The following is a 121,896-nucleotide window of genomic DNA, read 5'->3' on the forward strand; positions in this document are numbered from 1 at the left end:
CAGTGCCAGGGCTGCCCTCTGCAGAGCCCCGTGCCCACAGGGCAGCCCAGCACTGACAGGAGCTGGGTCCCACCAGGGCATGGCACTGCCCCCAGACCACACACCCCACAGGAGCCCCAGCCTCCCCTGATCCTGTAACACAAAAATCAATATTGGTCCTTTAGCTTTGAAACACCTGTATGGCCCTCGCTGTAAGAGAGAATTTGCAATTTGAAGTGCTAGTGATTTACTTTGCTAACATTAATTCAGCAATTTTCCATAAATTATATGCAGCTCAATAATAAAAAATATTTCTGCATTTGGAAGCTTTCCATTACTGGTCCTGCTCCTCTGCAGAATAAAATCACTTTTCAGAAACAGAACTATCTGAAAGTATTTTCTAAGAAGTGATATTGAATTGATACATTAGAGGAGAAAGTTGGGCTCCTTTTGTAAGAATCATACATTTCACAATAGTCTGAACAAAGGAAGTTGTCTCTGAATGCCGTAATTTAGTCCTGAAAAAGTGACAAACAAATAATTCCAACTAAACTAGAGAAAGAAAAGTAGTGACTTTTAATTATATAATCATTTTTGATGAATTTATTTCTGACAGTTTTATAGGCTGACAAGAGAAAGTGTTTTATATGCAAAAAACATTATTCACTCTCAGCTGTTAAAGCATAAAAATTGTCAAATGATTTTAATACAGTTTTAAGTTTAATGTTTCTTGTCAGAAAAAAAGTCCACAGCAATTACTGAGTCACGTGGCCCTTAATTCTTTGTTTCTGACAGCAAAAACAATAAAATATGGTTTTGCCTAAACATTTTACTGTACAGATTTATGAGGTTTAAAAGACAGCTGTTTTTCTTATTTCTTTGCATTTAAGGAACTAGACTTCAGGCATGTCCAGCATGAGAGATGCCCCTGAGCCTGAGCAGGTTCTCCCAGAGGGGGTTACACCTGTGTGGGCACACCTGGGCACACCCTGCCCCTCCACGGATGGTGGCACCTGGGAGTCCCTGGAGAAGGAGAAGCTGCTGCATCCCCACGAGGAGCAGCCCTCACTTCCCCCAAATCTGTGCCTGCAACAGAGAATGGAAATCCAACTCTGTCCCCAGTCCTCTGGGAATTCAGGTACTTTCCAAGGACACCATTACAATCTCTCATCCCTCCTTTGCCAGGGGTGAGGAGCTCTGGCGTTTATCGGGCTCCGAGGTGCTCTCTGCAGCTGCAGAGCTGGAATGCAGAGGAGAGGCAGAAATGGGCCCAGCAGCTCCGTTCCCCTGCCCCTGGAGCACTGTCATGGAGTGCCTCGCCCTGGGCTGCAGCTGGACAGGGCAGAGCCATGGCCAAGGTGCCCCCGGCGCTTTCCCACTGCCCCCTGTCCCCGGGCATCCCAAAAGGCACTCACGGCCTGGCAGGGCTGGGGTTGCTGCATAACTGATGATTTCTAATATCAGAATAATGAAACCGAGCTGAGAAATATTAATCTTTTTAAAAATGTACAGAACCGGGGCTCTGTTTCCATGGCAAACCACATCCTGCACATTATCTATCACCTGGGGATTACGGTGGCATGGTAAATAGAGGGGTAAATACAGGAGAGAGGAGAGGCACTGCTCTGCTCTCGGCAGATCCAAGCCGTGCTGCCAGCACAAATGCATCATCCAGGCATTTTCCAGATCAGCCTCCTCAAAGCATCCACGTTTCTGTGCTTTTTCCTGCACTTTCCATGCAGGTTTCCCCTGCCCCTTGGCTGTGCCTCCAGCCCCAGGCACCCCTAAATGCCCTGGTCCCTCCAGACCCAGCGTCCCTCTGCAGCAAGCAGGCTGCTCCACCCCAGGCACTGGTTTGTGTCAGCAGCACAGGTTGTTTAGATTGGTTTTTCATGTCCTCATACCCTCCCTATCCAAGCAGAAAGCAAAAATCCTACCCAAACCCCTCCCAACTTCCAGGAGTTTGCAAACCCCTGCTATAAATAGACCTCTAATAGGAGCTGTAATAGGATACAATTTATTTCCAGATCTGATGGGCTGACCTTCATCATCACTCGAGGCTCTACTTGTCATGAATTATGGGCAATTCACTCACTAGTGGAAATAAATTGTATTACCAGTGCTCAGTATCATGTCCTCCACACAGCACACGGGGGTGGCAGCTCCTCCCTGGGCTGCTGGGACCAGCTCCCCCCGAGGCCTCCCTGGGGACCCCCGGGCTGCTGGGGCTGGCAGGAACCTGGGGCTGGGCAGGAACCTGGGGTTGGGCAGGAACCTGGGGCTGGGCAGGAACCCCGGGCTGGGGGAACTTGGGGAGGGTCCTGAGCAGTCGTGCTGCCTGTGCCACCAGCCAGGGACATCCCTATGTCACCAGCCAGGGACACACCCATGCCACCAACCAGGGACTCTGCCCGTGCCACCAACCAGGGACATCCCTATGTCACCATCCAAGGACACACACGTGTCACCAGCCAGGGACACTGCCTGTGTCACCAGCCAGGGACTCTGCCCGTGTCACCAACCAGGGACACGCCACCACTGCCCGTGCCAGCCCCTGTGCCAGCCCGTGCCCCCAGGCACCCCTTGCACATCTGCTCACTCTGCCAGGCCCCGGCTGGCGGGCACACAGGTGTGCAGAGCCATTCCACCAGCACCCAGCGCTGAGCCCAGGCAGGCCTGTGGGGAACCAGCCTGAGCTGCTGCAGGCCGGGCTGTGCAGAGCCCTCCTGAGCTGCCCAGCTCCCAGGCTGTGCTGGGATCCCCTGGACACCCGTGCTGTGGGCAGGGGGACACAGGGGACACTGCAGGCAGACTCATTTCCAGTGTTCCATGTTCTCCTAGGAGCTGGCGTGGCCATGCTGGGTGATAGTGCCCCTGTTCCCGTGCCAAACAGGCAAGACCCCCAGGTCTTTGTGGCAAAAATCTCCATTTGTTTGAAATTATTTAAATAGAGTAAAAAGAATAGTTTATTTTTAATAACAGATGATTATTGTTCATAAATCAGAAATATATCACAATTATTTTTACAGAAAGCTCCTTATCCAATATGTGTTTTTCAAACAGGACGATAGTACCAGGGCATTTTTTTTATTTCTCCTGTTTTCCCAGCTGCAGATGCACAGTGAATCCTAATTAAAACCTTTAAGTCTTATTCCATTTACAACAAGGAGTGTATAATTTTTCTTTTAGCTTTTTTTAATACAGGGTCTCAATGCCCATTACAAAAATTCCAATGCATCTTTGAAGTTAGCAGCTAATTATATTTCTCCAAGTTATATATCTGGAGTTCTAGATGGGGAAAAGGCAATTACTTTTTCTCTCATTTAGCATAACAATCTCTGAAGCTTTACTGGCGCTCCAGTGAGTCATGCTATAGATCAGAGCCCGGGCTGAAAGAGGAGGCATTTGGGGGGCAGGCAGGATGCGTGCTCAGCTCTCGGGGCTGTTTCCCTCCTTAGGGGCTCCCCACCGGGACACCCGCTCGCTGTTGTCACCCCGCAGTTCCACCGCAGCAGCGCCCGCGGTGTTCCAGAGTTCGTGCCCTGGCTGCAGGTGTTGCTGTGGAGCCGAGAGTCGCTGCCGCATTTCTCCCAGGCAGAAAGCGGCTGGTTCAGCCCGTTCGCTGCCGTGGGGCTTTGCCCAGGCGCTGCTGGCACCTGCGAGCCCTGCCCGCCCGGCCGCGGGGCGCTGGCACGGGATGGCTCTGCGCTCTGAGAGGAGAAATTCATTCCCTGTGGCTCTGCTGCCATCCCGGCTCCGTGCTCTGCGAGGAGAAACTGCCCCGCTCGCGTCCCTGCCCCTCTCATGTCCCTGCCCCTCTCATGTCCCTGCCCCGGCACGGCTGTCCCTGCCCCTCTCCTGTCCCTGCCCTGGCACTGCTGTCCCTGCCCTGGCACTGCTGTCCCTGCCTGGCACTGCTGTCCCTGCCCCGGCACTGCTGTCCCTGCCTGGCACTGCTGTCCCTGCCCCTCTCGTGTCCCTGCCCCGGCACTGCTGTCCCTGCCCCGGCACTGCTGTCCCTGCCTGGCACTGCTGTCCCTGCCCTGGCACTGCTGTCCCTGCCCCGGCACTGCTGTCCCTGCCTGGCACTGCTGTCCCTGCCCTGGCACTGCTGTCCCTGCCCCTCTCGTGTCCCTGCCCCGGCACTGCTGTCCCTGCCCCGGCACTGCTGTCCCTGCCTGGCACTGCTGTCCCTGCCCTGGCACTGCTGTCCCTGCCCCTCTCGTGTCCCTGCCCCGGCACTGCTGTCCCTGCCCCGGCACTGCTGTCCCTGCCCCGGCACTGCTGTCCCTGCCCTGGCACTGCTGTCCCTGCCCCTCTCGTGTCCCTGCCCCGGCACTGCTGTCCCTGCCCCGGCACTGCTGTCCCTGCCCCGGCACTGCTGTCCCTGCCTGGCACTGCTGTCCCTGCCCTGGCACTGCTGTCCCTGCCCCTCTCGTGTCCCTGCCCCGGCACTGCTGTCCCTGCCCCGGCACTGCTGTCCCTGCCCTGGCACTGCTGTCCCTGCCCCGGCACTGCTGTCCCTGCCCTGTCAGGGCTGTCCCTGCCGCTCTGTGCCCGGCCCAGCTGTGGCCGTGCAGGGACCCGTGCGTGTCTCCTCGGCACCGGGGCCAGGCACGGCCAGCCCTGCGGGGACCCAGCCCTGCTGCAGTCAGCCGGGACGGGCAGCCCGTGCCCCCGGCACCCCCAGCCCAGCAGGGGCACCCGGGGCAGGCCGGGAGCTGGAGCTGTCGGAGCACTCGGGCCGCGGACCGAGACGCTGCTGCCGGGAACCTGTGCGAAATTAAATTCTCCACTTGGCTGGTCCGGGGGACTTGGCTTTGCTCTGCTGACTTGTTCCTTCATTATTTTTTTGGCCGATAACTGACTGCAAGCTTGTCTTGTCTGTTTAATACCAGCACAGCAGCTCCAGGAGAGGCTCGAGCTTGTCAGTCTCGGCCAGCGCGCACTGTATTGCTCTCCCCACTTCATTTACTCCATGGACAGGAGGGGAAAAGCCTCGAGGCGCTGCCGAGCTTGGCAGCTGGGATGGAGGGTTCCTCTGCAGGCTGGGTGCAGCCCCTAGAGAGCCCTGGGCAGGGCAGGCCGGGGCACAGGGAGATCTGCATCTTTCCAGGGGAGACCGGCGCCTGGATGGGGCCAGGCAAGCTAAGGACAGTAATTATTAAGATTAATCTCTCCCTCGCACCTTGGAGCATGCTGAGGGAATCTCCAGGCAGCCTTGCAGCCAGGTTTGCCATGGACTTGGCTGTTTTGCTCCGTGCACCTGTGGCTGCACTGGGAGGTGGCTGCAGGGGCTGGCGTTTCCTCTGCAGGCAGAGGAGATTCTGCCCTTCCCAAAGGAGCCTCTCCGTGTGCCTGCACTGTCCTGCACAGACACTGCATTCAGGGGACACAAGGGCCCTGAGCCACGCCCAGGCAGGTGCAGCCACACCTGTCCTGGTGTTTCTGCAGGGGGACAGAAGAGGGATCACCGCAGTTCCCCCGGAGAGCTGTGCCTGGAGGACAGACTGCCTGCTCTCACTGCAGAGCCAGGGCAGCTGGGCCCTTGGAGTCAGCCTTAGCAAACACAGTTAGGTTTTGTTTAATTAACAGCAAGCAGAGAATTTAAAGACTGGGTTTTCTCCAACCTGTGATAAATTAACCTCCTCCTTGCTCAGGAGGACAGGAATGCTCCAGATCAATGATCTTACTGACGCCTGGCTTCTCCTCCTTCAGAGGGAGAAAGGGACAGAGAGCATCAGCCCCTGCCCCTGCCGCTGCCTTTGGGGCATCGAGTGGAGAGACTGTGGGTAATGATGATGAATGGCATGATTAAAGCTGGAACTCAGACCTACAGCTGGAATTGCAGACCCTATTCACAGAACCATCCAGCTCCTGCTGTGCAATTTGGGGGCACTTAGACTGCAGCTGGAGACAGTGGGGTGGTCCAGGCAAACCCTCACCAGACAGACAGACAGACAGACAGACAGACACCTCTGACTCAGGCTGTGTCAAGGGGCCAGAGGGCTCCTGTCCCCATGTCAGGGCCGATGCAGAGCTACTCCCAGTGAGGCTGTGGCCATGCCAGGGGGTGCCAGCATCCTGTAACAGCCAGCAGAGGATATGTGGGCACCCACGGGTGGCATGTCCCAGACTAGGGACCGCTGGATTGTGGCTTTTGTCCCTATGGATCCTGGACAGAAAATGAGTTCTCAATTTTTTTAAAATTTTGTGCATTTAATAAAAACTGGTGGATCTATAAATTTCTCAGAAATCACACAGATAGACACAACATCTGCAGCTCTGCCTGAGCAATGCTGGGCCTTGGCTGCAGGTTTTGCTTCTCTAAACTCCTTCTTTAAATGTATTTTTATACAGCAGTGTTGACCTTTTCTGCCAGCCCCTGTGGAGCGAGGTTGTATCTTGTGTAAAAGTCATATCAAATGGGCCACAAAAAATCACTCTTGCCTGATTAAAATGAATAGTCTAGACAACGTGTGCATTTTCCTTCTGTGTCGTTAGCTTTGTGTGAGAGCTTGCAGCAATCAGGGTTTCATGGGAGCAGCACAGCTACAGGTACAGCGAGCTGCCTTAGCGGATACTAATTACAATCCCTGTAAGGATTGATTTGCAAAGAAAATTTCTATTGCCTCAAGGACAAACGTTTGTGCAAATCATATTATTGCATGTAACACTTTATGAAATGGTTCGTTTATAAATACTTTACTATTTATTAAATTAAATGGTCTTATAACAATCCTTTTGCTAAGTTAAAATATCGTAAGTGTTCTGGTTTTGCATTATTTCTGTGCTATAAAGCTGGCTGTTAGGCCTTGGTTGGCATCTCCTGTTAAGAGAATTGCTGCTGCAGTTTGTAGCATCCCATGCCTGACACTGTGGTGCCCACACCCAGTGCTGGTGTCAGAGCAGCAGCTCCCCTGAGCATCTCCTCTCCCCTTCTTCATTTGGACCTGAAATTCTAGAACAGCATCATTTTGAAGTTGCCTGTTTCCTCGAGTGTGGAGTTTGACTGTGGCAAATAACACAAACTGTCCTCGTTGCACGTTTGGCTCATCCAGCACGGCTCATGGCACAAAGGTGGGTGCCCAGCCCTACCTGTGGTACCTGCAGATCCCTGATCCACCTGGAGGAGATGCAGCTGCTGCCTGGAGGAGGCTGAGTCTGCCCTGCATCCCCAGATCTGGGCATTTCCAGAGCAGGTGGGAAGCATTCTGTGCAGCCTCCAAAGCACCGGGCCCTCTCAGACATGGTTCTATGGACAATCCAGCTGTGTCCCAGGGCCAGGGCGCTGCACCTCGCTCCTGGGTCAGTCTCCAAGGACACAGTGGGTCAAGAGCTGTTTTCCCATTTTCCTGGAGCACTGTTTGCAGTCCCAGGGCGACCAGTGCCGTATCCAGGCTGCCCACGCTTCCAACGCGGCAATTGCTCCATCCTGCTTTGCATTTTCTCTGGAGGAATCAGGAGAGGAAGAAGCGTTGCCGTGCCCATGAGGTGTGTGAGGTGGCAGTGCTCGCCCTGGGTGGTGTGTGCAGCCGGGGAGATGGACAGGAGCAGCGGCCACACCTGTCAGTAATCCAATTCCTGTGGGTCCTGCACGGCCCTGGTGCTGCGCCCGCACTCCCAGGCTGACCAGGTCCATTCCTGCTTTGAGAAGTTGCCCTTGCCTTCCAAAATTCTTGTTTGCTCTGGAAAACAAGCAGACAAGACATCTGTACCGAGCAAGGAATTTCTCCTGAATGTCCTGCCTGTAATTTATGTTCCCTCTCCCTCCAGTGCCTGCAGCTCAGCCCATTAATGGTGGCAGTTGTGACACAGCTGAAGGCTCCTCTCGGGGGCAGCTCTCCGCTGCCGTTTGCTGCCGTGGTGAGGCTCAGCTCCCCCTCTGTCCCCCAGGCTCCAGAGCCTAATCCTTCCTTTGGCTGCCTCTGCTGCTGCTGCTGTGGCAATATTTTCTCCCCCATCGTGGTAATCACGCAATGGTCCCTGAGAACAGCAGGAGAAGCTGTGCCTGGTAGATGCATAAAAGGTAAGATGAACTACATGTCATAAAACTTTTAAAAGTTCCTTTTTTGTGTTTGTGCGGGGGTTATTTTATATGGCTTTTGATATGAAGCTAAAATTGCACATCAAAAAGGATAATGCATCTTTAAGCTGTTACAATGACTTCTAAATTTTTCATTTAATGTCAGTGAGGAAAAAACCCCTCAGTTGGCTGAGTTACGTTGGTGAGATGGCTGTTTCATTCCATAAAGTGTCTGCAGTGGATTTGAACAGTAGGAAATCCAAGGGTGATAAATAGCTATTTCTAAGTAAATTTCATGCAATTGCCCTTTGGTTAAAGTCTTTCCTCTCAGCACTTTCCTGTGCACATAGCCCAACTAATAATATTCAGGAGCAAGTGCTTTCCAGTGTGACAACTGATTGCACTTTGAAGCAGTAAATGGCTGATTTCATAATTGGTATAATTTTTCACAAGTACCTGAATGTCATATACAGAAAGAATAAGCAACCTGGACTTAATACGGGAGCTTTTTCAATTCTCCTAAAAATCAATAATGTATTAAACCCCTCTAACTGATTAAAATAATGTGAACCCTGAGTAGGTTTTGTGAGGAAGGCAGGTTTCTTCAAGGGTGGCAGATTTATGGCAAAAGGGTTAATACATGGGGAGAACAGGGATACGTTACAGATGGAGTCCGTTTTCCTAATTAAACTTTTATCAAGATTTTCCCGGTTTGAATTGTTTCACTTAGCATGATGGGAAGGAGCATTTCCTCTGGTGTTCAGGGCAGCTACCGCAGCAGCACCAGGATCCCTGTCCTCATGGGAGGGGTGAGGATTGGGAGCAGAAGAGGAATGGGATCCATTCTGAGAGGAGCAGGGCTCGGGAGGGCCCTGCCGCAGGACAGGGGTGGATTTTGGGGTGAGCTGCCCTGGTGCCAGCGCCAGGACCCGAGCCTGGGGCACGGGGCAGGGCCAGCCTGGGGAGGAGGCTGCTGTGGGGCTGTCCCGGGTGTGGGGGCACCTTCATGCCCAGGGGCCTCTCTGCATGCAGGAGTTCAGTTAGCATCACAGAGAGAGGAATGATGTGGCTGCAGAGACACAGAACACGGAGCCTCTCAGCAGGATGCCAGCAGGAGGGACTTTTTCCCCAGATCTCATGATTTCTGGCAATCTTTTCATGCTATTGTGGAAAAACATCTGAGGATCTTTTGAGAGAGTATTTATAAAGCTAAAGCAAAGGTGCAGCCTGATGGCAGAGATGTGAAGGTGGCCCGGGCACAGGGGGGACAGGTGAGGGCACCTGGCACCTGGGTGGGTGAACTGGGGGCAGCAGGGGCCAGCAGCCCTTGCTGGCAGCACTGGTGTGAGTGTGGCCAGTGCTGGGGGCTCAGAGCAGGGGATGTGCATGAACCCTGAGGGAAGATGGAGAAAGAATCGTGTTGAACACTCACGTTAAAGGCTGGGAGCCCATGGGATGGTGTCAGTCCCCAGCACTGTGGGCATCCCCCGGCCTGGCCAGGTGGCACCGAGGCCCCTCTGCCACGGCCCCACTTGCTCCCACCCTGGGGGCAGTGCACATCACTGACCTGGCATTCTCCCCAGGAGGGGTGCACTCCCTCCCAGGGGATCACAGGCAGGTGGATTGAGGAATCTATTTAAACTTCTCTCCTCAAGATCATGATCAGACATCTTAAGCTCTGCATTATTCACGTTTGTCTGTTGTTTCTAACTCATTTCCTATTTTCCAGCTGAGGGACTCTGCCAGAAGCACTCTTTGCCAGAGATTAAAACAATTTAGGAAGCAGACACCCAATTCCTTTCTTTGGATAGTAGGCAAATTGGATATCTGTGAGAAGCAAGCAAATTTTATTATCAACAGATAGTTTGCTACTTAACTACCCTTAAGAATCCCCCAGTATTTGCAGGTGTTTGTTAGCTGAGCCAAAAGGCACACGTGGCACAAGCCCAGCCTGTGCCTGGCCCTGCAGGACACTGGCAGCCCAGGGCAGCAGGTATCAGTGGCAGCAAGGGGCTGGAAAGCAAAGGCAGCTGTGCAGGAGGAACAGCCCGACACAGCGAGCTCTGGGAGCTCTGGCTCCATGGACTGTGCTCTGCCCATCTCCAGGGCTTATACTGAGGCCATGGGACACAGGAAATCACACTGATGTCATTAGCCATGGCTCTCCTTGGTTTGTATCAAAATAGCTGCTTTAAATGTAATTATCACTAATTTGGGAAAATGTGCCATTAGAAATGTAAATTTATTGGCTAATGGATGCACACGGCAGATCACAGAGGCTGGGATGTGGGATAACCAAATTGGAACCATTTCTCAGCTTGCTAAGCAGGTTCCCAGGGGTGGGTTTCTGTGTCTGGCAGTCTCTCAGGTGCTTTCCCTATGGGCCACCTGGGACCTGGGGCTGCCTCCCGTGGAAGGTGCACATCCTGCCTTCCCCAGTGTATTTGGGGTGGTGCAGGAAGTTCTGCAGGAGGCCAGGGAGACAAAGGGGATGGCTCTTAAAATTATGCAAGGATTCAAAAAAAAATCATGGAGTCATTCATCAGGATTGCTGTAGTTCTTGACCACATAGTCAATGATTTATTTAATCTTAATATATTCCACAAAGAGTCCCCATATTTCCATAAATATGTCATATCTACCTAATACATAGTAATGAACCTGCTCCAAGGGTAAATAAATAAGATCTAAGCTCAGAAAGCCAATGTTTATCAAAGGGAGATATAGAGATATTGAGTCCTTTAAAGTACCATTCTTCACAGCAATCACAACCAAGTTTGGCAATTTATAAGGTGTCGAGTCAATTAGAAAGCCCAGGGGGCTCAGGGTGTGCAGCAGGGCTGTGACACACGAGGGGGCCCCAGGTGGGTGTCACAGCTGCAGGGAGCCCCCAGCACTGCCCTCCCCGGGCACCACGAGCTGCCAGCAGCTCTGCAGGGCCCATCCACAGAGACATGGAAGCACTGAGGCTGGAAAAACCCTCCAGGATCACCCAGTCCAACCCAGTGCTGCCAAGGCCACCACATCTGCGCGTCCCCAGGTGCCACATCTGCACCTCCCCAGGTGCCACATCTGCACATCCCCAGGTGCCACATCTGCACGTCCCCAGGTGCCACATCTGCACGGCTTTTAAATCCCCCAGGGAAGGCGACTCCCCCCTGCCCTGGGCAGCCTCTGTTGATGCCTGACCATCCTTTCCCTGAAGAAAAGGTTCCAAATCTCCCATCCAAACCTCCCCGGCACAATTTGTGGCCGTTTCCCTTGTCCTGCCCCTTGTTCCCAGGGAGCAGAGCCCAACCCCTCCCCTGGCAGGAGCTGTGCAGAGCCAGAAGGGCCCCCCTGAGCCTCCTTTTCTCCAGGTGAGCCCCTCCCCAGCCCCACTGCCTGGCTCTGGACACACACACACAGTCTTGTTTGCAGCTGCTGCTCCCAGGTAGGGGTTTCACAAGAGGGACTTTTAGATTTCACATACAGAAGAATTTGCTGATTGTTGTTTTGAGAATTGTCTGTTACGAAAAAAAAAGAAGTAATAGTTTTAAGCAGAAAATTTGACTTGTACTGTTTTAATTTATCTTATTCCCTTTTTCCATGTAGTTACATACAGCTGTGCATAACATGATGTAAAAATATGCAAATGTAAATATTTTCATAAAAATGCATTAAAAATACCTAAAAATGTGACTGCAAAGGAAAATAACTAATTTTTGTAGGTTGCACCTTCTAAATCTTATTTTCTTCAGCAAAGTATTTCATGCCTTTTTTATAATTAGTTTGATGAAGTCAATAATAATAGAATATTCTGATTATGTCAATATGACATGTAATATTATGCACTTCTCTACTATTATGCATATTATGACATGACTTGACATGATATGACAGGTCACATTATGCACTACTACTGATGTCATAAAATAATGTAAAAGTAATGAAAACAAATTTTGAAATGAAAAAAACGTAAAAGGAATTAATGACTTTTCCTAAGAGAAATTCCAAAGCAAATCTTTTTTCCTTCACATTTTTAAGTTTGCTTCATGGGGTTACTCCACTCTTCCCCAGGTAAAACCTCTCACTGCTCATCCTCAGCTTTGCGGCCTCTTGTTGCTTTGTTCCCCCACAGCAGCTGGGCTTTCCAAGCCTGCCAGGAGCAGCGTGGCAGGAGCACAGAAGCCTGGGGATGAGTCCTGGCAGGAGACAGCCCGGGTGACAAGGACACTGGCTGGCACGGGGCTGGCACGGGGCTGGCACGGGGCTGGCACGGGACTGGCGCGGGCACGGGACTGGCGCTGGGAAGGACACAGCGCGCTGACCTGCTCTGTACCCGTCGGTACCGGGATAATTCCCAGAAACCCAGAGCAGTTTGGAAAGCATTCACAGCAGGCTGCTGGGCATCTGGGCGCTTGTGAGCCTGAGCCTGCCCCGTGCCTGCGGCCGGTGCCACCGCAAAGGTGCGGATTGCCCGTGCCCATCACCGAGAGAACGGGGCAGCATCGCGGCAGGCGGGAGCTCCAGCGGCCTGCAGGCTGAGGCAGGAATCCGACACGGGCACCAGGGACAGCAGGCTGTGCTCGGTGTTCTCCCACAACGGCTGGGATTCGGATTCATTTTTAATGAAACGCTTTTTGCTACAATCCTACAGCAGCCCCAAATGGTGGCAGGCAAGAGGACGCCAGGTGGAAGATGTGCTCCCTGCTCGCCTGCTCCCCGAGTCCCTGTGGAGGGAAAGCGGCGGGGACACGGCGGGGACACGGCGGGGACACCGGGCGGGGGCGAGGGCAGGCGGCCGGGGGTGGCCCGGGGGACAGAGCCAGAGCGGGCAGGTGAGGGTGGGCAGGGGCAGGGCAGGTGAGGGTGGGCAGGGACAGGGCAGGTGAGGATGGGCAGGGGCAGGGCAGGTGAGGATGGGCAGGGACAGAGCCAGAGCTGGCAGGTGAGGGTGGGCAGGGACAGGGCAGGTGAGGATGGGCAGGGACAGGGCAGGTGAGGATGGGCAGGGACAGGGCAGGTGAGGATGGGCAGGGGCAGAGCTGGCAGGTGAGGGTGGGCAGGGACAGGGCAGGTGAGGATGGGAAGGGACAGGGACAGGGACAGGGCAGGTGTGGGTGGGCAGGGGCAGGGCAGGTGAGGGTGAGCCGGGACAGGGCAGGTGAGGGTGAGCCGGGGCAGGGCAGTGCCCGAACGCGTGCTGCTGCTGACAGGTGCCTTCCCAGGTGAGACACCTGGTGACACCGGCAAGGTCACCCAGGGACCCCAGCAGTGCCATCCTCCAACGGAAGGAGTTTTTAAATTGTTTTTGCCGTTTTTTCCTGTTGGGAGCCGTCAGAGGGCTCAGAGCGAAGGCAGCCGGGGCTGCAGCTCGGACAGTGCCCCCGGCCCCCAGCCCGGGCCCGCACTTGGGGGCTCGGAGCCCCTCCCCGAGGCGGGTGCGGGGTGGGAGCCCCAGCTCCAGGGCTCGGGGGGCTGCCGTGGGTCGGTGCCGAGCGCTGCCCCTCGCCAGCCCCACCCGCCCGGGGACCCTGCAGGAGGGACGGGGCCTGCAGGGACCCCCCAGCCGGGAGCGAGGGGTGGGGCTCAGCTCTGCCCCCGGCCCCTCCGGCCCCGGGGGAGGTCACCGGTGTTCCGCGGATGCAAATGAACGGGGTTCGGTCCAAATTGCATTTCCTCTCCTGGTATGGAGTATGACGGCACATTAAAGCCTATAATATTCCGCTGCTGCTCTTTTGCATGATTTTTTAATTAAAAAACTATGGAGTAAACAAACATTCTGCTCTGGAGTAGCCCTTCAGAGACCCATCCACAGGCACATTCACAGCCCTCCACTTTTTCAAAAAAGTTTATATCTTAACAAAAAAAAAATAATAATAATATCACCCACCCTAACAGTTAGTATTGGGTAAAAGTTTGAAGTGAAAGGCAGCTGGCAACCTTCTCCAGCCCGTGAAATGATATTAACATTTTATTATTCTAAGGTGAGCTTTTTGAAACGGAATTTTAAATGTTACCCTGCTGTTCCAGAACACAAAAACCTTTAATTTTATGCAAATGAACAGCGAGGAGCTGAGCGCTTAATGTAAACGAACACTTTCTTTGTAGGAGAGGTTGGAAGGGAAAAAAAAAAATTCCCAGGGATTCTTTAATTGCTGTCTGAAATTATGTAAATCCCAGCGCTAGGCAGAACGCAATTATCCCGTGCCCCTCTCTGCCAGCATTGCTAATGTCTAACAAAATATCGGTGGGTGACATTTAGTCGAGGTAATGCAAATGAGAATTAATTTTTTTTCCGAGACAAAGGGCAGCTAAAAGATCACCTCGCTGCTGCGCGGAGGGGGCAGAGCGGGCCCGGGGGCAGCGGACCCAGCCCCGCCGCTGCGCCTTCATTTCCTGCCGGGATGGAGCCCGGGCAGCCAGGCGGTGGTGGCGGGGGAAGGATGATTGTTTGTTTTTCTTTTTAATTCATGGTCATCCCAGCCCGAGGGCAGGGTGGGAACCGTGATTGAAACCCACTAATGGCTCTGGCTGGTGGTGGGCAAAGGCGGCAGTGATTTATCACCTCCCCGTGCTGATAACTAGCAATAATTCTATTAAATATTCAGAGTGAGGCTTTTGCAACACAATTATCAAACGGGTTTGTTAGTGCAGAAATGCTCCTCGAGCACAAAAAGCGGCTGTGGGTGCGGGGAAGGGGCTCCTGTGCCAAGGGCAAACTCTGCCCCCCGTGTCACCCCGGGCTGGGGGACAGCTTACCCTGCTCAGGCGCTGGGGTGGCCCAGTTCCTGCAGGATAAATCAGGGAAGTCATCAGGGGATTTTCCTCCTTTTCTCTTTTTGTTTTTCTTTTGGTTCTTGCACCTCAGAGCTCCCTTTGCTTCAAAGGCCGTAAGAGCCTGTGACTCCACCGAGCTTTTAAATGGAAAAGGGAACCCCGGTGGAAGCTGTGCTGAGGCAGGGCGGGGCTGTGTGAAGAGGGATGAAGGACAAGGTGCTCAGAAGGCTCCAGATCAGGGTAAGAAGTGCTCGTGGAATTATCCTTTGAAATGTACACTTTGCAGGAAGGCCCCAGGGATCATCAAACTGAGGAGCTGGGCTGAGTTGCACCATCTGCTTGGGATTTAGGACAGGCAGAGCTGTGAAAATATGGATTAAAAGTACAGAGTAGCAGGAAATAGTTTCTCCTTGCCCCATCTTTTGGAAATTGTACCCAGCAAAGCTGGGTGGCTGGCGGCACTCCCATGCTGTGGTGTTCAGGGCTGGGTCACTGGGGCCCAGCTGGGACCTCTACCGTGGGCACCAGCCCCACCTGAGCAAGGCTGCTCTGGCAAAGCTCGGGCACAGCCCCAGCTTTTGTGTTCAGTTCTTGCTGTATCAGCTCTCTCTGGTGTGGCTGCAGCAGGCAAGGGGCTGATCCCCACGTGAAGCCCTGCACCCGTGGGCTCTGCTGGTCACCCGTGGGCTCTGCTGGTCACCCGTGGGCTCTGCTGGTCACTCATGGGCTCTGCTGGTCACCTGTGGGCTCTGCTGGTCACCCACGGGCTCTGCTGGTCACCCATGGGCTCTGCTGCTCACCTATGGGCTCTGCTGGTCGCCCGTGGGCTCTGCTGGTCACCCACGGGCTCTGCTGGTCACCCACGGGCTCTGCTGGTCACTCACAGACTCTGCTGGTCACCCGTGGGCTCTGCTGCTCACCAGCTGCCTGCTACTCGCTCCACAGTCCTGGTCATGAGTTTAGGAGCTCCAGGAATGGATAAATCATCTGTTCCTCATTGCATTCCCTTTCCTCTGAGCTGCTGAAGCCGATGTGCTGAGGAATGCCTTCCTTGACACCACACCATGAGCGCCAGCCTGCCCAGCCCCTCCTCAGCCATGCCAGGCGCCCAGAGGGGCAGCACACTGGGGCAGTCCTGCCACCAGGCACCTGCCAGGGGAGGAAGGTGAGGGCAGCTGCAGGCAGGACCTGTCCTTCACCTGCAGGACCCTGCTGCCATCCAGACAGAGGCTGTCCTTGTCCTCTGAAAATTTATAATCTTTATAATCCAAGATTTAGACTCTTCAAAGCTTTATGCCTGTCTTTAACCTGTAGCATATGCATAGTCCCAATGGGATTTCTCATCTGCTAAGAGTTAAGCACGTCCATAAATCTCTGCAGGCTGGGGCCCAAGGCATTCCCACGCACAGCATTCCTGCACTCACGCGTCATGGAACAGCCCCGGCCCACTGCGGGCTGGTGTCAGCACGGGGGCACACGGGGCCGGCTGCTGCCAGCCTCCTCAGCATTCCCGCATTTTGTGGGGGTGCCGAACTTCTGACACCACCTTTGGCAAACGCAGAGTCTGTGCCAGCATCCCCAGGAGGCAGGAGGGGAGCCGGGCGGGGAGCAGCGTGCACAGGCGCAGGCAGCGCTGCAGTCAGAGCTGGGGAAGGCTCTGCCATGCCGTGCCAGCTGCCTGGCGTGGACAGGGAAGAAGGCCGAGGGCTCATGGTGCAGCAAGGCTCTGCCCTGCCTCCCTCCCCATGGACTGCCTGCTCACAGGTGTGGCCAGGGCAGCGTGCGAGGACCCGGAGCAGCGTCTGCAGCTGCTCCACCCCAGCCCAGCTCCTCCAGTGCAGCCTCCTCTGCTCAGACACTCCCATGTGGATTTGTCACCAGGTGCTATCGGATCTGCTCCATTTTCACCACTGCAAGCTGGTCCAGGGTGACCCGGAGTTAAGCTGATGGAAGAAGCCACCAGGTTTTTTGCAGACTGTTAGAACTGGTAAAGTGCACGCCAACCACAGACATCCTCCTGACAGACTGTGCCTATGGGGTGATCGAATGTAGCAGCACAGTTTTTTCAGGGCCTGGGCTATTAGATTCACTGTATGAATCTCCAAGCTTTCATTTCCATGTTGTAATTTCTGCCATCAAATGACAAAAAAAGAGGGAATGCACTTCACATTTTACATCATGACGGTGAAGCCCTTTTTTCCTCCCTATGTAATGATGTTTTAAGTCAGGTGATGTGACCTTCCACTAAACTCTTTCCACTTCATATCCAGTGTTTTCAATGGGAACAGATAAGACCTCTTTAATTTAGGGTTAGAAAATCCAGGCAAAGCCATCAAGTGGGAAGCAGCATTTCATAAATGTCTTGCGTTCTGCAGCATTCACTTGTTTGAGGGCAGAATGCCTTGATTTCCCTAAAGCCTCACCTGCCCAGCCAGGCAGTGCCATCAGCAGTGGGGCTGGCAGGGCTGCAGCGCTCAGCTCAGCTGCCGTTTGTCACAGCAGCCCCCGGCACAGCGCTGGGCACAGCACCTCGCAACTGGCTCGGGCACTCAGCCTTTCTGAGGAATATTTATGGAAAGGTCAGCAAATGCTTTGTGACAGGACGCTGGCATGTCCCTAACCCTCTGCTCTCCCACTGCCTGCCTTGCCCACGTGCCAGGCGGGAGCAACCCAGGGCCGGAGCTCCTCGCGTGGCATTCGCTCCTCCGATCACAGGAATGTCCCTGTGCTCCTGTCTGTTTGCAGGGGGTGCTCCTGCATCCCCAGGTGATTTCCTTTGTGCACCCACACCAGCAGGGCTGTGCTGTGGGAAGCAAAGCCCCTGTCACTGTGCTGGCCTGGCCTGGCTGCAGCCTCTGATGCCCAGTCCCCATCTCTGGCCAGTCCCCATCTCTGTGTCACCACCTCCCTCTGGCCAGTCCCCATCTCTGTGTCACCACCTCCCTCTGGCCAGTCCCCATCTCTGTGTCACACCTTCCTCGCAGTTGGGGTTTGGGAGCCGTGGCTGGGCGGGGATGAGCAGAACCTGTTCCTGCAGCACGGAGGCAGCATGGTGTGGGTGACAGCAGGATGGCTCCGTGCACTGACCGTAGCAGCACCAGCTGCCTCTTCCTGATGGCACCAGGTACCTCAGGCTCCAGAGCCAGCTGCATTCCCCCATCCTATTGCCAGTGGTTTCTGGATAAATGTGCTTTTGCTGTGACAATGCCCAGGCATTGCTGGTGGTTCCATCTCTGCCTCCCATCCCACTGCCAGCAGTGCCAACAGCCCAACCTGGCAGCTCCTGCCTGTGAGGAAGCAGACAGACAGACAGACAGACAGAGCAGCAGCAGGAACCAGTCACTCTAAACAGATTTACCAGCTAGAAAGTTTCTTGTGAGAAAATAGAGCAGTGAGGAGCACATGGTCCTGAGAAGGAAACAGGCTTACACGCTGAGCCCTCCTGCCCTGGAATGGCCTGGGCTGCTAAGCAGATCAGAGCAAAAACCTCCTGTAGCTGGGTAATTCCGCCTCTTTCTGATAATCCCGTAACGCCATTAATGGGGAGTCTGGCAGGAGGGAGCTGTGATGGGAAAGCACTGCACCTCCACACACATGGCAGATTAAAAAGGACTTAATCACAGAGCAGCCACAATGTGCACTATGTGACATTATTCCTCAGAAATAAAATTTTACGTACAGCCTATCTGAGAGCAGCACAAAATAAATACTTTAAAAATCTATGATTACTGTAGGGTTTTTTTTTTTTAATTTTATATTGGTGGCTGAGTTCTGCTCTTGCTCCAAAGGATTAGAGGGATAATTCCATTACAATTTAGTAACAAGATTAAAAGAGCCAGTTATCCATTTATGGGGGTCTATGGAAACGAGCAGTGGCTTCAGGAGGTCTCGGGCTCTGGGTAGGTGTATCACTCACATCACAGACACATCCAAATCAGGTTAAGGCACAGGCAGGACAAACCCGAGGTGAAAAGGTCTCTGGGGCCACCTGTCCTGGCTTTACTGGGACAAGTGTTCAGGGGTTCCCAGGGTGAAAGGACACAGATGGGGAGATGTCCTAGTGTGAAAGGTCACGGAGCAAAGGAGAAAGGCAGGAAGAACAAGGAGTGCTCTAGAGACAGAATCCTTAGAGCAACGTCTGGCACACCATGGCTTTGGCATCTGTCCTATTGCCACAGCTGGGAGAAGAATTTGAGACAGCTTCCAGGGCAAATTTAGTTTCATCCTTTTCAGGAGCAAATTCCAAAATTCTTCAACACTTTTTTCTCCAAATTCTCTGTGATTTTCTCTCTGAAAATGAGTATGGTAGAATGTGCAAACACAGGAGATGTGGAGGAAGGAGGCTCTTTAGCTGTGTTTGTGAGTGCCTGTGGGAATGCCCTGGTAGTGCTGGCCCAGCTCTGCCCCACAGCTTGGAAATCCCAGCCTGAAACCCCCTTGCAAGAAGATAACAATTCTGTCAAGCTGCATATGTGGGACCAGCATGAAACATGCAGGGTTAGAAACTGGCCATCATAGCCTCGTTGTCTGTATCCTCTGTACTGATTAACTGATTAATTGATATTTAATTGATTGCACTGTCAGAGCAGGACTTTAGCACGTGCTGATTGTCTCACTGGCTGTTGCTAACAAGGCTGAAGAGCATTTAGTATAAATCCATAGGATTCGTGCTTGCAAAAGATGCAGGAACTGCTTTGGAGGCAACAAAGACCTGAGTGCATGGTTCACAAAGTGCAGTGATCAGTCACGCTCAGCAAGGTCCTTCTCCTTGCTTTTAAAGTAATTGTTGAGAAAAATTTAAATTTAGCTGGTAACTGGGGGTGTCTTCATTTGCCTTTCCGAGCTTGGCACTGGACTGGCCGCTCTTGGAGCTCCTCTGGAGCACTGGTGCCCTGTTTGCCCCGTCCTGGCAGTCCCCAGGACATGAATGATCCACTGCGTTGGTGCAGACAGAGGACCCATCCCTGTGTCCCGGGCGGAGGAGGCGGGTCAGGGGCAGCAGCCAGAGGAACACAGCCCCTGATGGGTGGGTGTTCGATCTCCGCGAGGAATTTGAAAGGATGTGGAGGTTTCCAGAAGAGCCACCAGACAGTCATAACCGCGTTGTCTCTCTGGATTAGTTTAACGTCCACTTGAATCACTGACCTTACGGTCTGAAAAGGACCAAACCTGGGAACGGAAGGTTTTTGCTATGCGACGTGACAGCGGGGGTGGGGCCCGCAGTGAAACACAGGTTTAGGTTCACTTACGGAAATGCGATTTTAGGAGCACTTATCGAAATGCTTTGGGAAAGAAACCAATGGCTGGGCCCCGGCACGGGCAAAACCCGGGCGTTGCCAGGGGACGCAGCAGGAGCGAGGGGAACGGAGCTGCGGGGAAAGGGCAGAGCGACAGAGAAGGACAACTGGCGGCGGGACCCGGCGTGCGGGGCAGCGGGAGGAGCCGCGGGGGCAGCGGGAGGAGCCGCGGTGCCGGGGCAGCGGCACGAATGGGAGGAGCGGGGCGGCGGGAGGAGCCGCGGTGCCGGGGCAGCGGGAGGAGCCGCCGTGCCGTGCCGTGCCGAGCAGCGGGGCCCGCGGGCCGATGCTACCCCCTGGTGACCGGCGCGGCGGCTCCGCTCGGCTCGGGCCGGGCACGGAGCCCCGGGGCCGGGGCAGCCGCCGGGGCAGCGCCGAGGCGCCCCCGGGCAGCCCGCGGCACACAGAGCCCATGGCACACAGAGCCCATGGCACACAGGGCACACAGAGCCCATGGCACACAGAGCCCATGGCACACTGAGCCCAGGGCACACAGAGCCCATGGCACACAGAGCCCATGGCACACAGAGCCCATGGCACACAGGGCACACAGAGCCCATGGCACACAGAGCCCATGGCACACTGAGCCCATGGCACACAGAACCCAGGGCACACAGGGCACACAGAGCCCGTGGCACACAGAACCCAGGGCACACAGAGCCCGTGGCACACAGAGCCCGTGGCACACAGAGCCCATGGCACACAGGGCACACAGAGCCCATGGCACACAGAGCCCATGGCACACAGAGCCCAAGGCACACAGAGCCCGCGGCACGCAGAGCCCGTGGCACACACAGCCCGCGGCACACAGAGCCCGTGGTACACAGAGCCCGTGGCACACAGGGCACACAGAGCACACAGAGCCCATGGCACACTGAGCCCGTGGCACACAGAGCCCGTGGCACACAGAGCCCAGGGCACACAGAGCCCGTGGCACACAGGGCACACAGAGCACACAGAGCCCATGGCACACAGAGCCCATGGCACACTGAGCCCGTGGCACACAGAGCCCATGGCACACAGAGCCCATGGCACACAGAGCCCGCGGCACACAGAGCCCGTGGCACACAGAGCCCGTGGCACACAGGGCACACAGAGCCCATGGCACACAGAGCCCATGGCACACAGAGCCCGCGGCACGCAGAGCCCATGGCACACAGAGCCCGCGGCACACAGAGCCCATGGCACACAGAGCCCGTGGCACACATGGCACACAGAGCCCGTGGCACACAGAGCCCATGGCACACAGAGCCCATGGCACACAGAGCCCGTGGCACACAGAGCCCATGGCACACAGAGCCCATGGCACACAGAGCCCGTGGCACACAGAGCCCATGGCACACAGAGCCCGTGGCACACACAGCCCGCGGCACACAGAGCTCATGGCACACAGAGCCCGTGGCACACACAGCCCGTGGCACACACAGCCCGTGGCACACAGAGCCCGTGGCACACACAGCCCGCGGCCGGCACCGGCAGGGCCGCGGGGAGGGCGCCCCTTGGCTACGGGCCGGGGCTGGGGCTGCCCCCGGCTCCCCGCACCCGCTCGGAGCGGGACTCGGGCGGGACAGCCCCGCTCCTGCGCGGCGCTGCCTTACACGGCTCACTCTGTGCATCTTGTTAATGAAAAGCATGGATGTAATTTCAATTAAAGATAATTACATATTTAAACTTAACATTAAATTCTGCACTAAAACAAAATTACATGAAATCTCAGTGTGCAGCAGTGCTGCACGGCAGTGGGCGAGGGAGCGGAGGAATGAAATGCTATTACGCAGAGCGAGCTGATCCTTTCCGCAGGATCTGCTGCTTGCACGATGTTCCCTGTGCTCAAGTTAAATCCAGTCTGTTCCCACATTTCAGCTCCAGAGGCAGCTGCTCTCTCCTGCCTGTGCTAGGCAGGCCCACATGTGCTCCACCCTTGCTGCCTGTGCCATGCACAAACCCATCTCACAAACACACTGCACAAACCCATCACACAAACACACTGCACAAACCTGTGGCACAAACCCATCTCACAAACACACTGCACAAACCCATCACACAAACCCACTGCACAAACCCATGGCACAAACCTGTGGCACAAACCCATGGCACAAACCCATGGCATAAACCCATCACACAAACCCATGGCACAAGCCCATCACAGCCCGAGTGAGCCTGTCCCTTCGCAGGGCTGGCATGGGCCACACTGGCCCTGCTGTTTAGCAGCAGGCACTGCCTCAGCCCTGCAGCCAGGCCCCCACATCCACGGGAGGCTGCTGAGAGATGCTGCAGTTGGATAAACTCTAGTGTTAATCCTGGCTCAGGATCCTGAGAAAAGTCTGGAAAGTGTTTTGAATTAGTGATGAAAAACAAGTTCCCAGACTACTGATTGGTTTGTTTCTTTTTCATGAAATACATGTTGGCCTGAAAAGCAATTTTTTGAAAATTGAAAACCTTTTGATTATTTTTTATCATTTTTCCCCAAATCCCAAACATGGCATTGTTCCAAAGGCAAAAGCTTTTATTTTCTGTCCTGAAACACATTTGCAGAGCTCTGTGCTTCCCTCCTTGGGCAGTTATTTTCCGGCTCTAGAAGATGCCTGTTCCTCAGTGCACACCAGGAGGGGATGGTTTGCCACTGGGAGAGAGGGAGCTGCAGGATTTGCTTGTTTCTGTGTGGCCATGGCAAGCAGCACTGCAGAGGGCAGCACAGCGGGCATGGCGGGCACCACGCATGGCACAGCCATGCTCCAGCACTGGAGCTTCTCCTCCTCTGTTGAATGATTGCAGTTATCAAGCACTGACAAGTGCCATTAAAATTTATTAGCCAGCATAAAGTTTTATTTAAGGGATGCCTGGAGATTTAGTGGGCTCTGCAAGTCCTTCCTCAGGCCAGCCGTGTCACCTTTCATACCTGCCTGCAGGCTGTGTGAGACTGGGGGCGGCCCTGGATGTCCCTGCTCCTGCTCTCCGGCCCTGGCACCCCCTCTGCAGGCCCCCCAGGGCACTCAAGCTCCAGTGGCCCCACATCCCAGCACTGCCAGTCTGGCCTTTGCGATCCTGCCAAGGGCACCCAGTGTTGTCAAAGCAGCTCCTCTGGCAATGCTGCCATTAATCAGTTTGGCAATCGTGAAATACACGACATGCGTACTGGAGTTTAAATCCCAGCCTCACTAATGGTTTACTACCCACTAAATCCCCCTTCATGTTATTTAACTTTTAAACCCAAGGAATATTCCAAATCAAAGAGGCTCTGTGTCACGCTTAGTCCATCTCAAAGAGCCTGGAATTAACATCCCTTCATGGCTCGACAGTGCCTGCCACACAGAGCCACCACTTGCTCCTTATTAATATTTATGATGGCAAGAGAAAGTTGCATAAATCTTGGTTGATACTTAATTAAACCCCACTTCTTATGATTTCTTCTCTCTCAGCTTCACTTAGTGCAGCCAGTGCAGCCATCAGATGCTCATCCCACCCGGCCCAGCCTGGCATGGGTGGTGGAACCCACAGGCCAAGTGGGGTTTAGTGCCTGTGGCTCCCCCACTCCGTGTGTCAGTGCCACCAGCCACCTTTGCCACCAGGCCTGGCCAGTGGCTGCAGCACAGCCTGCCAAGGCCCCACAGGGCTGGCACGGCACGGCACAGAGCAGCACGGCACAGCCTGGCCCCAGCCCTTCTGCCTTGGCTTATCTGCATCTCGTGTGTGATCTGAGCAGGAGTCACAAGAAAACAGTTAACACGCGGCTGACATATCAGTGATACGACCATCATAGCAAGGAAGCAGCTTGACCCCCAAAGGCTCCTGTGAACAGGCAGGATTGACACTTTACATTGACTTTGCTTCAGGCTTATCAACAAATCTCAGCCAGTTTTATTAAAGAGCCGCGTGTGGGACACGCCAGGCTCAGACAACTTCATTCGCCACGGCTCGGGCACCAGCAAGTGCTCAGCTCACTGCTCCCGTTTATGCTCTACTGTTTATGTGCTCCCTTTGCTGCTGAATTTAACTTTACAAAAACCACTGGTGGTTTCAGTTAAAGCCCATAGAGTTTCCTGGCCCTTTCGTGAGGAGGAGAAGAGCAGGTCAGGGCTGTGGCACCCAGGGACGGTGGTGAGTGCTGGCAGCAGGGCAGGGACACCCCGGCATTCCTGAGGGCCACAGCCCCATGGCCCCCAGCTGCTGGATAATGCCCTTTTGTCTCTGCAGATCTCTGAAACCTGTCCTGAATTACATCCCCAGGAAAAGCTGAATCCTAAAATCTCACTCAAAACTCAGCCAAAGCTTCTCAGGCAGCACTGATTTTTCTAAACTGTTTTCCTTGTTTAAGGCTCTATTTTTTTAGCTCAGGTAAATGTGTATGTCATATTTTTAGCAGAACAAGAGGACTGGGGCAGGGTCCACTGGATGAGAATCAGGGCAGCAAGCAGCCAGCAGGATACACTGCTCTAAGGCATCATTTGGTAATTATGTCTCTTTTTACTCATGCAAATTTTATCAATATTATTTATATATTCAAAGCCATTTATAAATAATATATACATTTATGCTAAGGTAATTGCCTCAACTAGATTATTTGTCCCAGTTTTTATTGTCTATCCAGATGCTGAATATTAAAAGTATGTTTTCTGGTCTGCGTTGGTGGCTCAGCACTGGCTGTCTCCCCATGGGAACAGAACCTGTGCATTGGTGGGTCTGGTGGGAGGAAAAGGCAGAGGATGGAGAACAGAGAAAGGGCTGGGAGAGGGGGAGGATGGCAGGGAGCAGGGAGGGGAGCTGGGAGATGGCCCCAGCCCCTCTGCCTGGGTGCTGCAGCCACCCCAAGGCCCCTCAGCAGGGCAGCAGCCAGGGATGGGCTCCTGTCAGGAGGGACAGGGCTCCAGGAGTGCCTCAGGAAACTGGTCCCAATATTGCTTACATCCCATCCCACCTTCCACCTCTTCACTTACCAAAACTTGACATTGCAATGAAAAAAGATTAGGAGCATTGACAGGCCTGCAAAGGTGACAGCTACAGAGAAATATGGAGCAATCACGTTGTCAGAGTGCCTATTAGGAACCCAAAAACCTCAGCTCTCCTGCATAAGCACAAGTGATTTATTGCCCAGCACAGTTCATGAACTCATCAGTGGTTTTGCATGGAGAAGAGATGGATTTTCTTTCAGCTGTTTATGGTGTGAGTAGACTGTCCTGGAAGTTATTGTTTGATTTTATCAGCCAGCAGTGCTTGCTGGGTGAGCTGAGAGCAGAGCTGGCTCCCCAGCAAGCAGCCAGAACTCTCCAGAGGACTGAAGAAGTGCTGCACAGGCACTTCCTGGAAATTCCTGGCATGGCCTTGCTGAAGGGAGCAGTGCTCACTGCAGCCTGGGCTGCAGCTTCTCCGAAGCAAGGATCCTGTTCCCATACAGCCCAGAGAGATCCTGTTCCCATACAGCCCAGCAAGGATCCTGTTCCTATCCAGCCCAGCAAGGATCCTGCTCCCATACAGCCCAGCAAGGATCCTGTTCCTATCCAGCCCAGCAAGGATCCTGTTCCTATCCAGCCCAGCAAGGATCCTGCTCCCATACAGCCCAGCAAGGATCCTGCTCCCATACAGCCCAGAAAGATCCTGTTCCCATACAGCCCAGAGAGATCCTGTTCCCATACAGCCCAGCAAGGATCCTGCTCCCATACAGCCCAGCAAGGATCCTGCTCCCATACAGCCCAGAAAGATCCTGCTCCCATACAGCCCAGCAAGGATCCTGCTCCCATACAGCCCAGCAAGCCAACTGGTGCAGCATTTCCTGGCTGCAGAAGGCAGCAGCACACGTCTGCCTGATCATGGGTGCTGGGTGCCACTTTTGACCGCCTGGAGCAGGAAAGGATTTGAAGGCACAGATGCAGCCTCAACTTTCTGACAGCCCTGTGCTTGTGTTGCACATTTGAATGTATCTTCTCCCCTGGGATTGTGCCTTAGATGCCCTGGGAACAGCTGTGGTTTATGTGGATTTTAAAGGTGAACTTTCATGCTCAGTGAAATTTTAAAAGCAGCTGATTTACTCATGAATCCACTTCGGGTGAGTGTCGATGTAGCTGTTTTCCTTCCTTAATGGTTTGTGACCGGGCGCTGGGCTGTAAACAGGAGGCTGCTGCAGAGGGCAGCCCTGTCCTACCCGCCCCGGCCAGAACCCGCTGCCTGCTCCCACCTTGCTGCAGGGCCGGCAGGGAGGGGGCATCCTGCAGAACTGCCATAGCACACGAGCAGTGCCCGGTGAGCACTGGTGGGGCACAGTGCCCGCGGGCTGCCCAAGGCACTGGCACATCACCTGCCCTCTGCCCCGTGCCAGCATCCCGCTCATGCCGAGCTCTGCGCTCACCCACCCACCACACCTGCAATCCCAGACAAACCCGCACCCGGGTCCCCGAGCCCTCTCCAGCCCTGACCCTTTAAAGACACTTGCTCTTTTTCCTTTAAAAACACAAACTTTAAATGGCTCTGAATAAAATAAAAGAGAGTAACTGAGCTGTGAAGGGTGATGATTGTATTTCTTTCACTTGTAAGAGAGACCTTTATAACTCTCTGGGGAGGAAAAAACAATAATGGTCCTTCATGGATGAAGTGTTCTAAATATGGTGTATATTTTTTAAAATACCAGTTCTACAGTTATTGAAACAAATTATTGTTAAATGCATTTGCAGCATAATAACTGTGCTAATTTGCTGATAAAAAGCATCCAGCGTTAAACCCCCCATACATTATTTTGTCATTAGCATTTGTTAGCTCCTCGTAGGTATTTTCAGACAGAAGGCTTTGTTCTGTATTTAGCACAAGGGCCCCGCTTCCGCTCTCCCCTCCCGCTGGGAATTGCATGTGCGCAGAATTGCAGCTCTTTTTTAAAACTTCACGTTTAAAAATGGAAAATTTATTTCATTTCATTAATGGGTGAGGGAGGAAGGGAGAGGAGGAATGAGGGTGCGTGATTTAGTGATCACCGTGTCAGGGTGGTGTCAGCACCCACAGCAGCGGGCCCAGGGCCCAAGGGGGGCACAGGCCCTGGCAGCGCCCACAGCAGCAGGGCCAGAGGGGGGCACAGGCCCTGGCAGCACCCACAGCAGCAGGGCCAGGGACAGAACAGGGCACAGGCCCTGGCAGCGCCCACAGGAGCAGCCCCAGGCCCAGAGGGGGCACAGGCCCTGGCAGCACGCACAGCAGCAGGGACAGAGCAGGGCACAGGCCCTGGCAGCACGCACAGCAGCAGGGACAGAGGGGGGCACAGGCCCTGGCAGTGCCCACAGCAGCAGGGACAGAGCAGGGCACAGGCCCTGGCAGCGCCCACAGCAGCAGGGCCAGGGACAGAGGGGCACAGGCCCTGGCAGCGCTTGGCCACGCGCTGAACCCTCTGCCACAGTAGGGCTGGTGGTCCTGGCCAGCTCCCAACACGGTCAGGGCCACTAGGGCACCCTGTGGGCACCTGGCTGCTGGTGGTTGCCGATGGGGGACTCAGCAAAGCTGGACCTCGAGGAGTGGGAAAGGGTGAGAGAATCGCTGTGCCCAGAGGGCAGTTCTGGGGCAGGTGGGAAGGGCCCAACACAAGGCTGCACTGAGGGACCTGGCCCATGCCAGTATGGCTGCCTGGTGCCCTTGGCACCCCTGGGGGCCAGCAGGGCCTGGGCTGGTGGCAGTGGACAGGGCAGTGGTGTAGGGCAGGGTGTGAGCGTGAGACAGGAGGCACACAGGGGATGGAGCAGGGGTGCAGCATGGGGCGGGCTGTGGGATGGACTGGTGGGCCGGGGGTCAGGTGGTGGGCATGGGAGGGTGGGTGTGGGCAGGGGAGGGTGGTGGGTGGGCAGGGAGGGGTGGTGGGTGGGCACATCATGGCTTGGGAGCAGCCACAGCGGTCGGGGGGGTTTCTAGAGCCACTGTTGCCATAGCAACCCTGCTCCGATCATATCATCGTCAGGAAAAAAGCAGCTTTATTATCAACACAGATCTTCCCAAATTAACCCTTGTGTGCCCACTTGGCTCCAAGCTGGTGCTGGCCCAGCTAGGTGCTGCCAACCACCCTTGCCTGGCTTGGTTGGCATGGGCTGCAGTGGGGCTGGGCTGGGCTCCCCGTTCTGCACGCACGGAATTGCACCCTCCCACCACCGTGGGAGTGCTGGAGCATCCCCAGGGGCCTTTCCAATCACAAACATTTATTGTTGCCCACGAGAGTATCAGAACTTGAGGGCATCCATCTCAGCAGAGTGGATGCAGCGCTGGCGGTGTGGGAGCAGTGACAGATGGAGCAGGTGGAGGGAGGAGCTCGGCTCCCAGCCCACTTACCCCACCGAGCTCTGCATAAAGCAGGAGATATATATTTCTCCCCTGAAAAATTACTGCTAATTCTCTGTACAAATGTTCCCTGACCCTTCCTGTGGCCTCCAGATGCATCCATGAGAGATAAATAATGGTAATGAGCAGCAGGGAGGGGGTCAGAGTATGGCACTGCAGGCACCACAGGAGGAGTGTGATGGAGGTGTTTGCAAGGGGCCTGGAGCTGCCCCTCACCTCGTGGGGACCTCATGCCTGCTCCCCAACTGCACACACAGCCTGACCCTCCTGATCACTGATGGCTGCAGACGGAGAGCCTTGGACAAATCAATTAGATTGCTACTGTATATTGATTATAATACCCATGGCTATAAAAATATAATGGATTGCCTGAAGAAGAGCAGAGGTAATGTAGAGACCAGACAGAAAACCTGCCTGAAGAGTGATCAATACTTGCATTCAGGAAACTCACCCAGGATTATAATTGGACAAAGCAGAACTTGGGCCAAACCAAGCACCAGGAAAATGATTTTCTAACAACCAGACACCAGGAAGGTTGCAGGACTGGCTGCATCACTCCTGGGAGAGCTACAGCCATGCCAGATCCAGTAACATGTTCCATTTTCATGTCTTTTGGGGAAGGATGCAAAGCTGCAAAACTTTGTTTTCTCAACCAGCCTGAATGCTGCCACTGGACTGAGCACCATCCTAGTCAGGACAGCCCCAGGACTCCTCCAGAACAAACAATCCCAGGGAGGTTTCCCAGCTGCTTCTGAGTCTTGGCAATGTTTCCCTGCCAACAGGGATGCTCTGAGCTGGCCTGCCCGGACCAAGCTGGTTGTTTGCTGTGGGAAGAACTGTCCAACCTGCTGCCAGGTGCACCCCAGCCTCACAGAGGGCAGTGTGGTTAGCAAAGGCACACGGCCAGATTACAAAATGCAATGAAATACTTAAAAGCTGCCCTCCAGACTAAAGTAAATCAGACATGACTTTGACAAGGTGAAACCAAAGTGATGAAACCAATCCATTGTGCTTGGGGAATCGATCTCCCCGGCAGGGAGTAGAGAGGCCATCGATTCACAGCCTCAGCAGTCAGGAATGTCAAGCTGCCTGATCTAAATTTCTATATGCATCACTCCAGATTAAATGATGGAGGAACACGTGTGCAGACATCCCCTTGCCCAGCCTAACCTCGCCAAGTGGCACCAGCAGGGACCTGCCAGGCCAGGGCACAGCCACCTCTCACCACTGCCTCACCTGGCGTGGCTGGCTGCTCTTGGACCTCCACAGTGCAGCCCCCAAAGAGCACAGCGAGCCACAGGGGCTGCCTGTGAGGGGAGCCCCCTCTGCAGTGGGGCCAGGCGGTTGCAAAGACCCCGACTGCTGCACTTGCCCGAGTGTGGGGACGCTGCCTTACAGTCTCACTGTGCAAGCCAGTGCAGTAATTAAGATTTCATTCTTAAAAATTAAATATTTATCTGCAAACACGATCTCTGTCTGCGAGGAGCCTGGGCCTGTGTCAGCACGGGAGGCTGAGAGCTGTCCCCAGAGCGGGACGGGGGTCCGGCCCGTCACGCGTGACACCGCGCTGGTGGGGCTGACGCACTGGCCGCTCTGTCACTGTCACACCAGCCAGGCCATTAGTTTTGTCAGTGTGAGAATAAAGAGCAGTCTCTGGGGAGAGATGGAAAAACTCGATCCAGCTCCCAGCAGCCCTGAGGGGGTTGTGTTTTACCATTTCTTTATGACTTACCAGCTGGAACATGAGCAGGCTGAGCCGACGCGAGTGGCAGGACCATTTTCTGCTTCCAGCTCCCACCGGGAGCCTGTGACAGAACATCAGGGACCAGTGCGGGAAGCTGAGAAGCTGAGGAACAGATTGAGGGAGGGAGGGAGGGAGGGAGGGAGGGAGGGAGGGAGGGAGGGAAGGGAGGGAACTTGGTGGTGTTCCATCGTGCCAGATCCAAAACACTTCTGGCACGTGCCTGGCCCATCCTACCCCCACCCCACCGTGTGGGGGCTGCTCTGTGCCCCCAGCCTGGGCTGGGACAGGCTCTGCAGGAAAAGGGACACTCATGGAGAAGGTCCCTCTGCTTGGGGTGCCCTGCAGCCACCTTTGGGTGGGATCACCTCTCCAGGTACTGGCTCTTGAGCTGGTGTTGGACCAGTCCAGTAAGGGGTGGCAAACTGCTTCTAGCACCCAGCGGGATGGCTGTGCTCATGTAATGCATGCGAATCTGTATGCACCTAGGTCCTGTCTCTGGACTCAGAAAAGCACCAGGACTCATCAGAATAAATATGGCTTGCCTCAACCACCTTTTTTTCACCCACCCAAGGAGTGAATTGCTATTTTGCAGCAGTTATGGCTCATGACGTATTTAACCCTTTCAGTAAAAGGACTCCACTGTGTACAGATGATGAGCTGCAGCTCAGCATTGCTGGGACCCTTGTCCCTAATGAACCAAGCTGCAGGCAACCCCAGCCCTTCTCCATGCCACCAAACCTCCTTTTCTTTATTTCCATCATTTTGCCTGCTGTAACACACAGCTGTGACACGGCTCTCAGAACTCCTGTGTGCATGAGGAGCTGGCCACTCTCTCCCAGGATGGTGCCACCTGGTTCTGGGAGACATTCCCAGGGCTGAGCCAGGCACTGGGGGTTGTATTCCTGCCTCTGGGCTCAGCCTCTGGGAGGCTCTGCAGAAGTAGAGGCTCTGCAGGGCAGCTGTTTCCTGAGGACGTGTCCTTTTGGGGCCCTTTCTTACAAGAAGCTGGGGAGGAATGGAGTGGCCAGGAGCAGCAGGCGTCTGCCTGAGGTGGGGCTAGAAAGCCACTTACGGAGTCTGAAACTCTTGGAGGGGAAACTGTGTGTGATGGACTAGGAAAGCAGGCTGCTATCAGTCAAATAATCCCTCTCATTAGTCTTCTGTAAAGCAGGAGATAAGGCAGTGAAAGGGACAGCTGCTCCTGTGCCGGGCGGTGGGTAGGGGCTTCCTGCAGCAGATCTGTCAGTGCCACAGGCCTGACAGTGCCCACGCTCCATCGCCCTGCCCGTGCACTGGGGAGCTGCCCAGGGTGCCCAGAGCACTGACAGTGCCCACCACTCACCCCCTGTGCCCTGCCCGTGCACTGGGGAGCTGCCCAGGGTGCCCAGAGCCCGGGGCTGTGCCCACCACTCACCCCCTGTGCCCTGCCCGTGCACTGGGGAGCTGCCCAGGGTGCCCACAGCACTGACAGTGCCCACGCTCCATCGCCCTGCCCGTGCACTGGGGAGCTGCCCAGGGTGCCCAGAGCACTGACAGTGCCCACCACTCACCCCCTGTGCCCTGCCTGCCCAAGAGCCCAGCCCTGCCAGGGTCAGGCCTGGGGAACATGTTAAGCTGGTTCTACAGAAACAAGGCTTGTATAAATAACGAGTTCCCAGGTTGGTAAGAGCTTCTAAATTATTTGCTTCTTTTCAACCTCACAAAATCCATTTGCAGTTATTTGCAGCAATTCCGAGCAAAACACACACTCCAAACACTCCGGAAAAAGGAAGTAAGCCTGGCACATGGTAATTGTTCATGCAAAATAAACCTTCACTGCCAATGATTGGCAACAGGATGCATCATTGTCAACCTCATTTTAGCAATGTTCCATTTTCTGTATGAATTACTGTATTTGCAGTTATAAGAGAGCAAATACCACCCATCACCCATACCAGCTCCAGCTTCCCACTCCCCCACATCACAAGCTTTTTGAACTACATGAAAGCTAGTCTCAAAATTTCATGTTCATAGTTACAGATTAAATAATATTAAACAGCATTACACTGGAAAGATTTGTTTCCAAGTAGCAAACAGATTCCCCATATTATTCTTTACTGTAAGTAGTTGTTGTTATATCTTATTCATCTGGAAAATAATTTCAAACAGCCATGAAAATAGCAGATTTCTCTCTGTTAAAATGATAGTCAGAGCCTGGGCTGCTGACATATAGTAACATGATTCACTTGGACAGTTACTGACTGCACATCCAATTCATTTCTTCTGTAGAGCACCAAGTTATTATCTGAAATGCACAAGGTGTCTAGGGGTAACATATGATCAGCCAGGGACGCTTTTGACGGCTTGAAGAGCAATCAATAAAAATTGTCTCCAGCAGTTTTGTAGAGTATGGAAGTTGGTGGTGAAATGAAGTGATGGAGATTAACTGGTGGAAGTCAATGCCCCGGTGCTGTGAACCCTGTTTTTTAATTAAAGATCCAAAGCTGCTTTTCCCTGGAATGGGGTGTTTTCCCTGCCTGCCAGGGCCTGTGCTGAGGGCTGACATCCCTTCCCTCTGTGTGGGGACGGGTGTGTGCCATGGGGCTTGGTGCCAGCCCTGGGCAGTGTCCTGGCAGGGACAGTGGCATCACTGGTGGCACCGGCCTGGCCCAGCCCTCAGTGGCCCCTTGCTGCTGCACTGGGCAGTCGCAGCTGCCTACTCTTTGGAAATACGTTTTAAGGATAATCTTGATCATCATATTGACCAAATTAATATTCTCCATAACACAGCTACACTCTTCATTGGCAGCTGTTATTTCACCCCCAAAAAAGGTCCTGTGAGCTGCCAGTCCCATGTGACACTCATTTCATCTGGGTATCATTTTTGGGGCTGCCTGAGCTCTCATGGAGACTGAGGTAAGTCTTTCAATTAACATTAACAGTGTGTAGCTGGACTCTGCTCTCGCTGCAAGACGTGACATTTGGGTTGTGAGGACAATGCAGTGAAGGGGGTTTGCCTCACCAGAATGGAGGTTGTGGCAATGTCTAGGGGGGCACCTGATAGTTCCAGGGACAGCCCCAGCCTGTGTGCCCTGGGAAATCCATTTACATTTCTATGTGGAGTGGGTTTCAAAACACTGTTAATTTTCTTCCATTAAACACAGTACAAAGCTGTATGGCTTTGATGGTGACATAGTAATAAACACTCAAACACTTGTTTACAAAGAAATAGTTATTGTCTGCTAAGTAGTTTTAATGGAAAGCTCCCTGCTGGGGTTTGGGGGGAGCTGTAGATGCGGGGGGGCAGGCTCTGAGCAGTGCTCCCTGCTCCCCCCATACCCATTGCTTAAGTGCAGAGAAGGTTTTGTAAGAGCTCTAGAGCACGCAGATGAGATGATTACATGCTTTAGAGCAAATCTGTCCTCCTTCCTAGTCAAGTTCTTTCCTACCAGTGCCACGTTTAGTACTGGGATTTCTGTGGATGGCCTCTTTCGAGCACGCCAGGTGAGGCTGCCCTCCTCCTCACGGAGTGTGTGCCCAGCTGCTGCCAAAGCAGAGGCTGCTGGAGGGATGCAGCCTTTGGCACAGACTGCCAGGGGCAGCGCTGCCTGCTCCCGGTGCCGGTGTCACAGCCCAGCCCTGCCAGCCCCGCGGTGCCAGCGCTGGTTCCTGTGCCACAGCCCAGCCCTGCCAGCCCCGCGGTGCCAGTGTCAGTGCCAGTGCTCGTTCTGGTGCCACAGCCCAGCCCTGCCAGCCCCATGGTGCCAGTGTCAGTGCTGGTTCCGGTGCCACAGCCCAGCCCTGCCAGCCCCATGGTGCCAGTGTCAGTGCTGGTTCCGGTGCCACAGCCCAGCCCTGCCAGCCCCGCGGTGCCAGTGCCAGTGTTGGTTCCAGTGTCACAGCCCAGCCCTGCCAGCCCCATGGTGCCAGTGTCAGTGTCACAGCCCAGCCCTGCCAGCCCCATGGTGCCAGTGCTGGTTCCTGTGTCACAGCCCAGCCCTGCCAGCCCCATGGTGCCAGTGCCAGTGCTGGTTCCTGTGTCACAGCCCAGCCCTGCCAGCCCCATGGTGCCAGTGTCAGTGTCACAGCCCAGCCCTGCCAGCCCCATGGTGCCAGTGCTGGTTCCTGTGTCACAGCCCAGCCCTGCCAGCCCCATGGTGCCAGTGTCAGTGTCACAGCCCAGCCCTGCCAGCCCCGCAGTGCCAGTGCTCATTCCGGTGCCACAGCCCAGCCCTGCCAGCTGCATTCCCGTCCAGCTCACACCACTGAGATCCGGCAGCGAGGGCCGGGCGGCTGCATGGGCATGAACTGCACCACTTGGCTTAATAAGAAATGTATAAAAATAATAAAAATGGAAACGCATGGATATTATTTGTCAAGCGTGTGCCTAGCAACTCCCTGTTATTTCACATATTGTTCTAGTGGGAACATAAGTAAAACACATTAGCAGTAATTTAAAGTTGCTATGTGCATTGGTTATTTATACCCTTACATAAAACCCCAGCCTCTGTGTGCAGCACACCAGCCTTGATAAACTGTGTATGTTAAATCACAATCTCCGAATATGTGGACAGAATCTCCAGGCGAATATTGTAGGTTTTTTTAATATATATAGAGAGGGATAGATCCACTCTTTGGTAGTGACTTGCTTGGTTCAAGTGCATCTCTAAATCACACTATACATATAAATAATAAATAAGGGAGGCTCATATCCTTAATATTATTCTCATGTCTTATTAAACTAATATTTCAAAAAACTTTTATTTTTCTTTTAGTTGCAGGTCACTGTTAAAGTTTAAAAAAAATATTACAATCCAGCTCTGATGCTTCACGGGAAGAATGTGAGAGTCCCTGTAAAGCACAGGCATGAATGATTATTCTAATTGCCTGGAGATGCCTTCTGAGAGATAGAATAATTAAGCAGTGGGATGATTGAGACCTTCAGCACCTTTGTCTGTGTTCCCTTCTGGACCCCCTCCCCCGCCAGCGGCAAAGAAAAGGACCGTTTTCTTAAACCATGTTTTATTTTTCACTTCATCACTATGAAGATTTTATTTGGTTTCTTGCCCTGAAGATCTTTCACTGCAGCCAGGCGGTTCCTTAACGGCCTTTACATGCGGCTTTCCTGGCGGAGAGAGAAGGCTGAGGGCCTGGGCCAGGCCAGGGTGTGGGGCAGGCAGCGAGGGGTCAGTCTGCCAGCACGTCCAGGGGGGCCAGGCTGGCTGCAGGGCTGTGCTCGCCCGTGCCCACCCGCCCGTGCCCACCCAGCTGTGCCTGCCCGTGCCCACCTGCCCGTGCCCACCCACCTGTGCCCACCTGCCCATGCCCACCCACCTGTGCCCACCCAGCTGTGCCCACCCAGCTGTGCCTGCCCGTGCCCACCTGCCCGTGCCCAGCCAGCTGTGCCCACCTGCCCGTGCCCACCAGGGCTGCCTGCTGGCACTCACAGGGCCCTGCACCCAGACCCGCTGCATACCCCATGTCTTGCAGCACGGGCCCCACCGGTGCTGCCAGGGCCCTGCAGACGTGGCTGAGCACTCCTGCAGCGAGGGCCCGGCCGCTGGTCCTGTCCCGAGGCAGCAGGAGAGCCCCGGGTGCTCGGGCTCAGGTTATTGATGGCTGTTGATGGCTGGCTGCTTGCACGGCACCGGGACTCACTGCTGTGGCACCGTGCAGGGGCTGAGGGCACCGCTGGGGAGCCCGAGAGGCTCATGCTGGCTCAGGGAACCCAAGAGGCTCATGCTGGCTCAGGGAACCCGAGAGGCTCATCCTGGCTCAGGGAACCCGAGAGGCTCATGCTGGCTCAGGGAACCCGAGGCTCATCCTGGCTCAGGGAACCCGAGAGGCTCATGCTGGCTCAGGGAACCCGAGAGGCTCATCCTGGCTCAGGGAACCCGAGAGGCTCATGCTGGCTCAGGGAACCCGAGGCTCATGCTGGCTCAGGGAACCCGAGAGGCTCATGCTGGCTCAGGGAACCCAAGAGGCTCATCCTGGCTCAGGGAACCCGAGAGGCTCATGCTGGCTCGAGGGCACAGGGAGGTGCTGGCACTGCTCAGCTGCAGGGTGCAGTGGGAGGTGGTGCAGGAGGGTGCCCGCAGGCACGGGCATGGCTCTGCCCGTCAGACCAGCAGTAAACACCATGCATCAAAATGTACTGGGAATGAGCATCCCAAGCATCGGCTGGAGCAGGTTTGACAGGTGCCTGTCCCAGGGAGCCCGTGGCAGAGGAGCCCAGCGTGGCCGTGGGTGAGGCAGAGCCCACGCTCCGGCTGTGGCATCCCCTCCAGCCTGCTGCAGGGCGGGGAACCACGCTGTAGGTACACAACTTCAAGCAAGTTACTTTAATTAATGCAAGCAGTTCTGAGGGAAAAGCAAACAGCACTTGGCAGCGAGAACTTTTAATGAGAATGTCATTAAGAAATTCAGATGGTGAACACAGAGTGATGCCCGGTGCACCCACCTGACTTCTCTGCCTTCCCAGTTCTTCCTGTCCACTAAACATAAAAATGTCATTTGTTTTTATAACCCCAGAATCCAGGCTTTCTTTCTCCTTTTATTAACCAATTTATTAGCAGGACATGAGCAGCCAGCTGGAGTCAGAGGGTAGAGCCCTCTGATCCCTTTTCTTACGATCGCCTAATTATTTATTGCTATCAGACATCAGAGTTTCTATAAATTAAACCTGTTCCTCCAAAAGTTGCCCCTGGGTTTAAATCAATACTGGGCATCTCACACAATATGTGATTATTAATAAGTGATGTTTGAGACCGTTCCACAGAACATCCTGAGTCTGGGGGGGCTGGACTGGGGAGGCAGGATGGGGGCAGAGCACATCGGTGGGGATGTGCCACCGCCCGGGGCCAGGCTGGCCTCGGGAACCATGTCAGCCTAAAACCACAGTGAAACCCATGGTTTGGAATGGCCAGTGCTCCAGGTCCATGGGACACACCAGCACCACGACATCCATTCTCCTCTACATTGGAACAAATCTTTAATATATACCATACAGGAAAAAACCAAGCAAACTTTAATTTGGAAGCATGTAACCTTCCTTCTTGATATGATCAAATTTTTGTGTATAAAAATATATTATGAAATACAACATAATATAGATTATAATGTGAAATATTTAATATTACACACAATTTAAGAAAAAGCAATTAAAGCAAGAACAGTGGCTGTATTTATATTGAATATTTCACCGTATCAACCAAATATTAAAGGGAAAAAAGTGATTTAATCTTTCTCCCATCAAAGGTGTCATTGAAGCTGACACCCGCCAGTGATCCCATTCCAATGGAAACGCTTCCCTCCACGGAAAACTGATTCTTGGAGGAAAAGAAATAAAAGAAGAGTTCTGGTGCTCCGGCGCCGCGGGGCTCAGGGGCTGCGGGCTGCGGGCTGCGGGCAGGGGCTCCGGGCTCCGGGCAGGGGCTCCGGGTTGCGGGCTGCGGGCAGGGGCTCCGGGCTCCAGGCTGCGGGCTGCGGGCAGGGGCTCCGGGCAGGGGCTGCGGGCTCCGGGCTCCGGGCAGGGGCTGCGGGCTCCGGGCTCCGGGCTCCGCTCCCCGGCGGTGCCGCGGTCCCGGCCCGGGCCCGTCCCGGGGCTCCGGGGGCCTCCGACAGCGCCACCTGGTGGACAACGAGCGGCACACGCGGCGCGGAACCACGGGGGGACACGGGGGACACGGGGGACACGGGGGGACACGGGGGACACGGAGGGCAGAGGGGGACACGGGGGGACACGGGGCAGGGAGACACCATGGAGACAAGAGGCACCAGGGACCCCAGGGCGCGGTGAGCACCAAGAGGACACGGGGCAGGGAGGGAAAAGCAGGGATGCGGTAGGAGCACCGGAGGCACTGGGGACATGGGGGGAACAGGGCCACACTAGGCTGGGAGGCACCTGGGACAGGAGAGGGACCTCAGAGGGAACTTGTACACAGGTCTGCAGGGCGCAGGGAGAGGCCACATCGGGACAGAGAGAGGCCAAAGCCGTGAGACAAGGCTCATGTGGTTGGGATGTGCTGCAGGGTGGCATTGCCCTTTCACCCCTCTTTTCAGGCCCCCTCCTGCCCTGCCCTCTCCCCAGGGTCACCCTGCAGTGGCTCTGCAGGCTGAGGCTCTGCCTGGCACCCCCAGTGCCCAGCCTGCTCCACCCTGAACAGCAGCCAGGACCGGGCAGCCCAGCACCACTCTGGACCTGGGAAGATGCCATCCCACGATGGCAGCAGGGTCTGCTCGAGAGCAGCCTCACAGTGGCAAATATCAGCACAAACAAGACACGCAGATGGGGACAGAGTTACCACAGCCCAGCATGCTGCAGGATCACTGTTTGGGAACAGCCCCACAATCATAAAGCAGCCAAAAAAACAACTTTTTCTTGTTGAAAATAATTATATCTTGTCAAGTTTGGTGGCATCTGCAAAATATCTGTTAATCTAAATTATATGATACCTAAAGAGCAGAACTGGGAGCTGTGCTAATGGTGGTTGTTTCCTCAGACTTTTAGAAATAGAATTAATATGTTGACGCAGTTGGTACTCCCTTACCAAGGAGCTGCCAGAGCTGGAGGAGCCTGCATATCCTGGAGGCTGGCACCTGCCCCTGTCCCTGGGTGACACCCATCCGCTCAAAGCACCACCCCTAAGAGTCCTGTTCCTGCTGCACAGATGGGGCTGGGCCCCTAGCTGTGGCCTTTGCAGAATGTCCCCCCAGCTGTCCCCCTGTCCCTCCCGCCCACGCTCTCTGCTCAGGGCTGTGCAGGAATCCTTGCAGGTATGGCAACAAAACACCAACCCATGATCCCAAAGTGTCCCTTGCTGCCAGGCTGGCAGGGCTCTATGGGATCATCCTTGACAGACTCAGGAGGTTAAACAGGAATATTCTGGTTTTGCTGGCCAAGAAACCATAGGCAATGGCTGAATGAATTCCTTCTCCTTTCTGCCATGAAGTAAATACTGTTCCCTGTCCAGCAGCACTGCCTGTGCCTCTGCTGAGGAATATCTAAATATTAAGGAGGACTCCAGATATGAGGAGAATCCTTTGGGGAGCCCTGGCTCTCTCCCCTTCTGCCTCTGCTGACTGGGGAGAGCCTCTGTACTTGTGAAGTCACGTTCCTGAAAGAACAGGCTATGGTGATAGCTGGGAAGGATGAAAATACCTGGTGCTGCATCATGAGTCCTAATAAGCTTGTGCCCACGTGCCTGGGAAGCAGAGACTGGGAAGGGCCAGACAGGAATGTGGCAACAAGCGGATTAAAGGCACAAAGCCGCCTGAGCTGAGCTGTGCAGAGCAGCTCTGCTGCCCTGAGCAGGCTGGGGCTGATCCCCTGACCTGTCCCAGGCCACCTCTGCTGCAGCTCAACGAGCCCTGGCACAGCCACCAGGCTGCTGGCAGCTCTGCTCTCCAGCCCTGTCTGCGCTGGCACATCTGTGCCAACACTGCTGGTGCCAGCCTGGGGACAGCCAGCCCTGCAGCAGCAGCAGCAGCCGCTGCCCTCCCGGCCCCTGCGAGGCACAGCACTCACAACACTCTGCTTGGCAGCTGAGGCCAGGAGCTTTTGCTGCTCCAAGAGGAAGGGAGAGCTTTTGGGGTGCACATGCCTGGCCGTGCCCCTTCCCTGTGCTGTGGCAGCCGTGGGCAGCGAGGTGGGCAGGGGGAGAGGGGCTTTGGCCCAGCTGTGCTACTCATTACCAGCAGCAGGGAGACATTTGCTCCTCTTAGCTCTGCTGGGCAGTTGTGGGGGCTGGCCTGAGGGCCTGGGGCTGGGGCTGCTCTGACCCCCACAATGCTGGCACTGGTGCCTGAAACTGAGCTGTTTTCAGGCCCCACCAAACTGCACCTCAAACTGCAAATCCCAGCACCACTGAGAGAGGAATGACCAGCAGCAATCCCCTCATCTGTGACAGCTGGGGCCGTGCAGGGTCAGAGGGAAGCACAGAGGAATGGGCAGCAAAGGCATCTGGCATCTTTGGGCAGCAAAGGGGATGGGACATCATCCATGGGCTCCACAGGCAGTCCCAGTGCCGTGGAACACTCCTGCCAAGCAGGGCTGCCCAAACCATCACCTGCACGTGGCTGCCCAAGGGGAGGAGAAACACAGTGCCCCCAAGGAATGAGCACCAAGGCTTCAGCTGCAGCAGTGCAGAGCTGGGCTCTGCTGAGCTGGGCTCTGCTGAGCTGCACCCAGAGCAGCAGCAGCAGCAGCAGCAGCTGCCCCTCGGCCGCAGTGAGTGACAGCAAACACCAGCACCGCAGCGGAGGCAGAGCGGGCTGTGACAAACACTCACTGGAAAATAATAAAGTGGCAAAATAATTCTGCATCGGACACACTTACCAGAGCATAAAGAGTCTGAAAAGGAGACAACATCTTGTATCATCTATCTTCCTTAAATACCCAAGCTGTGACAAAGTGGAAAGCAAAATTATGATGAATGATCGGACATATTTAGTCTGTACCTGTGCTCTTTAACTAGGCCTGGTGAAATGGGCGCTAATGAAAAGCAGAACACCTACCAAAAAGAGGAGATTTCATTGAAAACAAGTCTTTATTACAAATTGGCACTTCGTTTTCATAAAGTGCATAATGAAGGTGCATATTGTGACATAAATTAAAACAGGCAAGTGATGGGTCAGCACTGCAAAACATTATACAAAGACAAATCACCAGTGAGCCCTCGACAATGGCTGTATCTCATTTACAATTTTTCGAGTACATTTTCAGATTGTGAGGGAACATGGCGAGGTTTTGTTCATAAACGGCATGCCATCATTTATTTTACTGCCTCATTTGAATATGATGAATACTGTAGCCCTTTATTTGTTCACAACAACCAAATAATTGTAGATCCGTGGGTTTCTGGGCAATTAATCACTTTTTTTTCCTCCAACAATCCACTATAAACATGACATTGAACAATAAAGTACATTAACCTCTGCTTTGCACAAAAACTTTGCTTATTTAAACACTGCAAGGGTACCAGCTCCCGTTCTCCTTCCAAATGGATCCTGACGTGCAGCCGGACGCCGTGCCCTGGTGGCCCCCAGGATCTGGTGAAGGGATGAGCCTGTGCCAGCTCCCCGGGATGGCAGCCCCGGAGCCAGGCTGTGTGACAGCACTGTCACAGCCGTGCCCTGACGTTGTGCACGGGCATGGCAGCCCGTGGGATGGCAGCCCCGGAGCCAGGCTGTGTGACAGCGCTGTCACAGCCGTGCCCTGACGTTGTGTGCGCCCAGGTGACGCCGCCAAGGCACAGGGTGGGCTCTGTGCCGGGTGCGGGCAGGGCTGGCGCAGAGCCGCAGCTCCTGGGGCACACCGGGCACTGCTGGCCCCTGCCGGGCCGTGGGCACCCGGGGCTGGCAGCTGGGGCAGCTCAGCACGCTCAGGAGCCACCTCCTGCTGCTCCTTCCCGCGGTGGGCACGGATGGCCATGGCAAAGCCGCCACCAGCCGGCATCGCTGCGCTTTCCTGGAGCGGGACAGGGCATGCCTGTGTGAGCCTCCTCTGCTTGTGTGATCATGGCGCTTCCCTCGGGTCCAGCTAGCTATGAGCAGGATCATTGCAGTGAATTTCAGTGAATTACCTGACTCCAAAGAAACTGGCAAGATGTTTGTCAGTGATTCAAGACTCCTCTTTTTACAAAGAATTTCCAAATTGTCCTGAAAGGAGAAGGCCTTGGGGAACAGCTGAGCCAGGGTGAGCCTGAGCAGCCCTGCCCATGGAGCCCATCTCATCCCAGAGTGATCCACTGGGGCCACTCTCAGCGCAGCTGCTGCCCTGTCTGTACCTCCAGGCATCCCTCAGTTCTGCTGGATTTTGGCCGACCCTCATCACACTCCAGCAGTGTCATGAGAGGCTCACCATGAGGGGAATGCCTGACATCCATCCACTCCAACATGTTAAACCAAAATATATTTTTCTTCCACATTACTCTGTTTTCCACATTTTAAAAAATCCTGTTTATGGTTTGTGTTTTTTCTATTTTTTTTTTTTAATCTACCACTGGGGATAGATCCTGCCTGAAAAAAAATGGGTGTGCAGCCACTGTTAAGCCATGAAAAGCAGCACTGGACTGTTATCTAACACTGTTGTAAGGTTACTATTTATCTAGAGCAACTGAAGTTGGCACTCACATCTGGCGCCTGGTACTTAGTGCAATTATTTATGATTTCCACCAAGATTTAAAAGCTCATCGCCGGCCTTGTAATGCAGTAACTGATTGCACTGCTAATGTAATTAAGAAAAGATTATGATGTCCACGTGGCACACCAGATGGTGGCATTCATAGCAATCGGCACACACAACTGGCAGACAACTGCACAAGGGCAGTGAGGCACAGGCAGCTGGAGCTGCCATGCCCCCTGTGAATCCAAGTTGTGCACAGGGGCTGCCCCGCTCACCCCACAAACAGCACACGGCTGGATGGGGCAGCCCATGTGCAGTGAGTTCCCTCTTGGTGGGTGGATGCATCCTCAGGCATCCCCACTAAACCTGGGAACCCACTTGGTGGAAGCATCTTCAGTTTGCCACTCGTCGTTTCCATCAAACTCTCTTGGGAACTGGTGGAAGAGGTGGTTTGGTCCTGCAACTCCAGAGCTCAGTGCTGTGCCAGCTGGGACTGGCCCAGCTCCAATGCACTGCAACAGATCTGGGTCGAATCCACCGTTTGTCCTGCCCAAATACTCGGTCAGCGGGAAGGGATCCACAGCCTTGGATCTAAGCAAGACAGTTTGAAATTTGCTCCCCCATTTTGTCAGATGATCATGGGTTTATGGAAAATTTTGCTTTCACATAAATGGAAGGTTTCTGGCTAATCATGGGAGTCTGGTCACTGAGGGAATTGTACCTCTGCACATTTTGGGGTGCAGGGAAAGCCCTGCTGCTCTGTGCACTGCTGCCCCAGCTTGTGGGACTCCAAACGGGGTGGCAACTGCAGGTGCTCTTCAAGAAGCAGGTTCAGAAACTGGCAGGGAGCAGCAGGGTCCTGCAGAAGCCGTTCCTCCCGCCCATCCTCCTCTCCTGGGACAGGGGCTCTTCTCCCACCATGGAGCAGAATTTAACTCTTGTAAGGGACAGTTCTTCTCCACTGCTCCAAATGCTGTTGTGGCCAGGGCCCTCCTGCCTTCTCCAGGGTTCTGCATTCTCCAGGAACAGGAGAAGCCTGTCCCTGACACCCTGGATCTGTTATTCAGGACCAATGCCCGTTTGCTCTTGCACCTTCTGTCATGGAAACGGCGTCCCAGCCTCGACTGGGTTCCAGCAGGGTAACAGTGAGAGCAGAGTCAATGCAGAGCCAGAGCAGGGAGAGCTGTCTCTTGGAATCAGTAATGTGTGCAAGGAGCTGGTCACCCAAAGCCCATTCAACACCCTGCTCCCCTCTTTGCCATTGCCTGTGAATTGAATAAAGTGGCTGTGACTCATCTGCTCGTGGTGCTGGAGCTGACACATGCCAACGTGCAGGTTGTAACCTCACCGGAGGTTTTTATACCATCTGTATTTGCAACATGAATATTTCAGCCAGTGTGACATTTTGGAGCCTGGTGTGTTGCAGTTTAGTGCTGGCAGTGTGTGGGTCAGGAGTGCTGCAGCTCCAGCTGCAGAGCCCTGTCAGTAATTTGCTGCTCGGCGCTAAGCAGCACGGCCGCAGGGTTTGCTGGCTCATTGAGCCCACACGGCTCCGAAGCAACAGAAAAACAGCTTTTGATCTCTTGCTGCTGGCCTCTGCCAGAAAAGCATAAAGCAGGAGGCAAAACCACGGCAGCTTTTCTGCCAGTGTCACTGCGATATGGGTGGTGTTTACTGTCACTTAGGAGATGAAGAGAGCAATAGGTGGGGCTGGATGGGACGAGGCATTTCTCCTTCAGTGTACTGCCCCAGCAATGCTCTCTGTCCTGCTGAGAACAGGCACATCATCACATCTGTGGGACATGCAGAGCTTCTGGGAAGCTGTAGCCAGAACCAAAGGCAATACCTGTCCTAATGGCTGTGCCAACCTCACACTCAGAGCTGCTCTGCAGCTGGGGCTTCTGCATGAACAGTTGGCCATGGTGGATTTAGGTTTTCCCATGAAGACCCCATTTCTGAGCTCGTACCCCCATCTCTGGCCAGAAGAAATTGAAATTTCTCAGCTGTAGGATTAATTGGGCTGGTTTCTGCCCTTGCCCAAGGGTGTTGTGATGCCCTTGGGTCAGTGGCCTTCTGTTTGGGGACAGCCAGATGAGAATGGGGAACATGTTGCTGTTCCTGAGGACCCTTCATTAAGGATGTTGGGATTGCAGTTTTTCTGATGATACAGTAATTGTTCAGTTATGACCGACTTTGGCATCGTTATCCACACCAGGTCCTGTCAGATGGATGGGAAGCTTGCTGGGGTGCTAATATGCACAAGCTGCAGTAGCCAAGGAGCCAAACAGCAGTGTCTAAAGATGCCAGCTGGCCTGGGAATTGCCATGGAAGGAGTCAATGTGCTCTTGAAGGAGGGGATGGGGCCCCTGGCATTCCCTGGTGCTGCTGCACAGGGGGACAGCTTGGGGCTAGACAGGGGTGCAAAATCCCTGGCTGCTGCAGTTTAACCAGTGTGTGAATTACTTCTTTCAGTTTAAGAGGAACAAGGGGTGCTGCCTGTGGCCCTGCTTTCAGGAGCTGGAAGACCAGAGCTGAGGTCCTGCATAGCTAAATGGAGAAGGGGCTGCACCCAAACAAAGTCTTAGAGAGGCAGCTGAACTGTGACAAACTTCCCAGTACCGCTGCCAAATGGTCACCTATTAACTGAGTCCCTGGCATTCCTTTGTGCAAACACCCAGCACTGGAATGCTGTCTGCTGCCAGCCTGTTCCTGGGTCAGCAGCTTTGCAGCCCTAACAGGCACATCCATGGATTTCCCCTGCACATTTCCACAGGGCAGGCCATGGACAGGCAGGAAGCATGGCTGGCTGGGCACTGTGGGGGCAGCACCCACCCCAGTGAGAAAGCAAAGCAAGCAGTAGCATTTCATCAGAGGAGGCCTGCAAAGAAAACATTATTTCCTCAAATGTGTTCATCATTCAAAATTGTTCAAGCAAAGGTTTCCATCGTGCTGTGGCCATTACTCATAATCTGAGGATCTGGATGTGTGGCTCTCCTTGGTAATTAGCTGCACAGTGTTCTCTCTGCCCTCCATTTGGTGGAACAGCAGTTGTGCTTTGGTCCCAGGGTGTCTCCACAGAACAAACAGGGCTGGTCCTGGCTGTGGGGCCTAGAAACAGGACTCAGGAGGCCAGATTGCATCCCTGTACCCTAAACAGTGCCAGTGCCTGTGCACCCTGGGCCAGGGGCTCCCTGTGACCCTGGCAGTCATGGGATGCTTTGGGCCCTGCTTGCCTTGTTGTGGGGGCAGCTGGTGACAGTCTCTCCTCCTGGACCACCCCTTCAGGTGAGGGATGCCCTGAACCTCTTTAGGGGCTGAGTCCCTGTCCTGGCTAAAGCCACCACTGGGTGCTACATAAATCAGTTATCTCTGGTAGGATTGCTGTACATCACAACTGAAATACATATGTGACAACTTGTCTAATGCTTAATAACAACCATGGGATAGGAAAGTTAATGGGAAATAAATCAAGAAACTGCTTTTTCAAAATTGCTTCCTCTGTTTCAGAGTGGGTGTCTGAGTTAAAGGAGATTAGGACCTCCTCACTTTTTTTAGAATAATCAAGCTGTAAACTAGAAATATAGAAGGGAAGTTCTAACTGCAAAGACATATTTTGGTGCACCAAATTAGAGGCAGCAGGTTAAACCTACCTTTAAGAAACCTTAAAACCAGGCAGCAGCTGAGCTGTGACCTGCAGCAACTCCTGCATGAAATGAAACCCCGGGCTGATTTTCCTTCAAAGACAAGCATGGAAAACATGGAATGTGCAGCACTATTTCACTACTATGCAAAATGTGGCTATGGAGAGATTAATTCCTGCAGCACAAAGGATTTTAAAAGACTTTAGCATCCAGGCAGGATGTGGATGCAGGATCCTTTACAGCTTGTTTCCCCCTGAAAACGGGGATCCTTTTTGATGGTGAGGTCTGACCAGGGTCTGCTGGGAGTTCCTGCTGCCCTTGGGAGAAGCCTGTGCAGCAGCACGGGTCAGTGTCCTTGTGCTAGCCACAGGACTCTGTGTATTGTCTGTTCTCAGCTGAAGGTGCAAAACCTGTGCACTGTTATTCTTTAGAGACGGTGTCTGGGCATGGGCAGATTTTGCTGTTATAAAATGCTTGAAATCTTTACAAAACGTGAAGAGGGTGGTGGGGATCGACCACTGTCTTCTGTCTTGGTCCAGCCCCTGAGTGAGGAGCAGATGTGTCTGCTTAGCTGAGGTGCTCTGGGGCTGGAGAAGCCGGGACAGGGCCCTGCCCTCCTGCGTGGCCAGACACAGCCCCTTCCTTGCTGGCTTTCCCCATGGAGAGGGGGAGCTGCAGGGTGGTGGGCAGCACCGCGCCACAGCCAGCACTGCAGCAGTCTCTGGCCCCAGCCCTGAGCTCCCTCTGGCATGGCTGTGACTGGCTCCCAGGCACCTTCTCCACCCCACAGACGCTGCCAGCAAGCCACGGTGAGGTGCAAAGCTGCGCTGTGGCCAGCACTAAGCCCTGAGGAGTGGCACCAGCAGTCGCCCCCCTCCCAGCCACACCGTGCTGGGTGGCACAAACGGAGCACGTCCCACACAGCTGACAGACCCAGGCTGCAGCACCGCTCTTTGGAACAGTGATCTGGAAACCTGAGCTCTGGCAGCCATCCACCCAGGGATAAGCAAGCCATGCTTGCTCAGCCACAGCAACAGTACCAGAGCCAGGACTGACCAAAATTCCCCCTATCGGGTGTCCTGAAAAGACAACACTGGTATGAGCTGGACAGCACATACGGGACTGCAGAACTCCTGAGAAAAGACATGTTCTGAAATAAAGAGGAGTAAATAAATGGATCTTGAAAAAGATGGATGTAAAATATTCATAGGAAAGCATTATACTTGCAAATATTTATGCTTTTGAGTAACTTTACACAGATAGATTAACCAACTCCAGTGTAGCTATGATTCATGTGCCCAACACGCGGCATTTGCTGATTCAGAGCCCGTGCAGTGCCCGTGGAAGAGAACAATGGGGCTTTTCCCAGCCGCCCAGCCTGCCCAGGTTTAGAGGTGCCTGCGGGCAGAGGTGCCAGCACTGCCCTGGGCTGTGCTGCAGCCACTCCGAGGGCAGCAGCCAAACCCTCTGGAAGTGACTCTCTCTGGAAAACATGTTATTGCAGATCATGCCACAGACACATTGGGATATATGCTTGCAGTGAATCTTTGAATATTTTGTGGATACTAAGCAGCAATTAGAGTCTTCCTTTGGAATCAATTCATTTCCTACCACCATGGTAGCAGGGAGGATCTTATTGAAACTCTCGGATTTTTAATATTATTACACTAAAGACTCTCTCAGTATCAGCATCTCCACGGGGGAGCATTAGCACACTGTAATGTGTAACAACTTCTCCAGTTCAGGAAATCTTCTTGTATTTGTAATAGGACATTTGGGGCATATATTATGTATGGGACATATATTTCTCATTTCCACCAGGCATCATCTTTTCTTCTCTCTAAATTACTCTCCAAATCAAAAAAATGCATTGTATTCCTTATCGCTCAAAAAAAAAATAAATTAATCTTTGGATGCAGAAGCCACTAACAGCCATCAGAGCTGTGTCAGTAAGAGCCAGAGAGCCTTGGTCAAACAGGGAGGGAACTGAGTCACTGTTCAAAACCCCCATTACCATGGTTCAGCAAGCTCCAGTCTAAAATGCTTTACTGGAGAGAAGCAGCAGTCAGGACAGGAGGAAGGCTTGGTCCCAGCCCAGGACTGTGTCCAGGATGAAGCAGGGCTCCCGTTTCTGTAGTTTGCTTTATGGACGGGAACACAAAACCACTAATGTGTACATTGCCTTCCAGACAAACCTCTCAAACACTGGCTAATCACAGCTCACAGCGTTTTGCTTGGTGGGAAGTCTGACCACAGCAGGATGAAGAGCAAGGAGCCGAAGCAGGCCTGAGGATCAAACCCAAGAGCTGCCCTGCTCCTCGGCCCTGCAGGCACATCAGCACCCACAGCCCAGTCAAGGCTGGGCCACTGGGCAGCGCTGGGCAGCCGAGCTCCTGCCCACCTCGAGAGAGCCAGACAGGGCCAAACCGGCCCGGAGACACCCACGGGAGCAAAGAGAAGGGCTGCTGGCTCAGCCACTGCTGCTCGCTCGGCTCAGACTGCCTCAAGCAATGTAGAGACCGTCCAAACAGGATGGAAGGCACAAACCATTATCTAGGTCGGAAAAGAACAGGCTGAACAGAACTCCTCAAAAGATGGTCACATCAAGCAAAAAGACAATGGGGGAGGAAAAAAAAAGAAAAAAAAAAGAGATCCTTCTCCTCAGTCACAAAGACAGGTTCCCCACACAAAGAAAACCCTGGAGTCATGGGAAATAGAGTAAACCAGCTCTACAAAGGACGGGGGAGACCATCTGCTCCGAGGGAATGACTGAATAATGTCTGATAAGAGCTTTCAGGATGGCTTGTGACTTGACCATTAACAAAAATTCTCCAAGCTGTTCTTAACTCTTTTGTATTGTAGTTTTCACCGTTAACTTTACAGAATCTCTTGCTGCACTTCACACACATCACTTCTCAGCTTTTCACAAAGGAGAACAGGGTTCTGCCCTACTTTCTAATTCACATACACATTAACGTGTTGCCTTCCCTCCCTTATTTTGTTCTTCACCCCAGGATTTTTTTCTTTTGCTTTAGATTATCAGCTCCTACTCTCTGTCTTGCGCCGGAGGCCGCTGATGTCAGCCCCCACACCCATCTCGCTGCTCTCCCGCCGATTGTTGTTGACCTTGCCTCAGGTAAGGCGCTCAAAAGGCAGTGCAGGACAGCTGCAGGACTGGTTTATGTAGTGAGGGCTATAGACCATGCTGCTGTGCCACGACCTGCTGCAATTCACATCATCTGCCCATTCAATGCGTGTGGTGTCACTTTCAACGCTGGCACGTGTTAAGGCTGAGCAGAACCAGACCTTTGCAGACCCTCTGTTCAGGATGTTTTCTGTGCCGTGAGCGGACCCGAAGGCTGGACACCCAGCCAGCCGGGCAAACCCCGACTACTTTGGACCATATCTTTGTTTTCCAGGCCACGGTGAGACAGAGCATCAAATATCTTAATGAATTGAAGGTAGGTGCTGAAACCGCTCATCGCTCCCAACCCCGGGGACTTCTTGAGAAGATAACCAGCTTCTTTGACACCATTTGCCCTTCTCAGCCCACGGCAGCTGCTGCCCATCTCCTGGATGCAGCCCGTTTCAGAAGGAAGAAGGAGGTTACATTGTCCAAATCACAACTATTCAGCCATTTCCACCGAGCACCTCCCGTCTGTCCGGGTCAGGGAGGCTGTTCGGAGCTGGGCCGGGCACTGCCCTGCTCCCGAGGAAGCGGGGTTCTGGCGAGGTGTGGCCGCGGGGCCGTGCCGGGGCCGAGCGCGGTGCCCGGGCGGGGCCGGGCCGGGCCAGGCGGAGCGGCGGCGGCAGCGGCGCGGCAGCGGCGGTGAGTGTCCCGGGGGACGGGCCGGGCCGGGCCGCGGGGCTCGGGCGGGGGGCGCGGGGCGGCGCGGGGGCCGGGCCGGGCGGGGCGGGATCCGGGCCCTGCGCGCCGCGGTCCGGCCGCGGTGGGCGCGGAGCGGCGGCGGCGGCGGAGCCCGAGCCCGGGCCTGGGCCTGCCCGGCGTCCGCTCCGCTCCGCTCCCCGCCCCGCGCCGCTCCGCCCGGGCCCGCAGGCCGCTCCCCCGCCGCCGCTCCTCCCGCCGGGCCGCGCCGCGCCGGCTCCGCCGGGCGATGAGGAGCTGCTTCTGCCTGCGCCGGGGGAGCCGCGACCCGCCGCCCGCCGCACGGGCAACAGTTAAGTGTCCCTGCAGCCGCCGCGGCCGGGCCGGGCCGGGCCTCGCGGTCCCTGCGGGGCGGCCCGGCGGAGCCAGCCCGGCCCGGCGGGAGGAGGCGGGGGCGCTCGCACGGCCGCGGCGCCGGGCGGGGCGGGCGGGCTGAGCCCCGGGCCGGGGCCTGCCGGGGGCTCTCGGGGCCGGTTGTCGCGGGGACCTCGCTCCTGGGCCGGGGCCGGAGCGCCCCGGGGCTCCCTGAGACCCGGCGGTTCCTCCGAGGCTGGGCTAGCTGCAGGAGCGGCCTCGGGTACCAGCCGTGAGCTACAGCCCCGGTGACCTTGACCTGCTCCGGCATTTACTGTAAATTCTTCTTGATGACGGGTAGAGGAAATAACAAATCCCCCCCCGTTTCATGTGGTCTTTTGCTGCGTTTGTAGCACGGGCCTACCTGAGTGCCCGTATCCTACCTGTGCTCAGTGCATGGCTGGAGGTGTGGCACTGGCTGGCTTCTTACAGCCTGGCTGGAGCAGCGACACAGAGCTGCCTGTGTCTTAAGTACTCGTGCCTTGCATCGCGGAGGTTTGCAAGCTTTCTCTGCGGTTTCTGGAGCTATTTTCGAAGGTCCACCACTCTTCAGTGTTGTCTGCAGGTTCCCAGAGCTGGGTCATTCTCAGCTTGGTCACAGTAACACTGAAACCAGACAGGCCGGGTATCAGCAGGTGTGTAGCTGCTCAGGCTAAAGCTTGGGTTTCTCCATTTTGTATTTTATTTTAACTGAGTGAGAACGTGCTCATCTTTTCTTCAAGGGAGCCTGTGTGTTGTGCAGCAGGTTGGCAGTGTCATCCCTATAATTTTTAGCTGAGATGGCCTTCCCTTCTGGACAAAGGCATAGCTTGACTTCTGGAGGCGTGAGATGAAACAGACAACATCTCACTCTTGTACCACGTGCATCGCTGACAAAGCGAATCCCAGGCTTAAGGGTGCCAGTAGCCCCCAGAGACATGTTCATACCTCTGCCAAGAGAGAAATAACTGAACCGAATGTCATTTCAGTTTTGCTGCCCTGGTGCAAGGTCATCCGTGTATGGAAACCTATTTTGATTCGAAACAGGACACTTCAGAAATGTGTGTCCATAGTTAGAAGTGCTGTGAAGCAAACAGGGTCTCGATTTTGCTCATTCTGTCACTTAAGTTCCTGTTTCCATCACATTCAGTCACAAAGTGTGGGTTTTGCAGCTGGTGCAGGGCAACTGTCTCCCGAGGGAGCCTGTGTGCAGGGGTGATTCCAGGCGTGCCTTCAATGGTGGTGAAATGTGAAACTGAAATCCTTCCTGTTTGTGACGGTGGCCTCCAAGGCCCGCTGCTGATGGCCACTGTGGGTTCCTGTTTTTCCGATGGAGACGATGCCGTGTTCCTGTTTTTCCGATGGAGACGATGCCGTGTTCCATGAGCAGAAATAGAAGGCTGGCTGGGGCCGTGTGCTGAGCTGTCATGTGGGTGAGCTGTGGCAGCGTGGCAGCTGTGCCTTCCTGCAGGGATGGAGGACAGCCTTAGAGAGAAGGCTGCTTGGTTTATGGGACCATTTCCCACAGACTACTGCAGGGATGCAGTGAGGTAGTTGGTTTTTTTTCCAGTTTTGCCTTAGCTCATACTTTTCTGCCTGTGGGAAGAGCAAGCCGGTGTCAAAGTGCAGGGCTTGTAGTTGGAGGAAGAAACAATAACACCATTCTCCTTCTAAGTCCCTGGCTATTTAACTTCAGAGCTTGACCCACTTTGTTGGCAGCATGATGTTTCTGTAGCAAACACATTGAAAGGCCTGATCTGGTCATGTACCCACCAGCTCTTGAACTTGCTGAACTTGTTGAAAAGGAACACTGAGAGCAGAAAATGGTCTAGAAACTCACAATAACACATTCATTTCTGAAAGCGGGTTCTTCTGCTGTGTATGTGTCCCAGCCAGAGCCCAGCAGTCTGTGTGGTCAGTCACCTCAGTGGAGCCAGCAGAAAAGTATGCCTAGGATAAACTAATAAAGGCGGATGACATAACAAGGAAATGGGAGAGAACAAGCAAAAAGGCTATAAAGAGCCAAACTTGGCAGTGCTGGCAGACAGGGAGGTGTGTGTGACTGTGGGCATGGGCTGTGGGAAGAAGGCTGTGCCAGAAGCAGTGGAGTCCCAGAAGGCCTCTGCTACAGCTGGGCATCAAGATCCCAGGGGCACTGTGCCTCCTGCCTTGAGGCACGTCTGCTTCGAGGGCTGGGAAGCATTCGGGATAGAGCCAGCAGCATGGTGGCTGCGTGTCCAAGAGTGCATCCTGTCCATCTTGTCCATCCCACCCTCCTTTTGTGCTGCTTGAAGCTGGTGCTGCCAGGATGCACAAGGACTTTCTCCTTAGAGACACTTTCTTTCTCCGCTGGCTTTGTCTGGGCAGCCGCACAGTGTTCTGAAGCTTTTTCCTGCCCCAGAGCTCACATCTGACTTCCTTTGGCTGCTGGGCTGTGCTGGGGACTGGATGTGGCCCCACAGCTGAGAAAACTTCCAGGGAGCATGCTCCCAGCTAATGGGAAAAATGTTCTTCTCATTGTTTTGGCCTGTTCCCGGAATAGCCCTGCAGGGAGCGGGTGGGCACAGGCAGCTTGCTGCAGGGTGCTGAGAGCCATATCCTGGCTGAGTGCTCAGCCACTGTGATGGGAGCTGGGCATGCAGGTCAAACTCACATTGCTAAAGAGAATTGAAGTAACAAGCTGCCGAATAGAGGTATTTATAGAATCCTGCTCCTTAATTTAATCTCCTCTTTGACTGTTTATTTTTCCATTTTTAAATTAGAAGGTTCGATAGAAGAGAAACCAAACTTTGTTGATGCTCTCACAGAGAAGTGCAGTGTAACTAATGATCTGCGTGATTGCCCAGCCAGAGACTCCCCTCTGACCTGTGCAGAGTTCACAAAAACGTTTATTCCAGGGTGCAACTGACTTCTGCTGCTCCATATCTGTTCCAGACGCATCCTCAGTCGTTCTGCCCAGTGACTGCCTGGTGTGGCAGAGCCTGGCCGTGCTGCAGTGGCCACAGCAGGTTTGCTTGCTGGGCAGGAGCTGTGCCTCCATCCCTGTCGGCTGCAGGCACGGGGCATGGAAGGTGCTGGGCTCTCTGGGCAGGGACAGCTTGGTGCCCTTGCTGCATCAGGTGCTGCTCGGGCCCTGTGCCGGTGCTGTGCCATGTTACCCATGTGCCGGTGCTGTGCCACGTTACCCTGTGGTGCCGGTGCTGTGCCATGTTACCCATGTGCCGGTGCTGTGCCACGTTACCCTGTGTGCCAGTGCTGTGCCACGTTACCCCGTGTGCCGGTGCTGTGCCTCGTTACCCCGTGTGCCGGTGCTGTGCCACGTTACCCGTGTGCCGGTGCTGTGCCATGTTACCCATGTGCCGGTGCTGTGCCACGTTACCCCGTGTGCCGGTGCTGTGCCTCGTTACCCCGTGTGCCGGTGCTGTGCCACGTTACCCGTGTGCCGGTGCTGTGCCATGTTACCCATGTGCCGGTGCTGTGCCATGTTACCCATGTGCCGGTGCTGTGCCACGTTACCCTGTGTGCCAGTGCTGTGCCACGTTACCCATGTGCCGGTGCTGTGCCTCGTTACCCCGTGTGCCGGTGCTGTGCCACGTTACCCTGTGTGCCGGTGCTGTGCCACGTTACCCTGTGGTGCCAGTGCTGTACCACGTTACCCGTGTGCCAGTGCTGTGCCATGTTACCCCATGTGCCGGTGCTGTGCCACGTTACCCGTGTGCCGGTGCTGTGCCTCGTTACCCCGTGTGCCGGTGCTGTGCCACGTTACCCCGTGTGCCAGTGCTGTGCCACGTTACCCGTGTGCCGGTGCTGTGCCATGTTACCCGTGTGCCGGTGCTGTGCCGTGTCACGGCCAGGCAGACAGCCCCACAGCCCCACGCCCGGCTCTGCTGCCGCCATAGAGGGGCTTTGTGTGAGCCGGCACAAAGTGAGGATTGATGCTGGTTCCCCTCCCCCTGCCCTGCGAGCAGGGCTGCAAATGGCTCCCACAAAGGTGTCCTTCTTCCCTTGCTGCGGACAGGGAGCCAGTGGGCTGAGGGGGAGGCACCACGCTCTGGGTTGGAGCACCCACCCCACCCCTCCTTTTGTGCTGGTGCCGGGGACCCCCTCGTCCTCAGGCTTGCCCAGGCTGAGCTGGCAGCTGCTCAGGTTCCTGCTGGGGCAGCTGGGCCTCCCTCCACAGGCCCCAGCACGGTGAGACGCGGCCTGGGCAGCGCTCAGCAGCAGGCACTTCACCAGGGTGTGTTTGGTGGGGGCCAGAGGCACCCTGTGAGCAGAGCTGCTTCCCTGCAGTGCCGCTGCAGCTGGGCGGGAGCCTGCCATGGGGTGTTCTTAACACGCTGGGGAATATCATCGTTTACCTGGACTGCAGTTCAAAATGGCCTAAGAGAAGCTTACGTCAGCATTCATTACCTCCCAGCTCCTCCCAATATGTAGTAAGAAGTCACCAGACTATTGAGTGACTTGAAGTTTCAGAAAACATTCATGAAGAACAGATTGTAAGCTCTTTGTTAAATTCATGTTATGTTTCTTCCATGCTGTATGTTTGAGGTTCTGTGTTATTTGCGAGGTCTTTGGATGAGCTGTGGGGTGGCACACGCATTGGAACAGGTCTGCCATGGCTGTGCCAGTGCCTCCAGCATTCCTGCAGCAGGGTCCTGTGCTCCTCGCCCACCCTGAGGACAGGGAGCCTGCTGGGAGAGGAGGGGGAGCCCCTGGGGCTCAGGCTGCACTTGCCATCATGCTCGAAGGTTTGAGCTGCTTTGGGAGTGGAGAGGGTTTGCTTTGCTCTGTGTGCTGGATGCGTGTTCAGCACACTGGTGCTAAAGCAGAGCTCTCTCCTGTTTGGTTCATCAGCAGTAGTGTTTGCACCACTACTGGTCACTAGCACCTGTTTTGGACTCCTCAAGTAGTCTGGCTGTTCATGTGACATTATTATTATTTACTTAGGGCCCAGACTTGCTCTTTTTTATTGCCTGCAGCACGATGTTTGTTCAGACTGGGCATTGTGAAGTGTAAACCCAATTCCACTGGCACCAGTACTCACCTCTGCCTTTTCTAGAAGCAGTAAGTAACCAGCCATCTAAATGGCCTAGAAATGCTGGGGTTTGATTGCTCTGAGGAGGGAATTGAATTAGGCAGCTCTGGTTCACGGCTTGTCTGGCTGTGCAGCAGTGATGCTTGTTTCCACAAAGCACTGCCCTTTGTCTTGGGGTGCGTGGGGCGGTTTCCTGGGGCATTCCTGCCTGAAAGCCAGAGAAGACTTGCTTTGACTGGCTGCCTCTGCAGGAGGCCACATGCTGAGGCAGTGGCACCTTTCCCCATCCTTTACCTCGGTTGTTTCAGCGCCTTTCTTGTGCTCTCCTCCTGCTTCCTGCAGCAGCATCCCTCCAAAATTAGTTGGTCTTACCTGCTTCTGTCCTTTTTGCATATCTCCCTCCCTTGACGTCCTCAGTGATGTGTCTCTTTTGGAAGATGCTCGGGCCTCCTCAAGGCCTCTCTGCTTTGTGCCAGCCCACCCTGTGCTTCCTCTGTGTTCCTGGTGTTGGGGCTCCCTGCAGCCAGTGTGGTTCTGCATCCAGCGCCAGAGACATCTGTGCTGCTCCTTGAAATCAGCCTGGCTGACTGGCGTGTGATGGGACTGAGGACTCAAGGGGAACCCCCAGCATGTCTTAACACCCATAGTGGATGGGGAACCTCCCTCTAAAGCCATTAGGAGCAGATTTCTTGCTGTTTAAAACGACAGAGCTGCTTCAACCAGCCTGGCTTGGGGATGAAATTTGTTTTTGGAAGAGAAGGGATTTTTTTCTCTCATTGCTAGATGGAGACCAGCCCATGGAAGCAACAAAATGAGTCTCAGAGGCTGCCAGCCCAAATTTCAAACCTATTTGGCATTGCAAAGTAGTGCCCACAAGTATACTCTCTTATCAAAAGCAAATGAAAGTGCAGAAGGTGTGTCTGGCCTAATCCTGTGTTTACCTTGGCCGTCTGTGGTGTGTCAGCACAGGCACTGTGGCATGCATGTGTGCTCTTGGTTCTCTGGCTTCTGCTGGGGTGTGGTGCCCAGCAGGCAGCCCTTTAATTCTGCTCCTTCCTTCCAGGAGCAGTCCATGATGCCTGAGGTGCGAGACCTCTCGGATGCCTTGCCCGAGCTGCCGATGGACCCCATCACCGGCGTCGGCGTGCTGGCCTCCCGCAGCCGAGCACCCACTGGATATGATGTTGTAAGTAGAGCTCTCTGAGCTGCTGCACTTAATACTTTGGTTCTGCACTAATGAGCCTTTACTGTGCTGGAGCACAGAGAGAACATGCCTCACTCTTCCAGAGAGAACATGCCTTTGAACTGTGCTGAGAGGAGTCATTTGGTAGTCAGCTGCTCACCTTTCAGCCCACAGCGCTTGGTGCTTTCCTTCAGCAGAGGGTGGTGGGTGTAAATTTGCCTCTTCATCTTTGCCACTCCAGAGGAGCTTAATTTCCTGGAGGAGGGGTTTACTGAAACAGCTGGCCACAATGGCAAGCAAATTTAATAATCCTAGTAACATTCATCCTGAAGGAGTCCTAAGTATTGTACAAATTCTATCTCTAAATAAATGGATCCCGCATCAGCTGTTTAATCCCACATATCAGCATTGCACAATGATGATGAGAAACTCCAGAAAGGGAATCAAAGAATTTTGCATCCAGCTGAAATGGCAAGGATGATTTTGACAGGCAGAATGCAAACCTCTAAACTAAGGTTTGGCAGAAGACTGGCAGCAGGAAAAGGCAGCTGGATACAGGGTGGATGAATGTGTGAACAGATAAAGGGAGGTTGCTGTTCAACAGCTGCTTGTTCCTTGAATTAGTTGCTGTGTAACCAACAGCAGGATGTTTCTACTCATAGATCAGTGTCCCAAACCGTGGAATATAAAATACTGACTTTGCAGAGATCTATAGAGAAAGATTTGGTCTGTAGTTCACCTGCTTGCCTTTCTATGTGTTGTGCTCCAACTGTGTTATATCACACCTTGGGTTTCCAGAGCCTCACAGCTTGTATGGTAGGAGTGGAAGCCAGCTGACTTGAGCTTTGCTCACACCTCTTCAGCTCTGGATGATTTCATACCTTGTTCAGTCTGAAGAAACAAAATGGATCAGGCTGAAGTAAGGACACAAGGGGAGCATTGTGAAAAAGCTCCTTAAAGACCTGGGAGGTTTTTACCTTTACTGTGTTTTTCCAAGTGCTCATTACCTGTGTGAGCCAGGCTGTGTAATTAGCTGCTTGCCCTGATAAAGAAGCACGGGACAGTGTGAGACTTCTGATAACAGAATTGCATTTTGCCTAAATGGCTGGGCAGAGAGCAGCTCACCCCAGATAGCCTGCCTGTGGCTTAATGGGGAGTTGCAGCGCTAACGCAGTTTAAACTAAACAAGATAAAAGAGTCTTCCTGTGGCATAATCCAATTATGGTGGTGGTGTAATGCTGGTGAATGTGGGTCGCTGTCTCCTCAGGGCACAGCGAGGAGCTGCCTTTGCTCTGGCTCTGCTGCCTCCCTGTCTGCTCACAAGGAGCACTGTCTGCCCTTGGAGCGGGCGTGGGCAGTGCCTGCTGTGTGCTGTCCTTCCCCCAGCACGGCTGCCACGTCACTTTACGTGTCAGCTTGCCACCCCAGCAGTGTGCCTGGGCGCTGCAGCCACCCTGGGTGTCCTGTCCCCTGTGCAGCACCTGTGTCAAGGGGCCATGCTGGGTGCCACGCTGATGTGACGGGGCAGTGGCATGCACGAGTGTGCTGCTCTTGCCTGGGTGTTTGTGAGGGTGGCTGGTCTGTGAGTCAGTGCACTGGAGCATTGTGTGGTGTGCCAGTTTGCCACTTCTCCATGACCTCTCTGGAAGCTGTTCTGGCCCCCCAAAAGTGTGAAGCTGAATGCACAAACGCAGTGCTCAGCACAGCAGAGAAATCGTGTTCTGAGACATGGGCAATGTGCAGAGCTGGGTGGTCTTGGGAGCTGTGTTTCTGCAGGTATGCAATTTCCCTAATGAGGCACTGGGAGCTGATTGCTGTAAAGCCTTGAGGAAGGCAGCTCTGGCAGCTCATCCCACAAGTGTGCTCCCTAGAGCCCTCCTAGTAAGAGGCGCACACTGCACCCTGGAAAGGAGAGCCACACTCATCTTTTGGGAAGCATTCACAGCAGTGTTTCTTGGATGTTGTAGTCCCCTTAGGGATCCAGTGGCTTTGTGTGTCACTGCTGCATCTTGCAGCATTCAGTTCTCCAGGTGGATTCAGAGTTGCATGGGGAAGTATTTTCTCATGTCATTTCACTGATGGTTTCAAGTTTTGCAATGAAGTAACCAGCTCTTTCTGAGACACCTTTGTTATTTATAGGCTTTACCAGTTTCCCTTTCATTGAAATGCCTATAGATGTCCAGGTCCATTTCCCAGGTTCACATGGAGCCCCAGGGCTCAGCCTACTGCCCAGCTGGAGATGGCAGGCGACAGTGCCTGGGGGGATGTCCTGGCAAATGGGACAGAGGCCTTTTTTCCTCTGTAGTACTTTAGTTACTCCATAATCTCTATTGCCTTTGTGTCTGCTTAGAAAACAAATGCACTGTTGGCATTTGGAATAACTGGCCAGGCCTTTTCACAGCTAAAGCACCAAAGACTTGATTTTGCCAAAATATGCAGAGTGTCTGAACTTAGATTCCTGAAAATCCAACCAAACAGGCAAGACTGAGTGTCTGGGTGGGGAGGAGAGGGGGAGGCAGGAGCCTGGGACAGGAGGGAGGTGTGGTTCCTGTGCAGCTGTGTTCTTTGCTGCAGGCTGAACACCAGCTCCGTGGTGGGGTTTGCTCTGGGGCAGTGCCTGAGCAAGCTGCAGACCCAGCAGGAGCAGCCCTGACTTTGCCAGAGGGGCAGATCACCTTGTGGGGCAGGAGGTTTAGAGGACCCGCTTGCCAAAGGCCTGACTGTGGTGCAGTAACCCTACCCTGAGGGCTGTGCAGCAGGTAGATCACCCTGCATTACTGGGGGCTCACACCATGTCACTCTGTCAAGTCCATCTGTTTGTAGCTCACAGTGAGGAGTGTCTCCCCCAGCCGCATGAGGAGCAGGACCATTCCTTGTGCCCGGTGCCAGATCCTCTGTCTCGCACGTTCCCTGCCTCTCAGCCAAGAAAGCCTGGGCAAGCTGGGGCTCTGCAGGGCCTGTCCTGCTGGCCTGGTCTGCTGGGGACTTGGCTCCTGTCCTGAGGGCATGCTGGTCAGGCACAGCTCTGCTTGAGATTTGCTGGGGCTTCTCCTTGCTTGCAGGAGCCCAGCAGGTGATGCAAGAAGTTTCCTGTTTATATGGCTCTGTTTTCTTTCCCCATGAGTTTTCTGACAAGTTCATTCATGCTTGCATTCTTCTGGCTTGGAGTTCAAGCTAACCATCCCTATATGCCAGCAGTTTTCCCAAACAGACTGTTTCCTGAATATCTTTTCACTAGGACTCACTTACCCATCACAGAGGAAGATGCCTGTAGATTTTATATATTCCTAAACTATCAGTTTAGGAAAGATTTGAATTCAAAGAATTCAAATAAGCAAAAAATTTTGCCCAAATCCTATTGTAAAATGTGGCTGTTTAAAAATCAGGCATGTTTCTTTGCAGAGCCTGAACACAAAAGCTGTGTGTGCTGTACAATGGCTTGGCCTGAGCCGGGCTCCTTGTGAGCAGCAGTTGCCAAGCTTCAGGGAGCAGTCAGTGCACTTTGCTGCTTTGATCAGACTGTCCCTTGTCTGTCTGCTGCACTCGGGGGAATGGGAGGCCTTGTCAGCACACAGCTCTGGCTTCCTGTGCCCAGCGCAGTCCCTGCTCAGCTAAACACGGGTGCAAAGGTGACAAGTGTCAGCTCTTTGTTACCAGGCCGCTCTGGGGCCAAGGGCTGGCTCGGTGTGATTACAAGAGCTGCTGTGGAGCAGTTTGCCCCCTCTGAGAGGCGTTAGGCAGAAGTTCAGCTTCTGTGGAGCTTCAGAGCATGCTAGAGTCTCCTGTTGGAAATGCCAGCTGGGTGTTAGTCTGATGGGGTAATGTTGTTCTTCTACCCTTCTCCTTGTGTTTGCCTTCTTGCCTCCTCTCTTACAACAAACATTTTGGGGCCAGGGTTCTTACCAGCTTGCTCTGTGAGTGGTGAGTGCTCAGCTGCTGAGAGCAGAGCCCTTCCCCAGTGCATGGTGCTGCCTCCTGCCCACTCCTTGCATCAGCTAGCAGTGAGATTTTCTCCTGCACATCATGCTGTGTCTCCTGTGGAGGGTCCAGGGTCTGTTTCCTTACCAGCACCATCATGTGCTATCAGTTTGGCTGGATGTGGGGCTGCATTGGAGAGGGACATTTGCGGGCTGTGTCTTGCATGCAGCCCTGCTGCTAAAACCCACCAGAGACCAGGGATTCCCCAGCCTGCTTGGAAGCAGCTTTTTGACCTGGGAGCCAGAATTCCTTGGCTTTCCGTGAAAATAGTCCTGGGATGGGTCAGTTTCTGTGCTCTGTCTCCACGGACCCTCGCAGCACGCCCAGTGTGTGTGCCCTTGTGTGTAGAGTGGTAATGAATGCCTCAATGTGCTGACTTTCCCAAACTATTGTTTGGAGACTGTAACTGAAGTTGCAGTTTCCTCATTAGAGTAGCCTTTGTCAGAGCATCTTTAATCAAGGGTCTCCTGAGAGACAGCATTTTTAGAACTTCTTTTTGTACCTCCTCTTGGAAGTTCTTTGCACTGCACCTTGCGAAGAAACTAATGAGATGCTGTGAAAGTTTGGGCTGCTGTTAATTAGGAGAGGTCTGAGGAAGAAGTACTGCACATGTATTAACTTTATCTTGGCTCACATGTCTCCTCTCTCCCTCTGTCTCTTCTTTGCAGGTTGCACAAACAGCAGATGGCTTGGATGCTGACCTGTGGAAAGATGGCTTGTTTAAATCCAAGGTCACACGGTACCTGTGCTTCACCAGATCATTTTCGAAAGAGAATGTAAGTCCATTTGTTGACTGTCTGTGTGATTTGCATCTGTGCCTGGTATGTGCTTACCCATACGATGATTCATTTTATGGAGCCAATTATAATTCAAGCAGGCATTCTGCTGAGTTGGGGTGAGTAAGGAGGCAAAGTGCAATGGCAGAATATTTGCATTTTGTGTGTGTTTCTCATGGAAAGAAATTGCTGACAAAATCTTCTGCAATAAAAGAAGCACAAAAGGGAACGTTTGCATTTTAGCAGCCTCTCACCCTCATTACCTGCTGCAGCAATGAGTGCTGCACACTCATGGTCCTGATTGATGTGTAACCCAAATTCCTCAAGAAACAGAAATGTAGGTAGTGGTGGTGAAGAAAATGTTGGTTTCTGAATCCAGGGGCATCACAGTATGTTATTGAAGGATCAGCTTGCTTGCTTTGTTGGTTTTTGGTGCTGATTCTTGAAAATGTGCCCACGTTGTGCATATGCTACCACATTCTTGTAATCTGTTCTGACTATTAAGTATGAGTTACTTCGTGATTAGCAGCAGTTGTCTGCCCACACTTTCTGTGGAGGAGAGGAGACCGTGTGCAGCAAGAGCTTCATGCATTCTGCTGTGTTTTTGGTTGAGGCTACTGTGAAAACTTTCTTTTTTTCTGGAGGAACTGTTGACTTCTGCAATGAATGCACTCCATCTAGTGGGTAATCCTGCTTTTGGTCGTGCTTTGGATATTCTCGGCCACTCAGCTGGCAGTGTCTGGAAGTACCATTTTGTACTTGTGCTTTCACTGTGACAGAACAGAAAAGTGATGGCAGCTTCAGGGGCTGCTCACGGGTCCTGGCAGTAGAGCTGAGGGCTGCCAGTTCCCACCATTTGACCTTTACTCCATCTGCTTCCCTGCCTACGTCTTGATTAAAGTAAAGCTCCAGAGCTATGGGAAATACAACTTTGGGAGTGGATGGACAATAATTGTGCTGTTCATCCTGAAGTATGTGCAGTTGCAGGAATAGCAGCCCTGGAGTAGGCAGGAAGGCTTTAAAGAGGTTTGTGCTGATTTGAGTATTAGGTTTATCGGTCGCTACCTAAAATGTGAAGTTGTCAGAAATAATTACAGGACAAGAGTAGCTGCTGGCTGCAGAGATGGTGTAAATACCCTCAGGTGGTGCCTGTTGGACTTTTGGCAGGAACCCTGCCATGGGGTCACCATGATTTGGGAGTACTTTCTTCGTATTGATGAGGCATAAATTAAAGCAAAAGTTTCCCCTTCCCTCAGTCCTCTTGACCACATGGGATAAATGATGTGCTTCCCTGCTGGGGGCATCTGGGGGCTAAGGGGCCTCAGTTCCCCCATCTGGGAGGAAAGGAGGTGGGAGGCTTCTCTCCCTCTGATGTGTTGCTCTTTGGGTTGGGAGTTTTACCATTCAGGGGTTCCTTTTGTGTTTGTCAAAATGCTGGGAACTCTTTTCTCCTAAAGAACAATGTTGTAGTTAGTAGAGTTAATGCACTTCAGGCATCTAGGTTAGAGCAGAGTCAGTCTGCAGTGCCTGTTTAGCAGAATCATCCTTCTCAGCAGTTTATAGCATCTGGCATTGCTGTGTCAGAGTGTGGGGAGGCCCTGGATGGTGGCTCTGACAGCTTTGCCCCCTTTTCTGCTGTGCACCTGGCAGAGCTGACTCCTGGGGTTCCAGCAGCTGATGAGCTCATTGGAGACACCTCTCTACCTGTCTGCTGCTGATTGAACAGGGCTTGGTGGTTCAGCAGAAAGTTGCCGCTGATGTAACACAGACAGCTTAAATAAATAAAACATGAAAGATGAATCAGCAGCAACTGCTTCGTCTGCTGTTTGCTGTGCCAGGACCACGTTAAGTGACACATTCAGGCTTGGCAGCATGCAGCACAGCTTGCTCCAAGATGCCCTGGACACGATGGGCATGTGGGGGCTCATGGCTTTGGCCCCCTCACGTGAGCAGAGATGTGTGCCACACTTGTGTCTGGTGGGACAGGGCTGCAGGTCTGCCTACCCTTCTGGTCAGGAGCTGACCATAGAATGCAGGACCTCCCAAAAATGAACTCACTCCTGACCTCCCCTTATTTCAGAGCCTGCAAATTTAAGCGTTTTGTAAGAATTTCAGTGAAAGAATCAGTACAGTTTTGTCTGAAAAATTCTTACCAGATAAAAACTAAAGGAGGTACTTTGCAACCGGTAACAGTAAAACTCAATGACACAGTTGGATAACTTGGAATTAAATTTTAATTGTGCCCTGTTGTGTTTCTGTTTATAAAGGCTGTGCAGTACCTGAAATTTGTTCTTTCATATGCGACCCCAGATTATTGGCAGCGGTGCTGGTTTTATCAAAAACCGCAAAGAAAATCTGGTCTCTAAACCATTGTGGAGGCTGTCACTCTGAATTGGGCTCTGAGCTCTTCAAGCCTTGATTAATAGGACAAGGCATGAGTTCAGAATTCATATGGACTCTAAATGAAGTTTGTTGTTCCAAATGGCCTGTTCTTCTGGAGTGTGCTGCATTTGGAGCTAGAACCCTGTCTATTCAGTACTAATTAGCTAATGCATGTAATAACTTTGGCTCTGTGTGCATAAGCCATCATCCTGTAATGCTTTTCACTGTTACTGTCATGGAAATGTCATGTTGCTCTTGTAAATGTAGAGTGTGTAAGAACTGAGGCGACCTGCTCAGTGGATGGCTTGGTGAAAGTAGCACTTCAAGCTGCTGTGCCTACAAAAGGAAGAATTTGGCTGTGCTTCCAAAGATCTGGAAGTATGGCAGTGGATGAGGTGTTAGAATTTTGAATGCTGAAAGTTGTCTGGTATTTCCTAGTCAGTCATTGTTCGGTTCCTGCCAAGGGGACACGTGCAAGGGTTGCCTTGGTATGTTCCTACCATTTCTAAAGCTGTGGTCAGATACAATGAAGGCATCTCAGGCTTCAGCAGGTGGGAAGATCTGGGGTTTAATTTAATGACATTGTCATAATCAACTGTTTCTTTTCTCTCTCCAAAGAGTCATTTAGGCAACGTCTTGGTGGACATGAAGCTCATTGATATCAAGGACACTTTACCTGTAGGCTTCATGCCCATCCAGGAGACCATTGATACACGTAAGTTGACACCTGTTCCTCAGTCCCACTCTGCCAGTGCTTGTGTGGTCAGGCAGAGGAGAGCTGTGTCCCAGGCAGAGGGATGCTCCCAGCACTTCTGCTCTCTGGGGTGGCAAGTGCACATTTAGGGGCAGCTCTGGGCTGCAATAAAACAGCCTTTGGTTTTCTTGTCCTCCTCAGGCTGGTTAATGGGGCTGCCTGTCTGTCCTCACTCACCTGCTAGAGTCCCATGTCTCTGGGGCAGGAAGGCAGAGTTTCTTTTTTCAATTTGAAGAGTGGACTGGGCTGAGCAGGAGCAGAGCTGCTGTGTCAAGGGGTGTTCAGAAATGCTCTGAAAGGAAGGGGGTGTGGGTTTGTGCCCTCTCACTGTACATCTCCTGCCCTGGGAGAACAAGGGCTCCTGTCCTGCCAGCAAGTGCTGAGAGGTGTCAGGCATGTTTGTGCTGGCTGACACAAGGCACAAGTGCAGTGTCCAGGGGGAATATCATCCTCATTTCTGCAGGGCAGAATTGCTTCACTGCAGCATGTAAGTGAGCAGTTCCCAAACAGCGTGCTCAGCTCCCCTGGGACTCGTGCCAGCAGCAGCTGGAGCCACGTCTGGCAGCAGCCTGTGCTGTGCAGCAGGCACCGAGGGCACTGGGCTGGCAGGGGACAAGCCCCACGGGAGTAGAGCATGAGAGGATGGCAGGAGTGGTGCTGCTGCCCGGTGTGCAGCTGCTTGCCACAGGAGGGCTGGTCCCAGTGCACGTCAGTGATGGAATCCAGCCCAGGAGGGAGCAGGAAGGGGTTACATGAGCCTGCTTTGCAGGGAATCATTCATCTGGGGCTGCAGCTCATGAGGATGGTTCTTCAGTCACTGTGGTCTGGTTCTGATTGGAACCTGTGGCCTGGAAGTGAAAGACTCTGAAGATTATTCTCCCAGATCTCTGCTTCTGGAAAATTCTTGGGCATGTGTGGTATGAGGTAGAATTGTTGGTTTATCCTGCTGACCCCTGGGAGTGCTGAACCTTACTGTGTGCTGCTTCAACTTCTGTGAAAGTCCTGGTGGAAGGGGGCTTTGTCATTAATTTGAAATGCATTGGGTTGTGACTGTGACAGTCTTTAAAGCAGAGGCACTGCCTGTACTAAGGAAGTGGTGTGAAAGAGAACACAGACAGAAGCAAGTAGTCAGCTTTGGACCTGCAGAGAGAGTCGAATAAGAGGCACTGATTTTGTTCAGAGTTAGATTTATGGTTACAGGTGTCTCTGTGCTCCTCTCAAAATGGCAGCTGACTTGCAGTTAATACATTTAATACACTACTCCTTGGTAGGTCTTGAGCAGATTTTCAGGAAGCCCTATATCCTAGACTCCTAAAATGAGTTTTAGGCACTTCAAACAGAAGCTCTACTTTTTCAAAGCAGGGGAAGACTGGACTTCAGGGACGCAGGTATTTACCATCTCTAAAAACACCCCTGTAACTGCAAGCTGCATGCACAGATGCTCTATTGGCACACCTCACACTGTATGCTTATTTGTGCTAGTGCAGCAGCACATTTCAGAGGCTGGAATGGATTGCTATTTCCCAAGGTGTGGATTACGAAACAGGAGGAGCCTATGGAGACAAGGCTGCTTGCCATCTGCTGAAGTGACAGCATATTTTAAGTTGGGAGATATTTGTTCACATTAAGATGAAGGGTTTTTATTTTGCAGGCACTTGTTTGTAGTTGCTGTTTTTTTCCAGATTTTCATTCAGCGTCTGCTCTTTAGATTTTCAGTATATCAGTAGACCTCTGTCCTGCTTTCCAAGTGCCTGCATCCAAACAGGAACCTCACCTTGCTCACCCTGAGACTCCTTAGGGTGAGATGGAGCATTGTTTTCCAAGCACTGCAGATCTGTGTCTGTGTGCCAGTGCCAGCTGTGGTCACAGACAGCGCCAGCTCGGGCTGTGGATTGTGTGGATTGTGGATTGGTAAACAGCCTGAAGAGCTGTGAATTCATTACACAGATAAGCCTTAACTCTGATGGGCTTGAGTTTTTCGTGATGGATAACATGGAAACAATTGCTCTGTGACACGTAGCAGAAAGGGCTGTGCAGTGCATTCATCCACCCTCAGAGCACAGGTCAGAGCAGCACAGCTGCCTCGTGGGAGGTTCTGGCACTTAGTGCTTTGTGAATCTGGTTTGTCCTTGCAAAGAACCAGGGCAAACATGTGGGAGTATCATTTCTGTGCCTGCTGACTTGATCGGGAGATGTCACTAACACTTGGGATACGTGAGATTTGGACAGACAGCTCTTACACTCAACCTCTCTGCACGGCAGGCTCTGCCTGCTCCTCCTCGCAGTGGGGTGGAAGTGCCTGGTTGGAAGCACGTAGCAGAATGAACTGACTGGTTGTATCAGAAGCTTCCAGGTACACTCCTAGAGGCAGTGCTTGTGGGAGGAATGTTTAGATATGGCTGTCCAGGCCAGTGAGGCAAACATTACCTGGGAAAGAACAAGGGAGTGTGAGAGGCATGCGGAACTGGCAGAGTCACCTGCTGTTCTGTGCTGTGGGGCAGCACCAGGCACACGTGGGAGCTGATCTCTGCAGCAGGCAGGAGGAGAGCTGGTTATTACAGTGCCAAGAGCACATCTGATAGAACATTCCCCTCTGAATGGCACTGCACTGACTGGTTTGTTGACATATGTCTGTTCTTTGGCACCAGTTCTGCCATAATTGCCTGCCTAATACCTGGAGAGACTATAAATAACATTTATACTCTAATCTTGCATAAAACCCACCCTGTATCCTGGGTTATTTTTGCAGAAGAAGTGGCTTTCAGAAAGAAGAGGCTGTGCATTAAATTCATCCCTCGAGATTCTACAGAGGCAGCGATCTGCGATATCCGAATCCTGGGGAGGTCCAAGCAAGCCCCTCCTCAGTACACGTTCATAGGGTAAGTGCCCCTCACTCCAAAGCTGTTGTCAGGCATGCAGTTATACCAAAGCAAGGGCCTTGTGCTCCTTTAATAGTAATAGCGTATAAGAGGTGAAGCTTATCATTAGAAAAGTCCAAGTAAGTGCAAGTGTTACTGAATTTGATGTAGGAGTTACCTCACCCCTCCTTTATTTTAATTACCCTTGTTCTCACTGACCAAGGTGCTGGTGAAGCACGTCAGTGCCTGGTGCTGGTGCGTGTGTGCAGCATCAGCACGGGCTGTGTTGGTTTCCAGGGAGCTGAACAGCATGGGTATCTGGTATCGGATGGGCAGAGTGCCGCGCAACCACGACTCCGCACAGCCTGCGGCTCCTCCCGCCCAAGCGCCGGCTTCCACGCCCGCTCCCAACCTGCCAAGGTAGGTCTTCTGCATTTCAGCTCCTTCTGCTTGATGCTGCATGTCTTGTGGTTACTCACCTTGCCTGGGAAACCAAGACCAGGGTGCTGCATCGGCGTGGAATGATTGTGTCACAATCTGATAAGGGAATGTGCTGTTTGTTGAAGTATTTGCCTGTTGTTGTGTAAAGAAAAATGGGTGAAGAACCCAGAAGAAAGGAAATGCCTGCTAAGGAAGGGAAGCAGCAAACTGTACCTTTCCTTTGCTTTAAACTATGCAGGATGTTGTGGCTTCCAACACATACATGTTGAAAGGGTGAGCCAGAGCTGCAGCCAGGCTGATTGTTCTCCTTAACCAGAGGGAGGGAGAAGTGTCTCTACGGACTTCAGAAGGGAAACAGGTTTTGCTCATCTCCAGGATCAGTCTGTTCATGGTTTGAAGTACTGGTTCTTGATTTTTTATTTTCTTGAACCCAGTTGCTGAGCTCCAGTTATGCAGCTGTCCTGAGCATGCACAGCAGCCTGCTCATCCTGTGGTGACTGATGGGAGCAGCACTGCTGGGCAGTGTGCCTGTCCAGGCTGTTCCCCCTGTGTTACAGGCAGTATTTCTGTGTGTGTGTCAAGTGTGTGTATCAAGAGATGTGCTAGTGTGCAGACTTCCATATACCAGTAGTGCTGTACTGACAGCTTACTTGCTGGATTTCTCTGGACAAAGAGGTGTTGTTAAGCAGCAAACCAGCCCAGACAGTGATGAAACTGAGAACTTTGCACTCCTGACATTCACTCCAAAAGTACAGCACCCAGTGTGAATTGTGCTCCTGCTGCTGAGGCTCATAGACTGGGCCAGGCTGTTGCCAGGGGACAGCACACTCTCCTTGGGTCCCTTTGTGCTTTTGCCTATTATGTGTACATGCATTTTTGTAGGCATTTTCTACACTGCAGATACCTTTACAGTATTACAGTAACTACTGAGAGCTGGAATTTCAAAGGAGACAGCAGAGAGGAGTTCTGAGGCCCAGTTTGTGTACAAAGGTCATTGTATCACATGGGTGGAAATTGCTTGTGTCCTTTAGAGTCTTGATTTACAGGTCATTTCAAAGGTACACTTTTAAACTGCTGCAATGTGTTCCCCAGAAAGCTCTCAGGTACCTCCTTAAGGCAGGTGGGTACATTTGAGCCTTCACCCATGACCCAGACTGAAATCCACGGTGCTGTGGTGGCTCTTTGAGCTCTCCAAAGCATTTGGGTGTTTTTTCACTGAGAGTTTTGCTTGGTAAGCTGCCATGCCCTGGCACAGCGCTTGCTGTCGTGTGCTGTCAGGTGTGCTGCAGGCAGACATGCTGTCATGCTTCTCAGAGATGAGGCAAAAGAGATGAAAAGCCAGCAGTTTTCTGGGGATTCCAGCCTGTCCCACTAGGACCGGAGATGTTACTGTGAAGCTCTGCTGGACATAAGCTAGATGCCAGCCCAGGCCATGGGAGATCAGAGAGAAAGATGTCTTGATTTTAGAGCACAGATCTTCATTTTCTTTCTGCAAGAAGTTCTGTCTGGGCAAATTTCCACAATAAAGAAAAAAAAGTTACCATAGCAAGAGAATGTCAATGGCAGTGCTTAATCACTGAATGTGGAAGGGTCACTTTATAGCTGACCAGGGAAGGCTGCAGAGCAGTGTCAGAGCTGTTGGGAACAGGGCCAAAATTAGAGCTCAAAGCATCAGTGACAGTCTGAAAAGAAGTGTTTACAAGGCTTATATATTTTATAACCTCTTGTTGTGCAGTTTATGGTTTACAATGGCTGCAAGGAAATTGGATCAGTTTTGTTTTACTTGCCAAATAAAGCAAATGTCAAAATAGTCAATATAAAATGTATTCTAATTTGGCTGAGTTAAACCAGCCAGTATGCAGTGGAATAATTGAATGTTACATTAATGCCTTGTAGTAAAACCCACCTGTCTGTAGCCAGCTCCACTCTCACACCCCATGGGTGATTTACAGGTAACTTTTACACCACCAGCCTGATCATTCAAAGCATCTTTCATGTCTGTTTTTTTACTTTGGTTATTTATTATCCAATATATTTTTTAAGAAATAGAAATGTATATAAAGGTGCATCCTGCAAATATTTAATTATTACAGGGAACACCGACAACTTGAAGGCCTTTTCTAACACTGTCGGCAATGTGGTGAGTTACTCAACACAGTGTTTGTGCAAGATTGTAGTCACAAGTGATCTCTTATTTTCATGTCACCGTAGAGAGAGGAGATTACACTGGCAGTCAGTTTGCTATTTTATTCCATGTGGATATATCCAGTGGGTTGTTCTGAAGCTGCCTCAGGAGTGAGGAGGGATTGGTGAGCAGTGCTGCGTGGAGCAGTGTGGAGAGTCTGCTGTTGGGCTGGTCGGGTATCTCAGCTGCTCTCTTCAGTTGTGGCTGCATTTAGAATAATTCTGAATCAAGAGGGGGCTTCAGAACAATTGCTAACGCTGGATATAAACTAACCCCTATGTACAACTAAACCTAAAATGGCAGGACTTTTTTCTGTGGATATATTTTTTCTGCACTAGCCCCTCTGCTCTGTGGTATAAGGTGCTGATGGCAGTGGATAGTGGCTATCACAGAGTTGTCATGTATCAGAGGTGTGAGCTCCACAGGTTGGTGCACATCAACAGTGCTGCTTCTGCATGTCACAGGCTTATGGCTCACAGTCAGGGCTGCACAAGGGGAGGCTTTGTTTGATAGTTGTTCTTGCCTTCATGTGGTATTTTTCAGCCATTTCTTCTCCTTCATGTTTTCTTCTACAGGCATGTGGCTTAGTGGCCTCCAACAGCAGCCCTGGCAGTCCCGGTGAGGGCGGCATGCTGTGCCGTGGAGCGTGGCCATGCCATTGTGCAGGTCACCAAGCTGCTTCACTGTCCTTTCTCTCCAGCTCTTGGAACAGCTTCTTGGCACTAATGGCAGTCTGAGGAAATGCTCTTGCAGGTTCCCATCCTGTGCTGAAGGATGGCTTTTGTAGGCTTGAGTTCTGTGAGGGAGCTTGATGCAGCTTCCCTCGGTGCCTCTGCTCTGTGCACGAGGCTTGTGCTGCATGGCAGCGTCGATTTGGGGAGGAGGGAGTATTCCTCCCCCAAAGGAGTTACAGGTAACTCACCTGACCTTTGGCACACTCCTGCTTCACCCAGCCTGTGCATCCACGATTGCCAGACCCCAGCAGGGTCTCAGGGCTCAGCTCTGCCACGCCTCAGACTCTGTTGGATTTGTGGGGAGCGTTCTCCTCTTGCAGTCTGGTTCCAGTGTTTTGGGAGCAAGTCCCTGACTGCTGTGAGTATGCACAGAGCCATCTGCCTTGCAGCTGCCTGTGTGGTGGCCCCATCCCTGCTGTGGTGCTCCATGAGCCCGGCTGGCTTCTGTGGCTTGGGAGCACGTTCAGAATCCCTCCTCAAGGTGCCGCAGGAGCCTGTGCCACTGTCACTCAAGCGGCCGCTCAGACTTTGTCAGCTGCAAGCAAGATGTCAGTCAGTGCTGTCGAACTGTGTTTTACAGTGACAGGCATAATTGCACTTAACTTTTTGTGTGGATGTTATCAATCTGTGACGGATACTTTGGGGAAAGGAGCACTCTGATTGCAGATGATGTGTCATGGGCATTTAATCTTCCTCTTGGAGAGACCGGATTCAGTCACAACTTTCACTTGTTGATGTGAGGTTTTGGAAACGTAGATTTGCACTGACCCTGGAATCGTTCAGTCATTTGGTTTGCGAGGCTGTCTCTGGAAGGTTCATGATTTACCTGGAGAGGGAAGATCTGGCTGCAGTCCACCTGCATTCCTTTGATGTGTCAGTGCAGCAGTCGGTGTGCAGGTTCAGAAGGGCAGAGTTCTCCAGCTGCCTTCCCAGGATGTGTGGCAGCAAGTGCTCTGTACCCCCTGGCTGGTCCCACAGCAGCTCCTGCGTGGCCACAGGGCCCCGTGCTGGCCGGTCCTGGGGAGGTGCTGGTCCCTGTGCGCCCCAACCCGGCCCAATGGTTGGTACAGAGCAGTGTGTGCTCCTGTCCCTGTGTGCCCCAGCCTGGCCCGATGGCCAGCACAGAGCAGAGTGTGCTCCTGTCCCTGTGCCTGTGTGCCCCAGCCCGGCCCGATGGCCAGCACAGAGCAGAGTGTGCTCCTGTCCCTGTCCCTGTGTGCCCCAGCCCGGCCCAATGGCCAGCACAGAGCAGAGTGTGCTCCTGTCCCTGTGCCTGTGTGCCCCAGCCTGGCCCAATGGCCAGCACAGAGCAGAGTGTGCTCCTGTCCCTGTGTGCCCCAGCCTGGCCCAATGGCCAGCACAGAGCAGAGTGTGCTCCTGTCCCTGTCCCTGTGTGCCCCAGCCCGGCCCAATGGCCAGCACAGAGCAGAGTGTGCTCCTGTCCCTGTGCCTGTGTGCCCCAGCCCGGCCCGATGGCCAGCACAGAGCAGAGTGTGCTCCTGTCCCTGTCCCTGTGTGCCCCAGCCCGGCCCAATGGCCAGCACAGAGCAGAGTGTGCTCCTGTCCCTGTGTGCCCCAGCCTGGCCCAATGGCCAGCACAGAGCAGAGTGTGCTCCTGTCCCTGTCCCTGTGTGCCCCAGCCCGGCCCGATGGCCAGCACAGAGCAGAGTGTGCTCCTGTCCCTGTCCCTGTGTGCCCCAGCCCGGCCCAATGGCCAGCACAGAGCAGAGTGTGCTCCTGTCCCTGTGTGCCCCAGCCTGGCCCAATGGCCAGCACAGAGCAGAGTGTGCTCCTGTCCCTGTGTGCCCCAGCCTGGCCCGATGGCTGGGACAGAGCAGAGTGTGCTCCTGTCCCTGTGCCTGTGTGCCCCAGCCCGGCCCGATGGCTGGGACAGAGCAGAGTGTGCTCCTGTCCCTGTCCCTGTCCCTGTTCCCTGTGTGCCCCATCCCAGCCTGATGGCCGGGACAGCGCCCGTCCCTGTCCCTGTCCCTGTCCCTGTCCCTGTCCCTGTCCCTGTCCCTGTCCCTGTCCGTGCTGGGCCCGGGCCCTGCAGAGCGGCTGTGCCGGACCCAGGGCCAGCCTGTGGCTGCTGTGCTGGGGCTCTGGCCTGGCCTGTGCAGCTGTAACCCAACAGAAACAGATCGTTTTTGCTGCAGCTCAGCCCTGGCAGCTGTGGGTCCCTGCCTCCCTCCGTGCTCGGAGCCGGTCAGTGTGAGCTCCAAGTGCCCAGGGCTCCGAGCACTGCACCAGGGAAGGGCAGCTCTGGCTTTGGTACACGGATAGCAATTGCTCTGCCTCAACACCTGGAATAAGAGCAAGATGTCTGAGTTTTCCTTCTGAGCTCCCAGTTACCTTTTCACTAGTTAAGCTGGCCCCTCCTTAGGAAAAGGAAACAATTTGTTCCTGTTCTCTGCTCCCAATGGAGTTTCATGTTGAGGAATGTACGAATTTCTTTGCTAGGCAGAGAAGTCTGATTTTTCAAATTGATTTATTATCAGGGTTTGAAATTGGTGGTGTAAGCTTGGGAAGGGATCAGTCTGTGGCTTTCTGCTGCAGGCTGATGATGTGCAATGGAGGCAGGTCATAAACCAACACCAACAAGCCAGTGTGGAGACCCAAGCTGGGGCTGGGATGCACCAGCCTGACTCTGCAGTGTGGTAATGAAGGGAAGCCTTCTGCCTTTCCTATTTTTTAAGTAGCTACCCTATTATTTAGAAATAGCTATAATAATTTATTTAAGTAATTTAAAATAGATTTTTATGAAGCATCTGTAAGGGAGAAGGTTCCAGGGCTTCAGTGCTGTTCTGCTCTGTTGTACAGAAAGGCCAAATCCTGAGAAAGCTGCCATTGCACAGGGGCAGCCACTGCTGGTGGTGTGAGGGCCAGAATGCCTCCACAGAGCAGTGGGGGTCTGCCTTAAATCCCTTCCTTAAAACCACCTTCTGACTTGCAACTAATTGTAAAATCATTTGCATTGGAAAATACCTATAAGATCAAGTAAAAAAAGTAGTTATTCATTATTATATTTTGAAAATATTATGTGGCTTGAATGCTCAAATCACTTGTGTCACAGTGCAATATTCCTAGTTTTTAAATGACATACTCACCAGAAGCCAAGGATGTCATAAGGGCTGAGGTCACATCTCAGCAGCGATGGATTGAAGATGCCATGAGACTCAGTCAGTTGGAGCCTGGAGGGAGTGTTTCCATGGATCCTCCGTGGTGAGAGTGGCAAGGAACAAAATGTAAGGATGAAATGCCCATGATGTGCATAGGCTGTGCAGATCTGAACATGATGGTTTGGGTGGGTGAGGGGGGCTGGCACGTGTTTCTCCAGAGTCTGGTTCCCATAAAGGATCTGTTATGAAACAGCACTGACCGTGTGGCTTGCGTCCAGCTCAGCTGGATGAAGATGTGCAAAAATTGGTCACAGTCCAGTATGTTTTAGTGGTAGAAAATGATGATTAGGAAAAAATGTTTAAACAGTACGGTTGGTTTCCAGGCACAAGAGTCCCTTGCAGCAGCTGAGAAGGAAAGCCATGAACTGTAATTAGAAGGAGCCTGATGTATTTGGCCGATTTTGAGAATGCATTGAAAAATTTGTGGAGTGCTCTGAGTGAAGAAGCTTCAATCTTAGAGTCATTTTTCTTTATAGAGAGCCCTCTTCCTGCTATAGCAGTATTTCTGGAGGCATGTTTTCTTTGGGGCATAGCATAGGGCTGTTAAGTCCAGACCGGAGGTATCCATTTGGAGAAGCTGTGCTCTGGGTTGTTAAATAAGCCCTGCAGGGAAACTGAGCTTTTTTCCCCTAAAACTTGTGTGTTGTCTGCTATTTAATATGATCTCTGCCACTGCTGATTTGTAATCTGTGCTTTCACCCTGAAATGCATGTGGTTGTGTTCAGATATTTCCTTTAAATCAATCACTTTCACCATTTTCCAAAACACTTCTTGAGTTTATTGCTTTTAGTAAAGTGTTTGGACTGTCATTATTTATTACTGGCAAAGTGCTGACAATGTGCTCTTCCCAAATGAGTCTTTATGTGGAATATTTGTTTAACAGGTTTTGCAGAGGAGGCGTGGACGTCCCTGCGGGCTGGGCTGTGCCTGCAGCCCTGCAGGGCAGAGGGGTCTGCCTGGGCAGCCCCCACCGTCCCCAGCAAGGGGCTGGTCCTGAGCAGGGCTCTGCATCTGGCCTGGGAGCCTGGGCTCTGCTGATTAATTGGGCAGAATTTAAAATCCTAACCCAGGAAGCTTACGCCATGTGTAATTTATCTTTCTGGAGTATTTCTGCTGTTTGGCAATTTTTCCCTACTGCTTCATTATCTGAAAACTCCTGACTCTGGAGAGCAGCTCGTGAAGGATGTGGAAGCCGCGCGCTTGCCGCCGCAGCCTCCCGAGACACGGCGCTGCTCAGCTGAGACAGCCACTTCATAAGCACTTCATGCTTGCACTGCCAGGTCTCAGCTCTTTGATGCAGCCCCTGCCTGTAAGGATTTAATGGGCTGCAGCTCAGACTTCCAAGCGGCGTAAATTAAACTTGTTGGGGTTTTTTCTATTGTTTGGCAGCTGCTCTGTCCTAGTTCCTCAAGTCCTCTGATCTGAATTAATCCCCATGTAGAGGAAGCTGCAGGAGCTTCATTCTGCGTTAGGCCTTTCATTTGGGGCTGCTGGTGTGAGCAGCCCACGTGCCCTGGTGAGCATCACTGCTGGGGAGGGGGCTCAGCACTGTGTCCCGGGGGGTGCAGGCACCTGGGGAGGGGCTGCCAGAGGCACCCGCTGGGCCCCCCGCCCTTGTGCAGCTGGGAAAGCTGAGCGGGGACATCTGAATGTGGAAAGAATCGCTCACTCTCTTTTTCATTCTCTCCTGCCATTGGGCTTTTATAAAATCTGAATCTGGCACCCCAGTTCTCATTGACTCTTAGGAAACAGGATATTTTAGTAGCTTGGAATGAGATGAAATGCTTGCAAAGCCCATATGTTGCTTGTTTTAGGGAAAGGGTCAGGAAGGTTTTAAAAAGTATTTAAATATTTGGTTTACACGATTAGAATAGATTGTCTGGAATGAAGTCCATTACCTGAGGTGATTCTTGCCTCGCAGTTTAGGTTTTCATTGCAGTTCTTTGGAGTATGAGGTAGGTGTTCTGGCATCTCAGTGCCCCAACGCAGTCAAAGTTAAGGGCTGTGAAGAAATGCTGTAGCTGGGACGTTGCCACTGCTGGAACCACGGGTTCCACAGGAGATGCCTCCTGCTAGAGGGGCCATTGCCAAGGCCCCTGGTGTCAGTTCATAGAACCCCAGCAGCTTCCTTCTCAGAAATGTGCCTCCAGTCTGCATAAGCAAAGCTTCCATGTTGGATTGCATTTCTTGAGAGCTGCAGCCTGATATTAACTCATTTTAGCTGTGTTTTCAGCTTTCTACAGCTTGAAATTTAATTGTTCCATTTTCCGTTTTTCATGAGGAATGATCTTTGCTTGATCATTGTTTATGGAAAGTAAGGTTGTTTTTCTGGGTTTTTTGGGGTTTTTCTTTTGAAAGGTATTCCCATGAAGTCTTGCAGCACCATTCTGAAGGTTGTTGTGAAAAAATCAAACTTTGCTGCCTGATGGTTCAGATGCTGCTCTGTCTGTCACACTTGTACCACCCAGTCTGTCACTGCTGGGTCCAAAGCCCAACTTACCATTGGGCTTTTGCTGTACATTGTTGATATTTTTATATGAATTATGAAGCATCCTTTGATATCTGGCACTTCCCCTTGTGATCCTCTGTTCTGTTTTATGAGTACTTGCCCCCTCACTTCAAAAGCAGTTCATCACCTTCCTGCAGACAGTTCTTAATAACAGGTTTGGAACTGTCAGGCATTCCTGGGCCTGTTTTATGTGAGTTTCTCTCCAAAAATGTTCAGAAAATGGCCATAATGTGCACAGACCTCAAATCCCCTTAGACTGCATGTGAGGGATCTCCTCATCACATGCTGACTTGTTCTGTGGATTTGCTGAATAAAAGAGCAATTGAAGTGAAGAGGGTGATTAAACTTGCTCTAAATTGTCTTGAAATTATCGTATGCTGGGGAGAAATCCGTTTGGTATTGGGGCAGTGCTGGAGCAGCAGGGTTTGACTCCAGCTGTGCAGGGCAAGGCTGGAGCCCTGGCCTGGCCTTGGCAGGGCTGGCTGAGCTCCTGCTACACCAGCCTGCCTCACTGCTCATCTTTGGGAGGAGCAAAGCTGCTTCAGGTCACCCTTCAGCAGGCAGGTAATTGGCATGGGGACAGTCTTTGTGAGTTGCCATTCCTTAACGTCAGAGAGCCACTAAAGTACTAATAATTACTGTTAATATCTTTCAGTGGAAACTTTCAGAGTAAACGAGTGCTGGTTGAGGCAGCATTTAACGGCCGCTGCTGGCATGATCGGAATGCAAATAAGTGTTATTAGCCTAATGATTTTGCTGTCACCACGGTGTGCAGCAGTAGTGCTGTGAATATGTCATGCAGTACCCATGAATTTGGAAAGTGTGTCAAAACACAACTTCAATTAGTTTGCTCTAATTATGACTCTAGAGAGTTCATAAGTATATCACTCCTCATTAAAAGAGATTTTCTTATATGGATTAATACAGCACATAAAGGGGTGTTTGAGTGATTGGAGGCAGGGCTGTGCAGAGGAGGTGCCCACGGGGTGTGGAGGTCCAGCAGGTCTGGAGCAGCACTGGGCTCCAGCCCCATCCCAGGAGCTCCTGGTGCAGGGCCAGGGCTGGGAAGCCTCCCAGGCAGGAGCAAGTGACTGTGCCAGGTCAGCTGTGGGCAGCAAGAGCCTGGTACATGGTTCTGGACAGGCTCTTCAATTAAAAATAACCAAACCAGCAACAAGCCCCAAACTAAAAAAGCCCTGGAAGGAACCACACTTGATGCTGAAATAGAGATACAGCCCAAAAGCTTTGCCCTGGTAAAGGTCAAGGAGCACAAGTGGTCAGAAGCACAAGCCTGTGCCAGCCTGGCCTCTCCAGAGAGGCCCTTTGGGATGCTGGGTGTCTGTTCCCCTTCCCCAGGATATTTGTAGTCCATTCTACATGTCACACTGCCTGATCATATTCCAGCTTTGCAGAGCAGAAAGAGACTGTTGTGCTCACAGGTGTGCAGTTGGGTAAGGGTTAAAGTAGTAATTGTTTAAATCTTTTAGGCTTTCCTCCCAGCTCTGTGATAATTTGATGAAGAACTTCACCCTAATTAAATATTCAAATTAGGAATAAGTGTCAATATGGCTTCCTGGTGCCTGGAATGATGATTAATTGTATTCAAAACTCTAGTGGCCGCTGTAATCTAAACCAAACCGTTGTTCTTGATTATTTGTGCAACACATTTACCATGTTTTTGTTTTAAAATTTAAACTAGTAATTGATTTGCCATATGCCACAGAACTGCACATACTTTCACGATATGTGTTTAGGAACTTGGGGACTTCGTAATTGGGATTTTCTTGCTTTTCAATGGCAGCCTCTTTTTTTTTGTCTTCTACAATGCAAAATGATTTGGCTCTCACAACACATAAGGAAAATGCATTATGCAATCAAGTTGGTAGGTATAAGCTATATTGATCCTGGCCAAAGTTTACATTAATTTAAAATAAATTAGGCTTTGTTTCCCATTCCTCCCTGCAATGTCATCTTTTATAAAAAGAAAGAGAGAAGGGGAAAGCTGATTTCCATCCAGCAGTCACTGCCCTGTCTTGTGCAGCTAATGTTCTTTTTGGAGACATCTCTGTGGCTGTCTGAGGCAGTGGAGTAATGGAATGCCCAGTTGTCCTGCCTCGGGGATAGCAAATGGCCCCGGAGCAGGCAGGCAGGCAGGCAGGCCATCGTTTCCAGGCACCCTCGTTGCACCACAGTCAGAGCCCGGTGCCAGAGCACCCCGAGGGTGGGTGTGCAGGTGTGGGCCTGCACGTCACCCCTGTCACCCCTGCATAGCAGGATCCCCGCGGAGCTGGGCAGCCAGGGCTGGCCTGGTGCTGCTGTGCACTCAGTGCCTCATGGGGCCGTGATCCATCCTCGCGGCACCCCTGGCACGTGCCCACCCTGCAGGGGCAGCCTCTCCTGCAGCACAAGGTGGCACAAACTTCTAAAAAATACTCTCCTTAGAAATGCGCTTTTTAGGTTGATCTGGTTTATTTACCTCCAGAACTATTTCTGCTGAGAAGAAAGCAGTTCTCCATAGAGGGCAGAGAAACTCAGTCTTTCTACTGGCTGCCTTTGGTGCCTTGGAAAATATTTTTGAATACTTCTATTAAAAATCAAACGAGAAGCCTGTCATGCCCACAGGCAGTGGTCTCCTGTTTTAAAGTGTGTTCATAACAAACATGCCTCTGCTCCAGAGATTCTCATGTGGATTGTGTTTTAAACTGCAAACTGATAGCCAAATTCAAATATATTTTCACACCATCTTTTTTTGGTTAAAAATAGCTTTGGAAAGTACAAGCAAACTCGGACTGATGCTTGCTTTTTCTTATTTTATCTGTACTGTTCACCATCATCTGCATCAAGGGCTAAAAATACATTGTTCTTCCCAAAACATGTCCTGTTTTTGAAGGCAGATAACTTCCAGATGGCTCGTGGGGTAGATACAATCTGCTGGCAGAGGACGTGGGTTTGGTGCACTGCTGGAGAATGCACGGGGCCCTGTCTCACACACGGGGGGACTCAGGGGCTCCTGGCTCTGCTGGCAGGAGGGCAGTGCTCAGTGTCTGCCCGGTTCAGGAGCTCTCACTCAGCTGAGGCAGGAGCTGCTCCCTCTGCCTCGTGCTGCACTCACCCCTCTGTGAAGAGGAAGTGACTTTTTTACGTGTGGCAATGTGGTCCAGAAGGTTAATGATAACATTTTATTAGAACTCTCACAGCCTGGGGCTCTGCATTGGAGAATGCAGGTTAAGGTAAAGGGGCAGAGCCGTGCTGGCTGTTGGTGGGTGCTGGCTCTGCCTGCCTGGGGCTGAATGCCCTGCAGGGGATGGATGGACACTGCTGCAGTCCTTGGTTGTTGGCTGAGCCCAGGGCCCCGAGGGCTGGAGGGGCTGATGCTGAACAGTTGGTAGGCGGTTTTGGAAGCAAAATTGAAATTTATATTTGCTGCTGAACCTGACTGGAGTCGTCAGGCTGGGGCGAGCTGACAGGAGCAGCATCCTGTGCTCTGCAGTAACCGTGTTTGCCGTGTCCTCCCTTCCCTCAGGCACATCTCGCTGACGCTGCCAGCCAGCTTCCGGGGCAAGAGCCACAGCAGCCGCCTGGACCTGGAGCACCAGCACTCCAACCTGTACGCCATCTCAGGTGAGCTCAGTGCCTCGCTGCCCTGCTCCGCGCCTCACCCGCTCCTGCTGGGCCACTACGCTGCTCTTGGAGGGCTTCTTGGAGTACTATGGCACCTGAACAAATATTGTCATAGGCACGGTGCAATCACGCTTAGCACAGGTTTTGCTCTGTTATGTTGTTTTTGCAAGAGAAGAAAGATACTGGATTTAAACCTGACTCTGTCAAAGCCTAATGAAAGTCTAGTCCCATCATCTGGCTGAAGGTGATTTTAGGACAGTTAGGAAATTCAGCAGTTGGCTCAGTGGGCTGTGCAGGTGAAACTCCTTGTGCATAATCAGGGAAGAGAAGATGGCAAAAATGTACCGTTCACAGGTCCCTCCTATTAATAGTGAGTGGCACTTGTAACATGGGAACATGGCATTAAGTCATGTACCATAATCAAAGGGTTATTTAAAAGGTAATCTCTGCCTGAAACTGCAGCTTCAGGTTCCCAAAGAGATAGAATGTAACGATTGCATAATCCTTGTCAGTCCTCGTTTTTCTTGTTACTCTCCTGCCCTAATACATTTGGAAATGTGAGGGAAGGCGTATTCCTGGGTTCACAGGAGACAATTCTGCATGGGGATGGGAAGCTGAACTTTCTCTCCTGGGAAAGCACCAACTGCAGCAGCTCTGTGTGGTGTTACTGGGACTGCCCTTGCTACAGGATGTGTGGCCTCTGCTCGTGGTGCAGCCTGAGGAGGTGCCTGCTTTACAGAGAGCCTGAGCACTTTACCAGATCCTTACAGGCAAAGCACAAAACAAGGCCTTGTAGAACTGGACAGAGCATTAGTTCTTCATGCTTACTTGAGCACATTTTCAAGTATAACTCTTTATTTTTCCTCCAATTGCACATTCTCCTCCAGAAACACTGTTATGAGTTGTGCAAGTGTTGTAATGGCTATTACAGCTGTGAGTTCTTTCCAGAGAAAGGGTCTTGTCATTTGACACATCCTGTGCACTGACAGGATTTTGGTGCACAGCTCCTGCCCACGGCTGCCTTGTCAGCAGCTGCAGCGAGGTGCCGCGACAGCTCTCTTTGTGTGCTCAGACCCTGCGAGGGGGATTGGCCCCCAGACGCACTCTGGAAGCCATTCCCGAGTTTCCTGTTCCGTCTGGGCTATCTGCAGTGCTGCTGCAGTGCCATGGCAACAGGAGATTTAGGAGCAGGCTGCCACGCCTGGGCTGCTGCCAGGGCTCCCTGAGCCGAGCTGGGTGCTGCAGGATGTGTGCTGGGCCGGGGCAGCTGCGCTCCAGCACACACAGGCTCCTTCTGCCTGGGCACTGCCCTGTGGGCTCCCTCTCTTGGCTCCCAGGTCAGAACTGGCTTCTTGGGGCTGCTGAGGAAAACAAAAACCATTAGCAGCAGTCTCTTTGAGCTTCAGTATGGCCTCAGGGCACAGGAGGAGCTGCTTGGGAAGGGAGGGCTGGCGTGGGGGTAGGATGAAGACCTGCAGCTTGGTCTCTCTTTGCTCTCTATAGACATCCAAGATTTTCTCAGTGTTCAATGAAAACAACACTTCCAGCTGTGGTTCAGCATGTTTGGGGGAGATAAAATGAATTTTGGCTGTCGATTCTACTTTGTATCTCAAATATATTTTGGCAGAATGACTGTATCCTCACTGGAACTGCCCATTACCCCTTGGGCTGTGCAATGCAGTTGTTGTTTGCACAAAACTGGAGTCAATGAAAAAATGGTACTGAAAGCAGTAATTACAATTTTTAACCATTCTTTTGTCCTTGCCAGTCTTGGCCATGACACACTGGGTGACCTGAAAATTAAGGAGACTTCTCTTGGCACTACTGAGTGAGTCCCTGGCAGGGTGGGGATAGGGAAGCAGTGCCCAGAGCCTGTCACGAGCCATGGCACTGCAGCACTGGCACTGCTGGCATCATCCTTGTGCCCAGCAGCCTCCCTCGTCCCACCCCGTGCCGTGCACCCAGCCCAAAGGCAGAATTAGGGTTTGTGATGTGCAGAACGTCTGTGGGTGCTGCTGGGAGCAGGATGCTGAGGAGCTGCCAGGTTTAATGTGCATGCCGGGGCAGGCAGCTGCTGGAAGAAGAATGCCTCGCTCCAGACAAACCTGTTGACAGACATGGCTCAGTATTTCACAGCACAGTCTTTCCTCATGGCCTTCAGTTTAATTAAGATGTTGTTGTGACTACATACTGCCTTCATTTCAGACTTGAGCATCTTCTGCCAGCATATTGCTTTGGCTTATCAGAGGCACAAGCACAGTGAGGGAGAGGCAGCCCTTGCAGGCAGGCACAGATAATAACATACAGGGAAAATTCCTCAATGAAGTGAAAAATTATTTATAATAATGGTGCTCAAATAGAAGGGAAATAAGTCACTCTAAGGGTATATAAATTTTTATGATAGTGTATAAACAGCCATAGCCTGCCTTGTCTCCCATCTATTCCTGCAGAGAATGAGGGCAACATCTAGCATAAAGAAAAATACAATAAGAAAATGAAGAAATGAATGGGAAGAGCTGGAGGATTGATCACCCAGTGTATTTGTATATCCTGATGTAAAAGGTGCTGCTGACAGGTGGCCAGGTTTCTTCTGTATAAAACCATGTGTGTGCTGTCAGGGCAGTGTGAGCAGCCTTGTTTCGATTGATGAATTGCCTGCTTTCTTGATTAAACCTTCCATCACTTACAAAACAAAAAGCCTGTGTTTCAATGGCAGAGTGGGACATGTCAAAAAAATCTGTCTGCTTTACCTTTGTGCAGATGTTGGGCACAGACTGTAACATGTATTATTAAAACGAATGTGGCATTTACCGTGCATTATTTCTTTCCTGGGAGAAGGGACCTGTAAATTATATGCTAATAATAAGCTTTAACCCTTTCAGGAACCAAGAGACGTAGGAGTGTAAATATTCTGCAGGCCTCACTTAATTGGATGGCTCTAACACCACAGTGACACTCTGAAGTTACTAAGCAGTGGGTTCCAGCCCTTGCTGCCAGTGAACTGTGCATTCTGCTCAACAGGGTTGTCTTTTTTTTCCCCTGAAATTTCCCTGTAGCCATCTTCAGCATTGTATTACAGATAGATGTGTTTTGGGGCAGCAGCAGACAAGTTTGTGTAATTTGACTCCAGAACAATCTCACTCCCTTTCTTGGCCTGTTCTCTGATTAGGATAGAAATTGTATTGTCAAAATATTTGTGCAAGTACCTTAAGAAATGATGTTACCTGGATGTACTAATATGTCATCCATAAGTTTGGGCATCCATGCTCAAGTCATGTTAATCCTTGGAAATAAAACAGGATCCAGAAGCGCAGCATCTCTCACTACCCGAAGCATTCTCAGTTCAGTTCAAGACCTTGCTGAGCTGCAGGTGAAGGTTTTCATTCCCTTTAGGAGGAGAGAAGCAATGTCTAAGCCATGGGTTGGAGCTGAGATGTCAGATCCCAAAAAACATAGCACGCTTTATCTTCCAATAAAGGAACGCCCGTGCTGTGACTGAGACCGCAACACTTGCTGTTTTGCTGGGGAGCCATGGGTTTTCCAGCCGTCATCAAATGGAAGGCTGAGATGCCTTTGCATGTATTTCCTACCTTAAAGGTACTGTTTTGTGGTCTTTAAACACTTTATTGGTACATCTCAAGTTACTTGTGTGAGGTATTTTGCTGTGAGAAGGCGGCTGAGCGGGGAAGGGAAGCGCGGCCGGCTGCCAGCGCAGTGTTGGCTGCAGTGTGTGTGCCAGCATGCCATGAAGGAGGAGGTTTCCCTGTGCAGCTCTTACAGTGCCAGTTTCTCCACAGCTCTGGCTTGTTTATTCTGGAGTCACACACCAGTATTTATTACCTTAGGGAGGTAAATATTTACTTAAATGGGTATTTATTATATTTATATAGAAGTAGTTTTTTATGATATTTAAATATTTATTGCCCTCTTTAAGACACTTTCTGTGAAAGGTCAGAGCAAACTGCGGTGGGAGAGTTTGGAGAGGGAAACATTTGTGAGCAGAGGCTCTGGTCCAGGCTCCACCTGCTGGGTCACCCAGGTGAGCATTCCCAGCAGGAAGCCCCGGGCAGAGCCTGCTGGGGAGGGCAGAGGGTTCAGCCTGGCGCAGCCCAGCCAGGGCGAGGTGAGCCAGGCTCTGGCCATGCCACGAGGGGCAGCTGGGCTGGGCTGGGCTGCAGGAGGATGGGCTGCTCCTGCAGGCACTGCAGCGACGTTTGGCGCTCACGCAGGGTTCTGATCCAGCTCTCTGGAGGCAGCAGAGAGACTGGAAACTGATGTTAATGGTCTGGAAAAATATCAAAGCCAGTGGATTCCTGGAAAGGAAACCGAGTTGCTTTTCCTCCTGCGGGCTGGGGCTCTCGGCAGGGGGCAGGTGCCACCTCCCTGGGCAGTGGCGTGGGAAGCGTTTGCTTCTCACGCTGCTCCTGAGACAGCACTTTGCTGCCGGATTCCTCCTGCCCAGGAGGGGCCAACTGGGAAATGCCTGTGGGTATCTACTCCCCCATCCCCCTCGGTTTTTTTCTTTTTTACTTTGGTAGTGACAAAAGTCTCTTTCAGAGGTCTTTCTAAATTCAGATGTTGTTATATTTTCAGTGCCCATATGTCAACTTCCTCCTTGTTGCAAAATGCCAGGTTATCTGGCCACATGTGCCACTTCCTTACTTGTCTGTTTCCTTTTAAAAGACACAGTAGCTCTCTTCTGTGTACAGAAGGACAGGTGTTTTAATCAGAGGTTAATAATTTATTTCTACAAACTATTGTTTTGCTTCATTATTTTTGTAGATAATTAAATTATGCACTTGTCACAGTGTGTTTACTTCACTAAAACAGGTAATTCTGAAAAAAAAGGGAGATTCTATTCTTTGGATCAGTGCACAAGGATTGCTTTTATCTTCATCTTCTAGCACAGTTCCTGGTGGTTCTGCAATTGCCTCTAATGCTCAAGGGTTTTGGGACCCCCAGTCTTGGAAGGGGAGGTCCTGTGCTGCATCCTACTGTCGGTCCCCATCCCTTCACTTCAGCTCTTTGTGCTTTTTAAGAGTAGAAGCGTAACTAAATATATATTTTGTGACACTGAATTTTAATCAGGATGGTCCAAAAGCCAGACAAGTTGTGACACAAGCTTTATTCTGCATTGAAACCTCTTTCCTGAAGCTGAGATTAAAGTCAGCCTGTTCTTTACCCTAGTGCAATTTCCAGTCTTTGGACTAAGAGACCTGGATAATCTTCCAGCTATGAAAGACTCTATTAATATCCAGCAGTTCAGGGAGGCTGGAGTCTCATGTAAAATGCTGCAGCTGCATATTTCAGAAAGGGAAGTGTGTTACTTAACGCTATACTTAATGAGATACAAAAAGTATGTTTCTTATGAAATTATGCCATCCATGGTGTGCAAACCCTTTTGGTGTGCGGTGTCAGCGTGCCCCACGTTACCCAGGCTGTGCTGGGACACCAACCCCAAATGGGGATGATGGAGCCATGAGTTCTCTCCCAGGTGACGTTTTTAAGACAGACAATTTTTTGATGAACCTGCTGTTGTCCAAAGTGCCATTTGCTGCTTTCCTTTGCTGCTGTCGTGTGCTGGCAGGGGGGGTGGAGGCCCTGGCCGGCTGCTGCCCTGCCCTCGCGTGGTCCTGGCTCCCTCTGGCGCGGCAGGCAGGCGTGGGAGCCCTGTCCCCTCTGCTGGGGCATGTGGGCTTCACCCGTGCTCCCCAGCTCACACATCACCTTCCAGGGAGGCTGCTCGTCTCTGCTGAGAGGAGTGGCTGGCTGTAACCCTGGATCCATACATTATGTATGAGCAGGTGTGCCGGGCACAGGCTGGTGGCACATCCGCAGCGGGGTGATGGAGGAAGGTGATGACATGGATCCCAGGACAGGGGTGCCCTCACCCCACAGCAGCAGTGAAGGGTGAAGGCCAGTGGCTGACAGAGGGAAGGGTGATCCCTTTGAGGTGACGTGGGTCCCAGGACAGGGGTGCCCTCACCCCACAGCAGCATGGGTGAAGGCCCGTGGCCGATGGAGGGAAGGGTGATCCCTTTGAGGTGACAGGGATCCCAGGACAGCAGCAGTGAAGGGTGAAGGCCCGTGGCTGATGGAGGGAAGGGTGATCCCTTTGAGGGGACGTGGATCCCAGGACAGCAGCAGTGAAGGGTGAAGGCCAGTGGCTGACAGAGGGAAGGGTGATCCCTTTGAGGTGACAGGGATCCCAGGACAGGGGTGTCCTCACCCCACAGCAGCAGTGAAGGGTGAAGGCCCCTGGCTGATGGAGGGAAGGGTGATCCCTTTGAGGGGACGGGGATCCCAGGACAGCAGCATGGGTGAAGGCCCGTGGCTGATGGAGGAGGATGAGCTTGTGGGACTGGTGCCGTTCCCATGGAGCACAACCTTGGGGTGGCCTGCGCTGTGTTTGTTTTGCTTTGCTGAGTGCCAGAGTTTAATTTTTTTTTAAATAGGGAGCCGCTCAGAGGTTTGGATATTTAAACAGTTATTAACCGAATGACAATTAACAGATTGCAGGGACAGATTTTCTTTTCAAAACCTCCAAAATTGAGTACAGTTTGCAAAACTATCACAGCATAGTAATGACAATGAATTTTGATTTCCCGGAACTGATATTAGACTCCTTATTAAACTATGTGCATCTGCTTTTAATTTACTCCAAATAATTGGAAAATGCAATGAAGCTTTCCAATTAAAGCTTGGCTTTATGCTGTTTAATAATACCCCCCATAATATTATAGCTTATGAAGTGACAGGTGAGTTGGTGTATGAATAAAACATAAAGGCAGCAATAAGGGACAGAAAACCAGAGACAGTTGTTGGGGATTTTAAATGCTGGATGTAATTTGCATATATTAATCTCTTCTTTTCAGCCTTATCAGGCGTTCTTCAGTATTTGAAGTTAAAATAGCATTGACAGGCAGGAGTACGCTTAGTTTTTTCAAGGATTTATTACTTGTATAATTTCTGATCTTTAATAAGCAGATATGACTGATCCTCATAGTTCTATAGAAATCAGTTAATTGTTCCAGATGGCGTGTACTGATTATGCAAAATTACTTTTCACACCATTTTTTTTTTCTGATGGAGTTTGGAGTAAAATTAAATTTTTTATAGCCTTCTTATCATGCTGTTTTACAGTGGGTTTTGCACAGAAGTTGAATTTAATCTACTATATTACATTGACCAGCAGAGTTATTCTAATGTAGCATTCTGTGATTTGACAAAGAATAATAGAACACGTTGCTCATTGTGCATTTCTGTGCTGCTAATAAAAAGGAGTTGCAGTGCAGCAAACCAGGCTGTTATTTATGAAGAATGCTTAATTCGCACAGTTAAAAATGCAAAATTGTTACAATGAGATGTTTGCTCTTTTGGATAGAAGGCTCGGGCAGAATAAATGTAAATAGTGTTGTTGCTACAGATTCCATCAAATAAAGCAGGAGTCAGTAACTGCCTGGTGTGGGATGGGACTGGGAGGAGCAGCCATGCAGGCAGCACGTTCCAGCTCCGAGCAGGAGATGTCACTGGTGTTTTCCCTGATTATCACCATCCAGATATCTCAATGGCATCATTTCATAATTGAAAACATTTGTAAAGGTTGTTGGGCTTCATTTATCTAATGAAAAGCTGTTTATACAAAATAAACCACACATAAAACCCTCTTGCTAATAAGTTTATTGCGGTTTGTTTTGGCCGTGACTCAGTTGTTTGCTGGAGGTGTCCTGTGGCCTGGCTGTCGTAGGGTGGGTGCCCATCCCTGGGCAGAGCAGCAGGGGCAGTGCCATGGCAGTGCTGCAGGCCCTGGGTAATTCTGGTGGGTCCCAGCCCTCTCTGGGCCACAAGGACAAGGGTCCTGCTCAGCCCTGGGCTGGGACCTGCCTGGGGGCTGCACTGCCACCAGCCTCAACCTCTGCAGAGGGCACAGAGGCGGGATCACAGCATCACTGCATGCCAGGCCCGAGGCATCTTACTGATCCTTGAAAAGCAAACCAGCAAATGTTTAAAAAATGACCTTATGGCTCATGGATAAGCGGGGGCACCACAAATGGACTGTTATGAATACTGCATATCTTTAACTCAATAGAAAAAAAAGACAAGTAATTAACCCAGCCGTTAGAAAGCTCAGAATTTCTCCCATCTCCTCTTGAACTAGAAAATTGTTTTGTGTATACTTTTATATGTACATATAGATACGAATATATAATATATATGGAGACAACTAATGGCATAAATCAGAAATTATTAGAAAATATTTGTTCTAATGAAGTAATAATTTGGTGGTAATGTATTTCATCAGTGTAGCTTAAGGCTAAATTAAGTGGACAGACTTTATATGGATTCTCTAATTTTAATCTTCAAAATGCTATCTAATGTCTCATTAAGACTTTCATATAATGTATCTTAAGTACAGTCATTAAATATAGTTTAGGGAGATGTATGTTCAGATATTGCTTAAAGATGTTTTAATAGGCCCATTTACTCTGATGATATTAATGAGCTCTTAACACATATTAAGCTTCTAAAACCAGTGGTGTCTCCTTGCAGTGAGCAGATCAACATAGGAATTGTGGAGGAATTGGATGTTCCAACAAAGCCAGATTTCCAGGGACGCTCCAGGGCCTGGCTCCATCCCTTTAGCTGTGTCAGCATGGGGCGGTGTCCCTGCTGCTGGGATGGTGTCCCCCACCCTGGTGTGTGCCTCAGGTGTGCAGGGGCTTTGCCTGGGTGCCTCTGCATGGGTGCCTCTGCGTGGGTGCCTGCTGCACCCAACATCCAACGCTTCAGAGCTGCGCGTTGGGAACTGGCCAGGCCCGTCTCGGGGTCTGTGACATGTTACACACATTTGGCTGCATATCTGTTAAAATAAACAAATCAGATGGGTTAATGGAAGAGCCAAATATGCCTGTGTTTATATAAATTCTGCTTTTTGATCATCTAAAGTGAAGATGCAAGAGTTGTAATTAAGATAATAAAAACTGCTCATTCTCTGTTGTCACTTCAATTCCAACTCAGAAAGTTATTGCAAAGAAAATTCTCTGGTTTCATCACTCAGCTCTTCTTAACAAATCCTTCTGAGTTCAGAGACTTTTATAATTACTAAATTGGTTTGTTAGAGGGAGATAATAGCAAATTTTTTCTTTTCATAATTGGACATTTCTTCCCTGTAGGCTAATGCAGGCGCAGCACTCACATACACAATGAGCTGCGCTTTTGAAAAACCATAACTGGCTAATAAGTGCCGTGGTGTCATCGGAGAGTAATGGTGTGCTGATTAGCATAATTAATGACAAATGGTGGTGCAGAGTGGGTGGATTGGTTTAGCAGATGATGAATGCGCTGCGCCGGGGCCAGGCCGTGCCGCGGTGGCGTGGCAGGCTGGCAGCGCTGCCCCTGTGCCCCAGGCTGGCGGCACAGCCTCAGGCTGGCACGGCTCCCGGTGCTCTCGGCTGGCTGGCACGGCTCCCGGTGCTCTCGGCTGGCTGGGTGGCACCGTGTGTCCCTGCGGGCGCTGGCGCCCGGGGGCTCTGCAGTGCCAGCACCGGCGGAAAGGAGCCGGGGGCTGCTCTGGCCACGGGCTCTCCTCATCCTCCGAGGGCTGGGGGCACGCCAGGCACTGGCCGTGCTACAGGATGGGCACATTAATCTGTGATTTGATTAATCAGGGCTAATTTACATTCACAAATGAGACTGATAAAAATGGAGTTGCCTTTTCACCTTTAGGGAGGAGGAGGGATTATTTCTAGGTTGTCTCTTTTTTAAGTGATAAGCAAATCTTTTACCAATAAGGATGAAAATACTTCATTTGCATTAGCAAAAGAAGCTAATTATTATATAGTTAATTAGCATCTGGAAATGAGGATTATCTTAATTACAAAGCACAGTTTCCTTAATAGCTACAAAACTGTAAGTTTGATGTGTGTGGAGATTGGTGACTATTATTATGTAATTACTGATCATATTAATGGTGCAGTGTATTTGGATATCATTTGCATATGCAAATGAAATTTACCTGATAGAAATATGTGGTTCCAGTAATGATTTTGAGCACTTAAAAATGAAATCCCATTAGAAGATGTGGATTCTGCGTGGCACAGTGGGTCTCCTCCTGCAGAAGGGCTTTTGGCTGGGCAGGGCCGTGGCTCTGTGCCTGGCTGTGGGCAGGAGGGCACCTCCCCTGGCCTTCAGCACCAGCCTCGGCACAGGGACCTTCCCTGCAGCCAGGCAGTGCTGCGTGCCTGTGCCCTGTGCCATCCTCTGCAGCCTGGAGGCCTCACTCGGGTCTGTGTCGAGGCTCTTGTGGCTGGGTGGATGCTCCATGGGATGGGGGAGCGTGTTCTGGGCGCCAGTGAGCTCCAGGGCAGAAGATGGCTATCCCCGCATCCTTCCTAGCCATGCTCAGGATTTCTTTCCACTAACTTGCAGGCATGCTTGCAGAATGGAGAGCATGGTGCTGTCAGGGCAGCTGATCTAGTTTCTTTCTCCTGCTTTTATTGGAAACACAAAGCTGCTGTGTGTTAAAAATAACTTGAGTCTCTTAGACCAAAACCATGTAAAGAGAGGACCGTGCACCTTTGTCTCCCCTGGGAGCCCTGTGGGACAGATGTTGGTCACTCACTGCACTGCTGGAGAGTGCGGGGTGCTGCTGGGCAGGATCACAGCATCATTGCAAGTGTGAGCATCTGCCCCTGGCAGTGACCTGGCTGCTGTCCAGAGTCTGGGGAGCCCAGGACTGTCACAGTGGCACCAGATCCCACCACACACCGTAGGTGGCTCAGCTAAGGAAAAAGCTTCCGGGGCCAGACACTGTAACAATACGCAGCCTGTGGATTTAATACCCCCTGCCCCTGCCCTGCAGCCCTGGAAGCCGTGTGGATGTTTCTCTCATCAAGCAGCAGGAATTTACAGCTGCCGGCCAGGGAACACTGCGGCCATTGTGGGGCTGCCCGAGATGCTTTTTGCAACTGCTGCTGCAGCCTGCGCTGCCCGGCCATGCAGACAGACATTACACGTTTAATGACTTCCAAGGAGTCTGTCCTTACAGCCAGAGCTGAAGGGAGTGGAAAAGAGTCTGGGTTTCTCCTCAGCACACAGCCATGAGCAGACGCTGGAGGAGTCCCTGCCTTTGCCTTTCCTTTGCCTTTGCCTTTCCTTTGCCTTTGCCTTTGCCTTTGCCTCTGCCTCTGCCTTTGCCTTTCCTTTGCCTTTGCCTTTGCCTTTCCTTTGCCTTTGCCTCCCCATCACTAAGCAGGCCCTGTCCCAGCTCTGCCTCAGCCCCACACAAGTGCCCTGGTTTGTATCTGCTCTGCTCTAATTAATTAGGGGCTGTGGCTTGGAAACAGCACATGCTAAGGTGTGATCTTTGAAGTTTAGTGTGGTGCAGAGACTTCAAAGGGGACATTTTATTAAAAAATAATAAAATCAAGAGCTCCTAAACACTTGCAATTTGAAGAGCTTGTTTGAAGTCTCTCCATGTTCTCTGGTGCTGATGGAGTCACAGTGCTGAGGTGCTCCTTAGGCGTCACCATGCGGTACTTAACCTTCACTTTATTTAAAAAAGAAAATAATCAAATCCAGGGGTACTTTTTCAAGTGTTTTCATGGCTTGATCTTAGCAGTAAAGAACTAATTGTGCCATGTCATGAGCTATGCAGGAAACGAAGAAAATCAAGGCTGACAATCAAATTAGCAAAAATGAAAATTTAGTCCAGGTCTGGTTTTTTAATCAAAGTCATTTCAAGAGGAACAGGAAAGCTGTAAAGCTTTCCCAAAGCAGAGGTTCCTTCCCCAGCCCAGGAGGACCCTGCTGTCCCGCTCACTGCACCAGGCATTGGGTGGTTTGGTGCTGCTGCCATCCTGCTGCCTGGCCAGGCCTGGGCACCGGGCACTGGGCACTGGGCTGGGCATTCCCAGCTGGCTGTGTCCCCTCGACAGCCCTGGGGACAGCTCCTGTTGTCCAGGAGCCACAGGACCTGCAGCTGCCCCCGCAGCCACGTGAAGTGCTCTGGGGCTTTCATGAGCTTGGGCTCGTGCTCATGCTTACCTTGGGCAAGCAGAGATGAGCCCTGCACCCCTCTGTGCCCCTGCCTGTGCCCCTGCCTGCACCTCTGTGCTTCTCTGTATGACACAAAGAAGCTGTAGTGTGCATCTTGGGGTTGGTGTCTGCAGCTGGGGAGCACAGCTGGGACAGCTGCAGGTTCCCTGTGCAGCTGGCTTGGCAGGAGCTGTCAGGAAAGGCTGCTTTTGGTTTTGGCCCTGAGGTTTTGCCGTCAGTGATTTGGTGTGGTTCCATATGGGCCTCGGTGCACTGTAGCACAAAGAACACACACATTTACTGTTCAGGTTGCTGTTTAAATCTCTGTGCCAGCCCCTGATTCTCAATCTGCTTTCAGATTCCTCTGGTGCCATTTAGCTGAAAATCAAGTGTTCTCTAAGCAGGGGAGCTCTGCTGGTTTTATGGTGTTGCTGTAGGCTGGTTTATGAAATACTCTTCTTGGTAAAGGATAAACACTCTGTTAGCATTCAGGTCTGGGGAAAATTGGAACAGTTCTGCAGCATTAGAGGAAGCCCTTTCTAAAATCTAAGGTCATTTAAATTTTAAAGGTGGTAGTAGTGCACTCAGTGTTGGGTTTTTTGTTGGTTTGGATTAGCAGTTCCTCATTTTCAGTCATGCAGGAAAACATTTTGCAAGGGATTTGTTTATTTATTTAAATATTTTTAATATCAGAAATTGAAAATTCTAGTGTAACAGGCTATGCAAAAACAGCAATAAAGAAATCCAAAGCTATAAAAGCTTATGGTGAGAATTTAATGCAGAAACAGCTGTTATTTCCTTGGGAGTTAAGGTGTATAAACTCTTCTGTGGCTGTGTATCCCCACAATCGGGGTATGAGGAATTAGCGCTCACTGCAGTGTGCAAACGGAGCCTGCCAGGCTCTGAGGCAGCGATTCATCTGTACCCAGGAGTTAAATATGACAATGTTAGCATTTTTCATTTCCCTGACGTTACCATTAATAAAGCAATGATCCAAAAGAAGCTTTGCTGAGTCTGTTCTTTATGCTTCCATCACTCACAACTAGATAATTTCACACAGGATCGTTTTTAAATTAAATGACGATAAAAGCGCTCTGCTGTCCTGTGCTCACTAGTTCATAGAAGTCTATCAAGTCATTAATGTGTCATGACAAACTGTGAGTTGGATACAAGAGTAATTAATTATTTGCATAAATAACAGGTTGAACTTGGTGCTTTCAGCCACAATGACACACGTGTCACATGGTGGACATCCTGGAACCTCGGGCAGAGGTCACGGCAGGGTGAGGGCTGAGCTGGCACAGGTCATCCCACTCTCATGGACGGCAGCTTGGAAGCTTTTGTGTTTCCAACTTCTCCACTGATGGTTGCTTCAAGAGAACATCTGATCTTTGGAGCGTTAGCGAACAATTATACAGATTTTCATAATCACCATTAATCACCACATATTTTTCAAGATAATTACAGCAACTATTATTTAGATTTCTCTTTTATGTGCACATTGTAGAAAAGAGCAAGTGCTTATTACGCTGGGTAGTGTAGAGAACTACCGTCTGAAGTTCTTTGTCATCCAGAAACTCATTATGTTAGCTGATGCTGCCTGTGAAAGTTCGTCAGCATGTTTAAATTAGGGTAGCATTGGCAGGTCTGATTATTTAAATCTGGTAGCTTGGCTAAAAATATAGTTATTCAAGAAAGATGAATTACTAATTTGACAACTGAGATTTAGTTGGAGTCTGCGGCACAGAAGGCAGCATCTCTCGAGTGCTTAGAGAAGGGTGACAATACTTTCACAGATTAAAGAGAGGATTTCTAAGCGAGCTAGCAAGCTGAATTATAGAGCATGCTTTGGTGTCCTCCCCACTAGGGCCCGAGAGCAAGTCCTGGTAAATCACAGTGAAGGAGTAGCCAGCAGGCTGTGTGCTCGGTGGTCCTGCACCGATGAAGGGACACGTCCACTTCGCCTCACCGAGGCATCCATCCCCTTCTGCTGTCAGGGATGCATGGGAACACTGTCCTTTGGGGCTGGGCTTTGCCAGGTTGGCTTTGGCTGCCGGTTCCTTTCAACTCTTTAACTAATTGCAGTGCCTGAGTTAATTAGCTGTGACCCTCAGGAAGGAGTTGGTCCTGGGAGGCAGCAAACAGCCGTCGGAAACAGTTTTCCTTCTGAAACCCGATTTTATTTTGTTCATTTGAGGGAGAAGAGCACACCCTTGGAGTCCTTGTGAATGTGAAAAAGCCCATCTTGGGCAGCAGCAGTGGGTGTCTCATCCTGCGAGCAGGGGACCCCACAGGTGAGATGGGGGGCACAGAAGGCTCCTGCCCCCAGAGCATTTGCTTTGTTCAGGGCACTTGCTCAGCCAGGGAGAGCAGATGCAAGGGGGGAGCACTGCTCCCCATGCATCTTGTCCTGGGGGTCCCCCTGCCTGCCTGCAGCCCCCTGGCTGGCCAAAGGGCTCCTGGAGCCCAGCTGAGCCACGGGGTGAGGGGGTGAGGGCTGCTGCCCTCCTGGTGCTGGGGCAGGCAGTGGCAGTGGCCGCCCAGGGCTTCGTTTCTGTAAAGTTTCCAGAACTGGTGGTATTTAAACCCTCGTGACACCGGTGCCTGGCTGAGAAAGGAGACGCTGAACGAGCACCTTGTTTTCTGCTTTCTGCCTTTAATGCATTTTAGCAGCAGGCTGGTGACGGGCCTGACACAGCAGCTCCGCACACGCTCCCGCGCTTGGGGAGCACAGCATTAATAACACACTTCCATGCATCGTGCCATTTTTAAGCATGATCGTTATGATAAAGGGCATATACTTAATTACAGGCCTGCTTAATTACAGCTCTGTTGAAGCTCGTTTGTTTAGGAGAGTGCTAATTGCGCTGCGGAGCCTTTGGCTCACCCTGCTTTTATCTGCTGCTTTGCTGTGCGTGCTGAGCTCCGGGTGGGCCGGAGCGGGGACGGGGGCTCTGGGGACGCACACTCTCCCTAGCTCAGGCTTTAGATTGCTTTACTAAAGCTGGCGTGTGGCTGATCAAAGAGGGCTCCTGTCGGATAACAAGTGCAGATGGTCTTTCAGTTTAAAACTTCCTGGATTTGGTGATGCTGCTTTTCATCTGTTTCCTTTTGTTTTCCTTTGCGCTGTGGCTGCCACGCAGCACCTTTGATAACAAAATTACTCCAGTGGAGGGGGGGTTTATATTGAAAGTAGACAAAGCGAATGTAAAAGGCTGAGTCTTCTTAAATGACCCTTGTTTAATCACTAACATGGTACCTCAGTGGTGCTGTAGAAGTTAGAAACAGCAGAGAGAGGAGCACCGGGTTTGTGGGTGCAGATGCTTTCTGAAAGAAAACCCTATTTGATGATCAGTGGAGGGCCTCTCAGGGCTTAAATTTGCTCTGATTTGAAGTTTTTTTTCTTTCAGAGTTGAAATTTAAAGACTTCAGATGTTAAAGGTGTAAGTGCAATAAAGGGGGTGTATCTGGGGTGTGAGCTGCCTTCGAAACATGCCCTTTTCAGTCTTCTGTGCAAATTGTTGAGTTACGTGTTTTAAAAATGTCTCCCTTGTACTACCACGTCTTGTGGGAGGCTTCCTGTGACATGGTGATAGCAAGACTCAAACACTGAACATCATTGCACTAGGATGAATGTACAAGATGGTATAAAGGCAAACAGTGCTCTGAGTACCATTAAGGCTATGCTGCAGAAAGATCTGGGCCATGTGACATGAGGCTGTGCCATGTGGTGTCATGTGCTCATGTCTGTCTTCATATTCCGCTGGTTTACATCCTCCAGATGTGGTTTGCTAGTGTTTGAGCCACTGCTCACTATTGAGTTTACACTAGCAACAGCCAGGCTGGGGAGGGTGCTTGGCCCTAGGTGTTTGCCATCATCCTGCCCAGGTGCTGGCAGCTTACTGCCTGCTACACAGGTGGTGGTGCTGACTGCTTTGGGGGCTGCAAGTCCCCTGAACCAACTGTCCCTTATTCTTCTGCTCAGACACCGCCGAGTGCTGAACTGGTTTGGTGAGGAGGTGATAAATAGAAGTTGAGTCCTTCTAGTTTCAAATACTGTCCTGCTTTGCCAGCTGCACGAAATTGGAAAATGCAAAATTGAGGCCATGAAATTGTATATGGATAGAGCAAGGAGAATTTGTTGGATTCCTGGCTTGGTAGGGACCGACCCAGCTATGTCTTAAATGTAAAGAAACCACTGGCAGTTTAAAGGGACAAAAAGGCTGGCAGTAACGTTTGGGAGCAATCAGTCATGTGTCAGTGCTGTGAACGCTTGATCTGTCACTGGGAATGTGTGAAGTTGCATGTCAGAAGGCAGCTGGAAACGTCACATGTGATGTCTTGTCCCTTTCAGCAATGGATGGAGTGCCTTTTATGATTTCGGAGAAGTTTGCCTGTGCTCCTGAAGGGGTGAGTTTGTTGTTCTCCAGTGTCTGAAATCCATTGTTTCATGGGGAGTGATCACAAAACATCAAGACAAATTACCTGCTTCTGGGAGCTATTCTGTTGTGGGGCCTAATACATACCCAGTGCTTGAGACGGGCCGAGGTTGCATGTCACAATAGCTGCCCGTTAGATGGGAAAGGCTTTTGCCAGATTGCTTCTAAAACTGAATTGTCCTGGGATTTCAAGGTTTATTACCATCAAAAATAGGAATGGCAGTGGGACTCCCTGGTGCTGAAAGCATTTCTAATTTCTTAGCATAGATTGTAAAGAAAGCTGCAGAGGTGGAGCTCTCCTGCATTTACCTGCTGTGAGGATGGCATAGTGCCAACAGCTTTACTACTTCCTGTTGTCACTGCAGAAGTTCAGGGCCTTGTTAATGGCACAGTGCACTCCAGTGCCATCAGCTGCGCCCAGGGTCCTGCCTGGCTGTGGGGGAGCTGGAGAGGGCACTGGGTGCTGCCTGCTCCACAGCAGGTGCTGCTGCCAGCACAGCAGGGCACGTCTGCTTCACCAAACAGAAACACCGCTCCTGGTTCAGAATGACCTCTGGGTGCCACTGGACCAGTGCTTGTTAAGGTTGATGATCCAGAGCTCAAAGATTCAGCATCCCACTACCAGTTCCCAAATCCATCTGATCCTAAAGCAGCATCTTTTTAAAAATCAATTTACAGGAAGCTGTTAAGGCAAACACTGGGCCATCAGCTGTGTCTGATTTTTCAGTAGTGCTCCAGCTTTTTGCTTTCTTCTTCCTGCTGACAGCGGTTTTTCACATCCCTTGCTTTCTGAGAGGGTTGTTTATGGGCCATTATTCCCAGAAATCTGAAGTCCCTGCTGTGAGGACAAATGCAGAGAGATTAGGTCGTGCTAATCCTCCCCGCGGATCCTTTAGACACCATTGCCACCATATGGTCAGTTTGGTCAGGGCTTCCTGCAGCTGGTGCTGCTCACACCTCGAGCTGCAGCCACAGAAGCCGTGCAGTTACGGAGCCACCCTGCAGTGGGGAGGGGGCAGGCCTGCCTGCACGGAGCAGCCCCAAGGTGAGTGTCAGCTGTCTGCTGAGGGAGAGCAACACCGCCTGCTGTTCACTCTCCTGCTGGAATGAGGAACAGGATCATGCCTGTGTTTACAGATGGCGCCTCTAAATCTCTAGTGATGGAGTGTTTGCTGACTTGAAACAGAACAAAACAACAAACAAACAAACAGACACCCCCTCCCTGACCCTGAATTTGACATTTTTGTTTCTTTCTTGCCAGATGCAGCCGGTTGATCTCTTGGGTATCACAATCAAAACCCTTGCAGAAATTGAAAAGGAGGTAAGTAGCCAGACAGGCACTGAGCAAATCACGAGGGCTGTGTTCACTTGTTTTTAAGAACCCTTCCCTTACGGAAGATACTTTTCTTGTCTCTCCCAGATCCACCCTCTTGTGCCTGAAAGTTTTGTCTGAGTACAGGAAGATGGTCAGGCCCACTTGGCAGGGCTTTTGCAGGCACCCCGTGGGACTGCAGTGTCTGCAGTGGTGGATCTGAGGATGCTGCCTGACAGGGCAGTGGCTGACAGATGCACCCAGTGCCTCAGGCACTGGGTCTGCCACGTGGCACACATGCCACCTCTCTGTTTGGGACTGGCAGTGTCTGTCAGGAGGGACCCTGCGAGCGGGGCGTGCTCAGGGCTGGCAGCCCTTGCCCGTGCCTGGCTGCTGTCCCACTCTTGCCCTGAGCTGGCCAGGGAGCAGATGGTCCCTTAGGCCACAGGGGAATCCATGTGGTGCTGAATTTGCTTCTGCATCACCTCTGTGTGTTGCCTGGTGTGGGAGAGGTCTGGCAGCCTGGGCGCTGCCTGGAGAGGGCTGGGCTGCACAGCCCTGCTTGTGCCCTCACAGGCCTGTGGAGAGTGGGGACACTAGCACTGCAATTATTTCTGTGGGCAGGGAGGAGAGGCCAAGACCTGCCCGCTCTCGCACAGCTCCTGCTCTGTAGCAGGCTGTGTGCGTTCCAGCATAATGAAAAGTATGATTATGCAGCCCATATTCCTTGATGAAGCATCTTGTCTGCACATAGAGAGCTACACATATAAATATTGTGAATTTCGGCATGGCTTTATTTCCCTTGCAAGCAATAGCACCATTACAGCAAATCTTCTGGATATCCAAAGCAGCCAGAACATTCTCCCTGGAGCAAGATGCCTCGCAAAAAATATTCCCAAAGAATTCTAAGAATTACTGTTCTCTGTCACCACGTTTGCAGATGTATGCACCCATCCTCCAAGCTGCAGGCAGCTGAATTTCAGGACTCTACCCTGTCAGGAAAATGATGGAAATAGGTGCAAATCCTGGACTGCACCTGAACTGCTCTTGTTGCCCCAGGATGGCACAGCTGTGCCCAGGGGAGAGCTCAGAGAGCTGGGCTATGAAGAGGTGGTGAGGTGCAGGTGTAGGCAGCACATGCCATCACTTCATGGCTAATTTGGTGGATGTAGGACAGAGAGGAGAGTGTAGGACAGACAGTGCTGCTGCCAGGTCTCCCAGCAGGGCTCTGGGGGTTTGTCCTTTACCCCTGCCTGCCCTGGGTAGGGTAGAATCACTGAGCAGGCGCCTGGGCAGGTGCAGGTGGTAGCCAGGGTGGTGGCACTGTCACTGTTCCAGCTCTGTGGTGGATGCTGTGCAGCGAGGGCAGTGGTCTGGCCACTGGCAGGGTGCACCGTGTCTTCAATTGCGCTTGGCGTGGTGTGAAACGTCTAGAGAGAGTCTAATTAGTAAAGGGGGAATCCAATATTCATCATTCCTTTTAAAGTGATAAGGAAGGCAGTTCATTTAACCACTGAATTGCTACAAGTTTTCATGGGCTGCTTTTTGCAAATATATTTAATGAAGAAGTTGTAAATCTAGAAGAGCTTAAAATTTTAATTTTACACAGAAATATTTTTCCTTGTTTGCATGTTTGTAGTCAATTCTCCTGAGTGCAGTCACATGAAATGTTCTTTAAATGAACATATTTGCTAACTGGCATGATTTCAGATTTTAAAACATTGGTTCCAGCAATTAGGAGTTTCCTCAGTTCCCCAATGACTGGAGAGATTCGTCTTGATTATAATTGCTCTTAGCCACGCATATCTAATTTGTGTCTTTTTAAGTGTTAATTAGTAAACAGTTTGAGCTGACATCTTTATGCGTTTGGGTGTTGAAAAATGAGGCCTATTGCGTGCCAGCGGCTGCAGCATCGCGACAGGGAGGTGCGGCCCCGGGGAGTAAAGGCCCGGTACAGCCCGGGTACAGCCCGGGTACAGACTCCGATACAGGCCCTGGTATGACTTGGGCACAGCCCCTGGTACAGCCCTGGTACAGCCCGGGTACAGACTCTGGTACAGCCCTGGTACAGCCCGGGTACAGACTCTGGTACAGGCCCTGGTATGACCTGGGCACAGCCCCTGGTACAGCTCCAGTACAGCCCTGGTACAGCCTGGGTACAGACGCTGATACAGCCCCGGTACAGCCTGGGTACAGCCCGGGTACAGCCCGGGTACAGACTCCGATACAGGCCCTGGTATGACTTGGGCACAGCCCCTGGTACAGCCCTGGTACAGCCCGGGTACAGACTCTGGTACAGGCCCTGGTATGACCTGGGCACAGCCCCTGGTACAGCCCGGGTACAGCCTGGGTACAGACTCTGATACAGCCCCGGTACAGCCCGGGTACAGCCCGGGTACAGACTCCGATACAGGCTCTGGTATGACCTGGGCACAGCCCCTGGTACAGCCTGGGTACAGCCCCGGTACAGCCTGGGTACAGCCCGGGTACAGGCTCTGGTACAGGCCCCGGTACAGCCCGGGTACAAGCTCTGGTACAGCCCCCGATACAGCCCCGGTATAGCCCGGGCACAGGCCCGGGGCACAGGCCCGGGGCACAGGCCCGGGGCACAGGCCCGGGGCACAGGCCCGGTACAGGCCGGGCACAGCCCGGGGTGCCCCGTTCCCGCCCGGCCCGGCCCGGCCCACCACGAAGCCGCGGCGCCCCCTGCCGGCCCCTGGCCGCCTCGCCGGGGCCGGGCTCGCCGGGGATCCATCGCCATGGCCGGCCCTGGGCGCTCGGCGGGAGCGGGGCTCCCGTAGCTCAGCGCCGCGCCGGTGTCCTCCTGAGCCGGCACCAAAAGGAGGTCGGCGTTGGGTGGAAGTGGCACGGCCCTGGTACAGCTGGCACAGCTCTGGGCCAGGTACCGGCATGGCTGATGGTTGCCCCGACCGCCCTGCCGGCAGCACATCCCGTGTCCTGGTCCGGCTGTGAGGAACACACAGGGGGACGTGTTTGTGACATTCCAAAAGCCACAGATGCGGCACTGGGAGATGCCTGGGGGAGAGTCCGTGTACGGGGCTGTTGCAGTGCGTGTGCCACGGTCTCAGGCAGCTCCTACCTCGGTAGCCCCAACATACGGTGTTGCTTTGGCCACCCGCCTGCCACGGGACAGCCACCGCTACCCCGGCCTGTCCCGGGCGCCCTGGCAGCGGCCGGGGTGGCCGCGGGCCGGCGGTGCGGCTCACGGCGTGCCACGAGATGGCACTGCTACAGTGCACGCCAGCCTGCGAGGGATGTCCCCTGTCTGCAGTGACACCGTGGGGGCATGAGGATGTGTATACAGGGATTTTCACCCTCTTGCCAACCAAAAATGTTAATTCTGATGGTAGTGGCTTGAGTAAACTTGCCAGGGGGAATGTTACTGACTAGCTGCTTTATGGAGAGGATGAGCGTGGTCGCGTTTGTGTTGATGTGGGGTTTTGGGGCAGGGGGTGAGCCCTGCCTGGGGAGGTCACTGATGTGGGTCAGGTGGTACCAGCAGGTTCACCTGGCATGGGCCTGCCTGGGCCAGCTGTTCTCAGCCCCGGGTTTTCCCTCATTCTTCTGCCTCTCACACTGTCCCAGCACAGGCTTGGGTGCTGTGGTGTGGGTCAGTGCTGCAGTTCCCTCTCTCTGCTTTGCCCCGCAGTACGACTACAGCTTCCGGACGGAGCAGAGCGCGGCAGCCCGCCTGCCGCCCAGCCCCACCCGCTGCCCGCCGGTGCCGCCGTCCTGAGGGCCGCGGCCGGAGCGTGTGTGCGTGCATACTACTGAGCAGGACACGGGACACAGCCATGGAACCATCCCGGCCTCCCCGTGTCCGGCCGCCGCCGCCACGCCGTGCTGCACCGCCCCTGCACACACCGCTCCACCACGGGCACCTGGGCAGCTGCCCCTGCCCCGCCGCAGACCCCTCTTCACGTGAGTACAGGACTGAGGACTGGGAGCCTGACGCAGCCCCTTGCTCATCCCCACTTTGTAACCTGCTGCAGGACAGTCACAGAATCCAGAGCTGTAGCAAACCTCTGTGAACACAGCCGGGAGCTCGCAGAGCATGGAGAGATCTTATCCCTGAAAGGAGCAGTGGAAGGCACGGCTGGGTATTGCCACACGAGCTGCCGTGGAGCTGTTTGGCTTCCACACCTTGCAGCAGGAGGCTCCTGCGGCGCCCAGGCCAGTGCAGAACTCAGCTGCAGTGAATGCCAGTCCCTCTGCCACGGTCTGGGCACAGAAGTTCTGCTGTGGCTGGGATCAGTCTCAGATCCACTGCGGTCACTGGATTTGCTTAGGCTGGGGGAGCCAGGGCCCCTGGCTCTGCCTGGGCACTGGCCGGGCAGGCAGGGTGCCCAAGGCGCGCTGCAGGTCCTGAGGTGAAGCACCTTCGCTTTGCACAGGGTGTCCATCTGCCCATACGGATCTAGGGCAGCAAGCCTCCTGTGTTTCTGGATGGATGGATGCTGGCAGCAACACCCTGGCAGACCCTGGCGGTGCCCCACTGACCCCGGGCCAAGCTGCTTGTGGACCTGCTGACAACTGGGATGCCATCTCCTGCCCATCATTGAGACAGTTCTCTAACATGTTCCCTGCTAGCTGCTAAAACAAAAGAGATGTGCCTGTTTCCTGGGCATTCATGGGGAAGCACTGAAGACTGACATGGCACAGGATGAGAGCGGGATGCATTAAACCCTGACCTCTGCCTCCCTGTGATCGCTGACCGGGCTTGCTCCCAAGCCAAACGCATGTCTTGGAGAAGTCCATTGCTGTAATAAGTTATTTACAAGTGCCCATCTGACTCTGTGCTGCTCTTTCAAGTCTCTGCTGTAGAACAAACATACATCATGGCAGCAAAATGGCAATTTTGGAGTAAGAGTTAAAATGTACAATTTTTTGTATTGTAAAATACTGATTCCCTGACCCCACTGAAATGCAATTGCCATGGCAACAGTAACATGCTGTTGTTCTCAGCCTGGGTCGTACATGTGCCCCAACCTACTTTGCACTCCCTTGGATTGATCTGGCATTTGCTAGTTGCACAGAGTGGTAACTAACAGCAGTATTTGTACTGTCAACTAATATTTTTTATTTGTACATAAGTAAAATAATTCTTGTCCAAAGATTCATTTCTGGTTTTAAGGCACCACGCTGTACTGCTGGGATAAAGAGCACAAAATACATTTGGGACAAACTGAGTCCAGATCTTTGCTTCAGCTTCTTCCAATCAGGTAAATAATTTTCTGGAGCTGTGTCTGTAGAGTGGCCATGTGGTTGGAGAGCAGAGGCCAATTTGGTTGCATGTACATTGTTCCTGGGCAAAAGAGTTAAAGCTGTGCACCAGCTCTGGAGCCCTTGGGTGACCCCCTGGAAGTGCTCGTTTACTTGGAGCTTGCACCACCATTTTTAGCTGTTATTTATCCTGCAGTAAAGAAAAGCCAGACCTCACTGCCAGGCTTCACAAAGGCCAGATTGATGATGCCGACGTCGACAAATGAACATACCATGGCAGCTTGGTCATTCGGCTCAGGTTCACTTCAAGTTCAAATCCACTCTGTGCCGTAGTGCTGTGCCCATCTCATCCATCTTTTGTCTTTCTATTTTTCTGCTTGTAATTTGTTCTGTAGTTTTCTGTGACATCCATTTATAGCTTCTCCTGTGGCTCAGTGGTCACGGCAGGTAGGCAGGAGCCATCTGCAGCAGTGCGTTCCTCATAGCTCTGGGATGAGAGCTGACCTTCCCTGTTCATGGTGGAGGAACGAGGGCTGCACAGGGCACAGCACAGTCTGCAGAGCTCCAGGGCACTGCCTGCCACTGGGAGATAGAGAAGCAGCTGCCAGGAGCCCCTCCTGGAGCCACCTCTTCCCAGGACGGCAGAGCAGACAGGGGGCTCAGCAAGGAGCAGGTTCTGAGAGCCACGAGCCCCACACTCAGTGCCACACTCCCTGGGTGTGTCTGGGAAATGGGTGCAGAGCTTCAAGTCCCTTATGTAAGAGAAAATCAGTGCTTTAGAACTTATACCAACTGCTAGGTTTGCTCAGCTTGCTCTGCAGTGCCTACAGGAAACACTGGCTACTTGAAACACTGGCAGGATATGCGGCCGGGACAGGCATCTACATCTTCAGGATATATTTGATACTTACTTCTCCCTCTCTAACACTGGGCCAGCAAAGCTCCTTCAGGATTCACCTGCAAAGAGCCTTGAGAGATGAGCTTGCTCTCCATGATGTGGTCCTGCACCACAGCACTGCAGGGACAGCCTGGTTCAAATGCACAGACAGGACAGATGCAGGTCCTGTGGGGCAAACACAATGAAGGTGTTCTGAACAAAAAGCTGCACCTGCTGAGAGCTCTCAGGCTCTAAAACTAGGCAGTTCCAAAAGGGAGAGGGCTCAGAGCCAGTGCTTGGAAGCACAGCAAGACACCGTGCAGGGTGGTTGACTGTGTCAACTTCTCAGTCCACTGATCAGAGGAAGCTTTTTTTATTGCACTGCTGAATTCCCGAGACCAGGGCTGTCAGGTCAGCATTTCCACTGGAAGGTTTTATTGGCTGCTCCATGACTTTCGTACTCACGGCAGCTCATTGCAAGGCTGGTCCTTGCATCCTTACAGTGAATCCTCCATGCTGGCATGTGCCATGGCCAGTACCTGCATCTCTCTGCATCTCCCTCCCTGTCCGAGAGGTGACTGTGGAAGAATTGGCCCAGGCAATAATTGTCCAGGGCGTCTGATGTGGATGTTGTCTGGCTGAGGAGAAGCCTTCTGGAGCATAAGGGGAGGGAAGGAGTCAGTGGAAAGCAACAGAAGTGAATTTGCAGAGCTTTACCAGATGTTCTTGGCTATCTTGCCTGAATTTGTAGAACAAAACTGGTCTCTAGGTAGTTTAATCTTGTGGCTGATGGAGAAGTTAGTTTGCCAAATTATTATACATCTGCAACAGAGACAGAAAAGCAGCAGTGAGGGGTTTGCTTACTGTAAAATATGCCTTCTGATGTGAATTCCTAGTGACACGCTGCCTCCTGAATTCCTCACAGCAAGAAAATGGTCACGTGCCAAGGTGACTTGTGGCCACCCAGGCCAGGCTGTGCTTTCTGCTGTGTTGATCATGGGAAGGCAAGAAGTTAGTCCAGAAAGTGATGTAGAGTGTGAACTTTGTGATAAAATTCAAGTGTGAATAGTCGTAGCAGGTGTCTTCCCTTATGGGAGCACCTCATATCTGTAGTTCCATAGGAGTGAACTGTGTCAGACTTTTCCTGTGACTGTCCCTGCGTGTCCCCACGGTGTTTGTTGGAGGTTTCCTGGGAGCCTCCTGTGCTGTGGGAGGTTGTTGGTAGTCTGTAGCATTGGGCTGGTTTGGTTTCACACCCACCACTGCTCCCTCAGTGTCCTGAGCTCTCCAGACTGAAGCCACGTGCTGCCGACCTGGCAGTTCCTGTCATGGAGGCAGGTGCTAGTCTCAAGGGCATGCCTCCCCCGGGCCTGGCACCTCCTCTGCTGCGGGGCCTGGGCTCTCCTGGCGCGAGAGGAACGGGACAGAGCCGCCAGGCCCGTGCTGGCCTCGCCTCCCCGCTGCTCCCCAGGGCACTCGGGCTCTGTGTCCCCAGCTGTGCCCACGGCAGCCCCAGGAGCCCTCCCAAAGGCAGGAGCCTCGCTACACCAATGATTACCTCAGCCTTGGAGCCTTGCCGGGAGTCCCCCAGCAGAGGGGCACACAGGGGCAGAGCTGCTCCTCTGCTCACAAACAAGCTCTGCGAGGTGCTGCTCGGTTCATTCGCCACAGGGAAACCAAACACTTTGGATATTCTGGTCGTTTGTTGTGAAATTGTTTCCTAACAGCAACAGATTTAAATATCATCGTACAAATGGCAGAAAGATTTTATGCAGTTGCAAGGTGGTTTTCTAAGATGGTTGAGTTACTGAAAGTGATTTTACTGTGCATTAATCTTATGAATGTTACTATGTTTTATATTTATTTTAGATGACCCTCCTGTATTTTACAAAGGGAAGTTTCATTGTGTGATAACTCTGTCTGTATTCTTAATATAATTTGTTAAATGAAACTTGTTTAAATCAGATAATTCTGTGTGCTTATGCGTTTTAATTTTCTGACTTGAAACTACCTGGATTGGAAGAGTGAACTACAAAGGTGGCAACATGATCCCCTATAGGGAATGTGCTCTTGTTCTGGGGGCTTTTTTCCTTGGAAATAGGATGTAAAAAGCCTTGGAAAATGTGTCCAAAATGTCTTGCTCTGCAGGTATGCTGCAAAATGAAAACAAACTCAAGTGACGTGTTATATGTGTCAGGATTGGGTGAAGGCTGGCAGGAGCAATCCTCAGCCCTGGATGGGGCTGGCAGCGCTGAGGGCAGCCCTGGCCCGCTGGGCTCAGCCCCCTGGGCTGCAGTGTGGCAGCAGTGCGGGCTGGTACCTGCATGGCTGGGGCAGCAAACCCTGAGGGGAGTGGGCCAATACTGCACTGCACTGAAAATTGTTTTTCTTTGTGCTAGGTTATTATTCTTCTGAACTTGACCCAAGCTAGTGGTGCACAATCTGACCTCTGGCATCTTCTCACCCCAGACAGTATTTCTGTCTCGCTTATTTTGAGTGCTCTTTGAATTAAGGGAGATTAATACCCAAGTTCCCGACATTCTCTTCAGGCATATGTTTTTATAACCTTTTGAAAGCAGCACCACTTGTTCCACAAAAAACTCAGAAGCAGCATCTTGTGGCTGCCGTGGGAGCTGTCAGTGGCACCTGATTGAATGTCCTGGCTGGGGAGGAGGGGTGTGGGGAGGACATAAACCAGAGTGGGCCCATCCCATGCCAGCCCGTGGCTCCCAGGGCTGTGCTGCTGGGGCTGCCAGCATCTCTTCACCTGCTGCACTGGGTGTGGGCTCAGTCCTGTGGCACACACCGTGCCCGGGAGCCCTCACCCCCAGCACTGGGACTGGAGCTGGCTTACATCCATCATTCACCGAGTTTGGTTTCTGAGGAAAGTTTCTAATTCTGCTCTGCTGAGTGCTTTGAGACGTGGGAGCCGTGGTTTCTCTCTGGAGAGGTGTCCTGTGGCCATTCCTGCCCCAGGGAAATGCAGTGCCCGAGGGGAGCAGCAGGGGCTGGGGCGGCTGGCACAGTCCCTGTGTCATCAGAGGGTTCTTTTGGCCTTTGTGAGCCGGTGGCTTTGCTGGTGTTTTGTTTTCTTTTCTCCTCTCCCTCCTACAGCTTTAAAAATTAACTTGCCTGGGGAGTTTCTCAAAATCCTTTCCTTTCTCTGGAATGATGGATAAGCCATGTAACTGATTGTCATGGCCCTAGGGAGGATAAACATCTTCTGCAGTTTAAAATAAAACCTCCTCGCTCCTTGGTTAATAAGTGTTGAAAGAAGCACAAACAGAGCTAACACGGGATTTCCATGACTAACAAGATGACCACATCAGTGAATGTTGTTTGGGGTTAAAAATGACTCAGCTTTTGCTTCCCCTGGGTAAGATGTTTTATCCCAGCGCAGGAAAAGCTGCCAACAGCACTTTGAAGCTCTGGCAAACATGATGGAGCCAGGATTGTGAACTGGGAAGTGTTTGAATGCCGGGTTAAAAAAACCCTCATAAACTCTGCTCCATGTGTGCGGATTTCTGGAAGATAAAGGAGCCCACAGCTTCATCCAGCTTGTGCTGACTCTTTTCTTTTCAAAAGCCTTTTCAGATGTTTTCACTTTTCTGCTTGCTTTGTTGAAAGATGTAAAAATTTAAGACAACCACAAAGTAAACATTTCAAAACTTTCTAGTCTGAAAATTAGTGACATTTTCAAAATCCCTCAAATTCCATTTCAGCACTATCAGAAATGAAGATGTTTGGGGTTTTTTTTTTGATTGGCAAATTTTCCAGGCAGGTTTTTGTTTATTGATAACTTTTATTTTTCAAAGAAAATAGATTTATTATTCAGTAGAAAACACTAGATAAGTAGATGTCTTGTCAAAATCAAGCAGGTTTTCTTTATTAGAGTGAAATAGTAATGAACTCATCTGCTTCCAATATTTATAAAGAGTAGGGAAGGCCATTAATTCTGCTGCTTGTGAATAAAACCATCTGTGATTTCTTTCCATTTGATGTGTTTTGGGTTTAATATACATTTTTCACAAATAAGTGTAGGGATTTTTTGTGAAAATGTCACATTCAGAATCTCATAAAGAAGGAACGCAAGGAGGGGGAAACGAAATGTTTTGTTAGCTCAGTAATTTCTCACCTTGCACAGAGAGTAAAATTCCTGCCAACTTTAACACATTAGGCGACAGAATTACATGTTCGGCTCTAATGCAATCCATGACATGGAACAAGGCAAACAGAGGATGTTTGGAAGTTTGTTTTCCTTTGGGAATCACACAGCACATTTAACTTAATCTGTCCTGACACTTGAATTATAACATGAGCTTCTTTAGGGAAGCAAAATGGTAGATGCCTCTTTTTAAAGCAAAGCAGAAGTTAATAAAATGGGCAACACGTTGAGGAGAAAAAGCCCTGATGAACCATCATGTGATTCTCAGAGCAAATGGGCTCTGCTCTGGGGTTTTTCCACTAGAAATGCTGGAAACCTTGAGACATCCTTCTACTGAAGGTGAAATTTGACCTCTAGAATTTTACTCGATTAAAGCAAAAGCTACAAGAATGCCCCAAGTGAGACCACTTTGTAGTTGGACTTGTGAGTGTTCAATCTTAAATTAAACTGAGTATTCATCCAGCTGCTCTGCCAGGGTTTGTTTCCCAATCTTCCCAGCAGCTCGCGCGTTGGAGAGTGCACTGTGCTGCGGCCTCCTGAGCTGTACCTGTGGGGAGAAGGAGAGCTCCTCTGCTCCAGCCAGCACAGCCCGAGCATCCCCGGGCATCTCTCTGAGGGCCTGTAACGGCAATGGGGGCCACTGCCATCTGCTCCACTGAGTGTTGCTTGAAAAGGTTCGCTCCAGTCACAGATTTTGAGGCCCAAATTTAATGTCCATTGTCCAGCAGGATCAAAGCAGATCCTTGGAGGTTCCTCTGAGTGAAGAAACCTGAAATCAAGTAGCAGATGTCCTCACCTGAAGCCCAGAACTCCGGGTGCTGCAGAGCAGGGCAGGCACTCTCCTGGGGAGGGAAAGCAATGGCAGTTTTATCACTGAAAAAATTAGTGAGCTGGTTGTTTCTCAACTACTTGTTGGCAGAGATAGGAGAGGGCCGTGCTCTTCTCTCGGGGGAGTTTTCACACCTATGCCAAGCAAGTAAGTCTGCTCACTGGTGAGCATGGGTGAGCAGAGTGGGGAGAGAGGGAGAGCAGGAGTGACCAGATAGCCCTGTGCCAGGGATGGTGCTGGTGACTATTCTGCAGTGACAGACGAGTTCCCCACTGCTCAGGGGAAAGCTCTCATGTTCATGGGCTGGGCCAAGGGCTGGCAGAACCCAGGGAGTGCCAACCTGGGCATATGTGAGGATCAGTTTCACCAGCTCCAGAGGCCACAGAGGCGGCTTCCTGTGACTGACTTCTCTGAATTACACAAAGACTTCCTGCTTTTCCCACCAGCACATAACCCTGTTCCCACAGTCCCCAGCAATGACCTGTCATGGGTGGCAGAAGCCAGTCAATGGACTCAAAAGCCCTTAATGCAAGCCTTTTCCCTGTTCTAACTCTAAATTCCTTTTTCTGTCCAAATTCCTACTCATATGAACCTTTTAGGAACTTAATTATCCTTGAGACTTCTACCTCTCAGTGAAATCTGGTTTAAATCAGTAAAGAAAAGAGTTCAAAGTTATTGGGCAGGACAGGCAGACAGACAAGCACACAGGGATCACAGGAACCTTGTTTTCATAGGAAACTAGATTAAAAAAATCCTACAGCAGTTACCAGCCCCTTTGGTGGCACGGCTGCCTTGGTCCTGTGCAGGCAATGGTCGGGGGGTGCTGGGGCACAGGAGCTGGGGCTGTGCTCTTTGGGCAGGGGATGGTGCAGGCAGGGCTGTGCTCTTTGGGAAGGGGCTGGTGGAGCAGGCAGGGCTGTGCTCTTTGGGAAGGGGCTGGTGGAGCAGGCAGACCCTGCCTCCTGCAGCCAGGGCTGTGCTCTTTGGGCAGGGGCTGTGGTGCAGCCAGGGCTGTGCTCTTTGGGCAGGGGCTGGTGGAGCAGGCAGGGCTGTGCTCTTTGGGCAGGGGCTGGTGGAGCAGGCAGGGCTGTGCTCTTTGGGCAGGGGCTGGTGGAGCAGGCAGGGCTGTGCTCTTTGGGAAGGGGCTGGTGGAGCAGGCAGACCCTGCCTCCTGCAGCCAGGGCTGTGCTCTTTGGGCAGGGGCTGTGGTGCAGACAGGGCTGTGCTCTTTGGGCAGGGGCTGTGGTTCAGCAGGCAGACCCTACCTCCTGCAGCCGGGGTTGGCTGGGCAGTGGCGCTGGCAGCAGCGATTCCGCAGCCTGTCTGCTTCTCCCAGCTGGATGCAGATTCATGACATCCCTGCTTGCTTTGGCATGCAAACCTGTACCTAATTTCTTCTGAAACGGGCCCTGAGGAAGTCAGCAGATGTTATTATTAAAGCATTGAGCATCAGCAGCTCCCGAGATATTGTCAGTCTGTTAATGAGCTGATCAAACTGGGGAATGCAAGGGCTTTCCCTACTTCTTAATAAGGAAAATAAGACCTCCAAGGTTAAAAGACTTCATTTAAACTGCACCAAGTTTATAGGTTGCAAAATGTTCTTTAATCAGTTTATTCTTAGAAGGCCCTAACTGCCCGTGAACAGGAGTGGGCATTATCTTAAATGATCCCACAGGAACACAGCCGCTCTGTCTTGGTGGGGTTTGCTGGCATTTTGCTCCCTTAGTCTCCTTAGCTGGTCTTTTCCGGGCACCTTCTGCAATTCTTCTGTGAACATTCTGTGCATCATTACCCACAGCTCTGCTCCAAGACTCCTGATGATCCGTGAATTATTAGGTTTTGCTGTTTGAAAGTTAAACTGATTTTCCTATCAATGTATTTGTATTTGTGGTTTTGCAGATCTTAAATCCCAGTTTCTCAAGGCTGCAGGAGACACCAGTTGTACAAGTGAGCCAGAAATATCCTGAATTAGACACCTCCCTGCACCTCTCCCTCACTCTGAGCCTGTCCCTGTACTGCAGACCCTCTGGATTCTGTTCTAGCAGCAGTGGCTCATGGGGAACCCACTTTGCTGACTTTTCTCTTAACCCCATGCTGTCTGGAAGTCTACCTGGGGTTTTCCACCTGCAGGGATGTTTAGAATTTGGACACCAGTGATATTGATATTAGAGTAAATTGGTAACAGCTAAAAGTTTGAGAGAAAACATCTATTATTTCTACAGGAGCAGAGGAGCATGACTTGCCCTAATGGTGCCTTGCCACCACCATCACTCACCTGAGATAGGCCCAAGAACAAGCTGAGGACCCTTGTCTTGGGGAGTTTCATTATATCCAAATGGGCAACAGGTAAACAGCTGCCAGGGGATGATCAGAGAGGGAGAATACAGAGAAGGCCCCTGTAATTCTCTCCATCTGCTCCTTGGTGCAGGTGGGAAGGGGAACACAAAGCTGAGGCCCCCTGTCCCATGTCCTGCTGTCCCTCCTGGGGATGGCCTTGTGTGGTTGTGGGCAGCCTACCCCATGCCTGGGGCATTCCCAGGTGCTCAGCAACACTTCCTCCTCACCATGGGTCACTGAGCTCACACCCATGCCATGATTTACTCCAGCATGGACATATTTACACCGTCTGATAAGCAGTGCCTGCTATAAATATGTCCATGCTCTCCCTTTTGCTATGCACCAGTGAGGAAGGGCCATGTTGTGATAAATTGACCCTGAAATATGGTGCACGTGCATAGTTTTACAGACTGGAAGGATTGGGTCAGTTTGGTGTCTCTCTGTTGTGGTTCAATTAGTTATTTTTAAAGGAGTCTGCTGAACTGTGGCTTCCAGGGAACATTTCCAACATTACCAATATTTTTCACCCTAACGTGTGTCACTTGGCAAAACTTTCTGAGCACTAATAGACAAAAAGGCCCTGAACTACATCTCAGCATCAGAGCAGGACTATTCTTGCCCTGCTGTGGTCCTGCCGTGGCCAGGGAGGGCAGGGCTGTGCCCTGGAAGGGGAGACACCGAGTCAGCACCCACTGATGCTCTGGCACCCCCTGCTTCCCCCACTGGGAGAGCAGCATCCCCGGGCAGCCAAGCCCTTCTGCACACCCTGCTCAAGGACCCAGGGAACCCACAGCCTTTCTGACCAGCACCGCTCACAGGTTTGTGGTTGCCCTTTCACAATCCTGGGTCATTTCTGCTGACTGCAAATGGTATCATGGAGCAGAGAAATAATAAACTTGAAAAGAGTCACTGGGACACAGCTCCCACTGGCTCAGACAGCAGTCTAGAGCTGGGTCTGCTGTGGAGGAGGATGAAGGGCACTGACACCCAGCGTGTCTGGGAGTTCACTGGAGCCAGCGTGACCAGGTGCAGCTCGTTATGTGCAAGGCTGCGTGAGCAGGTCCCACCTGGTGAGAAAGAAGACACCTGTGCAGTGACGGTTTTTCATAACTTCCCTCAGATTTGGGGTCCATCAGCACGTCTGACTTTGAGCTGCTGCCTGCCTCTTCTCCCAAACTGTGAGTATCAGCTATATTTTTTCATCTTTCAGAGGAAGTTTATAATTAGGCTGGAATTCTTCAGGCAGAGGCAAAGGCCATGCTGGTTTGGGTTAGATTGTTTTGTTAAATTTTGAGAAAAACTGTTCTTCATTAAGGAATGTGTTTCCAAAGAATGGCTGAGACCTCCCCTCTCTAGTATTCAGAGTCTTGTGCAGTTCTAAACTTGAGTTTCTTTTCTATTTAAATATTCAAAGCTTGTCTTTGCTTTTGTTTTCACAAAACCTGACCTGAGCTGGAGGGGTGCCCCAGGCTGTGGAAGCAGAAGCTGGGCCAGTGCAGTTTGAACTGGCCGTGGCTGTACCAGCACTGACCGTGTCTGTGGCAGGGCTGAGCAGCCCAGGAGGGGTTGTAAAAACTGTTGGGAGGAGAAAGTTCATTTTCTGAGGCGTTTTGAGTGGCTGGCTGTCTCTGCACAGGGCAGAGCAAGAATCTCCGTGGGTGAGCTGGGTGAGCTGGGCTCTGCTGCCTCACGGGTGAGGAGCTGGCTGCCCTTTCTCTGCTGTGCCATCGTCTGTGGGGCCTGGGCCTGAGCTGTGTTTGAGCAGCAACACTCTGGTGTCTGTGGCCAAAAATTTCCCCTTCAGCTGTGTATTTTACCTTTATTTTATAAAATGTTGCCCCTGTGTTTCAGTTGGGTGACAGAGCTGCCCCTGGCTCTGCAGTGGCAGAGCTCAGTGAGCCTGTGTGTAGCTCAGCTGTTTGTGGGGTGGGCCAGGGGCGGGTGGTGGCTTCCCCCAGCCTGTCACTGTCACATGAGATGTGCTGCCATGGGCACAGTGAGTTACATGAGACATGCTGCAATGGGCACTATGGGTTACATGAGACGTGCTGGCACAATGAATTACATGAGATGTGCTGCTGTGGGCACGATGGGTTACATGAGGTGTGCTGGTATGGGCACAGTGAGTTACATGAGATGTGCTGGTATAGGTACAATGGGTTACATGAGATGTGCTGCCATGGGCACGATGGGTTACATGAGATGTGCTGGTATAGGTACAATGGGTTACATGAGGTGTGCTGGTATGGGCACAGTGAGTTACATGAGACGTGCTGCCACGGGCTGCAGTGAGAGCTGGAACAGGAGGTGTTCTCAGGGAGGGTTTGGTCTCAGAAAGCCCCGAGTGCCAGGGAGCTCCTTGGCCCCGAGGCTCACCCACAGGAGGCATCGCCTGCCCCTGCCCTGAGCTCGGGTCTGGGAAAGCAAGCAGCCCTGCTTTCGCTTCTGGTGCTTCTTTTAATGGATTCTATGAGCAGGTCATAGGTTTTAGGTGGAAATCTTTCCTGCAAACTCTGCATCATTGAAGAGGCAAGAGCAGGAGAGATGAGTAGGAACGTTGTTGTTGCTGCAAGTAGAGAAATACCCTTCCACATGGGGCTGGACAGCAGCCCTGGGAGCGTGGTGAGGCCATGGCTGTCCTCAGGGCTGTCCCAGGAATGTCCTCAGGGCTGTCCCAGGGCTGTCCCAGGGCTGTCCCAGGGCTGCTGCAGCTCCAGGGTGCGAGGAGGGAGCTGGGGCTGGGGCCAGACACCTCTGCTGGGAGCCCCCTGCTTGTGTGCCCCCACAACAGCGCAGTGGGGAAAGGTGAATCCAGGCATCCAGGCATGGATTCAGTACAAATGTTTTCACCAAAAAAAGTTGGAAAGGGTTAAAGCAGTCATTGTGCACTCTTCTGGTAAAGCCCAGCCTAAGGTGTTGCTGGTGGGGTGCAGGTTTGTTTGTTGAGTCACCAAAACTTTAGAAAACGTGAAAGCACTTCATGTAGCCAAAAAAGATACTAGATACAGGGTTATTTCTGTGTTTACAGAACTATTTTGGGGGAAAAAAAAAGTTATTATTTAAAAAAAATCAAGACAGAGTATTTTTTCATAGCATAGCACCAAAAGGAAAGTAGTGCAGCTTTGGACAAATTAGAAACAGGCATGAGTATTACACTTTACATGGATGGTACTCGGGTATTAATCCATTAAAGTAATCAAAAGAGCTTAAATAAGAATCTGAAGGCTGCAATATATATGTCAATGAACAAGCTGTAAAACTTCCTGAAAAGGTGATTTCAAAGCCATATTGTCCAAGCTTGGCAAATTGCATATTTAATTATTTTGTCAGTCCCTCTTTCTACTCTAATCTTTTGGTGAAATACCTTTAGACATATGAAATCAGTTAAGATAATTAGGGTATGATGGAATTAGGTGTTACTTGATTTTTAAGAAAGATACCATCCTCTGCCTTGGTATAAAATGTGTGCAGACCCCAAAAGCTGGACTGTATTGTAATGTTTTCTTTTCTATAAAGATCAAAGGTCTCCAGCCCCTTTCAAGATGTTTGCAGAATTTGTTTCCTAATTATCCCACATTTACTTATTTGTGTGCTGGGACATCAGAGTTAACTCTTTGATTGTAAAGATGAGATGGGACCTTCCTCCAGATGACTGGGGCCAGCAAAGCCTTGCATCTCAAAATTGTTTTTCAGATTACATGACTACTTCAGTTCTGAGGTTCTGGTGTGGTTTAGGATAGATGAGGTGTTGTGTTTGCTTGATTTTAATACCCCAGTCCTCTACAGCAAAGATTTGGTTTTCCGCAGTAAGAGTTTACACCTTCATTAATATCCTTTACAAGTTTACAAACTCTTGGTAAGCAACAGTAAACTATTTAGGCTTTGATTTGTCTGGGAGTTGGAACTGTTTTCACCAAACCTTTATGGTCTTTCCATGATGTGGTGCCTGAGTTTCTTCAGCAGAATTTTCTATAAAAGTTTTGAAATTAGAATTTCTTGGCACACTTCATTGGCTTTATTTTTCCCCCATCTAGAGAGATATAAAAGACTGACAGGACACCCCAGAAATGTGAAAACAGGCTGTAAGTTTTGCAGTTTCAGTTGCGAAGTTACAAAAATAAAGTTGATTAGAATAGCATGAAATCTATAAAATAAAAAGTAAAATGTTTATAGGGGAAGTCTAATATGAAACATTTTTAAACAATGTGTTTTATTTACTTTTTATGCATTTCATTTCTCATATTCTTTTGAACTTTTTTGAATCTTCTCATATGTTTCCTAATTACATTTGCCTCTCTGACTCCTGTCTGTATTTCCCTCAGCCCAGAGGGGCCAAGTGTTTGTCTTGGTTTGTGTTTGTTTCTTTCCTCTGAAAAATCAACATACACTGCATCAAGCTTTTCTGCGGGAATGTTTGCACTGGCGAGGCTGCGGTTCAGTGCTCACGGGAGGACAGTGAGTGTTGTGATAACGAGCGGAGGATGTGCCTGCCCGCACAGAGCTCTGCCTGGGACGCAGCAGCACCTACGAACGCCCGGTGGCTGTCTGGGGGAAGGCTGCTCTCATGCTGACAAGAGAAGCTGTTTGCCCGTTATGGAATCCCCTGCCCTGCGCGGCTCTCGGGCAGAGCAGGGCCCCGCAGCCCGTGAGGAAGAGGAGGGCGGTGGCTCTGCTGTCCCGGGCGCTCCACCCGTGCCCGAGCGGGACAGGGCCCGTCCGTGCCAGGGTCTCGCCACCCGTGCCCAGAGCGAGCACGCTCCGATCGCGGCTGCAGCCCTGGGCCTTTCTGCGCCCTGCCCCGCACGGGCTGGGCCGGCGGGATCCGCGCAGCCCCGGCCCCGCTCCCGACCCGCATGGCCGGGGATGAGCCGCCCCCGGGCCGCCCCCGCCGGGCTCCGGAGCCCCGCTCGGCCCGGGGGAGCTGCACAGCGGGGACCGGGCAGGGTGGGAGCCGCGCCCTGCGCTCCCCGGGGCCGGGCACAGCTCCCGGGGGATCCCGGCGCCCCCAGCCCGGGGGGATCCCGGCGCCCCCAGCCCGGGGGGATCCCGGCGCCCCCAGCCCCGGTTGGTCCCCGGCGCCCCCAGCCCGGGGGGATCCCGGCGCCCCCAGCCCGGGGGGGATCCCCAGCGCCCCCAGCCCGGGGGGGGATCCCCGGCGCCCCCAGCCCGGGGGGGGATCCCCGGTACCCCCAGCCCTGGGGGGATCCCCGGCGCCCCCAGCCCGGGGGGGGTCCCCGGCGCCCCCAGCCCCGGTTGGTTCCCGGCGCCCCCAGCCCCGGTTGATCCCCGGCGCCCCCAGCCCCGGTTGATCCCCGGCGCCCCCAGCCCGGGTTGGTCCCCGGCGCCCCCAGCCCCGGTTGGTCCCCGGCGCCCCCAGCCCCGGTTGGTCCCCGGCGCCCCCAGCCCCGGTTGGTCCCCGGTGCCCCCAGCCCCGGTTGATCCCCGGCGCCCCCAGCCCCGGTTGGTCCCCGGCGCCCCCAGCCCCGGTTGGTTCCCGGCGCCCCCAGCCCGGGGGGTTCCCGGCGCCCCCAGCCCCGGTTGGTTCCCGGCGCCCCCAGCCCCGGTTGGTTCCCGGCGCCCCCAGCCCCGGTTGGTTCCCGGCGCCCCCAGCCCGGGGGGTTCCCGGCGCCCCCAGCCCCGGTTGGTTCCCGGCGAGCCGCGGGGGCTGCGCCGTCCCTCAGCCCGGAGCCTCACGGTGACCGATGCCCTCAAATGCTTTCCTGACTTCTGCGCCGCTGTTCATTTCTATGCCATCTTAGCTCAGGTGCGAGGTTACTTATTGTGGTTTTTTCCGTCTGCTTTTAAAGTTCGGAGAGTTTTTCTTTAGAATTCACCATTTCAGTCTTTACTCTTAAATTGGTGTTTTGTTAATTTTTCCTCTTAGTATTTATTATTTATCCACATAGGATTCTAAATCTCTGTCCTTCACACACTTTGATAGAAATAGTTTTTTCCTCAGTAATAAGAATATTACTCACCTCCCAAGCACTCCAGAAGACAGTATTCATTTCAGTATTTAGTTTGTTATAATTCTTGACTTCAATAACATCACGGCTGAGTTTTTTACATTATGTACACAGCTCAGAAAAGTATTGGGGAAAAGGTGGGGTTTTTTTAGCTAAACATGCACTAAAATACATCTCAGATTCCAACAGCCATTAATAAATATTTCAGGTGATGCTCTGGACTTGGTGCATTTCCTTCAGTCTGGGCTGGGCAAGACATTTAAGTTCTTAGTTTTGCATAAAATTACAGGGTTTTTTTAAATGCCCAAATTTGAAATGAAAAGGCATCTTGGGTGTTTTAGTGATAGGCCTGTTAAAGATCAAGAGGTCTCCTATGCACTTGGGTAAAAATTTTAACTTAATTTGAACTTTAAAATGTCACAGGAGCTTTTGAAACATTTTACCTGGTGTTTCAACCAGGGGCTCATCGAGGGGATGTGGTGCTGCCCTTGGCAGCTGCTCCTGATGCCTGCAGAAGAGACACTGAGGGGTTTCAGACCAATCTCGTCCTGGACATTTCTAATCTGAGCTGCTTGAGGTATCCAGAGCTGCTTATTTGGCTTCTGGCTGCAGTTTTGCCCTGAAAACCCTTTACTGAAAAGCCACATTTAGAAAGGGGGGGAAAAAAAAAAGAGGATGTGGGAGAGTGAAGGAAATACCAAGAGATTTTACTGAAGAACTTGTGTAAGTTCTGGATTTTGAAACTAAACTCAGAAATTCCTCAAGAAAAAGCTCTGTTGTATCACCACGAACAGTGACACAGAACATGAACTCCCAGCCCCTGAGTGGACACAGGGAACTGGCAGAAGCAGCTGCTTGAACAGCAAACAGCTGCAGCACACACCATGCTGCTGCTGGACGTGGAGGCTTCACTCGTGGTAATTGCTGTGGTGAGGAGAATAGTCCTCTGCAATCAGCATCCTTGGGAAACCACAGATACAGCTCTGTTCAGATGGCTTTAAAAAATAATTTTCAAAGCTATCCTCATTGAAAAATCTAAGGTATGTTATTACTGGTAAGAATTAAATTAAACTTTGTTTTTACTTAATTCTAAACAGATTAATAGCATACATTAATAACACATATTAATTCCACGAAAGGTCTTACCCAGATATCTCCCTACTGAGGAAAAGGAGGTGCCATGCTCCGTTCCCTGTCCTTTCTCCTGCTGTTCATTCATTGCAATTTACGCTGCAGCTTTAGCCAGAGCAGCCATGGGTCTGTTTGAATACATATCTGGAATTCACCCCCGTTCTGGGCCAAGCTGTCAGACCCTGGCACGCGAGCGTTTGCCTTTCTGTGCTGCGCGCCCGGCCGGAGCTCGGACGGTGCCCGTGGAGGGTTGGGGTGTGCTCAGCCTCTCCTCGGACAGGTGCACAAACACTTCCCCCTTTTAGGTGCTACCTGCTCTTTACTGGACGTTTATTACAAGTCGATGCAATTTCACAAAGCACCTGCATGCAATAAAACCCTATTACATGTGTGAGGCCTTAAGGAAATTAACGGTTCCTCCCTAGGGATGCATATTTTGTTAAGATGTTTATTACAGATGAAGTGGTCCTGGGGTAAAACATTAACAAGTTGTAGAGTGATAAAAGGAATTTTATCATTTCTCAGTGACATAAATAGGAAGAAACCTTTAACTAAATCTATAAAATTCCTGTTTCCTAATGAATTTGCTTTAACTATTTATTAACTGGATGAACTTATACAGGCTGCAAGTTGGGTTTTTTCTTTCTCATCCCCTCCCAAAACCCAAGCAGAAGGCATTGTCTATGAACTGATGTGAGCTCTGGTGCTCTAAAAAGAAACTTTAGATTAGTAACATTTTTTTTAAAGCAATTATTTTCCTATGTGGGTTTAAAGGCAGGGCCTTAAAACTCAGATCATTCTTGCAATACTGATTTTAGAATTAAATGCAACATTAAAATTCTGTGTTATAATAATGCTAACTCATATTACTGAAATTACATGTTGTATTTTAGGGTTTAGTCCCAGGAATTTATTTTTGGTTGCCATTCTTTTTTTTAGCACCATATTAATGAAGTTTGCTCTTTACCATTATTAGAGATGAAAGCAGGAGCACTGCTTTGGACTGAGAATGCTCCATCTAATTGAATTATATGAATGTAGTTAAATGTCTACTTCAGAAAGGCCATATTCACTTTCAAGATTAGTTACTCCAAGAGTTAATGGCCTATTTAAGCAACATAGTCCAAGAGCCAAACACAGGTGGGCTGTGTTAATAACTTTATTTAAACCGTTTTTTCCCCTTTTGAGAGGCACAAGCCATCCATTAATGCATTCATTAGAGTTTATGGCATAGTTCTGCTTTTCTCCTAATGACACTATCCAGACTCAAACTTGCTTGGCTAATTTAGCCCAGCTGCCCTTTGCCTCTCAGCAACAGGTCCCTTGTTCTTCAGTCGTACAGGCTGAAGTGTCATGATGATTAGTTTTTAGCCATTGCTGCCCTTTGCAATATTGTTTTGTGTTTTCTCTGCATCAGAATTTACTTTTTCTTCAGAGTTTCTGCGGAAGGTTTGTGTGCAGCAGCTGCTGGAAGGGGCACGGCAGCACCGAGGCTTTGCCGCCTCGCTGCGGCCTCGCATTCCAATGTGATTGAACATTGTGCTTTATGACTTGACTCTGACCAAACAAGCTCACAGCTTTTAATATCCAGCTCTGCCAAAGGTATTTGTGGAAGTTCCTCACAACTGCAGCATCTGAGCTTGCCTGGACTTTTCAGTTTTAAGTCTGATCCGAATATGCCTCTTACTGATGTCATTACAGCTGTAAAATGTGTGGCTGTGTACAGAAGTGCCTGTTTCCTCCAGTAGCTGCAGTGGAGGTGACCTGTGTGTGTTTAGTAATGAATTCCCCAGGTACTAATGAACATCACAACAAATCAGAATGGCCAATGCATCACTGGGAGAGGCAAATCCAGGGTGGGTCAGACTCTGCACCGGCAGCTCCTGACACTTGCAGGGTTTATTTTGGAATGTTGAATCAGTTTGGGTATGCATGTCTGATGTCTCTGGGAGTCCTGTGTTAGCTGTTGGCTTCCAATGTGAAATATCACCTCTGATAAACTTGTACAGACAGTGGGGGTGGCCTTGGCCATCATGAGATACTGGACCAGCCAGTCCTGGCCAGACCTCAGTGCTTGGTGCTTCCTAACAGATGGATTTGTAGGAAATGATGGCTCAGAACACTTCTGTATCTGCACCTAGAGGTAAGCAGCACAACTTCAGTAGGATGGCAGTGATGCTGCAGGTATAACATTGTCACTTCTGCACGAGCTGTAGGAATTCTCACTGCAGGCTCTACACTCACAAACCGCTGCGTCAAGGTGTTTCCTCTTACTGATCTTTAAAGCGGTACCCATGCATCTAATCATCGTCGTCATCGTCATCGTCACCGTCACCATCTCTGTTGCCCATTGATCGCTCTCTTCATTACCTGGTTGCGAGTGATGCTGAAGGGCATGTTCTGCCTGGTCAGGGCTGCGGTGCGCCGGCCCTTCCCCCCGGGGAGCGGGCTGCCGTGCCGTGCCGTGCCGTGCCAGTCCCTGCCGTGCCCTGCCATGCCGTGCCAGTCCCTGCCGTGCCCTGCCATGCCGTGACCTGCCGTGCCAGTCCCTGCCGTGCCCTGCCGTGCCAGTCCCTTCCGTGCCATGCCGTGCCCTGCCATGCCGTGACCTGCCGTGCCAGTCCCTGCCGTGCCCTGCCGTGCCAGTCCCTGCCGTGCCCTGCCGTGCCCTGCCATGCCGTGACCTGCCGTGCCCTGCCCTGCCCTGCCCTGCCCTGCCCTGCCCTGCCGTGCCAATCCCTGCCGTGCCAGTCCCTTCCGTGCCATCCCGGGCCAGTCCCTGCCGTGCCAGTCCCTGCCGTGCCAGTCCCTGCCGTGCCAGTCCCTGCCGTTCCAGTCCCTTCCGTGCCGTGCCGCTCCCTGCCCGTCCCTTCCCTGCCGTGTCCCGGCGTGGCCGCGAGGGGGCGGGCGGGGGCGCCGTGCGGAGCCCGGGGCGCGGCCGCGCTGCTCGGGAGAGTCCCCGGTACCGGCCCGTGCTGGGGTGCCCGTGTGTGCAATGGGCGGTGCCAGCAGCCCGGTACCGGCCCGTGCTGGGGTGCCCGTGTGTGCAGGGGCAGGGACGGGGTGATTCTGTTCCCTCTCTGAACCCCTGTGTGTCGCACCGGGGCTGCGATGCTGCAGGGTGCAGGTGGGAGGTGTGAAGTTACCCTGCCACCGCGGTCTGGCCCTTGGTGACAGACTGGGCAGCTGCCTCTGCACCTGTCCGGCAGCACCAGTGCTCTTCAGAGCTACAAATGATGAAATGATAGCGCTAGGGACAGACGCGCAGCTCAAACGCCCATCAAAGCCCCACGAGGTTTTGGGTGAGCAGCAGAGGAGCACTCTGGGGCGTTCATGAGGCGCTCTCTGTCCACACACAGCTCTCGGGGTGAGCTCTGCCCTGGCTGTGGCAGGTCCGGCAGGCTGTGGGGTGGTGGGCACGACTTGGGTACTGGAACTCTCTCACTTGTGGGTGTTTATCTCAGTAGCACACAGAAACACAACGTGGAGAGTACTGCAGGAGTTCGAGGAGTCCTGTGACAGCACTGTTTGAGCAAAAAGCATTGAATCGTGGCCAAGATGTTTATTTTTTTAGCCTCTGTGCAAGAACTGCGTTTTGCAGGCTGTGAGTGTTGTTATGAGAAATTACCAGTAATTCCTTTCCCTTTATCAGGTCTTCTTTATTTGATGTCTTTTGGCAGACTTTTTTACATGGGCACGTGAGTTCCCTGTGTCTTCTGCAATACTCTAACAATTAATTAATTAATGTTCTCAGCAACTCTGAATGTAAAATCTCACTCTGCAGAAGGGGTCCTACAAGCACCTACAATATTTCTGGATGAATTGGAACAGGATGTTGAAATTGTAACATCTTGTG

The 121,896-nt window shown here is 51.9% G+C and overlaps 1 protein-coding gene across 5 annotated transcripts; it reads left to right on the forward strand.

Moving 5' to 3' along the window:
- Nucleotides 1-49,434: 49,434 nt before the first annotated feature.
- Nucleotides 49,435-105,581, forward strand: MVB12B (multivesicular body subunit 12B). 5 transcript variants are annotated; one of them, XM_071454274.1, is made up of 11 exons: nt 49,582-49,679; nt 55,049-55,133; nt 56,168-56,290; nt 60,934-61,041; nt 64,042-64,138; nt 66,927-67,056; nt 67,333-67,455; nt 79,607-79,704; nt 96,095-96,150; nt 97,441-97,500; nt 101,162-105,581. In XM_071454274.1, the coding sequence occupies exons 3-11, from the start codon at nt 56,177-56,179 to the stop codon at nt 101,246-101,248; spliced, it is 873 nt and encodes a 290-aa protein (XP_071310375.1). In that variant the 5' UTR covers nt 49,582-49,679; nt 55,049-55,133; nt 56,168-56,176; the 3' UTR covers nt 101,249-105,581. The 5 variants fall into 5 exon arrangements, with proteins under 5 accessions (XP_071310376.1, XP_071310375.1, XP_071310372.1 ...); XM_071454273.1 differs by lacking the exon at nt 49,582-49,679 and adding an exon at nt 49,796-50,028 and having other exon boundaries at nt 55,017-55,133; XM_071454272.1 differs by lacking the exon at nt 49,582-49,679 and adding an exon at nt 49,796-50,028.
- Nucleotides 105,582-121,896: the final 16,315 nt, after the last annotated feature.

The sequence above is a fragment of the Agelaius tricolor genome, unplaced genomic scaffold, assembly GCF_023055355.1.
Source record: "Agelaius tricolor isolate 1412-34295 unplaced genomic scaffold, bAgeTri1.0.p SCAF_38, whole genome shotgun sequence".
Lineage (NCBI taxonomy): Eukaryota > Metazoa > Chordata > Aves > Passeriformes > Icteridae > Agelaius > Agelaius tricolor.

Coding starts and splice junctions, on each gene's coding strand:
- MVB12B (XM_071454271.1), top strand. CDS start 49,966: ATGAGGAGCTGCTTCTGCCTGCGCCGGGGGAGCCGCGACCCGCCGCCC. Junction 64,139..66,926: donor CCAGGAGACCATTGATACAC/GTAAGTTGACAC, acceptor TTATTTTTGCAG/AAGAAGTGGCTTTCAGAAAG. Junction 96,151..97,440: donor TTGCCTGTGCTCCTGAAGGG/GTGAGTTTGTTG, acceptor CTTTCTTGCCAG/ATGCAGCCGGTTGATCTCTT.